Source organism: Stegodyphus dumicola, chromosome 3, assembly GCF_044657685.1.
Source record: "Stegodyphus dumicola isolate Sdum_Otavi_A_Nest chromosome 3, ASM4465768v1".
NCBI classification, from domain to species: domain Eukaryota; kingdom Metazoa; phylum Arthropoda; class Arachnida; order Araneae; family Eresidae; genus Stegodyphus; species Stegodyphus dumicola.
Genome location: NC_140770.1, coordinates 253,921,041 through 254,065,219, shown reverse-complemented (window position 1 = coordinate 254,065,219; position 144,179 = coordinate 253,921,041). Strand labels below are relative to the sequence as shown.

The following is a 144,179-nucleotide window of genomic DNA, read 5'->3' as shown; positions in this document are numbered from 1 at the left end:
TTATATTTTCCAAATTTTCACAGGATTAGTTTCGATGGTTTTACCGAACCACCATCCTCAGCTGCAAAACCGCAAATGAACAAGATAATAAATAAGATAAGAAGATAAGAAATAATAAGCAAGTGGCGCCATCTGTTGGTGAAACCAGAACTAAAACATGATTTCTTTAAAGGCCGAAGGCGAAGATGGATTGGAATCAGGATCGTTTACTAGAACAGAAAGATTTTTTTGAATGTGAAATGCCTCTAGAAAATCCCGTTCTCCAATGGAAGATGTTAAAATATATGAAACATAAACACAACTTCAAAATTGCAAAAAAGTAGTTACCGAAACCCATGCAATCAAAAACCTTCCAATCGCGTTTCAAGAATTCTGTTAAATTGCAAGCTTGCCTTACTTCGGTCCATCATAAGGGATACACGTGAACAACTTTCCAAAATTGAACATGAACTATAAGCTTCATCTGGAACTCGCTAATTCATATCCAAAATTCACTGCCCTTGAACAAAAGTCTTGGTCTAGAATGGAGAATGCAGTTAACCTCATAAAAACACCCTTGCAGTTAAATTCGAAAAACTTCTTTTACAGTCTTCCAGTTCAAGTAGTTCAAAAAGTTTTCCCATTGTAAACATCAAGCCAATAGTTAATATTTCTAATGTTAGTCTTTCAGAAAAGCAAGAGAGAATTCTAAAATATAATTTTAACTTCTCACAAACCTGTAAACCCTCGATTCCAAAGATTTTGGGTCCAAGCGAAAAAGCTTTCAAGTTCAGTAAGGTTTCAGATTCACAGAAAGAAATGATTAGGCATCTTATCGCTCATAATGTGAAATTCAATAATAAACCTTTGAAACCAAATCTAACTGCGAGAGAAAGAGCTACAATGCGCGAAATTCATTCTAACCCGGATATTATCATTTCAAAGGCCGACAAAGGTGGCCAGATAGTCGTCATGGATAAGAACACTTACATCGATGGTGTCACTAAACTCTTAAACGAAGGACCGTATAATCCGATCCCTAAAGATCCTTCACCTTCGGACTTGCCAAAAATAAAAACTGCGATCAAATCTTCACAAATCATTTCAAGCAACTTAAAACATTCGCTTATCCCATCTGTTGCGAATTGTGCCAGATTATATGGCACAAATTCCCAAAATTCATAAAAGTGGTATTCCTTTCCTCCCTATTGTATCAAATTTAGGTACTGCCTCGTATCCCTTAGCTAAATATTTAGTTTCTAGATTTTCAACTCTATTAGACAATAAAATTTACACAATAAAAATTTCAATAGAGTTTGTAAAAAAGGTTAGAAACATTTCTCCTAGAAATTTACTCATGGTTTCTTTTGATGTAAAATCATTATTCACCAATGTTCCAGTGAAGGGTGCATTAAGATGTCTAGAAACCAGACTTCGCGAATTTCATTTCTCTTGCATCGAAATTGATGAGCTAATTTCTCTCACTCAACTCTGTTTGAAACAAACACATTTTGTTTTCCAAAATAAATATTACAAGCAAACTGAGGAATTAGCCATGGGAAGCCCCCTCTGTCCCATCCTGGCTGATATCTACATGCATTATTATGAATCAAAATTGTTTGAAACTTTAAACTTCCCGGCATGGTTCCGCTACGTAGACGATACTTTCACCCTGTTTGAAGGTAATAAAGATGATTTAAATAAAGATCTTTCAACAATGAATTCTATTGATCGTGCTATTCAGTTCACTTTTGAACTTGAGACTTGCAATTCTCTTCCGTTTCTCGTGATTCTGGTCACACGTAACACATCCAACTTCAGTACTATGGTTTACCGTAAACCTTCATCGGTTTGCCTTCCACCACACTTCCAAATCATGTCATCCGACTAAACAAAAGTTAGCTTCATTTTATTCCTATGTTTTCCGTGCTCTTCAAGTTTGCTCCTCCAAACTAGCCCTTGATGAAGAACTAAATTATTTGAAAGCAATAGCTATTGACAGGGGATTTTCACCCAACATATTAATCAAGCAGTTAAAGAATTCTTGTCTCAACACACTAAAAGGCACACTCTTGTTTTAGGAGATTATAAAAATTCTGTTGTCATTCACTTCTTTCCGTCAATTAGCTATAAAGTAGCACATATTTGGCAGAAATTTAACTTTCGGGTTGTTTATTCTCCCATCAATAAAATTCCGAGTTCCATACTCAAGAACCCCATTCCGGATATGAATTCTTGGGGTATTTATAGGATTCCTTGCCAGTGTGGTTTGATTTACATTGGCCAAACTAGGAGAGCCTTAAAATTTCGCGTCAAGGAACATGAGGTATATGTAAGAAAAAAGGAAACAGAGAAGTCTTCTGTTGCTCAACATTGTTGGTCCGAAAATCACACTTTCAATTTTTTTGCTGCCAAAATTAATCAAAAAACATCTTCCATTGGAGAACTGGATTTTCTAGAGGCATTTCACATTCAAAAAAATCTTTCTGTTCTAGTTAACGATCCTAATTCCAATCCATCTTTGCCTTCGGCCTTTAAAGAAATTATGTTTTAGTTCTGGTTTCACCAACAGATGGCGCCACTTTCTTATTCTTGTCCAGGCTTTCTTATCTTATCTAATCATTATTTCCTATCTTGTTCATTTGCGGTTTTGCAGCTGAGGATGGTGGTTCGGTAAAACCATCGAAACTACTCCTGTAAAAATTTTGAAAATATAACGCTGATTTTTGTTGTTTGACTTCTGAATTGGTAAAATGATGTTTATTTCCGTCACCACAACATCTTTAATGCATTTGTAGTTAAAAGCACTAGAACTAGAATAAGTGGTAAAACGCTACATAGCAGCCCAACTGGGAATCTTATCACATTACCTGGATGGAAGTGTCACGACATGATTCATACTTCATACAGGTGGTGGAAGAAATGAAATATTTTAAGGATCAGTGTTAATATTGCAGACAAGACTGGCGAAAGCTCGAGTCATAGTGCGACAAATGTTTCTGCAGCTCATACGACAGAACCTTCTTTATCTGAAATAATTAAGGTGGAGCTATTTCGAATAACACTTTCTTCTGTGCCATCCATGGGCAATATTCTTTTAATAAAAAATTGAAATCGCTCATTTTCGTACTTATGATTTTTGATAGCAATATTATTTTTTAAGCAAAATAAAATTCAATCGTTTTAAGCAAAATAAAATTCGAAACTTCATTTTTAAACTTTTATCTTCGCTTAAATTACATAAAGTAAATAATATGAGTCAGCAATTATCAGACCGGGGGGGGGAGTTACGTTTTTAACATTGCTGCTATTACCATTTTGAAAGCAATACCTAATAGGTGGTGGTGCTGGCACGCAGAATGAAAACGCAAGAAATGCAGGAGCATTTAACCAGAAAATGCACGTAAAAGATATGCGTAATAGTCCTAAGTTTCAAGAATCCTGTTCTGGTAAATTCCAAATATTAATACTAATGAATCTACTGAGGAGTTTCTTCACGAAATGGCAAAAATTCCAGATTATTCAACACCATAGCTATCTCTCAAGCTTTAGATTTGGCGATTTAGAGTAGGATGGTTATGGATCAAGAGACCAGATTCTATGGACCTAAAAAAAAAAATTCTTCAAATAGCTCTTTATGCTTTAAAACGTGTTGGTCTTTATGGTGAGTTGATTCCTAAACTTGGTTTGGAGTCAGAGATTTTCAAGGCTGTGTTTCTGTGTGTCACAATAATATAAGCTTTTATTTTTACCAATTTATTCTGTTTGTTTTCTAAAGAGAATCATTTGACAACAATTTAACACAGGTTAGATTTTTTTTTATTTAAAATAATCAAAATACTACAAAAATAAATAAATGGACAAATGACAGCATCGAACAGTATAAAATACACAAATGATTTGCCATTAAAATGACGTTCTAATCTACAAATAAACATCTAGACTAATTAGAAGTGAAAGACTTGGTTTAAGCAACCATATCCTAGCAAAAGCCAGGTTACGCGAAATTCCTTTCTTAATGTAAAGAAAAGAGTAGCCAGATTATTCGTGTACAGACATATACAAACAGCAGGTAATCCTGCCATATTATAATTTAATGACATATGTTAGTTTTTCTCTTTGGCAGTGAGAAGTTTAACTTTTGTTCTTATTTAATGCGATATATATTAGCTCATGGTATTGCTACATGATAAATATGTGTTTGATAGCACTGGCTCATCTTGTAACAAGAACGTGAGAGTGATTTCACACTATGGCTTTTCACACTAAGTATCACTATTGTAATAGGCATATTTTATCCTCCCTTTGAAGATCTCTCCACAGTGGCCTTTTTGTTACCTTTGGTCTCCAGTTCCTCTCATTAATTGCTAGAAAATTCGACTCCACTGAATCATCCCATCTGCACTGCGGTCCTACCCGCCCCGCTTTCGGCTTCCAATGGATTATATCTCCTCCTCCAAATATTATTTTCATTTATACCACCAAGAATACTCCACAGAATTTTGCTTTCAAAAGCTGTAATACTATCTTTCGAAGATATGTATATTAAGGAAGCGAAAATAGTTATAATAGAAAGAAATAAAATTAGAAAAAGATACATTAACATGCGCTTTTCAACTGCGTATGAGTACAAAAATACTCTTTCGCTACATTTTTGAACCCATCCCTAAAAGGCGCATGGGGAAATGTCAAGAGCATCACTGAATCTTGCTTGATGTTTCGAAAGAAAAACTGAAATCTTTCATTAATTAACGAGGTTACTGGAAATGTCAAGCAATGTTTTCTTCAACTGAACGTGGGTGAATCATTTAAACAATCAGGCTCAATACAGCAGCAGAAGTTTGCTCACCAATGTCCGGGTTGCTGAGTGCTGGTAGTTAGTCTCGAGTTTGAATCCAGAAGAAAGTCCTGTCTGCAAGGTTGCTTTTTGTGATTCCATCCCCCATTTATAACGCGAATACGAGTCAGTGTTCCTTAAAACGAAGCTATCCGTCCTTTTAGGCAGATAACCCTCGTGTGCTTTACCATAGCCATTACCATTGGCGTAGCTGTATTCATAGCAGCAGTACAATTCAGAATAAATTCTCAGAATAGAAAACATATTTTTGAAGGACTTTTGTCAAGTATATGTTGAGAACATGAGCTACGACAGCTTTAATCATTTGAAATTAAAAGCACTGGATGGCTGACAAAGTACTTCTTATTACCATCGCCACAACAGCTTTAGTGGATTTGCAGTTAAAAGTACTGGACTGTTGATAACTGGTAAAATGATTAAGACACAATAACACGCCGAATAAATACTAATTCAGAAGTCAAACAACAAAAATCAGCATTATATTTTCCAAATTTTCACAGGATTAGTTTCGATGGTTTTACCGAACCACCATCCTCAGCTGCAAAACCGCAAATGAACAAGATAATAAATAAGATAAGAAGATAAGAAATAATAAGCAGGTGGCGCCATCTGTTGGTGAAACCAGAACTAAAACATGATTTCTTTAAAGGCCGAAGGCGAAGATGGATTGGAATTAGGATCGTTTACTAGAACAGAAAGATTTTTTTGAATGTGAAATGCCTCTAGAAAATCCCGTTCTCCAATGGAAGATGTTAAAATATATGAAACATAAACACAACTTCAAAATTGCAAAAAAGTACTTACCGAAACCCATGCAATCAAAAACCTTCCAATCGCGTTTCAAGAATTCTGTTAAATTGCAAGCTTGCCTTACTTCGGTCCATCATAAGGGATACACGTGAACAACTTTCCAAAATTGAACATGAACTATAAGCTTCATCTGGAACTCGCTAATTCATATCCAAAATTCACTGCCCTTGAACAAAAGTCTTGGTCTAGAATGGAGAATGCAGTTAACCTCATAAAAACACCCTTGCAGTTAAATTCGAAAAACTTCTTTTACAGTCTTCCAGTTCAAGTAGTTCAAAAAGTTTTCCCATTGTAAACATCAAGCCAATAGTTAATATTTCTAATGTTAGTCTTTCAGAAATGCAAGAGAGAATTCTAAAATATAATTTTAACTTCTCACAAACCTGTAAACCCTCGATTCCAAAGATTTTGGGTCCAAGCGAAAAAGCTTTCAAGTTCAGTAAGGTTTCAGATTCACAGAAAGAAATCACTAGGCATCTTATCGCTCATAATGTGAAATTCAATAATAAACCTTTGAAACCAAATCTAACTGCGAGAGAAAGAGCTACAATGCGCGAAATTCATTCTAACCCGGATATTATCATTTCAAAGGCCGACAAAGGTGGCCAGATAGTCGTCATGGATAAGAACACTTACATCGATGGTGTCACTAAACTCTTAAACGAAGGACCGTATAATCCGATCCCTAAAGATCCTTCACCTTCGGACTTGCCAAAAATAAAAACTGCGATCAAATCTTCACAAATCATTTCAAGCAACTTAAAACATTCGCTTATCCCATCTGTTGCGAATTGTGCCAGATTATATGGCACAAATTCCCAAAATTCATAAAAGTGGTATTCCTTTCCTCCCTATTGTATCAAATTTAGGTACTGCCTCGTATCCCTTAGCTAAATATTTAGTTTCTAGATTTTCAACTCTATTAGACAATAAAATTTACACAATAAAAATTTCAATAGAGTTTGTAAAAAAGGTTAGAAACATTTCTCCTAGAAATTTACTCATGGTTTCTTTTGATGTAAAATCATTATTCACCAATGTTCCAGTGAAGGGTGCATTAAGATGTCTAGAAACCAGACTTCGCGAATTTCATTTCTCTTGCATCGAAATTGATGAGCTAATTTCTCTCACTCAACTCTGTTTGAAACAAACACATTTTGTTTTCCAAAATAAATATTACAAGCAAACTGAGGAATTAGCCATGGGAAGCCCCCTCTGTCCCATCCTGGCTGATATCTACATGCATTATTATGAATCAAAATTGTTTGAAACTTTAAACTTCCCGGCATGGTTCCGCTACGTAGACGATACTTTCACCCTGTTTGAAGGTAATAAAGATGATTTAAATAAAGATCTTTCAACAATGAATTCTATTGATCGTGCTATTCAGTTCACTTTTGAACTTGAGACTTGCAATTCTCTTCCGTTTCTCGTGATTCTGGTCACACGTAACACATCCAACTTCAGTACTATGGTTTACCGTAAACCTTCATCGGTTTGCCTTCCACCACACTTCCAAATCATGTCATCCGACTAAACAAAAGTTAGCTTCATTTTATTCCTATGTTTTCCGTGCTCTTCAAGTTTGCTCCTCCAAACTAGCCCTTGATGAAGAACTAAATTATTTGAAAGCAATAGCTATTGACAGGGGATTTTCACCCAACATATTAATCAAGCAGTTAAAGAATTCTTGTCTCAACACACTAAAAGGCACACTCTTGTTTTAGGAGATTATAAAAATTCTGTTGTCATTCACTTCTTTCCGTCAATTAGCTATAAAGTAGCACATATTTGGCAGAAATTTAACTTTCGGGTTGTTTATTCTCCCATCAATAAAATTCCGAGTTCCATACTCAAGAACCCCATTCCGGATATGAATTCTTGGGGTATTTATAGGATTCCTTGCCAGTGTGGTTTGATTTACATTGGCCAAACTAGGAGAGCCTTAAAATTTCGCGTCAAGGAACATGAGGTATATGTAAGAAAAAAGGAAACAGAGAAGTCTTCTGTTGCTCAACATTGTTGGTCCGAAAATCACACTTTCAATTTTTTTGCTGCCAAAATTAATCAAAAAACATCTTCCATTGGAGAACTGGATTTTCTAGAGGCATTTCACATTCAAAAAAATCTTTCTGTTCTAGTTAACGATCCTAATTCCAATCCATCTTTGCCTTCGGCCTTTAAAGAAATTATGTTTTAGTTCTGGTTTCACCAACAGATGGCGCCACTTTCTTATTCTTGTCCAGGCTTTCTTATCTTATCTAATCATTATTTCCTATCTTGTTCATTTGCGGTTTTGCAGCTGAGGATGGTGGTTCGGTAAAACCATCGAAACTACTCCTGTAAAAATTTTGAAAATATAACGCTGATTTTTGTTGTTTGACTTCTGAATTGGTAAAATGATGTTTATTTCCGTCACCACAACATCTTTAATGCATTTGTAGTTAAAAGCACTAGAACTAGAATAAGTGGTAAAACGCTACATAGCAGCCCAACTGGGAATCTTATCACATTACCTGGATGGAAGTGTCACGACATGATTCATACTTCATACAGGTGGTGGAAGAAATGAAATATTTTAAGGATCAGTGTTAATATTGCAGACAAGACTGGCGAAAGCTCGAGTCATAGTGCGACAAATGTTTCTGCAGCTCATACGACAGAACCTTCTTTATCTGAAATAATTAAGGTGGAGCTATTTCGAATAACACTTTCTTCTGTGCCATCCATGGGCAATATTCTTTTAATAAAAAATTGAAATCGCTCATTTTCGTACTTATGATTTTTGATAGCAATATTATTTTTTAAGCAAAATAAAATTCAATCGTTTTAAGCAAAATAAAATTCGAAACTTCATTTTTAAACTTTTATCTTCGCTTAAATTACATAAAGTAAATAATATGAGTCAGCAATTATCAGACCGGGGGGGGGAGTTACGTTTTTAACATTGCTGCTATTACCATTTTGAAAGCAATACCTAATAGGTGGTGGTGCTGGCACGCAGAATGAAAACGCAAGAAATGCAGGAGCATTTAACCAGAAAATGCACGTAAAAGATATGCGTAATAGTCCTAAGTTTCAAGAATCCTGTTCTGGTAAATTCCAAATATTAATACTAATGAATCTACTGAGGAGTTTCTTCACGAAATGGCAAAAATTCCAGATTATTCAACACCATAGCTATCTCTCAAGCTTTAGATTTGGCGATTTAGAGTAGGATGGTTATGGATCAAGAGACCAGATTCTATGGACCTAAAAAAAAAATTCTTCAAATAGCTCTTTATGCTTTAAAACGTGTTGGTCTTTATGGTGAGTTGATTCCTAAACTTGGTTTGGAGTCAGAGATTTTCAAGGCTGTGTTTCTGTGTGTCACAATAATATAAGCTTTTATTTTTACCAATTTATTCTGTTTGTTTTCTAAAGAGAATCATTTGACAACAATTTAACACAGGTTAGATTTTTTTTTATTTAAAATAATCAAAATACTACAAAAATAAATAAATGGACAAATGACAGCATCGAACAGTATAAAATACACAAATGATTTGCCATTAAAATGACGTTCTAATCTACAAATAAACATCTAGACTAATTAGAAGTGAAAGACTTGGTTTAAGCAACCATATCCTAGCAAAAGCCAGGTTACGCGAAATTCCTTTCTTAATGTAAAGAAAAGAGTAGCCAGATTATTCGTGTACAGACATATACAAACAGCAGGTAATCCTGCCATATTATAATTTAATGACATATGTTAGTTTTTCTCTTTGGCAGTGAGAAGTTTAACTTTTGTTCTTATTTAATGCGATATATATTAGCTCATGGTATTGCTACATGATAAATATGTGTTTGATAGCACTGGCTCATCTTGTAACAAGAACGTGAGAGTGATTTCACACTATGGCTTTTCACACTAAGTATCACTATTGTAATAGGCATATTTTATCCTCCCTTTGAAGATCTCTCCACAGTGGCCTTTTTGTTACCTTTGGTCTCCAGTTCCTCTCATTAATTGCTAGAAAATTCGACTCCACTGAATCATCCCATCTGCACTGCGGTCCTACCCGCCCCGCTTTCGGCTTCCAATGGATTATATCTCCTCCTCCAAATATTATTTTCATTTATACCACCAAGAATACTCCACAGAATTTTGCTTTCAAAAGCTGTAATACTATCTTTCGAAGATATGTATATTAAGGAAGCGAAAATAGTTATAATAGAAAGAAATAAAATTAGAAAAAGATACATTAACATGCGCTTTTCAACTGCGTATGAGTACAAAAATACTCTTTCGCTACATTTTTGAACCCATCCCTAAAAGGCGCATGGGGAAATGTCAAGAGCATCACTGAATCTTGCTTGATGTTTCGAAAGAAAAACTGAAATCTTTCATTAATTAACGAGGTTACTGGAAATGTCAAGCAATGTTTTCTTCAACTGAACGTGGGTGAATCATTTAAACAATCAGGCTCAATACAGCAGCAGAAGTTTGCTCACCAATGTCCGGGTTGCTGAGTGCTGGTAGTTAGTCTCGAGTTTGAATCCAGAAGAAAGTCCTGTCTGCAAGGTTGCTTTTTGTGATTCCATCCCCCATTTATAACGCGAATACGAGTCAGTGTTCCTTAAAACGAAGCTATCCGTCCTTTTAGGCAGATAACCCTCGTGTGCTTTACCATAGCCATTACCATTGGCGTAGCTGTATTCATAGCAGCAGTACAATTCAGAATAAATTCTCAGAATAGAAAACATATTTTTGAAGGACTTTTGTCAAGTATATGTTGAGAACATGAGCTACGACAGCTTTAATCATTTGAAATTAAAAGCACTGGATGGCTGACAAAGTACTTCTTATTACCATCGCCACAACAGCTTTAGTGGATTTGCAGTTAAAAGTACTGGACTGTTGATAACTGGTAAAATGATTAAGACACAATAACACGCCGAATAAATACTAATTCAGAAGTCAAACAACAAAAATCAGCATTATATTTTCCAAATTTTCACAGGATTAGTTTCGATGGTTTTACCGAACCACCATCCTCAGCTGCAAAACCGCAAATGAACAAGATAATAAATAAGATAAGAAGATAAGAAATAATAAGCAAGTGGCGCCATCTGTTGGTGAAACCAGAACTAAAACATGATTTCTTTAAAGGCCGAAGGCGAAGATGGATTGGAATTAGGATCGTTTACTAGAACAGAAAGATTTTTTTGAATGTGAAATGCCTCTAGAAAATCCCGTTCTCCAATGGAAGATGTTAAAATATATGAAACATAAACACAACTTCAAAATTGCAAAAAAGTACTTACCGAAACCCATGCAATCAAAAACCTTCCAATCGCGTTTCAAGAATTCTGTTAAATTGCAAGCTTGCCTTACTTCGGTCCATCATAAGGGATACACGTGAACAACTTTCCAAAATTGAACATGAACTATAAGCTTCATCTGGAACTCGCTAATTCATATCCAAAATTCACTGCCCTTGAACAAAAGTCTTGGTCTAGAATGGAGAATGCAGTTAACCTCATAAAAACACCCTTGCAGTTAAATTCGAAAAACTTCTTTTACAGTCTTCCAGTTCAAGTAGTTCAAAAAGTTTTCCCATTGTAAACATCAAGCCAATAGTTAATATTTCTAATGTTAGTCTTTCAGAAATGCAAGAGAGAATTCTAAAATATAATTTTAACTTCTCACAAACCTGTAAACCCTCGATTCCAAAGATTTTGGGTCCAAGCGAAAAAGCTTTCAAGTTCAGTAAGGTTTCAGATTCACAGAAAGAAATCACTAGGCATCTTATCGCTCATAATGTGAAATTCAATAATAAACCTTTGAAACCAAATCTAACTGCGAGAGAAAGAGCTACAATGCGCGAAATTCATTCTAACCCGGATATTATCATTTCAAAGGCCGACAAAGGTGGCCAGATAGTCGTCATGGATAAGAACACTTACATCGATGGTGTCACTAAACTCTTAAACGAAGGACCGTATAATCCGATCCCTAAAGATCCTTCACCTTCGGACTTGCCAAAAATAAAAACTGCGATCAAATCTTCACAAATCATTTCAAGCAACTTAAAACATTCGCTTATCCCATCTGTTGCGAATTGTGCCAGATTATATGGCACAAATTCCCAAAATTCATAAAAGTGGTATTCCTTTCCTCCCTATTGTATCAAATTTAGGTACTGCCTCGTATCCCTTAGCTAAATATTTAGTTCCTAGAATTTCAACTCTATTAGACAATAAAATTTACACAATAAAAAATTCAATAGAGTTTGTAAAAAAGGTTAGAAACATTTCTCCTAGAAATTTACTCATGGTTTCTTTTGATGTAAAATCATTATTCACCAATGTTCCAGTGGAGGGTGCATTAAGATGTCTAGAAACCAGACTTCGCGAATTTCATTTCTCTTGCATCGAAATTGATGAGCTAATTTCTCTCACTCAACTCTGTTTGAAACAAACACATTTTGTTTTCCAAAATAAATATTACAAGCAAACTGAGGAATTAGCCATGGGAAGCCCCCTCTGTCCCATCCTGGCTGATATCTACATGCATTATTATGAATCAAAATTGTTTGAAACTTTAAACTTCCCGGCATGGTTCCGCTACGTAGACGATACTTTCACCCTGTTTGAAGGTAATAAAGATGATTTAAATAAAGATCTTTCAACAATGAATTCTATTGATCGTGCTATTCAGTTCACTTTTGAACTTGAGACTTGCAATTCTCTTCCGTTTCTCGTGATTCTGGTCACACGTAACACATCCAACTTCAGTACTATGGTTTACCGTAAACCTTCATCGGTTTGCCTTCCACCACACTTCCAAATCATGTCATCCGACTAAACAAAAGTTAGCTACATTTTATTCCTATGTTTTCCGTGCTCTTCAAGTTTGCTCCTCCAAACTAGCCCTTGATGAAGAACTAAATTATTTGAAAGCAATAGCTATTGACAGGGGATTTTCACCCAACATATTAATCAAGCAGTTAAAGAATTCTTGTCTCAACACATTAAAAGGCACACTCTTGTTTTAGGAGATTATAAAAATTCTGTTGTCATTCACTTCTTTCCGTCAATTAGCTATAAAGTAGCACATATTTGGCAGAAATTTAACTTTCGGGTTGTTTATTCTCCCATCAATAAAATTCCGAGTTCCATACTCAAGAACCCCATTCCGGATATGAATTCTTGGGGTATTTATAGGATTCCTTGCCAGTGTGGTTTGATTTACATTGGCCAAACTAGGAGAGCCTTAAAATTTCGCGTCAAGGAACATGAGGTATATGTAAGAAAAAAGGAAACAGAGAAGTCTTCTGTTGCTCAACATTGTTGGTCCGAAAATCACACTTTCAATTTTTTTGCTGCCAAAATTAATCAAAAAACATCTTCCATTGGAGAACTGGATTTTCTAGAGGCATTTCACATTCAAAAAAATCTTTCTGTTCTAGTTAACGATCCTAATTCCAATCCATCTTTGCCTTCGGCCTTTAAAGAAATTATGTTTTAGTTCTGGTTTCACCAACAGATGGCGCCACTTTCTTATTCTTGTCCAGGCTTTCTTATCTTATCTAATCATTATTTCCTATCTTGTTCATTTGCGGTTTTGCAGCTGAGGATGGTGGTTCGGTAAAACCATCGAAACTACTCCTGTAAAAATTTTGAAAATATAACGCTGATTTTTGTTGTTTGACTTCTGAATTGGTAAAATGATGTTTATTTCCGTCACCACAACATCTTTAATGCATTTGTAGTTAAAAGCACTAGAACTAGAATAAGTGGTAAAACGCTACATAGCAGCCCAACTGGGAATCTTATCACATTACCTGGATGGAAGTGTCACGACATGATTCATACTTCATACAGGTGGTGGAAGAAATGAAATATTTTAAGGATCAGTGTTAATATTGCAGACAAGACTGGCGAAAGCTCGAGTCATAGTGCGACAAATGTTTCTGCAGCTCATACGACAGAACCTTCTTTATCTGAAATAATTAAGGTGGAGCTATTTCGAATAACACTTTCTTCTGTGCCATCCATGGGCAATATTCTTTTAATAAAAAATTGAAATCGCTCATTTTCGTACTTATGATTTTTGATAGCAATATTATTTTTTAAGCAAAATAAAATTCAATCGTTTTAAGCAAAATAAAATTCGAAACTTCATTTTTAAACTTTTATCTTCGCTTAAATTACATAAAGTAAATAATATGAGTCAGCAATTATCAGACCGGGGGGGGGGGAGTTACGTTTTTAACATTGCTGCTATTACCATTTTGAAAGCAATACCTAATAGGTGGTGGTGCTGGCACGCAGAATGAAAACGCAAGAAATGCAGGAGCATTTAACCAGAAAATGCACGTAAAAGATATGCGTAATAGTCCTAAGTTTCAAGAATCCTGTTCTGGTAAATTCCAAATATTAATACTAATGAATCTACTGAGGAGTTTCTTCACGAAATGGCAAAAATTCCAGATTATTCAACACCATAGGTATCTCTCAAGCTTTAGATTTGGCGATTTAGAGTAGGATGGTTATGGATCAAGAGACCAGATTCTATGGACCTAAAAAAAAAAATTCTTCAAATAGCTCTTTATGCTTTAAAACGTGTTGGTCTTTATGGTGAGTTGATTCCTAAACTTGGTTTGGAGTCAGAGATTTTCAAGGCTGTGTTTCTGTGTGTCACAATAATATAAGCTTTTATTTTTACCAATTTATTCTGTTTGTTTTCTAAAGAGAATCATTTGACAACAATTTAACACAGGTTAGATTTTTTTTTATTTAAAATAATCAAAATACTACAAAAATAAATAAATGGACAAATGACAGCATCGAACAGTATAAAATACATAAATGATTTGCCATTAAAATGACGTTCTAATCTACAAATAAACATCTAGACTAATTAGAAGTGAAAGACTTGGTTTAAGCAACCATATCCTAGCAAAAGCCAGGTTACGCGAAATTCCTTTCTTAATGTAAAGAAAAGAGTAGCCAGATTATTCGTGTACAGACATATACAAACAGCAGGTAATCCTGCCATATTATAATTTAATGACATATGTTAGTTTTTCTCTTTGGCAGTGAGAAGTTTAACTTTTGTTCTTATTTAATGCGATATATATTAGCTCATGGTATTGCTACATGATAAATATGTGTTTGATAGCACTGGCTCATCTTGTAACAAGAACGTGAGAGTGATTTCACACTATGGCTTTTCACACTAAGTATCACTATTGTAATAGGCATATTTTATCCTCCCTTTGAAGATCTCTCCACGGTGGCCTTTTTGTTACCTTTGGTCTCCAGTTCCTCTCATTAATTGCTAGAAAATTCGACTCCACTGAATCATCCCATCTGCACTGCGGTCCTACCCGCCCCGCTTTCGGCTTCCAATGGATTATATCTCCTCCTCCAAATATTATTTTCATTTATACCACCAAGAATACTCCACAGAATTTTGCTTTCAAAAGCTGTAATACTATCTTTCGAAGATATGTATATTAAGGAAGCGAAAATAGTTATAATAGAAAGAAATAAAATTAGAAAAAGATACATTAACATGCGCTTTTCAACTGCGTATGAGTACAAAAATACTCTTTCGCTACATTTTTGAACCCATCCCTAAAAGGCGCATGGGGAAATGTCAAGAGCATCACTGAATCTTGCTTGATGTTTCGAAAGAAAAACTGAAATCTTTCATTAATTAACGAGGTTACTGGAAATGTCAAGCAATGTTTTCTTCAACTGAACGTGGGTGAATCATTTAAACAATCAGGCTCAATACAGCAGCAGAAGTTTGCTCACCAATGTCCGGGTTGCTGAGTGCTGGTAGTTAGTCTCGAGTTTGAATCCAGAAGAAAGTCCTGTCTGCAAGGTTGCTTTTTGTGATTCCATCCCCCATTTATAACGCGAATACGAGTCAGTGTTCCTTAAAACGAAGCTATCCGTCCTTTTAGGCAGATAACCCTCGTGTGCTTTACCATAGCCATTACCATTGGCGTAGCTGTATTCATAGCAGCAGTACAATTCAGAATAAATTCTCAGAATAGAAAACATATTTTTGAAGGACTTTTGTCAAGTATATGTTGAGAACATGAGCTACGACAGCTTTAATCATTTGAAATTAAAAGCACTGGATGGCTGACAAAGTACTTCTTATTACCATCGCCACAACAGCTTTAGTGGATTTGCAGTTAAAAGTACTGGACTGTTGATAACTGGTAAAATGATTAAGACACAATAACACGCCGAATAAATACTAATTCAGAAGTCAAACAACAAAAATCAGCATTATATTTTCCAAATTTTCACAGGATTAGTTTCGATGGTTTTACCGAACCACCATCCTCAGCTGCAAAACCGCAAATGAACAAGATAATAAATAAGATAAGAAGATAAGAAATAATAAGCAGGTGGCGCCATCTGTTGGTGAAACCAGAACTAAAACATGATTTCTTTAAAGGCCGAAGGCGAAGATGGATTGGAATTAGGATCGTTTACTAGAACAGAAAGATTTTTTTGAATGTGAAATGCCTCTAGAAAATCCCGTTCTCCAATGGAAGATGTTAAAATATATGAAACATAAACACAACTTCAAAATTGCAAAAAAGTACTTACCGAAACCCATGCAATCAAAAACCTTCCAATCGCGTTTCAAGAATTCTGTTAAATTGCAAGCTTGCCTTACTTCGGTCCATCATAAGGGATACACGTGAACAACTTTCCAAAATTGAACATGAACTATAAGCTTCATCTGGAACTCGCTAATTCATATCCAAAATTCACTGCCCTTGAACAAAAGTCTTGGTCTAGAATGGAGAATGCAGTTAACCTCATAAAAACACCCTTGCAGTTAAATTCGAAAAACTTCTTTTACAGTCTTCCAGTTCAAGTAGTTCAAAAAGTTTTCCCATTGTAAACATCAAGCCAATAGTTAATATTTCTAATGTTAGTCTTTCAGAAAAGCGAGAGAGAATTCTAAAATATAATTTTAACTTCTCACAAACCTGTAAACCCTCGATTCCAAAGATTTTGGGTCCAAGCGAAAAAGCTTTCAAGTTCAGTAAGGTTTCAGATTCACAGAAAGAAATCATTAGGCATCTTATCGCTCATAATGTGAAATTCAATAATAAACCTTTGAAACCAAATCTAACTGCGAGAGAAAGAGCTACAATGCACGAAATTCATTCTAACCCGGATATTATCATTTCAAAGGCCGACAAAGGTGGCCAGATAGTCGTCATGGATAAGAACACTTACATCGATGGTGTCACTAAACTCTTAAACGAAGGACCGTATAATCCGATCCCTAAAGATCCTTCACCTTCGGACTTGCCAAAAATAAAAACTGCGATCAAATCTTCACAAATCATTTCAAGCAACTTAAAACATTCGCTTATCCCATCTGTTGCGAATTGTGCCAGATTATATGGCACAAATTCCCAAAATTCATAAAAGTGGTATTCCTTTCCTCCCTATTGTATCAAATTTAGGTACTGCCTCGTATCCCTTAGCTAAATATTTAGTTTCTAGATTTTCAACTCTATTAGACAATAAAATTTACACAATAAAAAATTCAATAGAGTTTGTAAAAAAGGTTAGAAACATTTCTCCTAGAAATTTACTCATGGTTTCTTTTGATGTAAAATCATTATTCACCAATGTTCCAGTGAAGGGTGCATTAAGATGTCTAGAAACCAGACTTCGCGAATTTCATTTCTCTTGCATCGAAATTGATGAGCTAATTTCTCTCACTCAACTCTGTTTGAAACAAACACATTTTGTTTTCCAAAATAAATATTACAAGCAAACTGAGGAATTAGCCATGGGAAGCCCCCTCTGTCCCATCCTGGCTGATATCTACATGCATTATTATGAATCAAAATTGTTTGAAACTTTAAACTTCCCGGCATGGTTCCGCTACGTAGACGATACTTTCACCCTGTTTGAAGGTAATAAAGATGATTTAAATAAAGATCTTTCAACAATGAATTCTATTGATCGTGCTATTCAGTTCACTTTTGAACTTGAGACTTGCAATTCTCTTCCGTTTCTCGTGATTCTGGTCACACGTAACACATCCAACTTCAGTACTATGGTTTACCGTAAACCTTCATCGGTTTGCCTTCCACCACACTTCCAAATCATGTCATCCGACTAAACAAAAGTTAGCTTCATTTTATTCCTATGTTTTCCGTGCTCTTCAAGTTTGCTCCTCCAAACTAGCCCTTGATGAAGAACTAAATTATTTGAAAGCAATAGCTATTGACAGGGGATTTTCACCCAACATATTAATCAAGCAGTTAAAGAATTCTTGTCTCAACACACTAAAAGGCACACTCTTGTTTTAGGAGATTATAAAAATTCTGTTGTCATTCACTTCTTTCCGTCAATTAGCTATAAAGTAGCACATATTTGGCAGAAATTTAACTTTCGGGTTGTTTATTCTCCCATCAATAAAATTCCGAGTTCCATACTCAAGAACCCCATTCCGGATATGAATTCTTGGGGTATTTATAGGATTCCTTGCCAGTGTGGTTTGATTTACATTGGCCAAACTAGGAGAGCCTTAAAATTTCGCGTCAAGGAACATGAGGTATATGTAAGAAAAAAGGAAACAGAGAAGTCTTCTGTTGCTCAACATTGTTGGTCCGAAAATCACACTTTCAATTTTTTTGCTGCCAAAATTAATCAAAAAACATCTTCCATTGGAGAACTGGATTTTCTAGAGGCATTTCACATTCAAAAAAATCTTTCTGTTCTAGTTAACGATCCTAATTCCAATCCATCTTTGCCTTCGGCCTTTAAAGAAATTATGTTTTAGTTCTGGTTTCACCCACAGATGGCGCCACTTTCTTATTCTTGTCCAGGCTTTCTTATCTTATCTAATCATTATTTCCTATCCTGTTCATTTGCGGTTTTGCAGCTGAGGATGGTGGTTCTGTAAAACCATCGAAACTACTCCTGTAAAAATTTTGAAAATATAACGCTGATTTTTGTTGTTTGACTTCTGAATTGGTAAAATGATGTTTATTTCCGTCACCACAACATCTTTAATGCATTTGTAGTTAAAAGCACTAGAACTAGAATAAGTGGTAAAACGCTACATAGCAGCCCAACTGGGAATCTTATCACATTACCTGGATGGAAGTGTCACGACATGATTCATACTTCATACAGGTGGTGGAAGAAATGAAATATTTTAAGGATCAGTGTTAATATTGCAGACAAGACTGGCGAAAGCTCGAGTCATAGTGCGACAAATGTTTCTGCAGCTCATACGACAGAACCTTCTTTATCTGAAATAATTAAGGTGGAGCTATTTCGAATAACACTTTCTTCTGTGCCATCCATGGGCAATATTCTTTTAATAAAAAATTGAAATCGCTCATTTTCGTACTTATGATTTTTGATAGCAATATTATTTTTTAAGCAAAATAAAATTCAATCGTTTTAAGCAAAATAAAATTCGAAACTTCATTTTTAAACTTTTATCTTCGCTTAAATTACATAAAGTAAATAATATGAGTCAGCAATTATCAGACCGGGGGGGGAGTTACGTTTTTAACATTGCTGCTATTACCATTTTGAAAGCAATACCTAATAGGTGGTGGTGCTGGCACGCAGAATGAAAACGCAAGAAATGCAGGAGCATTTAACCAGAAAATGCACGTAAAAGATATGCGTAATAGTCCTAAGTTTCAAGAATCCTGTTCTGGTAAATTCCAAATATTAATACTAATGAATCTACTGAGGAGTTTCTTCACGAAATGGCAAAAATTCCAGATTATTCAACACCATAGGTATCTCTCAAGCTTTAGATTTGGCGATTTAGAGTAGGATGGTTATGGATCAAGAGACCAGATTCTATGGACCTAAAAAAAAAAAATTCTTCAAATAGCTCTTTATGCTTTAAAACGTGTTGGTCTTTATGGTGAGTTGATTCCTAAACTTGGTTTGGAGTCAGAGATTTTCAAGGCTGTGTTTCTGTGTGTCACAATAATATAAGCTTTTATTTTTACCAATTTATTCTGTTTGTTTTCTAAAGAGAATCATTTGACAACAATTTAACACAGGTTAGATTTTTTTTTATTTAAAATAATCAAAATACTACAAAAATAAATAAATGGACAAATGACAGCATCGAACAGTATAAAATACACAAATGATTTGCCATTAAAATGACGTTCTAATCTACAAATAAACATCTAGACTAATTAGAAGTGAAAGACTTGGTTTAAGCAACCATATCCTAGCAAAAGCCAGGTTACGCGAAATTCCTTTCTTAATGTAAAGAAAAGAGTAGCCAGATTATTCGTGTACAGACATATACAAACAGCAGGTAATCCTGCCATATTATAATTTAATGACATATGTTAGTTTTTCTCTTTGGCAGTGAGAAGTTTAACTTTTGTTCTTATTTAATGCGATATATATTAGCTCATGGTATTGCTACATGATAAATATGTGTTTGATAGCACTGGCTCATCTTGTAACAAGAACGTGAGAGTGATTTCACACTATGGCTTTTCACACTAAGTATCACTATTGTAATAGGCATATTTTATCCTCCCTTTGAAGATCTCTCCACGGTGGCCTTTTTGTTACCTTTGGTCTCCAGTTCCTCTCATTAATTGCTAGAAAATTCGACTCCACTGAATCATCCCATCTGCACTGCGGTCCTACCCGCCCCGCTTTCGGCTTCCAATGGATTATATCTCCTCCTCCAAATATTATTTTCATTTATACCACCAAGAATACTCCACAGAATTTTGCTTTCAAAAGCTGTAATACTATCTTTCGAAGATATGTATATTAAGGAAGCGAAAATAGTTATAATAGAAAGAAATAAAATTAGAAAAAGATACATTAACATGCGCTTTTCAACTGCGTATGAGTACAAAAATACTCTTTCGCTACATTTTTGAACCCATCCCTAAAAGGCGCATGGGGAAATGTCAAGAGCATCACTGAATCTTGCTTGATGTTTCGAAAGAAAAACTGAAATCTTTCATTAATTAACGAGGTTACTGGAAATGTCAAGCAATGTTTTCTTCAACTGAACGTGGGTGAATCATTTAAACAATCAGGCTCAATACAGCAGCAGAAGTTTGCTCACCAATGTCCGGGTTGCTGAGTGCTGGTAGTTAGTCTCGAGTTTGAATCCAGAAGAAAGTCCTGTCTGCAAGGTTGCTTTTTGTGATTCCATCCCCCATTTATAACGCGAATACGAGTCAGTGTTCCTTAAAACGAAGCTATCCGTCCTTTTAGGCAGATAACCCTCGTGTGCTTTACCATAGCCATTACCATTGGCGTAGCTGTATTCATAGCAGCAGTACAATTCAGAATAAATTCTCAGAATAGAAAACATATTTTTGAAGGACTTTTGTCAAGTATATGTTGAGAACATGAGCTACGACAGCTTTAATCATTTGAAATTAAAAGCACTGGATGGCTGACAAAGTACTTCTTATTACCATCGCCACAACAGCTTTAGTGGATTTGCAGTTAAAAGTACTGGACTGTTGATAACTGGTAAAATGATTAAGACACAATAACACGCCGAATAAATACTAATTCAGAAGTCAAACAACAAAAATCAGCATTATATTTTCCAAATTTTCACAGGATTAGTTTCGATGGTTTTACCGAACCACCATCCTCAGCTGCAAAACCGCAAATGAACAAGATAATAAATAAGATAAGAAGATAAGAAATAATAAGCAGGTGGCGCCATCTGTTGGTGAAACCAGAACTAAAACATGATTTCTTTAAAGGCCGAAGGCGAAGATGGATTGGAATTAGGATCGTTTACTAGAACAGAAAGATTTTTTTGAATGTGAAATGCCTCTAGAAAATCCCGTTCTCCAATGGAAGATGTTAAAATATATGAAACATAAACACAACTTCAAAATTGCAAAAAAGTACTTACCGAAACCCATGCAATCAAAAACCTTCCAATCGCGTTTCAAGAATTCTGTTAAATTGCAAGCTTGCCTTACTTCGGTCCATCATAAGGGATACACGTGAACAACTTTCCAAAATTGAACATGAACTATAAGCTTCATCTGGAACTCGCTAATTCATATCCAAAATTCACTGCCCTTGAACAAAAGTCTTGGTCTAGAATGGAGAATGCAGTTAACCTCATAAAAACACCCTTGCAGTTAAATTCGAAAAACTTCTTTTACAGTCTTCCAGTTCAAGTAGTTCAAAAAGTTTTCCCATTGTAAACATCAAGCCAATAGTTAATATTTCTAATGTTAGTCTTTCAGAAAAGCAAGAGAGAATTCTAAAATATAATTAACCCATGCAATCAAAAACCTTCCAATCGCGTTTCAAGAATTCTGTTAAATTGCAAGCTTGCCTTACTTCGGTCCATCATAAGGGATACACGTGAACAACTTTCCAAAATTGAACATGAACTATAAGCTTCATCTGGAACTCGCTAATTCATATCCAAAATTCACTGCCCTTGAACAAAAGTCTTGGTCTAGAATGGAGAATGCAGTTAACCTCATAAAAACACCCTTGCAGTTAAATTCGAAAAACTTCTTTTACAGTCTTCCAGTTCAAGTAGTTCAAAAAGTTTTCCCATTGTAAACATCAAGCCAATAGTTAATATTTCTAATGTTAGTCTTTCAGAAAAGCAAGAGAGAATTCTAAAATATAATTTTAACTTCTCACAAACCTGTAAACCCTCGATTCCAAAGATTTTGGGTCCAAGCGAAAAAGCTTTCAATTTCAGTAAGGTTTCAGATTCACAGAAAGAAATCATTAGGCATCTTATCGCTCATAATGTGAAATTCAATAATAAACCTTTGAAACCAAATCTAACTGCGAGAGAAAGAGCTACAATGCGCGAAATTCATTCTAACCCGGATATTATCATTTCAAAGGCCGACAAAGGTGGCCAGATAGTCGTCATGGATAAGAACACTTACATCGATGGTGTCACTAAACTCTTAAACGAAGGACCGTATAATCCGATCCCTAAAGATCCTTCACCTTCGGACTTGCCAAAAATAAAAACTGCGATCAAATCTTCACAAATCATTTCAAGCAACTTAAAACATTCGCTTATCCCATCTGTTGCGAATTGTGCCAGATTATATGGCACAAATTCCCAAAATTCATAAAAGTGGTATTCCTTTCCTCCCTATTGTATCAAATTTAGGTACTGCCTCGTATCCCTTAGCTAAATATTTAGTTTCTAGATTTTCAACTCTATTAGACAATAAAATTTACACAATAAAAATTTCAATAGAGTTTGTAAAAAAGGTTAGAAACTTTTCTCCTAGAAATTTACTCATGGTTTCTTTTGATGTAAAATCATTATTCACCAGTGTTCCAGTGGAGGGTGCATTAAGATGTCTAGAAACCAGACTTCGCGAATTTCATTTCTCTTGCATCGAAATTGATGAGCTAATTTCTCTCACTCAACTCTGTTTGAAACAAACACATTTTGTTTTCCAAAATAAATATTACAAGCAAACTGAGGAATTAGCCATGGGAAGCCCCCTCTGTCCCATCCTGGCTGATATCTACATGCATTATTATGAATCAAAATTGTTTGAAACTTTAAACTTCCCGGCATGGTTCCGCTACGTAGACGATACTTTCACCCTGTTTGAAGGTAATAAAGATGATTTAAATAAAGATCTTTCAACAATGAATTCTATTGATCGTGCTATTCAGTTCACTTTTGAACTTGAGACTTGCAATTCTCTTCCGTTTCTCGTGATTCTGGTCACACGTAACACATCCAACTTCAGTACTATGGTTTACCGTAAACCTTCATCGGTTTGCCTTCCACCACACTTGTTTTAGGAGTTATAAAACTCTTGTTTTAGGAGATTATAAAAATTCTGTTGTCATTCACTTCTTTCCGTCAATTAGCTATAAAGTAGCACATATTTGGCAGAAATTTAACTTTCGGGTTGTTTATTCTCCCATCAATAAAATTCCGAGTTCCATACTCAAGAACCCCATTCCGGATATGAATTCTTGGGGTATTTATAGGATTCCTTGCCAGTGTGGTTTGATTTACATTGGCCAAACTAGGAGAGCCTTAAAATTTCGCGTCAAGGAACATGAGGTATATGTAAGAAAAAAGGAAACAGAGAAGTCTTCTGTTGCTCAACATTGTTGGTCCGAAAATCACACTTTCAATTTTTTTGCTGCCAAAATTAATCAAAAAACATCTTCCATTGGAGAACTGGATTTTCTAGAGGCATTTCACATTCAAAAAAATCTTTCTGTTCTAGTTAACGATCCTAATTCCAATCCATCTTTGCCTTCGGCCTTTAAAGAAATTATGTTTTAGTTCTGGTTTCACCAACAGATGGCGCCACTTTCTTATTCTTGTCCAGGCTTTCTTATCTTATCTAATCATTATTTCCTATCTTGTTCATTTGCGGTTTTGCAGCTGAGGATGGTGGTTCGGTAAAACCATCGAAACTACTCCTGTAAAAATTTTGAAAATATAACGCTGATTTTTGTTGTTTGGCTTCTGAATTGGTAAAATGATGTTTATTTCCGTCACCACAACATCTTTAATGCATTTGTAGTTAAAAGCACTAGAACTAGAATAAGTGGTAAAACGCTACATAGCAGCCCAACTGGGAATCTTATCACATTACCTGGATGGAAGTGTCACGACATGATTCATACTTCATACAGGTGGTGGAAGAAATGAAATATTTTAAGGATCAGTATTAATATTGCAGACAAGACTGGCGAAAGCTCGAGTCATAGTGCGACAAATGTTTCTGCAGCTCATACGACAGAACCTTCTTTATCTGAAATAATTAAGGTGGAGCTATTTCGAATAACACTTTCTTCTGTGCCATCCATGGGCAATATTCTTTTAATAAAAAATTGAAATCGCTCATTTTCGTACTTATGATTTTTGATAGCAATATTATTTTTTAAGCAAAATAAAATTCAATCGTTTTAAGCAAAATAAAATTCGAAACTTCATTTTTAAACTTTTATCTTCGCTTAAATTACATAAAGTAAATAATATGAGTCAGCAATTATCAGACCGGGGGGGGAGTTACGTTTTTAACATTGCTGCTATTACCATTTTGAAAGCAATACCTAATAGGTGGTGGTGCTGGCACGCAGAATGAAAACGCAAGAAATGCAGGAGCATTTAACCAGAAAATGCACGTAAAAGATATGCGTAATAGTCCTAAGTTTCAAGAATCCTGTTCTGGTAAATTCCAAATATTAATACTAATGAATCTACTGAGGAGTTTCTTCACGAAATGGCAAAAATTCCAGATTATTCAACACCATAGCTATCTCTCAAGCTTTAGATTTGGCGATTTAGAGTAGGATGGTTATGGATCAAGAGACCAGATTCTATGGACCTAAAAAAAAAATTCTTCAAATAGCTCTTTATGCTTTAAAACGTGTTGGTCTTTATGGTGAGTTGATTCCTAAACTTGGTTTGGAGTCAGAGATTTTCAAGGCTGTGTTTCTGTGTGTCACAATAATATAAGCTTTTATTTTTACCAATTTATTCTGTTTGTTTTCTAAAGAGAATCATTTGACAACAATTTAACACAGGTTAGATTTTTTTTATTTAAAATAATCAAAATACTACAAAAATAAATAAATGGACAAATGACAGCATCGAACAGTATAAAATACACAAATGATTTGCCATTAAAATGACGTTCTAATCTACAAATAAACATCTAGATTAATTAGAAGTGAAAGACTTGGTTTAAGCAACCATATCCTAGCAAAAGCCAGGTTACGCGAAATTCCTTTCTTAATGTAAAGAAAAGAGTAGCCAGATTATTCGTGTACAGACATATACAAACAGCAGGTAAACCTGCCATATTATAATTTAATGACATATGTTAGTTTTTCTCTTTGGCAGTGAGAAGTTTAACTTTTGTTCTTATTTAATGCGATATATATTAGCTCATGGTATTGCTACATGATAAATATGTGTTTGATAGCACTGGCTCATCTTGTAACAAGAACGTGAGAGTGATTTCACACTATGGCTTTTCACACTAAGTATCACTATTGTAATAGGCATATTTTATCCTCCCTTTGAAGATCTCTCCACGGTGGCCTTTTTGTTACCTTTGGTCTCCAGTTCCTCTCATTAATAGCTAGAAAATTCGACTCCACTGAATCATCCCATCTGCACTGCGGTCCTACCCGCCCCGCTTTCGGCTTCCAATGGATTATATCTCCTCCTCCAAATATTATTTTCATTTATACCACCAAGAATACTCCACAGAATTTTGCTTTCAAAAGCTGTAATACTATCTTTCGAAGATATGTATATTAAGGAAGCGAAAATAGTTATAATAGAAAGAAATAAAATTAGAAAAAGATACATTAACATGCCCTTTTCAACTGCGTATGAGTACAAAAATACTCTTTCGCTACATTTTTGAACCCATCCCTAAAAGGCGCATGGGGAAATGTCAAGAGCATCACTGAATCTTGCTTGATGTTTCGAAAGAAAAACTGTAATCTTTCATTAATTAACGAGGTTACTGGAAATGTCAAGCAATGTTTTCTTCAACTGAACGTGGGTGAATCATTTAAACAATCAGGCTCAATACAGCAGCAGAAGTTTGCTCACCAATGTCCGGGTTGCTGAGTGCTGGTAGTTAGTCTCGAGTTTGAATCCAGAAGAAAGTCCTGTCTGCAAGGTTGCTTTTTGTGATTCCATCCCCCATTTATAACGCGAATACGAGTCAGTGTTCCTTAAAACGAAGCTATCCGTCCTTTTAGGCAGATAACCCTCGTGTGCTTTACCATAGCCATTACCATTGGCGTAGCTGTATTCATAGCAGCAGTACAATTCAGAATAAATTCTCAGAATAGAAAACATATTTTTGAAGGACTTTTGTCAAGTATATGTTGAGAACATGAGCTACGACAGCTTTAATCATTTGAAATTAAAAGCACTGGATGGCTGACAAAGTACTTCTTATTACCATCGCCACAACAGCTTTAGTGGATTTGCAGTTAAAAGTACTGGACTGTTGATAACTGGTAAAATGATTAAGACACAATAACACGCCGAATAAATACTAATTCAGAAGTCAAACAACAAAAATCAGCATTATATTTTCCAAATTTTCACAGGATTAGTTTCGATGGTTTTACCGAACCACCATCCTCAGCTGCAAAACCGCAAATGAACAAGATAATAAATAAGATAAGAAGATAAGAAATAGTAAGCAAGTGGCGCCATCTGTTGGTGAAACCAGAACTAAAACATGATTTCTTTAAAGGCCGAAGGCGAAGATGGATTGGAATTAGGATCGTTTACTAGAACAGAAAGATTTTTTTGAATGTGAAATGCCTCTAAAAAATCCCGTTCTCCAATGGAAGATGTTAAAATATATGAAACATAAACACAACTTCAAAATTACAAAAAAGTACTTACCGAAACCCATGCAATCAAAAACCTTCCAATCGCGTTTCAAGAATTCTGTTAAATTGCAAGCTTGCCTTACTTCGGTCCATCATAAGGGATACACGTGAACAACTTTCCAAAATTGAACATGAACTATAAGCTTCATCTGGAACTCGCTAATTCATATCCAAAATTCACTGCCCTTGAACAAAAGTCTTGGTCTAGAATGGAGAATGCAGTTAACCTCATAAAAACACCCTTGCAGTTAAATTCGAAAAACTTCTTTTACAGTCTTCCAGTTCAAGTAGTTCAAAAAGTTTTCCCATTGTAAACATCAATCCAATAGTTAATATTTCTAATGTTAGTCTTTCAGAAAAGCAAGAGAGAATTCTAAAATATAATTTTAACTTCTCACAAACCTGTAAACCCTCGATTCCAAAGATTTTGGGTCCAAGCGAAAAAGCTTTCAAGTTCAGTAAGGTTTCAGATTCACAGAAAGAAATCATTAGGCATCTTATCGCTCATAATGTGAAATTCAATAATAAACCTTTGAAACCAAATCTAACTGCGAGAGAAAGAGCTACAATGCGCGAAATTCATTCTAACCCGGATATTATCATTTCAAAGGCCGACAAAGGTGGCCAGATAGTCGTCATGGATAAGAACACTTACATCGATGGTGTCACTAAACTCTTAAACGAAGGACCGTATAATCCGATCCCTAAAGATCCTTCACCTTCGGACTTGCCAAAAATAAAAACTGCGATCAAATCTTCACAAATCATTTCAAGCAACTTAAAACATTCGCTTATCCCATCTGTTGCGAATTGTGCCAGATTATATGGCACAAATTCCCAAAATTCATAAAAGTGGTATTCCTTTCCTCCCTATTGTATCAAATTTAGGTACTGCCTCGTATCCCTTAGCTAAATATTTAGTTTCTAGATTTTCAACTCTATTAGACAATAAAATTTACACAATAAAAATTTCAATAGAGTTTGTAAAAAAGGTTAGAAACTTTTCTCCTAGAAATTTACTCATGGTTTCTTTTGATGTAAAATCATTATTCACCAATGTTCCAGTGGAGGGTGCATTAAGATGTCTAGAAACCAGACTTCGCGAATTTCATTTCTCTTGCATCGAAATTGATGAGCTAATTTCTCTCACTCAACTCTGTTTGAAACAAACACATTTTGTTTTCCAAAATAAATATTACAAGCAAACTGAGGAATTAGCCATGGGAAGCCCCCTCTGTCCCATCCTGGCTGATATCTACATGCATTATTATGAATCAAAATTGTTTGAAACTTTAAACTTCCCGGCATGGTTCCGCTACGTAGACGATACTTTCACCCTGTTTGAAGGTAATAAAGATGATTTAAATAAAGATCTTTCAACAATGAATTCTATTGATCGTGCTATTCAGTTCACTTTTGAACTTGAGACTTGCAATTCTCTTCCGTTTCTCGTGATTCTGGTCACACGTAACACATCCAACTTCAGTACTATGGTTTACCGTAAACCTTCATCGGTTTGCCTTCCACCACACTTCCAAATCATGTCATCCGACTAAACAAAAGTTAGCTTCATTTTATTCCTATGTTTTCCGTGCTCTTCAAGTTTGCTCCTCCAAACTAGCCCTTGATGAAGAACTAAATTATTTGAAAGCAATAGCTATTGACAGGGGATTTTCACCCAACATATTAATCAAGCAGTTAAAGAATTCTTGTCTCAACACACTAAAAGGCACACTCTTGTTTTAGGAGATTATAAAAATTCTGTTGTCATTCACTTCTTTCCATCAATTAGCTATAAAGTAGCACATATTTGGCAGAAATTTAACTTTCGGGTTGTTTATTCTCCCATCAATAAAATTCCGAGTTCCATACTCAAGAACCCCATTCCGGATATGAATTCTTGGGGTATTTATAGGATTCCTTGCCAGTGTGGTTTGATTTACATTGGCCAAACTAGGAGAGCCTTAAAATTTCGCGTCAAGGAACATGAGGTATATGTAAGAAAAAAGGAAACAGAGAAGTCTTCTGTTGCTCAACATTGTTGGTCCGAAAATCACACTTTCAATTTTTTTGCTGCCAAAATTAATCAAAAAACATCTTCCATTGGAGAACTGGATTTTCTAGAGGCATTTCACATTCAAAAAAATCTTTCTGTTCTAGTTAACGATCCTAATTCCAATCCATCTTTGCCTTCGGCCTTTAAAGAAATTATGTTTTAGTTCTGGTTTCACCAACAGATGGCGCCACTTTCTTATTCTTGTCCAGGCTTTCTTATCTTATCTAATCATTATTTCCTATCTTGTTCATTTGCGGTTTTGCAGCTGAGGATGGTGGTTCGGTAAAACCATCGAAACTACTCCTGTAAAAATTTTGAAAATATAACGCTGATTTTTGTTGTTTGGCTTCATAATTGGTAAAATGATGTTTATTTCCGTCACCACAACATCTTTAATGCATTTGTAGTTAAAAGCACTAGAACTAGAATAAGTGGTAAAACGCTACATAGCAGCCCAACTGGGAATCTTATCACATTACCTGGATGGAAGTGTCACGACATGATTCATACTTCATACAGGTGGTGGAAGAAATGAAATATTTTAAGGATCAGTGTTAATATTGCAGACAAGACTGGCGAAAGCTCGAGTCATAGTGCGACAAATGTTTCTGCAGCTCATACGTCAGAACCTTCTTTATCTGAAATAATTAAGGTGGAGCTATTTCGAATAACACTTTCTTCTGTGCCATCCATGGGCAATATTCTTTTAATAAAAAAATTGAAATCGCTCATTTTCGTACTTATGATTTTTGATAGCAATATTATTTTTTAAGCAAAATAAAATTCAATCGTTTTAAGCAAAATAAAATTCGAAACTTCATTTTTAAACTTTTATCTTCGCTTAAATTACATAAAGTAAATAATATGAGTCAGCAATTATCAGACCGGGGGGGAGTTACGTTTTTAACATTGCTGCTATTACCATTTTGAAAGCAATACCTAATAGGTGGTGGTGCTGGCACGCAGAATGAAAACGCAAGAAATGCAGGAGCATTTAACCAGAAAATGCACGTAAAAGATATGCGTAATAGTCCTAAGTTTCAAGAATCCTGTTCTGGTAAATTCCAAATATTAATACTAATGAATCTACTGAGGAGTTTCTTCACGAAATGGCAAAAATTCCAGATTATTCAACACCATAGCTATCTCTCAAGCTTTAGATTTGGCGATTTAGAGTAGGATGGTTATGGATCAAGAGACCAGATTCTATGGACCTAAAAAAAAAATTCTTCAAATAGCTCTTTATGCTTTAAAACGTGTTGGTCTTTATGGTGAGTTGATTCCTAAACTTGGTTTGGAGTCAGAGATTTTCAAGGCTGTGTTTCTGTGTGTCACAATAATATAAGCTTTTATTTTTACCAATTTATTCTGTTTGTTTTCTAAAGAGAATCATTTGACAACAATTTAACACAGGTTAGATTTTTTTTATTTAAAATAATCAAAATACTACAAAAATAAATAAATGGACAAATGTCAGCATCGAACAGTATAAAATACACAAATGATTTGCCATTAAAATGACGTTCTAATCTACAAATAAACATCTAGACTAATTAGAAGTGAAAGACTTGGTTTAAGCAACCATATCCTAGCAAAAGCCAGGTTACGCGAAATTCCTTTCTTAATGTAAAGAAAAGAGTAGCCAGATTATTCGTGTACAGACATATACAAACAGCAGGTAATCCTGCCATATTATAATTTAATGACATATGTTAGTTTTTCTCTTTGGCAGTGAGAAGTTTAACTTTTGTTCTTATTTAATGCGATATATATTAGCTCATGGTATTGCTACATGATAAATATGTGTTTGATAGCACTGGCTCATCTTGTAACAAAAACGTGAGAGTGATTTCACACTATGGCTTTTCACACTAAGTATCACTATTGTAATAGGCATATTTTATCCTCCCTTTGAAGATCTCTCCACGGTGGCCTTTTTGTTACCTTTGGTCTCCAGTTCCTCTCATTAATTGCTAGAAAATTCGACTCCACTGAATCATCCCATCTGCACTGCGGTCCTACCCGCCCCGCTTTCGGCTTCCAATGGATTATATCTCCTCCTCCAAATATTATTTTCATTTATACCACCAAGAATATTCCACAGAATTTTGCTTTCAAAAGCTGTAATACTATCTTTCGAAGATATGTATATTAAGGAAGCGAAAATAGTTATAATAGAAAGAAATAAAATTAGAAAAAGATACATTAACATGCCCTTTTCAACTGCGTATGAGTACAAAAATACTCTTTCGCTACATTTTTGAACCCATCCCTAAAAGGCGCATGGGGAAATGTCAAGAGCATCACTGAATCTTGCTTGATGTTTCGAAAGAAAAACTGTAATCTTTCATTAATTAACGAGGTTACTGGAAATGTCAAGCAATGTTTTCTTCAACTGAACGTGGGTGAATCATTTAAACAATCAGGCTCAATACAGCAGCAGAAGTTTGCTCACCAATGTCCGGGTTGCTGAGTGCTGGTAGTTAGTCTCGAGTTTGAATCCAGAAGAAAGTCCTGTCTGCAAGGTTGCTTTTTGTGATTCCATCCCCCATTTATAACGCGAATACGAGTCAGTGTTCCTTAAAACGAAGCTATCCGTCCTTTTAGGCAGATAACCCTCGTGTGCTTTACCATAGCCATTACCATTGGCGTAGCTGTATTCATAGCAGCAGTACAATTCAGAATAAATTCTCAGAATAGAAAACATATTTTTGAAGGACTTTTGTCAAGTATATGTTGAGAACATGAGCTACGACAGCTTTAATCATTTGAAATTAAAAGCACTGGATGGCTGACAAAGTACTTCTTATTACCATCGCCACAACAGCTTTAGTGGATTTGCAGTTAAAAGTACTGGACTGTTGATAACTGGTAAAATGATTAAGACACAATAACACGCCGAATAAATACTAATTCAGAAGTCAAACAACAAAAATCAGCATTATATTTTCCAAATTTTCACAGGATTAGTTTCGATGGTTTTACCGAACCACCATCCTCAGCTGCAAAACCGCAAATGAACAAGATAATAAATAAGATAAGAAGATAAGAAATAATCAGCAAGTGGCGCCATCTGTTGGTGAAACCAGAACTAAAACATGATTTCTTTAAAGGCCGAAGGCGAAGATGGATTGGAATTAGGATCGTTTACTAGAACAGAAAGATTTTTTTGAATGTGAAATGCCTCTAAAAAATCCCGTTCTCCAATGGAAGATGTTAAAATATATGAAACATAAACACAACTTCAAAATTACAAAAAAGTACTTACCGAAACCCATGCAATCAAAAACCTTCCAATCGCGTTTCAAGAATTCTGTTAAATTGCAAGCTTGCCTTACTTCGGTCCATCATAAGGGATACACGTGAACAACTTTCCAAAATTGAACATGAACTATAAGCTTCATCTGGAACTCGCTAATTCATATCCAAAATTCACTGCCCTTGAACAAAAGTCTTCGTCTAGAATGGAGAATGCAGTTAACCTCATAAAAACACCCTTGCAGTTAAATTCGAAAAACTTCTTTTACAGTCTTCCAGTTCAAGTAGTTCAAAAAGTTTTCCCATTGTAAACATCAAGCCAATAGTTAATATTTCTAATGTTAGTCTTTCAGAAAAGCAAGAGAGAATTCTAAAATATAATTTTAACTTCTCACAAACCTGTAAACCCTCGATTCCAAAGATTTTGGGTCCAAGCGAAAAAGCTTTCAAGTTCAGTAAGGTTTCAGATTCACAGAAAGAAATGATTAGGCATCTTATCGCTCATAATGTGAAATTCAATAATAAACCTTTGAAACCAAATCTAACTGCGAGAGAAAGAGCTACAATGCGCGAAATTCATTCTAACCCGGATATTATCATTTCAAAGGCCGACAAAGGTGGCCAGATAGTCGTCATGGATAAGAACACTTACATCGATGGTGTCACTAAACTCTTAAACGAAGGACCGTATAATCCGATCCCTAAAGATCCTTCACCTTCGGACTTGCCAAAAATAAAAACTGCGATCAAATCTTCACAAATCATTTCAAGCAACTTAAAACATTCGCTTATCCCATCTGTTTCGAATTGTGCCAGATTATATGGCACAAATTCCCAAAATTCATAAAAGTGGTATTCCTTTCCTCCCTATTGTATCAAATTTAGGTACTGCCTCGTATCCCTTAGCTAAATATTTAGTTTCTAGATTTTCAACTCTATTAGACAATAAAATTTACACAATAAAAATTTCAATAGAGTTTGTAAAAAAGGTTAGAAACATTTCTCCTAGAAATTTACTCATGGTTTCTTTTGATGTAAAATCATTATTCACCAATGTTCCAGTGGAGGGTGCATTAAGATGTCTAGAAACCAGACTTCGCGAATTTCATTTCTCTTGCATCGAAATTGATGAGCTAATTTCTCTCACTCAACTCTGTTTGAAACAAACACATTTTGTTTTCCAAAATAAATATTACAAGCAAACTGAGGAATTAGCCATGGGAAGCCCCCTCTGTCCCATCCTGGCTGATATCTACATGCATTATTATGAATCAAAATTGTTTGAAACTTTAAACTTCCCGGCATGGTTCCGCTACGTAGACGATACTTTCACCCTGTTTGAAGGTAATAAAGATGATTTAAATAAAGATCTTTCAACAATGAATTCTATTGATCGTGCTATTCAGTTCACTTTTGAACTTGAGACTTGCAATTCTCTTCCGTTTCTCGTGATTCTGGTCACACGTAACACATCCAACTTCAGTACTATGGTTTACCGTAAACCTTCATCGGTTTGCCTTCCACCACACTTCCAAATCATGTCATCCGACTAAACAAAAGTTAGCTTCATTTTATTCCTATGTTTTCCGTGCTCTTCAAGTTTGCTCCTCCAAACTAGCCCTTGATGAAGAACTAAATTATTTGAAAGCAATAGCTATTGACAGGGGATTTTCACCCAACATATTAATCAAGCAGTTAAAGAATTCTTGTCTCAACACACTAAAAGGCACACTCTTGTTTTAGGAGATTATAAAAATTCTGTTGTCATTCACTTCTTTCCATCAATTAGCTATAAAGTAGCACATATTTGGCAGAAATTTAACTTTCGGGTTCTTTATTCTCCCATCAATAAAATTCCGAGTTCCATACTCAAGAACCCCATTCCGGATATGAATTCTTGGGGTATTTATAGGATTCCTTGCCAGTGTGGTTTGATTTACATTGGCCAAACTAGGAGAGCCTTAAAATTTCGCGTCAAGGAACATGAGGTATATGTAAGAAAAAAGGAAACAGAGAAGTCTTCTGTTGCTCAACATTGTTGGTCCGAAAATCACACTTTCAATTTTTTTGCTGCCAAAATTAATCAAAAAACATCTTCCATTGGAGAACTGGATTTTCTAGAGGCATTTCACATTCAAAAAAATCTTTCTGTTCTAGTTAACGATCCTAATTCCAATCCATCTTTGCCTTCGGCCTTTAATGAAATTATGTTTTAGTTCTGGTTTCACCAACAGATGGCGCCACTTTCTTATTCTTGTCCAGGCTTTCTTATCTTATCTAATCATTATTTCCTATCTTGTTCATTTGCGGTTTTGCAGCTGAGGATGGTGGTTCGGTAAAACCATCGAAACTACTCCTGTAAAAATTTTGAAAATATAACGCTGATTTTTGTTGTTTGACTTCTGAATTGGTAAAATGATGTTTATTTCCGTCACCACAACATCTTTAATGCATTTGTAGTTAAAAGCACTAGAACTAGAATAAGTGTTAAAACGCTACATAGCAGCCCAACTGAGAATCTTATCACATTACCTGGATGGAAGTGTCACGACATGATTCATACTTCATACAGGTGGTGGAAGAAATGAAATATTTTAAGGATCAGTGTTAATATTGCAGACAAGACTGGCGAAAGCTCGAGTCATAGTGCGACAAATGTTTCTGCAGCTCATACGACAGAACCTTCTTTATCTGAAATAATTAAGGTGGAGCTATTTCGAATAACACTTTCTTCTGTGCCATCCATGGGCAATATTCTTTTAATAAAAAATTGAAATCGCTCATTTTCGTACTTATGATTTTTGATAGCAATATTATTTTTTAAGCAAAATAAAATTCAATCGTTTTAAGCAAAATAAAATTCGAAACTTCATTTTTAAACTTTTACCTTCGCTTAAATTACATAAAGTAAATAATATGAGTCAGCAATTATCAGACCGGGGGGGGGGAGTTACGTTTTTAACATTGCTGCTATTACCATTTTGAAAGCAATACCTAATAGGTGGTGGTGCTGGCACGCAGAATGAAAACGCAAGAAATGCAGGAGCATTTAACCAGAAAATGCACGTAAAAGATATGCGTAATAGTCCTAAGTTTCAAGAATCCTGTTCTGGTAAATTCCAAATATTAATACTAATGAATCTACTGAGGAGTTTCTTCACGAAATGGCAAAAATTCCAGATTATTCAACACCATAGCTATCTCTCAAGCTTTAGATTTGGCGATTTAGAGTAGGATGGTTATGGATCAAGAGACCAGATTCTATGGACCTAAAAAAAAAATTCTTCAAATAGCTCTTTATGCTTTAAAACGTGTTGGTCTTTATGGTGAGTTGATTCCTAAACTTGGTTTGGAGTCAGAGATTTTCAAGGCTGTGTTTCTGTGTGTCACAATAATATAAGCTTTTATTTTTACCAATTTATTCTGTTTGTTTTCTAAAGAGAATCATTTGACAACAATTTAACACAGGTTAGATTTTTTTTTATTTAAAATAATCAAAATACTACAAAAATAAATAAATGGACAAATGACAGCATCGAACAGTATAAAATACACAAATGATTTGCCATTAAAATGACGTTCTAATCTACAAATAAACATCTAGACTAATTAGAAGTGAAAGACTTGGTTTAAGCAACCATATCCTAGCAAAAGCCAGGTTACGCGAAATTCCTTTCTTAATGTAAAGAAAAGAGTAGCCAGATTATTCGTGTACAGACATATACAAACAGCAGGTAATCCTGCCATATTATAATTTAATGACATATGTTAGTTTTTCTCTTTGGCAGTGAGAAGTTTAACTTTTGTTCTTATTTAATGCGATATATATTAGCTCATGGTATTGCTACATGATAAATATGTGTTTGATAGCACTGGCTCATCTTGTAACAAGAACGTGAGAGTGATTTCACACTATGGCTTTTCACACTAAGTATCACTATTGTAATAGGCATATTTTATCCTCCCTTTGAAGATCTCTCCACGGTGGCCTTTTTGTTACCTTTGGTCTCCAGTTCCTCTCATTAATTGCTAGAAAATTCGACTCCACTGAATCATCCCATCTGCACTGCGGTCCTACCCGCCCCGCTTTCGGCTTCCAATGGATTATATCTCCTCCTCCAAATATTATTTTCATTTATACCACCAAGAATACTCCCCAGAATTTTGCTTTCAAAAGCTGTAATACTATCTTTCGAAGATATGTATATTAAGGAAGCGAAAATAGTTATAATAGAAAGAAATAAAATTAGAAAAAGATACATTAACATGCCCTTTTCAACTGCGTATGAGTACAAAAATACACTTTCGCTACATTTTTGAACCCATCCCTAAAAGGCGCATGGGGAAATGTCAAGAGCATCACTGAATCTTGCTTGATGTTTCGAAAGAAAAACTGTAATCTTTCATTAATTAACGAGGTTACTGGAAATGTCAAGCAATGTTTTCTTCAACTGAACGTGGGTGAATCATTTAAACAATCAGGCTCAATACAGCAGCAGAAGTTTGCTCACCAATGTCCGGGTTGCTGAGTGCTGGTAGTTAGTCTCGAGTTTGAATCCAGAAGAAAGTCCTGTCTGCAAGGTTGCTTTTTGTGATTCCATCCCCCATTTATAACGCGAATACGAGTCAGTGTTCCTTAAAACGAAGCTATCCGTCCTTTTAGGCAGATAACCCTCGTGTGCTTTACCATAGCCATTACCATTGGCGTAGCTGTATTCATAGCAGCAGTACAATTCAGAATAAATTCTCAGAATAGAAAACATATTTTTGAAGGACTTTTGTCAAGTATATGTTGAGAACATGAGCTACGACAGCTTTAATCATTTGAAATTAAAAGCACTGGATGGCTGACAAAGTACTTCTTATTACCATCGCCACAACAGCTTTAGTGGATTTGCAGTTAAAAGTACTGGACTGTTGATAACTGGTAAAATGATTAAGACACAATAACACGCCGAATAAATACTAATTCAGAAGTCAAACAACAAAAATCAGCATTATATTTTCCAAATTTTCACAGGATTAGTTTCGATGGTTTTACCGAACCACCATCCTCAGCTGCAAAACCGCAAATGAACAAGATAATAAATAAGATAAGAAGATAAGAAATAATAAGCAAGTGGCGCCATCTGTTGGTGAAACCAGAACTAAAACATGATTTCTTTAAAGGCCGAAGGCGAAGATGGATTGGAATTAGGATCGTTTACTAGAACAGAAAGATTTTTTTGAATGTGAAATGCCTCTAGAAAATCCCGTTCTCCAATGGAAGATGTTAAAATATATGAAACATAAACACAACTTCAAAATTGCAAAAAAGTACTTACCGAAACCCATGCAATCAAAAACCTTCCAATCGCGTTTCAAGAATTCTGTTAAATTGCAAGCTTGCCTTACTTCGGTCCATCATAAGGGATACACGTGAACAACTTTCCAAAATTGAACATGAACTATAAGCTTCATCTGGAACTCGCTAATTCATATCCAAAATTCACTGCCCTTGAACAAAAGTCTTCGTCTAGAATGGAGAATGCAGTTAACCTCATAAAAACACCCTTGCAGTTAAATTCGAAAAACTTCTTTTACAGTCTTCCAGTTCAAGTAGTTCAAAAAGTTTTCCCATTGTAAACATCAAGCCAATAGTTAATATTTCTAATGTTAGTCTTTCAGAAAAGCAAGAGAGAATTCTAAAATATAATTTTAACTTCTCACAAACCTGTAAACCCTCGATTCCAAAGATTTTGGGTCCAAGCGAAAAAGCTTTCAAGTTCAGTAAGGTTTCAGATTCACAGAAAGAAATCATTAGGCATCTTATCGCTCATAATGTGAAATTCAATAATAAACCTTTGAAACCAAATCTAACTGCGAGAGAAAGAGCTACAATGCGCGAAATTCATTCTAACCCGGATATTATCATTTCAAAGGCCGACAAAGGTGGCCAGATAGTCGTCATGGATAAGAACACTTACATCGATGGTGTCACTAAACTCTTAAACGAAGGACCGTATAATCCGATCCCTAAAGATCCTTCACCTTCGGACTTGCCGAAAATAAAAACTGCGATCAAATCTTCACAAATCATTTCAAGCAACTTAAAACATTCGCTTATCCCATCTGTTGCGAATTGTGCCAGATTATATAGCACAAATTCCCAAAATTCATAAAAGTGGTATTCCTTTCCTCCCTATTGTATCAAATTTAGGTACTGCCTCGTATCCCTTAGCTAAATATTTAGTTTCTAGATTTTCAACTCTATTAGACAATAAAATTTACACAATAAAAAATTCAATAGAGTTTGTAAAAAAGGTTAGAAACATTTCTCCTAGAAATTTACTCATGGTTTCTTTTGATGTAAAATCATTATTCACCAATGTTCCAGTGGAGGGTGCATTAAGATGTCTAGAAACCAGACTTCGCGAATTTCATTTCTCTTGCATCGAAATTGATGAGCTAATTTCTCTCACTCAACTCTGTTTGAAACAAACACATTTTGTTTTCCAAAATAAATATTACAAGCAAACTGAGGAATTAGCCATGGGAAGCCCCCTCTGTCCCATCCTGGCTGATATCTACATGCATTATTATGAATCAAAATTGTTTGAAACTTTAAACTTCCCGGCATGGTTCCGCTACGTAGACGATACTTTCACCCTGTTTGAAGGTAATAAAGATGATTTAAATAAAGATCTTTCAACAATGAATTCTATTGATCGTGCTATTCAGTTCACTTTTGAACTTGAGACTTGCAATTCTCTTCCGTTTCTCGTGATTCTGGTCACACGTAACACATCCAACTTCAGTACTATGGTTTACCGTAAACCTTCATCGGTTTGCCTTCCACCACACTTCCAAATCATGTCATCCGACTAAACAAAAGTTAGCTTCATTTTATTCCTATGTTTTCCGTGCTCTTCAAGTTTGCTCCTCCAAACTAGCCCTTGATGAAGAACTAAATTATTTGAAAGCAATAGCTATTGACAGGGGATTTTCACCCAACATATTAATCAAGCAGTTAAAGAATTCTTGTCTCAACACACTAAAAGGCACACTCTTGTTTTAGGAGATTATAAAAATTCTGTTGTCATTCACTTCTTTCCATCAATTAGCTATAAAGTAGCACATATTTGGCAGAAATTTAACTTTCGGGTTCTTTATTCTCCCATCAATAAAATTCCGAGTCCCATACTCAAGAACCCCATTCCGGATATGAATTCTTGGGGTATTTATAGGATTCCTTGCCAGTGTGGTTTGATTTACATTGGCCAAACTAGGAGAGCCTTAAAATTTCGCGTCAAGGAACATGAGGTATATGTAAGAAAAAAGGAAACAGAGAAGTCTTCTGTTGCTCAACATTGTTGGTCCGAAAATCACACTTTCAATTTTTTTGCTGCCAAAATTAATCAAAAAACATCTTCCATTGGAGAACTGGATTTTCTAGAGGCATTTCACATTCAAAAAAATCTTTCTGTTCTAGTTAACGATCCTAATTCCAATCCATCTTTGCCTTCGGCCTTTAAAGAAATTATGTTTTAGTTCTGGTTTCACCAACAGATGGCGCCACTTTCTTATTCTTGTCCAGGCTTTCTTATCTTATCTAATCATTATTTCCTATCTTGTTCATTTGCGGTTTTGCAGCTGAGGATGGTGGTTCGGTAAAACCATCGAAACTACTCCTGTAAAAATTTTGAAAATATAACGCTGATTTTTGTTGTTTGACTTCTGAATTGGTAAAATGATGTTTATTTCCGTCACCACAACATCTTTAATGCATTTGTAGTTAAAAGCACTAGAACTAGAATAAGTGGTAAAACGCTACATAGCAGCCCAACTGGGAATCTTATCACATTACCTGGATGGAAGTGTCACGACATGATTCATACTTCATACAGGTGGTGGAAGAAATGAAATATTTTAAGGATCAGTGTTAATATTGCAGACAAGACTGGCGAAAGCTCGAGTCATAGTGCGACAAATGTTTCTGCAGCTCATACGTCAGAACCTTCTTTATCTGAAATAATTAAGGTGGAGCTATTTCGAATAACACTTTCTTCTGTGCCATCCATGGGCAATATTCTTTTAATAAAAAAATTGAAATCGCTCATTTTCGTACTTATGATTTTCGATAGCAATATTATTTTTTAAGCAAAATAAAATTCAATCGTTTTAAGCAAAATAAAATTCGAAACTTCATTTTTAAACTTTTATCTTCGCTTAAATTACATAAAGTAAATAATATGAGTCAGCAATTATCAGACCAGGGGGGGAGTTACGTTTTTAACATTGCTGCTATTACCATTTTGAAAGCAATACCTAATAGGTGGTGGTGCTGGCACGCAGAATGAAAACGCAAGAAATGCAGGAGCATTTAACCAGAAAATGCACGTAAAAGATATGCGTAATAGTCCTAAGTTTCAAGAATCCTGTTCTGGTAAATTCCAAATATTAATACTAATGAATCTACTGAGGAGTTTCTTCACGAAATGGCAAAAATTCCAGATTATTCAACACCATAGCTATCTCTCAAGCTTTAGATTTGGCGATTTAGAGTAGGATGGTTATGGATCAAGAGACCAGATTCTATGGACCTAAAAAAAAAATTCTTCAAATAGCTCTTTATGCTTTAAAACGTGTTGGTCTTTATGGTGAGTTGATTCCTAAACTTGGTTTGGAGTCAGAGATTTTCAAGGCTGTGTTTCTGTGTGTCACAATAATATAAGCTTTTATTTTTACCAATTTATTCTGTTTGTTTTCTAAAGAGAATCATTTGACAACAATTTAACACAGGTTAGATTTTTTTTATTTAAAATAATCAAAATACTACAAAAATAAATAAATGGACAAATGACAGCATCGAACAGTATAAAATACACAAATGATTTGCCATTAAAATGACGTTCTAATCTACAAATAAACATCTAGACTAATTAGAAGTGAAAGACTTGGTTTAAGCAACCATATCCTAGCAAAAGCCAGGTTACGCGAAATTCCTTTCTTAATGTAAAGAAAAGAGTAGCCAGATTATTCGTGTACAGACATATACAAACAGCAGGTAATCCTGCCATATTATAATTTAATGACATATGTTAGTTTTTCTCTTTGGCAGTGAGAAGTTTAACTTTTGTTCTTATTTAATGCGATATATATTAGCTCATGGTATTGCTACATGATAAATATGTGTTTGATAGCACTGGCTCATCTTGTAACAAGAACGTGAGAGTGATTTCACACTATGGCTTTTCACACTAAGTATCACTATTGTAATAGGCATATCTTATCCTCATCATAAAAATCTTTCATATTATCTTTTCTTTGAACATTAAGGTTACGGAGTAACATCATCTGAAAGGATTATTTTCTCGAATTTTAATGATTTCTCTGGTATTTTTTAAACAAATGTCGAATAAATCCGAGAACTTTTAATTTTGTTTCTATTATTAGCTCAAAGGGGCGTTATCCCAGACGTATTAATCTTGAAACGGCATTTTGCGTTGAATCACTTAGATGCGATGTATCACTTTTTACATTGTTGCCACCAATTATTGTCGTCCTTATTATACATCAAGAAATTAATGAATAAATAATCTGCATAAATGTATGGATGTTTCTCACACTGGGAAAAAACAACGGTATCTAGAATCTTTAAATTTTGAATAACGCAGTCCTCCTTCAGAACATGGGCATCAAAAAGACCGAATTTCGAATTCGGAAATTTTTTATATCTATTTCATTTTTGTAAAACTTTGACTAGTTTTTTTTATTAACAAACTCAAAGGTTTCAAAGTGAGCAATGGCAACACTGTGGGGAATAAAGCACTTACCTCCAGCGTGCGAGACTCTATCGGAAAAAAACGTCCGTTTGGGCATAATATAAAATCTGAAAAAGCTTTCAGATTTTTAGCTTTTTATTTATATTATGAGTTTTAGATTATTTTTGATATTTAGATAACTTTAATATTACCTTCTACAAGAATTTAGCAATAAATACTCTTATATTTTCGTATGCAAATTAATATATTATGTTATATTATCATATGCAAATTAATCATGCTCCAAAATCCAGACGAGAATTTTGAACTTTAATTTAAATTATGCCTCGGCTTTTCTAGATTTGTGGAATACGAAAAAGTTCGTTTTCTTAGTTTGCGTAAAATTACCTTACTTTGTCTGTCGGCGTATTAATATTTCGATGGTAAAAGACTGTTTTTGAAAATTTAAAAACGTACGCCACCTAATGAAGATGACCTGTTATGATCAATATAATGCGCCGCCAAAGAAACAGAAATGTTAACCTCCTAAGCAGGGGCGTAGCAAGAGTTTCCAGCGCCCGGGGTCAACTGAAGAATTTGCGCCCCTTTCTGTATGCCAAGAATGGAAAACATTTCCTTAAAAGATTTCGTAGCATTAATTTGGCGTCCCCTGGATGCTGCGCCCGGGGACAGATGTCCCCCCTTGCCCCACCCTAGCTACGCCACTGCTCCTAAGGCAGATTAATCACATTGCCAGATTTTGTTCGTTTCATAAATCAAGTTTAAATATAAATATGCTGAATACAATGCTTATTTTAGCTATATACTAATTATTTGCATTATTAATTTCGTGTTCTAATAGTAGTTCCCCCTTCCTTTGATGCATGTGTAATTTCTTGGCCGCGAAATTTCACTACTAACCTCAGGAATTTTGTCTGTTTTCCCTTCGATGAAAAAATTTCGGTTTTATTTTAGGCCTAAGCTGTATTTCATGACTGAAATATTAGGTTTATGTTTTGTTGAATACGGCGCAGATCTCTTCCCGAGTAAATACTAAATTGCCATCGTTTATTCTAAGCTACCTTTTCCCCCCTTCAAGTCAGCGAAATTTCAATAAGTCAACGAAATTTCCTGTTACCCCAGAGCAGGTCAGCAAATAAGCATACGGGACACCAGGACTTTATACATATAGTGATATAGATCATACCATGCTGCTAATCCAGTGAAGAATCCCAGAAGGGCTTCGTGCTATCTTTCCAAAATGTTTTCATGGTATTACTATTAAGCAGGGTATATAAAAGAAGACTTGTCTCGTAACAATTATCACTCATAAATACCTTAGCTTTATTCCGAAAGATCACATCACGAGAGGGATTGCTGTTACCACAGGTACAATTAGAAGTAGGCCGGGACACCAAAATTTCACCATTATCGTATAGTCCCACCACATTCCGCAACAATTTTGATAAAAAGCACCCCAGAGAATGGTACAAAGCTCTCCCATCTCTTTTCCCTACCACTAACCGGCTTGTCGGCACTTATAAGCATCCATGTGTTCTACAAAATTTGAGCCAAAGAATATGTATTGTTTAGACAAACACAAAGTGTTGTGACAAAGAACGAGCCTGGATCCATCGGTATAGCAGTCAGTCTCGCTACCATTATGCCAATCGGTGTGTCAAGCTCTTACCAAAACTGAAATTTCCTTATTTCATGTAGCATAAGGAAAACAAAAATAAAATACCACTACCTTTTTTTTAATAGATACAAAAGCCACGTAATAAGACCGATGATAAAATAATTTTAGTCTGAACTGCCTTTACGGAAGGTGACGATACTGGGTTCGTTTTGCGGTCCGCTTGTTTTCAATTATATTCCCTTTTGCTATAAGCACAGAGGCTGATCGTATATTTTTTAGACGGATTTGCTTTGCTATAAAAACAAATCGTCTGCTTTGAAAAAAAATGTTTAAGTGCAACCTATATTTTTGAAAGTGTAAATTATCGTCTGCTACTTAACAATTTTGTTTTCATGCAAAATGTCGCTTTTAGAGAAGCAGTGGACGGAAGGCTATGTTTGCGTTCTTTCCGAAGGAAATTATTCGTATTTAATTACTAAAAACTGCTGTGAAAGCCATGATTTTTCGGTATCTAAAGCAAAGATAAATAATATTATCAATAAGAAAGAAAAATTCAAAGTTTGGCTTCAAGGAGAAAAATTATTCAAACTACATATCCAAGGGTAAAAACGGAATCTTTTGAATGTTCCATATGTAGCAACTTTAAAAGACAATCTGCGAAGTCAAAGGACAGTTGCAAAACCATTTAATGCTCAGTGTCAACTGGAAACACATTAATGCTGATTTGAATCTTAAAAAGGCGAAAAAACATAATGTACATCAACTTTCTTCACGGCATACCGCCGAAAGCTGAACACGTTGCAAAATTCGCTGTGAGAAACAATTATTCCGACAAAAATGGAAAAACGTTGTCACAATAGATGAATTTTGGATATATTTAAATGACCGCAGTTAAAAGAGATCCCTTTATTATCATCAAGCCGAAGAAAAAAAAATCTTTGAAGAAGGTTCAAAGAATCTAAAGAAAGTTTTTGAAAGGAATTTTTTATTGATGGTGTTTGATATAATGCCAAGTAAAAATTAAACAGAGTTCTGAAAACTGTCAACTTCACATATTATCAGGAATATATGTTTTACCCAATTTTCAAATATGAAATACCTTCTCGTTATAAGGAGTGCAATCAATCAGTAGAACTGCATCAAGACAAAGCAAGCATCCGCACATCAAAATTCACTGTTAATTTCCTGGAAAAAAAAAAAAAAAAAAAAAAGTGGTACAAGAAACGGGTATAAAGCCCATACCCCTTCCCTTATATCCCTCCGTTCTCCTGATGTATCATCCACTGCTTTTTGCGTTTTTTGGACTTTTAAGAAGCAAATTGTCGGAAAGTCGACCTATAACCCTCCTTGGACTTTGGAAACCTGTTCGAGAGGAATAGGACAAAGTACCTGTTTCGTTGCTAAAAAAGGCTTTATTGTTTTGGAAATTACGGTGTAGAAAAATAGTGAAGAATAAAGAGTATGTAATGGAACATTTTAAACAGAAAAATCTTAGATAAAATATTTCTGTAAATACAATGAAATTCGTCTGAAAAATGTGCGAGTAGCTTTAGTAAGTTGAACTTAGGCTACTGATTCTAGTCTTGATTTTTAGTTAATGTAGTGTCATAGCGTAGGAATAGTACTGTACTTCTATGTGTGACACTTTTGCTACAGTGCGAAATCACTCTAAAACTTGACAAATGCAGTTTTTGAAGCTGATCTAACTAGAAAATAGAGTAGATAATTTTAATGAATCATGAGATCAAATGGCTGTTTCCAGCAGTAGACGATTCATTTTTGCTTATGAAAGATGAGATAATAATTTACAAAATTAGCTTTTACAAAATTAGCAAATTTGCTGTCTAACGTTAGGACAAAAATGCGGAACAGTCTGCTTGGATTAAAATGATGTGGTTCAATTCATTCACAATCAAGTGGAAAACGCAGCTGACATATTATCTCAGGTATTATTGCTTATATTATTAGCTAACACTGAAAAAATAATCCGGCAGCTAGAACAAAAAATGTTAGATTATGATAAAATATTAATAAAATAGAAGGCAAGAGAAATTTGGAGAAATTATTTGCAGTTATATATTGTTAACCAAATTTCCTGATTCCTCTTTTTTTTTTTTTTTTTTTTTTCCTTTTTCTTTTTTTTTAAACCTCTCATTTGAAGGAAAACGATTTGGATAAATAGAATTAATTTAATACTTTTAAAGAAAGAAAAAAAAAGTTTTAACAAAACTGCGAAATTAAATAAGGCACCTAGAACACTTTTTCTTTAAGAACATAAGAAGAAAACCTTTGAATAAATAGAAACTGGTGGTAAGAATTCAGTAATGCATTTTACATTAAGGGAAAAATTGAAATTGTTGATATGAATTCAGGGAAGGCATTTAAAACATTTTTTTTTTTTTTTTTCAATGGAAAAAGTGAAATATCTGTGGATAAAAATTAGCTGGCACTGCGAATTGAAATGAGCCATTTTAGACATTTTTGTATAGGAGATATGAGAAAAAAAAAATTACAGGTGCTTTTTTTTCATTTCAACTTATATTTTGTCTCAAGGTTATTATGAAAGGAATATCATACTTAATTGCTAAAACGGTAATTTTTATTTTCTGCCATTTTTTCTTTTCGAGCACGTTCCAGAATTACATGGGATGAAAAGATAAATTCAATAAAAACATTTCATTTGGCACATTCTGAAACGCTCTAACTTACCAAAATGCAACTTTTTGTCTAAATGCTCTTATTTCATTTAAAATAAAATGTTAGCTTTTGCCAATATATTACAATTATTTTACCTGATTTATTTTCTTAGAAAATTAAATATTGCTTAGAAATTTTATATTTTCTTAGAAAATAAACCATTATTCGAAATTTAATTAATTTCTAATTACTAATTACAGCTGCCGTGTTCAAGTGTTTCTTGCATCTAATGAGAAGAAGATAAATTGTTTAAGAATTTATCATTTTAAAATGGAAAATTCTGAGTGAGAAATATGTTGAAGGTAGCTTCGGGAATTTAAGTGTTGAAGCACTAATATAACTACTTAGAAGAGGAAGAAAATGTGATTATTGTCGTATAAAATAAAGCAATTTTTGTGTGGCGTAATGTTAAATGTTTTTTTTTTTACTTCTCTTGGTGTTTTGTTTTAATATTATACGTAATATTCCTTCAATTCATTCACATTCTTGCGGTAACCATACAGCTCTAGAAGTTTCTCGGCGATGATCCAGTCTGTTTCGGAATCAATGTCAATGCAGAGTTCTTCTGGCATTTCAACGTAACCACATCTATTAAAGGGAAAAAAGAAAGAGTAATTTTTACAAAATGAAATAATAACACTGATGAGTTATATTAACAGGCAGACAAATTTCATAATTCAATTGGAAATGATATACCCAAGTAGAGGGTGATTATAATAAATATAGACTTGTTTAAGTTTGGAGAGAATTAGTTAATAATCCATCTTTGCAAGTATATTTTGTGTGTCATGTGAAAGAAGTATATGAAGTGAAGGAGCATTACTCTTAAAAAATTCACTAGCAGAAACATTCTGTGAAATAACGAATTTAGATACAGTAGCGTTTTATGTGTTTAGCAAGAGAAAAGAGACATAAGTAAATAACATATCATATCCCAATAAACATTTAGGGACTATATTGTTCAGAGGGCTACCCTTACCGGTAAAACAGTTCTCAGACCTACAAGCTATTCATGACTACTCGTCGAAAGAAACATTTCACGGAATTTTCGCTTTCGGGACATCTAATTTGTTGACACAAGCTGAAACCAATTCTTTGACGAAAATATACTAGGAAGAGCTGCAAGCTAAACATTTTACTTTGTGTTGCAAAAAGCCCTGCGTACTTAGCCGGCACATCGCTTACAGAGGGACTATTTCGGTTAGGAACCCTCCTGATTTAAATGATGGAGGGAGGGGGAAATGTTTCTCGGAAAAGTTTCCTCTAGCGTCGCCTATCGTTAGATGGGGATATTCCCATAAACTAAGTATGTTTTTCTATCAAAAATTTTCTCAAAATACAACTCAGATGTTCCAGAAAGATATGGCACGCATGCTGCATATGCCATCTTCCAGTTTTGTTGTCTTATTAAGATTATCCTCGTAAACTCTGGTAATCTAAGTAACAGATTTAAAGGACCATTCGCGTCTTCTTGGGACTTTAATTAGCCGCGATATTAATTAAAAACTGATTTTTTCCTACGTTTTCCCTACACTCTCCACTTTCTTTCTTTGGTTTTCCCTATTAGAGGGATTTGGCTATGTGCCAAAATTTTTTTTCCCGAATATCTACGGAATGGCGCCGAATTGAAATTCGAGACGCGTATCCTCGGATTCAAAAAAATTCTCCGAATACATCGATACCGTTCTCATCTTCGTACGACTTTAATAGGCCGAGATATTAATTAAAAACTCCGGAAACGTTAATTTCCCCGCTCATTTTTTCGAGTGGCAACAATAAACTATCGGCGGAACACACTTTTGGACCATATATATAAAAATATGCGCACTGGACCATGCTTTCAATGGCTAGTATTAGCTAGCTTAATAGACTAAAACAGAATATAAATCAACGAAAGTGGTAGGCTACCTAAAAAATACTTTTCAACTAATAATTTCTGCATATATCAGATAAGATGTATTGACTTTTAACTGACTATGCTCTGTATATTTCTGCTTTAAATAGTATTTTTTCCTGTTTACTTAACAGTATTTATTGACTGAAATACATGAAATATTTCTGAGGCTTACTCTTAAATACTTAAGCATATAATTCTTTATTCTATATAAATAAGTGATCCTTTCGTTGGACAAACCTTCAAAAAATATAGGTGGCTTTTCAAAGTAAAAAGGAAGACTTTAGTATGAGGTAAAATTATGAACAAATGTACCTAATACCATGTTATAACACATAAAATGTACAAAATTTCATGTATTCATTACCTTGTTCTAACACATAAAATGTACAAACGTTCATGTTTCTATTAAAGAAAATTCTATTATTTTTACCATTACATACACATTTACAGTTTCTTGAGAGTAAATAATTCAGATTATTCCCATTATCGGATGCTGGGTGAGAAGTAATTTTGGCACCTAATTGTGGAAATCATTACTCTGCTACTAAACAGTAAACTACCTTCAAAAGAGTTCTTAACAAATACCACTTCTCCTCAAATTAAAAGTCAAATACTTTAATATTAAACATATTATAACTAGGAGATATTTAAAGGTTCCCAAGTTTCTGATATTTCTGTGAGTTACTAGGCATACATTCGGCTAGACAAAAGCACAAATTTCTTAACAAATCAAAAGGATTGCTATATTGCTAGTTACAACTGTAAATTTTCTTCACGACCTCCTTAGAGATTTTCATTACCAGAATATTTCTTCTTATAGAAACAAACAAAAGCCTGCATACATTTTATGCTACGCAAACTCCAAAGAAAATGGATTTTCCTTATGAATGAAGTTGAACAAATCCAGTTGATAATTTCCTTCTAACTCACTGATTGCGATTAAATGCGCGATAGCGTAATCTCGATACACTTATCTTATCGATTAACACATTTATCTCGTGTTATCCCTTGCGTAACAGTACTTCCTTTCTTAAATACGCACAAAAGAGTTCTCTTTGCATCCTACTCCCATTTATTTGTCTGTGATTGTGATTAGCTGTTATTGTATTGCTTAAAACAATGTCGCGAAAACTTGAAACCTACTTCTTTATCATTTTCTGAATAAAAATATTACACCTGTACTGTTTTCAACTTTGTGTCTGAATTAATATCAGTTTTGTTCTTTCTGATAACACTCAACCTCTGATTTACATACTTTTTTTTTTTTTTTTTGGTAAATTCGTATATTTTAATGTGAGTAAGTAGAAAACGCTGATTCTACGGCAGAGACGCTGAGCAAACAAGGAAAAAGTCCTCACATGTGATGAGGCGCTCGTTTAGACGACACACACTTGTTATTGAGACGTCAACCTGAACTGGAAGCATGCGGAATCATCATACATGCGTCATCCTGTTCAGAACATGGACCTTATAAGAAAGGGTCTCTTAGAAGGTCCATGGTTCAGAAGGGGGTTCCTACGTCATCATTGATGCTTTTGAAAAGGGTTCTGCGTCATTATGAGCGTCGCATTGCAACATGCGGTTACATGCTCCTTCAGGAACGTTCTAGTTCAACATTTGCCGGCCGCTAGAGGGTAGCAATCTGTGCGTCTTGTGATTGGTTGCTTAGATACCAACGTGGCCTATAGAGAGAAACGCTGAATTATTTTCCATTAATCCTTCTCATATTTTTACCAATCTGTGACTGATTTGCCCTATATTTTTACTTTTATCTTCTTCCTATTATTTTGATCCTTTCATTGTTTAAAAATTAAAATTTTGAAAATTCAACTAATTTTATTTTGGTAATTATTAATTATTTCTCACCTGTCATTAATGAAATCATCAATACATGTTTACCATTCCATCTAATTTATTGTCCTTTAGAACCTTAATCTAAATTAGTTTTCTAAATTTCTCTAACATTTTCACTACAATTTTTTTTTTTTAAACTACACTTTAAAGCATGTTGTTGTCGTCTATGAGCGCCTCCATAGGTCTCGCCCCTATGCGTCTGAGAGCCTCATGTTGTATAACTGCTCTTTTCTACTAACATGTAACTATGGTGACTTACGCAAGGTTTCAAAAAACATCATAGAAGTATTCTTTTCTCAAACATTGATCCTAGAGATGTATTTCCAGGTACAAAGTTTTCCAAAATAAGTAAAAAAAGAATCAAAATGAGATAATTTTAGCGCATGGAAGGGCAGTAGATTCTGTGAATGCAAAATGTTTCTTTTTTGTTTTTCAGTTTTCTATTTTGTGTTGTCCTTATAATGCTTCTAAAGAGATTTCCTTCTTAATTATGCATCTGAAGATGTCAGAACGCAATATTCGGATTCGAATTGTTGAATGCTTTAGTAAACGTACTGATGAGATTCTACTTTCTGAATTAATTACATGAACAAACAAAGCATGTTTTGTTGACAGCGTGATCGATTTTTATTGACATTTGTGCTGCCCCCAGAGATAAAATAGAATGAATTACTATTAAAAATAGAAACAGAATGGAGTTAGTATTACTCTGATATTCAAGAAATCGAATTTATTTATTTATTATCTTTTAAGAATTTTGCATTTTTAAATTCCATTAATTGCAAAAGTCAAAAGAAAAGACGGAAGTTATTTATTCTTTTTGGCATAATAATTGCACGGTATATTACCAATATACATGCTAGTATTACCAATATATATGCTAGCTAATATATATGCTAGTATAGTGAAAATGCTAGTATTTGTAGAATATTTATAAATATTATAATTTATTTAAAATATATTTATTTAAAATATTTATTTAGAAAAAAAGAAAAGAACGTAATTTTCCTATGCATGAAAAGGTATTTTCTTGGGTTCAAGAAACTCTTAACTGCCTGCAAATAATCCTCAGAAGCAAATAATTTTTTCGAAGAAAGATTTCTGTGAACTCTACTGCCTTGACGACTCTCGTGTGGCACCGAAAATGTTTGCACCTGCTTCTAACGTCACTGATTCGAAATTTCGATTTTTACATAACCGAAGCGCCAGGAAGAATTTAAGCGAAAATTCCCGGAAATATCTTTCTAGTTCGAAGCAGTACTTCCCCCTCCCCTCCATCATCAAAAACCACTACTTCGGAAGTGATAATGACTTTGAAACTATTTCCTTTGCTACCTGTTTCAATAAAGCTATCATTGTCATAAGGCGAGTGAAAAGTAATGTGAATAATACTTTCACTTGCTGGAGGATTAATACACATTGTTTCGCTTAAAAAAAAAAGAAAAATCTGGAAAAAAAAAAAAAAAAAAGGAAAATTTGGAAGATTTTATGAAAATACCTAGAGTTGCCAAACTGGTTTTTTTCAAAGTGAAATCTCTGAAATTTAGCTTTTTATTTATTTATTTATTTGTATTTCCTTCAGGTAATCTACGTGGCTTTTTTCTGGTTCTTTCTCATATAAGCTTACATTAGCTACGCTGAAATTAGACGACGTTTTTACGCGTTTTTTTAATTAATTTCGTTGTTGGTTAGTTTATTTCAGTCAAATATTTAAATTAATTGTTGAGTTCCTACTGTTTACCCGAACCTCTTGCAAAATAACGCACATACGAATTTACAATGAAAATATAAGATTCTTATGGAACTTCAGTATAGATATTTTTTATTCAGTGCTGAATTTTTTTCACAGATCCTTGTTCGTCTGATAAACGCAAACCCTAAGGGATACTCCTCCTCCCCCCAAAAAAGTATCTTCCAAATTTTTTTTAGAAATACCTAGTACAGGCTGAATTTTGGCATGTTTTTCAAAAATGTTCTTTTAATTCAGGGGTTTTTGAACTTTTCTCAGTCGTGACCCCTTTTTATCATCGAGATTTTTTCGCGACTTCCAGGATCCTATAATATTTACAAAAATTTTGTTGGACCTCATAAGCTTTGCGCAAATCCGACACACGCGTGAGTGAAATTGTCAATTTTTTTTCACTTGTACTGTAATACACTATTACAGTTTTAGGTCATTAACTTTAATTTTTAATTTTAAGACATGTAACAATGAGAAAAATTTAAATAAGTAACAGATGAAATGACAGCGTCATATGCAAAGCAAGGAAAATGAACGTTTATATTATAAAAAGAATGCGTCGAAACGTTTTCTTTTTTTCTTTTTTTTTTCCTCTTTTCTTTCTCTGTATTATTTCATCTTTATCTATTTTCAAATACATTGTGTAAACTTATTTGGTAATTTTAAAATTATTATAATAAGTTAAAGAAGTATCAAAACTGCTAAAATTTTTGGCGGCCCCGTGCTGCAGGTCCCGACTCACAGCTTAAGAAATCCTGTTTTAAAGTTATCACGCAATTGCTAATATTGCTGAATTGATTTTCAAACTTAAAGACTTTCCTTCATTCTTTAGCAGGCCCACAATTTTAAGTGACGATCGAATTTCTGTATTAAATATAATTCAAATGAATTTAATGTTATCTTGTATTAGCGCAGAAAGAATAATATCCCTAAGTTCAGAAACACCGATATTTTCTTTGTTGCTTTTCCGCATTCTCCAAAGTAGTATGAAATAAAACACATATTTTTCCCCCTAAATTACACAATTTTAATCAAATTTACTAAAATGTAAAAAATATTACTTTTAGGTATCATGATGTAAAAAACATTATTTTTTAGGTTTTTTTTGCTCATATCTGATTCAAAATAAAATGGTTGAGCTCCCATACAGGAGCTGCATCAGCACCTTAATAGAATTTCAAAGAACGAAAGAAGCAGTACTGTTGGAATGAGATGTAAAACCTGATTACACTTAATACATCCGATTTTACATTGAGTCACTTACCGAAAAAGACTATTTTTTACTTTTTAGTGCTTTTTTTCAAAAACGTATAATTTGAAAAGTTTTTACTCCAAAGGAGCTTTGTCTCTGAGAGACTTTTGTTTCCGTTTTGCGATTTTGCGTCGAATCACTCTGCGTATGAAAGCAAAGCATTCAAGATCATTGTTTTCTAGCACGGAGACATATGCACGCAGATTAACACAAACATATGACTATATTGATATCTGCTTTCTGCGGTATATTGGTAAGCTCTTGTAGCAGAAACTTTTGCATACCTTTTTCCTTGCAGGAGGTTTTCTTTGATGAGCGACACCCTGCTGACATAAAAATGACCACTTTCCACGAGTTCACCATTCCAATCTTGGCTTCTCGGGCGCTGGCGTGGGTTAAAATTCAGTGGTTCTGTGCTTTCTCCTAAAAAATAAAAATTAAAAAAAAAAAAAAAAAAGTATAGTTAGGCAAACGTGGGGAAATTTTCTCAAGATAAGCAGGAATAGGAGGTATTATTTCAAAAAAGAATGAACAAAAACCATAATAATTTAATTCTGTTTTTTTTTTTTTTTTTTTGGTTATAAATAAATAAACTTTTTTTAGTTATAAATAAATAAACTGCGCAGAATTTTACTCTGAGGAATAACTTCATAAAAAAAATTAATGTATTACATATAACAAAATTACAATGAAATAAGCAATATCCCTTAATACAAATATTAATTATCCAAATAAATAAATTAACCAACTTCCCGTTGCCTCCTCTCAACAAACGCCCAGTATCCAAGAGAAACATTAAATTTAAAAACTGCACAGAATTATCGCCCTCATTTTTCCAAGTGGCAACAGTGCTGACTTTCAACAGTCAGCAGTCCAGTATAAAATTGAATGAAAAACTGTTGCCAAAACCACATTTCTAAAAGAATGAAACTATTCAAAATTATGCTATAAAATCGAAAAGATAAAATTTAAAAAAAATTGATTCGAATTTTGAAAAAAATCGCTTCGAGGTGCACTGGCTTATGTCTAGATGCACCTACATACCAAATTTCGTAGCCCTGGGTCTATTAGCTTACGCGCAACGCGAACGAAACACACAGACTCTATTTTTTATTATACGTAGAAATTATAAAAATTAATACTGTAAATTATTTTATAAAATTATTATAATTATGATATTGATAAAAATATAATTTTATATTATTTAATTTAAAAAGTAAAATATTTTTGAATTATAACAAAATAAAATAAAATTTAAATAAAATTTTTGATAAAATAATTTAAATAAAATTAAAATTTAATTTAAAAAATAAAATATTTTTAAATCATAATAAAATAAATTATTTTTAAATTAAATAACTTATGAAAATTATTATATTTAATATCTAATAAATATTTATAAAAATTATGCATATTAAATTTATAAAAATTAATGCATATTAAATTACTTATGTCAGAAAAGTATTTCAAGAAATTAGAATTGTAGTTGTTTGCCGAAACCTTCAAGCATCATTGTTGTTATTTTCACCCCACTAAGTATTTACTCTCGCGTCCCTACCTTTACTTTAATGAATAAGCCATGCAAAAAAGGTATGTGCATCTTGACGTTTTATGAAATTCTAAAATCATTTAATAACAGTTAAGAATGAATATTTTTTTGCGGGGGGGGGATGTACTAAAGACTTATGATAGAGATACTAAAAAGACAAAGGACGCAACATGCATTACGAGAAAATGAATGTTGAGTGAATATCTGAAATTACGTTCTTATGATTAACTGCTATTTCACGTAGAAATTTAGCAAATTTAATATAAATTGCAATTTTCATTGCCAAAATATCTCGATTGTGTATCACGGTACAAAACTAAAAGAACTTCTAAAATTATTAAACAGGCATTTTATTTTGATTTTAAGTAAACTTTAGTAAATTGTCTATATTTATTTGATCTAATGCTTGAGTTTCATTTTATGAACTTTACAGAATAATCTTGAAATTTCGTTTTTTAATACATAATTATTTTTTTATTATTATAAAACACTTTTAAAATGCTGTTCTGTAGAAATTTGCAAATTTTTTAAATTTTAATCAAAAGAACATTTTAGGTTCTACGTGCTATATTGGATAGAGAAAAAGCAAAGATAAAAAGTTTTTATTTAGCTTGAGGAATAACTCAAAAAACGCGCTTTTTTAAAAACGGAAAAGGGGCCGAAAGCAGTTCAGAATTTTACACTTAAAAGTGTGAATGGTTTAGATTTCCTTTTTAAAAATAACAAAGTTTTTTATTCAAAAAATATCTACCAAACCTATTTTATTCAGCACGCAATGCAAGAAATGATTCACATGAAAAATCATTTCTCGTCAACTAAATATACAATTTGTCATCTAACAACGTAAAAAAAAAAAAAAAAAAAAAAAAAAAAGTAATAATTTTTACTTAACGCATAGCTCAAGATTATAGCACAACCTTATCTTCTCCCACATCTTATGGGAGCCGCCGCTTTAATTGCTTGAAAGGCACCTACGTGTAAACCCACTCAACGTAAAAGGATGTTACCAAAAAAAAAAAAAAAAAAAATATCCCAGCATTAATTTTTTTTAAATTACATCCGAAATTGTTTGAATTAACAGCATTACGCTGTGAATTTATTATTACACATGGTACTTCAAAATTAGCATTCTGCTGTGCATACCGCAATTCTAATTTAGTGAATTATGCTTCCGAATTTCAAGTTATTTGAATTTTAATTTAAGGATTTTAGGACTGAAGGATACTTTTTCGTCTAAAAGTTCAAATATAAGAACATCTTTATTAATTATGTATACAGATTTATCTTAGAAAATTAGAAATATTTTCCAAAGTAATAACAATAATAATAAAAAGCAGCATGCAACAGAAATTTCAGATTCCAGTCTAGTATCAGAAAAAAATAATTCATTCCTATTGGAGCCCCTTGACAGACAGTCACGTGACGTCAGTCAGGATTTTTCCTCCGCGTGGAGTTTGATTTAAATTTTTAATCTGGCAACACAAAATCGTGAAAAATTTCTGCTTAGAACAGTTGCAAAATATAATAACGCAAATAAAATGTGTATAAAACGCAATAGTCTTCTGATAGTGTTTGTTTATAAAGTATAATTTTAAGTTTTAATATTTTGGCAGCATTGATATTTTCTTAAATTGTAAAAGAATGAGTTAAAAATGTATCTGGCATCTAGAGAGATGGCTATGGTTTTGTAGAATGCAGTAAGGCTTGTTATGATTATTCTTATTTAATAATTTTTTCTTTTTACATATTACTGTAATGTGTTTTTATAAGAAGTAGATAATTCTTAGAGAATATAATTTATATGCTTACTTCAAACCAACATGTCCATACTGCATCAGTATTATCGACCATCTCGCATAGTTGCACTGCAGTTACTAGTACCAAAAGCTACTTCAGTGATTAGTTCACATTAGTATCTATACAGACAGCGCAGCAAATACGCACCCAAGCAGCATGCATTCATAAATTGCACGAGAAAAATACGTGCAATTTACGAATGGTCTTTAAAACGTTCAAGTTAAACGTAAAAATATCATAAAAAGTGTCCAGTGGCAATTACTAGATATTTATGTATATTTTTACGTTATACCATACGTAACTTTTACGTAAAATTTACGTATATTTACGCGAGAGACTGCTGTTCATTCTTAACTTTATAATATACGTAAATTTCTGGGATTTACGTATATTTTTAGTAAAAATTTATGTATATTTATCGCATATACGTAAATCTCAATTTTTTGCTTCACGTATGCGTATATATTTAGTAAAAATTTACGTAAATCTCCCCGATTTTTTACTGTATATAAACGTATATATTAAGTAGAAATTAAGGTAGCTATTCCCCGTATTTTAAGGTACAAAAACGTATATATTTGATAGAAATTAACGTATATATTTCCCGTATTTTATGGTACAAAAACGTATATATTTGATAGTAATTGACCTAAATCTTCCCTATGTTTCTTTGCATATGTGAATGACTGGTAAAAATTTAATCCGATGTCTTCTCCGCTTTACTGTGTATAAATGCACATTTTTGGTAAAAAATTTGCATAAATCTCCAATTACCTTTTTACTGAATTTTTCGTAAAATATACTTATTTTAATCTCATATTTTTTATATAAATCTATGCAAATCTTTCTGCATGCTATGGTTAAAAGGTAAAATGTCATTTTTATATCAAATTCTTACATATCTGCCTTTTAGTTATATACAGCAATATGGAATATATATAACTGGAAAATTTAAATGCACTAGTAAATGAAAAAAAAAATAAATAAAAATAAAAAATTAAAAATTTCTATTCAAAAATTACGTAACACTTAAAGGCTGAAAATAACTTTTAATATTTCATTTCAAAATGACTACAAAATATGCAATAAATTTCGTAAGCATCAATTCTATGTTTTAAATCAATTATTGCTATCATTCATTTACATTTTTGTTTACTAAATACATTTCATAGATTTAAATTCAGTAAACAACTGTAGCAAACATTTGTTTACTAAATTCATTATTGCTAAATAACACTTTAAATAAATTATTTGCTTTTCCGAAGGACATTTTTTTATGCCATGAAAATGAACGATAGCATTAATTGATTTAAAACATAGAATTCAGGTTTACAAAATTTATTGCATATTTTGTAGTCACTTTGAAATGAAATATTAAAAGTGATTTTCAGCCTTTAAGTGTTACGTAATTTTTTAATAGAAATTAATTTTTTGCATTTAAATTTTCCAATTTAAATGCAAAAAATTATTCCATATTGCTGTACATACCTAAGAGGTGGATATGTAAAAATTTGATATCAAATTAACATTTTATCTTTTAATCATAATATGCAGAACATTTTTGCATAGATTTATATAAAAAATATGAGATTAAAATAAACATTTTACGAAAAATGCAGTCAAAAGGTAATTGGAGATTTATGCAACTTTTTTACCAAATATGTGCACTTATACACAGTAAAGAGCAGACATTGGACTAAATTTTTGCCAAAGTCATTCGCATATGCAAAGAAAACAGGGAAGATTTAGGTCAATTATTATCAAATATATAAGTTTTTGTACCGTAAAATACGGGAATATCTACGTTACTTTCTATCTAAAGTACAATATAGTTAATTACCAAATTCATTAAACGACTGTAGCGCAAAAGAAAACATCATACATTTAGATTATTTGAATGAGTTTGCTAAATTTTAAAATTGTTAAATATAGACCAGGAGGGATATTGTAGAAAACTTACCTTTTCCAATAGTTACAAGTTGACTTTTTGCTTATTTTCCTTGAAGATGAATGTTTAATGTCACAAATATTGCATTCATATCTTCAGATAATACACAAATATATATATACTTATTTATTAAAATTAAGTTTATCAAAAACATGTTAAAGAATATATTATTAAATTGCATGTAAGTTAATCGAGTAACTTCTGTTTAGTTACACACATAATTATGATATGTAAAAATTTTACATTTATCGGTCAATCTTGCAATGTATTGTAATCTATTATTGTATTATTGTTGTCTTTCTCAGTTTAAAATCTTATAAATATATTAGATCAGTACTAAACGTTCACCTCTACAAAAGAAATGCTTTATCGAGGCATTTTTAAAAAGTTCCCTTTTACAATATAAATGTTAATTTCATAAATAAGTTCATAAAATTATGCAAATTCAAAATTACCTAAATATGTTCTTTATTTTATCTTATATACCAGATAAAATTTTGTCCTTTAGTAGGAGAGATACCGTCTATTACAAAAAAAGTTTAAAAATGCTGATGGAGTCCTATAGAAATTCCTATGGAACTTCGGATAGTCTCCATAGAAATGCTTATCTATGAAATTCTAAAGAAATTTTCTAAGGCTTTCGGGCAATATACAGAAATCTATAAAATGTTGCTTTGCAAAAATCATATCAAAATTTTATAAAACACTTTTAAAATGCTTAGTGATTAGTTCACATTAGTATCTATACAGACAGCGCAGCAAATACGCACCCAAGCAGCATGCATTCATAAATTGCACGAGAAAAATACGTGCAATTTACGAATGGTCTTTAAAACGTTCAAGTTAAACGTAAAAATATCATAAAAAGTGTCCAGTGGCAATTACTAGATATTTATGTATATTTTTACGTTATACCATACGTAACTTTTACGTAAAATTTACGTATATTTATGTATTACGTATATATAAAATGCTGTTCTGTAGAAATCTGCAAAGTTTTTAAATTTTAATCAAAAGAACATTTTAGGTTCTACGTGCTATATTGAATAGAGAAAAAGCAAAGATAAAAAGTTTTTATTTATGAATGTTGAAGTTTTTCTACATGGAAATGTTTACCTTTTTCCCTCTTGCTTGTTGTTACTTAGCTTTTAAATTTATGTAATGTTTTGTGCAATTTTTGGCACAGTATTGCTTATATGATATGAAAATTAAATAAGTTTGTAAAAGTATAAAATCAATTTAAATCATAAAATTAGTTAAAATGATCGATCCTTGGCGAATAGCTGGCTGCACAGTTGGCTTTCGTGCTTTGCCACTCTATGTAACATAAATACGAGCTACTTTTCCTTAAAATGTCCTCCACGAAATGACCCTTCCTCTCAGGCAGATATGATCACGTGTACTTTACTTCATTCTAATAAATTAACATAACCTAACCTTGGAACCAATGTTTTCTTATGGTGTTGCTACTGAAACTAAGGGATGCAACTCAAAATGAAATAAAGCGACAATTATTAAGCCAGATTGTAAAAATTTGAGATTTTAATGTTTATAAACAAAAAACAAGTATAATTTGGCTTGAGAGGTGAAACATGCGAAGGAAAAAGAGAAAATATCTTTTGGATATACGTAGGAAGGGTAAAAGATTTTGAGCCTCATAAGAGAGAAATGGTTCTAGGTAGTTAAAATTTTGTAGAATGTTATGTTGAAATCTTATGACGTGCTATGCAAAATTTTATGAAACTGACTTGTTTTCTTCCCAGCTTTATTTTTTTCAGGTGGAAAATGAATGAAGTGTCAGAGAAAAAAGTGGCTGGCGGATTCGTGATTTGGCATCTTTGTCGAATAGGCCTCACAGCAGCAGTAACTCACCACGACGTGCCGCAGATGTTACGAAATCAGTCCTATCATTTGCAGCCGTTAACTCTTTCCGGCGCAGTGTTTTCGGTGTGAACACACCAAAAATATTCCCTCTTTAGACACTGAAGATAATCGATAAATATCATGAAAACTGGAGTAATGGTTACTTTTAATCTCTTTTATGAATAATAGATGGCAGCACCACACAAGCAAATCATTAACGTTGATGTATATTCTGTTTTTAAAGACATTAATTTTTAAAGAAATTTTCAGATTTTTTTTAATATAAAGAATATCAATGAAAAAAATCTTTATATAATTTTGTTGTTCGTATGCTATTCTGCCTAATCCGTATTGCTTTTAATTTTTATCTTTGAAATATTGCGTATAGTGAAGCCTTCAGTGTATGGTGTGTTCGGACTGAACACACTGTACTGGTAACGCCTGTCACGTGGGAGTTAGTCACAGAATCTAGTCTCGGGCTTCAACACGGGGAAGGCTGAGAACGCAGATTTATTTATATTTTTTTTTATTCTTTTCTGTTTTTGGTTGTGAAGACCCCGGTGCTTTGTTTTCACTTAGCTATTTAAGTTTCAGCGAGAGCAGACCCTTTTTTCTCTTGCATTCATCGTGCGTAGTTTGCTTAGTTTTGATTTCTGTAGATTTTTATTTGTATATATATTTAATAGTTATTGTTTTCTAGTCAGTAATTAATTGTAAATAATATAGTATTTTAATTATTTTTCTTATAAATTTTAAAATTGTGTAAATGGCTCGGAGAGGCCTCAGCATTGCCGAAGTAATGAGAGTCTTTTCCCTCGGGTTTTTTCCTCGTTTTTTTGCGGGTGTGTAAAGTAGTAGGCCTCCCCGTGGTGCACCCTGGGTTATGCTAAATCTGCTACAGAGATCAGATTCTACTGTTTTTAAGTCATAGACAAAGTACTTTACTGTAATACGTGATTCACAGTAATGCTCACCTATCGCAGCTTTTTCGGCTCAGTGTGTCGCTTCGGACACACCCACAAAATGGAAATCCCACAGCCTAAGCCGCTCGGGGTCTAACTAGATAATTTTGGTTTCTTCTGGAGGTTGTCGTCTTAGAGAAGATAATTCTCGGTCATTGTAATTATTGATTTGGATATTGAATTTTATGCAATTCATTGCTTTTACTTAAAAATGCTTAATTGGAAGTGTGACATATGGATTTATTAATAAAATTAGGAATTAACTATAAATATAACTAATCAATAATATGTAAATAAACAGAAATTAGGGAAAAATATTTCACTGTTAATTTCTCAAATTTTTATAAGTGGCTTTATTTAAGATTAAAGAAAACGCAGCTAAAAGATTTACATTACATATACATGACTTTAGTCTGTCTAATAGCTCTTGGACAGCGAAAATTCCTTTTTCCTTTCTTAAATTCTTAATCATTGCGACACGACAATTAGCCAGAAATTAATTAATTTCCATTCACTAGTATTTTCAAAAAAATCTTAACAGACAGTCTCACTCAAATAAGAACTCCACATAATACATCCCTCAAGAATTCCAAGTCCCACCCACTACCATAAATTACTTCACCCAAGTCTTACCGACTGATATTATTCAAAGCTCCCACTGCCGTTAAGAATTTTCGGACACCCTACACTTATGAGTCAGACACGAAGAGAACACTTTGCCAACTCCCCCACTAGAAAGAATGTAAGTTACTTAATACCTTTTCTGGCCTTTATATCTTCATGTACATTCACTGTTCTTATTATATATTATTTTTATATTGTCTTTGATTTGTTTTTACAAAGTTTGCATTATTTATCTTATTTTGTAACCTTCTATGTTTATTTCAACTTTACTTTGAATTCGATTTCATAATGACAATTTCCAATGTTTAATTTTTACAAATAATGTAGAACTCAAATGCATAAACATGAAAGTGTCGGGGACGGTTACTCGGGTTAATTAGGATTTCTCTACAGTAATTGCTTTTCACTCCAAATTGAATTGACTAAAATGCTTCATAAGAATAAGTTCTTTGAGTATCAGCATTGGTTCATAATCCCTTCTATTCGCTGAAATATTTGGCCTGACTAGAATTGCCGGTTTGGCTTTAACTTATAACTGAGTAAAGACGAAACACTTTCGTATTTACGTATTTTTATCAATTATTGTTCATTGAACAAGAGTTGGTTTGTTCCCCTTGAAAAGTCAACTAATTTCCGATCAATGAAAATGATTACATGTTTTTAATTTTTCCTTTTACAATTGAAATTTTATTCTTCATGATGATTTAACTCCAGTCCCCGTTAAAACATTATTAACATTTTGCTTTCAAATTACTTCAAAACATCTTTCAAAATATAACTTACCAGTATGGATTCACTCTTTTAAAATAATTCTACTTTAATTAACCTTAGGAGATAATATAATTAATTAATCAATACTGTTTAGGAAATAAATTATATATTTAATATATATATATACTAGCGGAAGTACTTGATGCCAGTCAAGTTAGATTGAGGGTAATGTATCTAACAACAGAGAGAACGATACCTCTTAATCCTTACCTAATAACGATGCAAAAATTACGATTCATAGTCCTACATTTTTCAATCTCATGCGATATGGAACCTACATAAAAAATTTCCTTAAAAAAGTAAACTAATTCTCTCTCATTATATCAGCAACAATATCACACAGTTTTTAATGATTTTCGTCTTTATAATCAAATGGTCATAAAAGCTCAAGTTTCTTCTAATATTTCACCATGTTCAATTTTAGTCGATTAAATGCGGCAAAAAATTAATCATAATTGTTCAGAAATCAATAACTCGAACAAACAAACACACAGACACTCTTCTTTATATGTATAGATTTTGTAAAACTTACAAATTTTTTATTAACAAACTCTACGATTTGAAAACGAGAAGTAGCACCACTTTTCGAAAATAAAGCATTTTTATCTCCAACACTCGAGACTGTTGTCACTCGGAACAATGAGTGCGAAAATAAGCGCTTTCAGAGTTTTTAATTAATATTTCGGCTGATTAAAGTCATAAGGAGATGGGAATAGTCGAAATCGGTCCCACGAATTTTTTGGAATCGTGAATAATATACTTAATGTTTGACAGCGCTATTTTTATTTCATCGCAAAACTTTGAAATTTTTTATAACAAACTCAAGGATTTGAAAGCGAGCAGTGGCAACAACTTTCAAAATAAAGTAGATTTTCATCTCTTCTGATTTTAGCTCTTTATTTTTAAGTAGACGTCGGTTTTTTTCAGGAACCAGAAAAGAATCGCTAAAAGTTTGGCGACGATAGCTATAGTAGAGTCTGAGTTATTAGAGGACAAGCAAACATATTTTCTTCTTTATATATATAGCTTAACTTCGAAAACTTACTATTTACTAAAATATTCATCCAATAGAATTAACTTATTTGATTTTGACTTTTGGTTAATATTTTTTTTTCCTGTAAAACAATTTTAACTTTATAATATAAACCAAAACGTTATTATTTGCCAGATTACGAATGAATTCTTTTAATTGGTTTCAGAATTTAGAGCTTCATCTAATAAAATAACTGAGATTTCTTAAACTTCATCCTCCAAAATTTATTCTGCTTCTTTGATTAATAAATGCTTCGGGAAACATTTCATGTCCTGAGCTATCACTGGAACCGTTTGAAGAATAATCTGGGTTACGTTACCAGCAGAATCTCCACTCCCATAGAAAAGGATATAAACAGTTCAGGAATGCGATGTTTCATTCAAAGTCTGTTCTTCGCAACTGGTCCTATAGCCCATTTCTTTAAAATAGGCACCTCAAGGCTGTTGTCAACACTTCTCATTTATTGTAACGTATGTCTTCATCAATCGACAGCTTCATCATTCTCCGTCTGATTTGACACTTAATTCAAGCCAGCCATATTCGTGAGAATTCGTGAAGTTAAATTCCTTGAACGGAAATGGAGTGGTGAAAAATATTGGACGACACAAAACTATCTGCTGCAGCTGTCGTTCCCATTGTTACAAGGCAGGTCAAGCGATAGAAAATGACAGTGAAGTTTCTATTTTAAAGTAATAGGCTGTATCCCGCTGAGATAAGGATGCTATTAATGATTTTCTATAGTTTTCTTGTTGAAAAAAAAAAGTTTTATTTTCTGTTATAAAAGGTATTCAAATACATTTCCTGATTTGTTATGCACCTGTGTTTGCAGATTCAGTATCCATGATTATCCATGCTTCACAACCGAAGGATAAAGATCCTCTAAAGTTTCAAAATGTACGCCAAGGATAAAAGCCTATGCCATGTAAACCACAATCACTGAAACAGACTAAGCACTATATTCCCACTATTTTTGACTATATGCAGGAGCCTACACTTTCCAAGCGGGAGGTAACTAAAAGGAAGGAGAGATGGAAATATTCACCTTAGGAACCTTATATTCATTCTCAGGTTGTAGGCCGCCCCTCAGAAATGCGTTTTTCTTAAATGGTCACCCCCCATGAGGAGTATAAAAATGGCAGCAGGCGAACGTGTCGCATCAATATTACATAAGAAAGCCGGAACACGTCGTGTTTATTCGCAGGATAATCGCGGCTTCCAGGTGGAACAAGGAACAGCTACAAGGGTTAAAACATCTGAGTCCTTCGTCTTCCCATGCATATAGGTGAATCCAAAAAAGAAAGAATATAACATCAACATTTGAAAAGTAATTATTGTGGAGGGAATATTTTATCTCCAGAGTGTAGGCAGATAGCAATAGTTGTCTAGCAGCAGTTGTGCAAGTAGTTACTATTTGTCTACGAGAAGACAGCTCTAGCCACAATGCCTGGCGGGTGGTTGTTGCTCTAGCAACATGGGTAGTATATTTCAAACAAGGACGAACCAAGGATTGTCAATTCATCTTTAAATGCGCCAAGATGGCAAACTGAAAATTAAATCTTCAAGACACCTATACGGAAAATGGGGCAAAGCTCGTTTTTATGGCAAACGAGAGTTGCAGACTAACTGGCGAGAGCTATTCTTATAATAGACAGACTGTAGAGTAAGTTCGCAGGCGCAGATTAAAATGGCTAGATATTTTACATGGCCCCTCCAAGCAAGACCACTACTTGGAAAGGCTACTCCAAATTTTTAGGTTGATGTAGAAATTAAAGACTTTGGTGATTGCTTTAATACACTCACTTCCAAAAGTTAAGCACGGAGAGTAAAATGCTAATTTCCGGAAGCCAATCAGAATTGAAGAGGATGCAATTCGCTGCAGAGGTAGATGGAAGTATGCAAATATGTTAGGTAACAGCCAACAGCGCTTTCATGTCAAGAAATATGCAAAACGGCAGTCTTATAAGAAGCCAGCTTTATGAAGGGTTATAGAAGTTGATTGTAAGTGCTGATAGAAGGCGTTTAGCGCATTGAAGCAGGACAGTCGATCACAGATGTTGCTGTTTTCATTGGTGTTCATCATTCTGTAATTTCACTTTTATGGAAACAATTTCAAACCACACAGACAGTTGTCCGAAGGCCCTCAGCCGGTTGCCCAAGGGTTACAACCCCCGCGGAAGATCGATATATTGCTATTGTGGCCAGGCGGAATCGCAGAGCGACCTCCACTCGCGTGACATCTATGGTTACAGCGCCCATTGGTAAGGCGATATCTGCAGCTACTGTACGCTGAAGATTAATATGAGTGGACTGTACGTTCGGGTACCTCGAGGTTGTGATCCATCCTCTATATGTCCAATCAAGAGGAGCACGTTTACAGTGGTGCCGGGAACATATCAATTGGAATGTGTCTGACTGGGGCAATGTCATGTTTACTAATGAGTCAAAATTTACTACGGAGCCAGATGACAAGTGAATAAGAATATGGCGTGAACAACGAACACGCGATCAGTCCCAAAACATCACCGAACATCACGCATTCCGAGGCGGGAGCATTATGGTGTGGGCAGGGATTTCATTAGGATACCGCACCCGACGTGCACATCTTTAAACGGGGTTCTTTGACGGCTGTCCAGTATCGAGAGGAAGTCCTAGAACCCATTTTGAGATTGTTCGCTGCAGCAGTTGGCCCTACTTTTGGTTTAATGGACGATAACGCTCGTCCCCATAGAGCTGACATTGTCGATGACTACCTGGAAAGTGAAGGGTTTGCGCGTATGACGTGGCCAGCATATTCGCCCGACCTTAATCCCATTGAAAATCTTTGAGATGCTCTCGGCCGTGCTGTATCTTCCCGTTTCCTACCTCCAGCCACTCTTATTGAGCTGGAAACAGCTCTACAAGAAGAATGGCCATTGCTTAATTCTGCGGTGGTTGACCACCTAATTGAAAGCATGGTCACAAGGTGTAAACTTTGTATACAGATGAGAGGGATCACATACTCTATTAATGTCCTTTTTTCTTCATTTTATGCTGTTTATTTTCACTTTGTACACAATTCTGCTTAAGTCTCCAGTATGTCATTATCTGATAACTTACAAAAATTTAATATTGTTTTCATTTCTGTATATAATTATTAATTATGTTTTATGCATAAATATATATACTACTTTCCTGCCGAATCTTGTGTTACTCAAAGCAGTATTTGTTGATTTTTTTCCCTTTTACATCTTCGTGCTTAACTTTTGGAAGTGAGTGTAAATGAAATTGAAGGTCTTCTTCGAATTAGAAAAGTGGTCTTGCTTGGAGGTGCGAACTGTCTTGCTTGGAGATGCGTTGTCCCGATCGAATATCTGAAGCGTGGCCATACAGTCTTAGACTGTAATAGTATAATTACCTTTGTTTATTTATGTTCTCAGAAACGCCCATTGAGTTCAGATGTGATCGTTTGCCGTAATTTTGCTCCCACTAGAGGATTCACAGTATTGTTGCATTTGAAGTGTAACTTTATCAGGTTCAATGTTCCTTCTAACCTTCTTCGGGAACATACAAGGACCTGACTCGGAACAGAGAGCTTACTAAAGCTATGTTCACTAATTGTGGTAAGTAGACAGGATACAGACGAAGGGTATACAAAACCCTTTATTTTTCTCTATATACAATAACTTCCGTACTTCGGAATACACTGACCCTCCACTCGGGGTCTAACGTAAAAAAGTATAAAAATAAAACTAAACTATAATTTAACTTTAGAATAATACACGTGGAAGATTGGCCTTATAATAACAGGAAGCGTATGTAGCACAGAGACTGTGAACACTACAATACGTTTAATTTATCAAGAGGATTAAAACCTCTGGCCTGGAAGGCGAACAGCAACTGCGTAACTTCTAAGGTAAGCGGCCTGCGTTGACTTACTGCTTCCTCTCTCTCGCTTGGCAAAAAGGCCACACTTAAATACTTGGCGTTCGCCAGACAAACTTTGCATAAAAACCTTCACGCTTATAATTCTGGCCGGAAGAAGAAAATAAGAAGTGATAGTAAAGATTTAAAATAAAATAAACGTTAGTAAAACTTAAGATCCTTACATACTTCCCGCCAGAGTTAATTAGTTTGAAACTGAGGTCTAAAACGACCTTGTTGAAAGCTTTTAGCTCTAGAATCTAACGCGAGGCCAACCTTTTACAAACACAACTTCGCTAGAAACTAGAAAATTTAAAAGAAAGAAATTTGTTACAATAGCAGCTCCCAGGATATACAACAATCTTTTTTCCATTTGTACTGCATCTAAACAGGAGCTTTATTCAAATCTGGTTCCTTCCAGAGATCTGGAAGGAAAACTAGTTTAATGAAATGTTACACAATGACATTGCAAATAACATATAGAATATACTTCTCTTAACATTCTTATTTCATTCATGACTATTTTAATTATCTCTCCCCGTGCTCTCTGACATGTGTTGTAAAAGAACACCAAACACGAATGTGTTTCTGTCTACGTGTGCCACACTTCCTCCTACAATCAAAACACTAACGTGTTAAAATTCAACATAACGAGACCTCTTAACACACCCTACTTTCAACTCTAAACCCTGAGGTACTATTCTAAAAGTGGCTAACTCTAAAGTGTAGCGTCAGAGAGCCTAACTACATCATTCAACCTTTACCACATATTCGCCATGATTTAAAATTTACAGTCACACGAATAACAAATTTTTAACATTACTTTCACTTTTACCATATCACGGTATTTCTTAACATTTAAAATAACAGTTCACATGTATATAAGAACATATCAACATGCCGTTAATTTTACACATTTGAAAACATACATTAGTAGTATATTGTTAACTTCTATTCTTTTCAAAGCAAGTGCCAATTCTTTCTACATTGAAATAATACTACATTTCAAAAAGTCTTTCAGACTAAAACTTCTTTCTTGCTAGAATGTTTTAAATAAAATTTATACAATAACTTTTTACAATATTTAAGTCTTTACACAACGCTATTACACATCAACTTTAGTTTTACGCACGAGTAATTGAAAAACATAATAAGAAAATCGGTCACAACTCATTTCTCGCCCTTTTGGCGATAAAGGTAGACCTCGCATGAGGTAAAACTTCTTGAAATCTGCCACTTGCAGTAAGAATGAAAGATTAACTTAAGTTTGCAAAGTAACATAAAATTTTACTTATCTTTGTAATATTCGGACATCCTTTTCTGGGCCCAGTCTTTAAAGGTACTGCAAATAGTAGCTTGGTTTATCCTCCTTCTTGTACGGGCTCGCCCTTCAGTGCTTTCCTCTGGAAGCTTCCTTTTTTCACCAGTACGGCCACCCTTGAATACTTTCCTTTTCTCCTCTGCTTGTGGTCTTTGCCGTTTGATGGCAGCTGGTCTGGGCGGAACAGGGAAACTTCTGTCGTGATCCTGCTTGGACCTCGTTGTTGGCCGTTCAAATTTTTCTTGTACTTTTTCCTCCGCCGCTGATGGCCCTTCCGCAGTTCGGCGACTTTTGCTGCGGAGAGTTCTGTCGGATGAGTAGATCTTCCGTTTTAAAGCCGGGTTATAGTTGCCGTCATTTCTCCTGGTCCTCTTCACATACGTCGTCCTTCTCCCTTCTTCATTCTGGGGGTGTTCGTGAACTCTGTTTTCTGGACGGTGGAACGGCTTCTTTTTCTTGTTACCTTCCATTTTTCCTCGGGGCAATTTTCTCTTCACTTGCTTCTGTCTCCCATTGGCTTGCCCTTGTACTTGTCGTTTTTTCACCTCTGGAACTTGTACCTGCGGTGTCTGCCGTGCCGGATCCTGCAAAAGATCTGAAAAGATTTGCATTTTATTGCGATCGAAGTAGGGCTTGATTTGATCAATGTTTGCGGAACAGGTTTCACCATTTCTGGCTTTTAAAACTACAACAGCGTGAGTTATTTTTTCTATAACATATGGTCCTTCAAATCGTGGAAAAAATTTGGCAGTCTTATCTTCTGGTGCTGAAGAAAGTGAATGCTTAATTTTTAAAACTTCATCCCCTACTTTATAAGTTACTCCCCGTCGTTTCAAATCATAATATAATTTCTGTTTTCTTTGTGCTACTTCCGTATTCTTTTTTGCTTCTTTTATTAGTTTTTCTATATCACCCATTTTAAATTCTGGGGCTCTTTGTTGCACATAAAATAGTTTATCTAACGGTGTTATAATCTTTCTGCCTAGAAAAAACTCAGCAGGAGTTTTGCCCGTTGTATCATGTTTTGCGGTCCTAAGGGCGAAGGCAAATTCATTGACATAGTTATCCCAGCTTTTATGAAAATTTTTAACATAACTACGGATAATTTTCACTATATTTCTGTTGACCCGTTCCGCTATATTTGATTGCGGCCGATACGGGACCATTTTTAAATGACGTATGCCCAGTTTTTGGCACATGTCTTCAAATATATTACTTACAAATTGAGGACCATTATCCGATATAACTTTTAGGGGCGCCCCGTATTTTAAAATATATTTATTTAAAATAGAATCGGTAACCAATTTCGCGGAGGCTCGTTTTAAGGGAACAATTTCGGTCCATTTACTAAAATGATCAACCATAACAAGGAGATACCGACTTTTATTTAACTGACTTTTTGGGAAAGGGCCCAATAAATCGATGCCAATTATTTCATTTGGAAATTCGGATTTAATACTATTTAGAAACCCGGCCGGGCGGAAATTAATATAATTAACGGCTTATCATGTTGGGCAGGACTGGACATACGCCCTTGTTAACTTTTGCAGTTCAGGAAAGTAGACTGCCTCGCGTACGCGTTGGATAGTTTTTCGAACACCAGCATGAGAAGCTAAAGGGCTGTCATGGAGCTCATGCAGGATATTTAATCTAAGACTAGCTGGGATAACAGGTCGAAATTCGTTGTTGGAATTCGTAGTTTTTGTGTAGAATAATAGACCATCTATTAGTTCGTAATGGGCCGCCCTATTTCTTATCGCCACAATACCTTGGTGGCTAAAATTTTCAGGATCCTTCAAATACTCATAAATACTTCCAAACTCAGGATCCTTACCCAGTTCTGCTATTACAGTTTCTCGGGAATTTATTGTACACGCTGTAAGCATTGCAACTTTTACGGTATTACCCTGTTCGTCTAATTTAATTCGTGATAGGGCATCTGCTACGATATTTTCCTTTCCGGGGGTATGCTTGATTACCAGATTATATTCTTGCAGCTTGAGTGCCCATCTTATTAACCTTGGGGATAAATTTTTCCCTGAGTACAATCTAGTTACCGCCGCATGATCAGAGTATACTGTTATCGGCGCCTTTCCAAAATAGACTCGGAACTTTTGCACTGCTAACAGAACTGCAAATGCCTCTCTCTCGGTCGCGGAATAGTTTCTTTGTGTTTGATTTAAAGTTCGGCTAAAAAATGCCACGGGCTGCTGATTTTGCGAAAGTACCGCTCCTACCGCATAATCCGAAGCATCTGCTGAAATTTCTAAATTTTCATCCTTTTCAGGAAATTTCAACACAGGGGCTTGCGTTAATGCTTGTTTTAATTTTTCGAAAGCACTATTGGCTTCGGCCGTCCACGAGAATCTTGCCTTTTTCCTTTTTAATTTTAACAATGGCTCAGCGATAGCCGCAAAATCTTTTATAAAGGACCTATAATATGAACAAAGTCCTAGAAAAGAAGAGAGCTTCTTTGCCGTGTTTGGAGTCGGATACTTTTGTACAGCGATTATTTTTGATTCATCTGTCTCGATCCCTTTTTGCGATATTTTGTAACCTAAATATTTTAATTCAGGGGCTGCAAATTTGCACTTTTCGACATTAACTTTTAGACCGGCCTCATTTAATAAAGAAAACACCTGTCTTAAATCCTGTATATGTTGGTCGAGATTATCACTAGTAATAATGATATCGTCTAAATAGATAAATGTGGACTTTCCAAGAACAGGTCTTAACACAATGTCCATGCATCGCTGAAATGTTGCCGGGGCGCCTGAAAGGCCAAACGGCATACGCAAAAATGCATAAGTGCCAGACTTGGTTATAAAAGCAGTCTTAGGCACGTCCTCAGGCCTCACCCCTATTTGAAAATAACCAGTCGTTAAGTCTAAAGTCGTCATAAATTTGGTTGATTTTATGTTCCTTAAAATTTCTTCTATGATCGGTAACGGATATACCGGATATTTCGTTATGGAATTTAATTTACGGTAATCAATAGCGAATCTCCACCTTTTTGGATGCTCCAAAGGATAATTATTATTTTTCTTACATAAAACCACCGGGCTAGCATAACTACTTGAGATGGGCGTTATGATCTTTTTACGTAGCATATCGGTAATATGGCATTCTATAATTTTTTCCTTATTCTTATCATACCGGTATGGTTTTTGACGAACTGGCAATGCATCTCCGGTGTCAATACTATGGTTAGTAACCTGAGTAAATCCTGGAATATCACTAAATAACGAAGCAAATTCACTTACCACTTGTCGGATTCTATCTTGCTCGTCATTAGGCAGGTGGTCAAGATTTAACATCGGCGGTTCAAGCTTTTCTACACGCACTGGTTTCATTGTCAGCTTAAGGGACGCTTCATTAAAATCCAGTGTAGCTTGTGCGTCTGAAAGAAAGTCTATTCCTAAGATTAAATGTACTTGCAAATTCTTTACTATAAAAAACATCACCTTTACTTGTTCGTCCTTGATACGGATATACAAAGGTACTTTACCTACGCACTTACATTGTTCTCCTTGCGCCGCTAAAACTGTCGTATTATCCGCATTATATATGCGGTATTTGCGAAAATACTTTCTAAAACAGACTTCTGCCACACAGGAACACTGCGCGCCGGTATCCAGGAGTGCGGTGGCCGGGATATTATTCACCAAGACTTCAATCTTCGGAAGAGTCAAATTTTTCACCATTACTGTATTTATCTTGTAGGAAGAGGGGTTTTCGTGGCCTTCGGATTTCCGCACCCTCTCGTCAGCAGAAATCCGTTTTAGTTTAAATTATTTTTCCTTTCCGTGCTTTCCTTCTTTTTCTCCTGGCCTTGAGACTTTTTTCCTGGGTTGCTATTGAACTGTCGACGTTCGCCGGCTGTTTTTGAATGCTCGGGTTTCCTTGCCCACTGATTCGCTTTTTCTCCGTAGCCGTATGCTTGAGTTTGCTGTAGTCTTGGCGTACCAAATTGGTTTCGCTGTTGATATTGGCGTCTTCTTTCGACGTCCGCCGTTCTTCTACTTTCAAACTGGATTGCTAGCTCAAATAACTTTTCCAGTGTAGTCGGATTTCTTAATTCAATAAAGTCTTGCACTTGGGGTAGTAACCTCGGCAAAATCACTTGAATTATTTCAGGATCCGGACGGTTTCCATACAAGAGCTTGAAAACGTGAATTTTTCTTAAAATAAAGCTCGAGAGGTTTTCGATTCTTTGTTGATATATACTAAAAAGTTCCGTTTCTAATTTCGCACGATCCCTTACAACAGGGAAGGCTTTTAGTAGGGCAGTCTTGAAATTTTCGTAAGTATAGGTGGGACTTCCTGCTTGACCCAAGAGACTTCTGCCGATACATTTGAACCAGTTAAGCGCTTGGCCCCTCAAAGCGCTGGTAGCTAAGGTAACTTTTTGAAACTCGTGCACGGGGTAGAGCATGAAGTGGTCATCCAATTTTTCCAAAAAACTGGCTACCGGTGAGTTTCCATTAAACGTTGCTTCTGGTTTCATCGAAGCGCGCATGGTCTGGACGATGTAACCGAATCCTTCCAGGGCGGCAGCTGGCATTTCTGGATTCTGAGCCGTTTCTGCAGGCAGCACAGGTTCTTCTTGAAACTCGGCCATGGTTATTCTTCTTCGTTGGGCGCCACTATAAGGTTCAATGTTCCTTCTAACCTTCTTCGGGAACATACAAGGACCTGACTCGGAACAGAGAGCTTACTAAAGCTATGTTCACTAATTGTGGTAAGTAGACAGGATACACAAGAAGGGTATACAAAACCCTTTATTTTTCTCTATATACAATAACTTCCGTACTTCGGAATACACTGACCCTCCACTCGGGGTCTAACGTAAAAAAGTATAAAAATAAAACTAAACTCTAATTTAACTTTAGAATAATACACGTGGAAGATTGGCCTTATAATAACAGGAAGCGTATGTAGCACAGAGACTGTGAACACTACAATACGTTTAATTTATCAAGAGGATTAAAACCTCTGGCCTGGAAGGCGAACAGCAACTGCGTAACTTCTAAGGTATGCGGCCTGCGTTGACTTACTGCTTCCTCTCTCTCGCTTGGCAAAAAGGCCACACTTAAATACTTGGCGTTCGCCAGACAAACTTTGCATAAAAACCTTCACGCTTATAATTCTGGCCGGAAGTAGAAAATAAGAAGTGATAGTAAAGATTTAAAATAAAATAAACGTTAGTAAAACTTAAGATCCTTACAACTTACCTGGTTCTATTTCCTTCCACCGCAATTTTCGTTGTCTAACTACAGAGAACACTGAATCGTAATTTTGTTCGAGCATCATCTCGCAAGCTTTATCCAGATACATAGGCAATAAACAAGGAGACGTGCATTGGACTAGGGCAACGATGGACACTTCTGAAATAAATATTTATATTAATAAAATGTTACCTTTAAATAATGTAATCGCATAATGTAATACTACTCAAATTAAACAAACGAAACACATAGCCGTCAAAATAATTTTAACTGTAGTAAAGAAGCTTAGAAATACTCCCAATAAACTGCAATGCTACGAATTCGTTGATGTATCTGAAAATGCAGGCAATGGAACTGAACTGCTGTGAATAACATAATAACAAATCTGATGTGTACACCACACGAGTTCCTTGTACCGCATATTAAATTATACGCATTTTGTCTTGCATTTCATTTAAACTTATTAGATTTAATTAAATCTACTTCGTCGATAGCGCATAAACCACAATAGAATAAATGCACTCATTAAAATTCACTATATTTGTTTATCATAGCGCCACTCTGGCACTAGCTTCACTTAACAGATTTATATTTCGTCCATATTATAACTCAGAATGCATATACATTTATATCATTTGAAGAATTCTCTAATCGTTGCCACATGTTCTATTCAAATACTGCAATACATCTAAAACGATGTACAGAAGAAATTAAGCAAACAAAACAAAAAAGAAACAGTTTTTCTCAGACGATTCAGTACTTCTCGTTCAATTAATTTAGTTCTCAGTTCCCGAAAAAGAAAAAAACATGAATACTCAAAATATGTATATTAAAAATTACGAAGTAAATCTTAAACACTTATTTCCTCGAATAAATTCCAAAATGAATTAAGCAGGATTTAATTCGCAGTAATTAATGAAGGCGTTATCTTTTTTGTTTCGAAGCTTAGTCTGTCTAGATTGGCAACAAATCTACTATTCTGCTGTTTCAAATGTAAACAAATATGTCCGCCATGTTATTTAAAAATTAGGCTTAACCGCAATTAAACAGCTTTTAAATTGTTGATAATTCTATAAATATTGCTTGCAGATTTCCTAAAAGGCATAAAATCTTAACCAGAAAATAAGACCAACATAATTCAATCATTTTTAAAGCAAAAAATGTACAATTTACAAGCATATAAGAGTAAAGAAACTGAGCTCACTGAGCCGGGTAACAGAGTGGATATATATATAAATATATTTATATACGTTTGGTGCGGCCGATTGCAACGAAAATAAGAGGTGCACATGTACATGTTATAGCAGTCCTATATACAAAATTTCAACGTTCTGAGGCTACTCGTTTTTAAGTTATGCGAGATAGACGCCACGACAAATTCTCTTCAGAACTTATTTTAAAGCAGTTTTAATTTTTTTTTTTTTTTTTTTTTTTTTGAGGAAAAGAGTCTTTTATTCTGTCCTTACATATAGATGTCACGCAAAAACATCTTTACATTGCATTCGATAGCTGTCAAAATGGATATTTTCGTTGAAATATGCTGCCTGAAACTTTTCGCGATTACAATACTTCCTTTTTACTTCGTACAAGGAAGTAAATATGAAAAATAGTGTAGAATTATATTTGAAAATTTATTTCAAAAATTATTTTAATACTTAGTGTCTGACTACTCAAAAATTTTTTGTCATTCGCATTTGCTATGGTGGGCACTGTGTTATAGCTGAGAACATTAGGGAAGTCTGGAACTTGATTACGTGAGCATGATTGCTTTTTATGTAGCGAGTAAACTTGCTTTCAATTTAGATTATGTTTTTGTGATACTGGATGCTTCCATGTATGTGCCGTTATCCCAACTATTTGCACTTCATATGTCTTCTTTTGAATTGTGAGAGCAATTAAAGTATCAAAAGCCAAAGTGGTGTGATTCTTTGGTTGACTGATAGTAACTGCATGAAATTCAAAGTGAAGACTTAGTTTTAATCCTCTGGATAGAAATTTAGAGACTCACGTGTTTTCAATTTTAGCATCACTTAATAATGCACTAAGACAAAAGTATAACAAGCCTTTGAAATTTTCAAGGACTTAGAAGAAAGAAGAAGCAGTAGAATAGTAAAATAAACAAAAATATATATTACCCCCACAGAAGAGACACTTTTCAAATTTTTTAAAATTTAATTGCATTTACATAAGGTTATATGAAGAAAAGTAAGGTTAGAAAATCACAAGACACTAGTTAAATCAATTTAAAGTGGAAAGACTGAAATTAATAATCTACATAACCACCTCAGTTTGACATAATTTCAAAAATATTATTTGGCATGTGACAAACATTATTTGACTCAATTGTGAGCACCCTTAACATTTTCTTTTAGAATTTGTAAATGTTTATTTCATCAATGATTTCTCCATCAGTGATATGAAGGTTACATGATCACGCGGCTGATATTGATTCCCATATCATTTTCGATCTGCCACTATATTTTAAATAACTATTTCAAAGTTTGTTTCTTTGTACTGTTCATTTGGCCTTCTTCGAATACATACTTTTCCATCTAAGAGAAAGACATTAAATTTGCATTCTCTCATAAAAAATGTCTCTTAAAATGAAATGCTTCTTTTTTTTTTAATGAAATTTTTATAAATTTTATTGTTTCCAAACACTTGACCTCAGTAACAGAGGATTACTTCCGCTAGAAACTCGCCCATTGAAATTATTTGTTATTAGAATAATTCTTATTGCTTCGGGGTTTGCTTTTTTTGCTATAGCCAGTTTGGAAGCCCTTAATTTTGGATTTTTCTTTGCTTCTCTTACGATCCAACACTTTTCAGATTAGGTTAGGTTATTTGAATATGTCAAAGTCACGAGGGTTATTTGCCTAAGAGAATGGATGCCTTCGTGGAGAACTTTTTAACGGAAACTGACTCGTATTTACGTTACACATGGGAAAAATCACGAAAATCAAACACACAACTACTCCGTTCGCCTGGGTCGAACTGCCAGTATTCAGCGGTCTTAACCACTCGGCTACTTCTGGATATAAGCTGTAAACTCTTTGGTCTGTTTGATTTTGATTTATTTTCAATGTTCTTTATTGTCTTAAATCAATTGATTACATCATATACTGTTGAATGACTGAATATTTTACGTATGTAATTTTTTACTATTTTTGTTGTATCTCTTATTCATTTCCAAACCCACCTTTAAAATATTTTATTATAAGCTCATGAATTTCCAAAGGCGTTTGTCCAGACTGCTTTTGTATTCAAAATGAACATTTGAAAGCCAAAAACAAGTTAAACTAACATATCATTGATGAAAACAAGAAACACGGGAAAAGTTCTAAAATTTTTGCATTTTAAATAAGAAATTATGAATAAATTATGAGCTGTCCGATATTTATTTGAGATTAATTTTCATTATTTAAATGTTTGATTTTTACTTTCTTGTACGAAGTAAAGCAAGTATTGTAATCGCGAAAAATTTCGGATATCATATTTCAACGAAAATATCCATTTTGACAGCTCTCGAATCCATTAGAAGGATGTTTTTTGCTTGGCATATGTACGTACGTACAGAATAAAAACTCTTTTTTCCAAAACGGATTGTAAAATGGATTTAAAATGGATTCAGAAGAGACCTTTTCGTGACGTCTGTACGTTCTTACGTACGTACATATGCAAGTATCTCGCATAACTCAAAAACGAGTAGCCTCAGAACGTTGAATTTTGTATATGGGACTGTTATCTCATGTAGTTATGCACTCCTTGTTTGGTTGCAATTGGCCGTACCAAAGGTATTCGGTGAGCTCATTTTTTTAAATTCTTATATGTTGGTAAATTGTGCATTTTTTGTTTTAAAAATGATTGAATTATGTTGTTCTTATGTTCCAGTTAAGCTTTTATGCCTTTAGTTAATCTACATGCAATAGTTGTAGAATTATCAATAATTTAAAAGTTGATTCAGTGATACTAAGCCTAACGAAGCTGCCATTTGTTTACATTTGAAGATCTTAAAAAAAAAAAAAAGAATTAAGTCACTTTCTGCACCAACCTGCCCAATGTCTCTTCTTGCCAAGTGGAACCAAAAGTAAATTTTCAATTTTGTACACGGAAAAACCAGTCTTCTTGCCTGTTGGCCGAATTGATTGTTTTGGGGTAGAAACTTTAATTTTAATTGTAAAAATTGTTTTTTAAAACTGTTATTGGTGTTTTATGTTTTTCTGTATTGTAGAATTTTTAAGGAAAATGTTTGAGTTTTTATGTATTTTCGCCTTGCCGTAAAATGAGAACTGAATGAATTGAGTGAAAAATATATCACTAACAAAATTCGAGGAAAAAAGCTTAAATGAAATGCAGCAAAAAAATATGCATAATTTATAGCCGTACAAGGAAGTCATGTGGCGTCCACATCAGACTTTTTTATTTAAATTAGTAAGAGCCTATTTTCTCTTTATTTTCCCTTTTGTTTGTAATAGCTCCAGCTATATTCAGACATTGATTTTATAAAGGCTATTTTGTTTTATTTTATGTGAATTATTTCTTACGTTGGAACTGATTTATGAAATGTAAAAAACTAAGGTTCGTATTTTGCTTTAATCCACTGTATGTATAAAACCCTCTGGAATTTTCAGCTGAAATATTTGCGAGAAAATAACTAATAAAAGAACGTTCTATTTAAAAAGAAATGACACACATTTAATTTTCCATAACTGCTATTTTTAAATTTTTTCAGAGGAAATTACATAAGTAAAGATTTCATCATTTACTGAAGAATTTTGCGATGTTTTAAAGAGGAAGTGAAATTAAATAATTCGAGAAATAAAAGATTATCGACTTTTCAGCCGATGACGGAACTACGCACTTATGCAACGAAACTTTAACTTCCTTGCCCCTATAGGAAACATTCTATGCTTTCATGTTTGAAATGGATGAATTTATGCAGTAATTTTATATTTAATTTTGAAAAAAATTAGCTCTCAATTTTTTTTTTAGTCTAAAGGGGCTTTGTCCCCTGAGGGACTATTGTTTTCGTTTTGCGATTTTGCGTCGAATAACTCTGAATGTCCGTTTCACTTTTCATATTGTTGCCACCAAATATTATCGCCCTGTATTATATTTGAAGAAATTAAATAGTGAAGAATCTGCATAAATGTATGTATGTTTCTTGCATTGTGATAAAACAACGGTACCTTGAGACATCCAGTTTGGAATAACGTAATCTTCAACCGAATATGGGCATCTGGAAGCCCAAATTTGGAATTTGAAATTTATTTTATTATCGATTTCTTATTTTATAAAACTTTAACGAATTTTTTATTAACAAACTCTACGATTTCAAAGCGAGCAATGGCAACGTTGTACAGAAAAAAACATTTTTATCTCCAGCACGTGAGACTGTGTATCGGAAATTCTAAAGATATGCTCAATTTAAAATAATTTTGCGATATTGCTCTTGAACTGAATTTTATGGTAAGTGCGAAGAACATGATATTTAATAAATAATGGTACCACACAAAATGTTAAAAAAACACTCCTTACGTAATTTAAAAGACGTAATTTAAAAGCAGACCTTCAGGACGTAATTAAAAAAAAAGCCTTTCAGATTTTTTTTTTTTTTTTTTTCCGTTACACAGATTAACATTATTACTAAAAAGTAGTCTTTGGCTGATTAAATTTACCGCTATTATATATTTGTTCTTTTTAAACGATTTTTTAAAGTTTAATATATGGACTGAGCCTAATTTGCCTTTACAAAATAAGAGGGGTGATAGTACCCATCCACATGAGCAATAATTGCCATGGAACATACAGAGTCGCACTCCAGTCTGAGAAGCAGAAAAGAGTAATCTTAGAATTCTAACATGAACTTACTACAGTGTTGAGAAAGCGAATGAACGATACCAAAAGCTTCATAATCTGGTTGATTTACTGATCAGAGAAGAACTCATAGCAAGTGTTCAGAGTGGCCACCATGGGTGTTGTTGCACAGTTCACATCGGCGAATGAATGACTGGTGCGCTTTCTCGAAGATTTCTGTTGTGTTAATTTTGTCATACAATGATTCTAACTGAGCGCCGCCTGAGATAACCACTGACCTGACTTTGTTGTAAAAGTCTTACAGTGTTAATAGTTATCCTGGCAGAAGGGAAAATTTCCTCCGTGTAAAAATATACATATAAATATTACATGGGCATACAAGGCCTGTGTTGATTACAATCATTAGATATGTTGATTACAATCATTGTCTTGTACAAGTTACATATGATAGATACATAAAATCATGACAGCTATGAGTACATTTAAACATTATATGAATTCATATTTACAATACTTTTACTGAGATAATCAAGTTAAACTTGTAATTCATTTACACATTGACTGGATTTTCAATATCATTTAAACTGCTTGACAATATTATTTTTGTCAAGTACATACAAACTGGATAGTAATATGCTTACATTACAATAGTTTTGCTCTTACAGTCCTGTTATTATTCTACGGGGTGAGCTATTTTTCTAGTGTTGATATTCAGTTATTGTAGTATTTTGAATTGCTATTAAAATTATGCTGCGAAGATACAATTCTCAAGGGAGGGGGAAAATTTCTTAGTACCTTGCTGAGCATAGCCTGATTACCTCCTCTATTTTAGTTTTCGTCTGCTTGTTACCGCAGGTATTCTCCGCCCATTGCGGCCAGTATTCACTGCTTGGCATTTTTAAATGCAGTTTATCGGTTTGTGGGCTGTTGAAGAGGAAGTGATCTGCATCACCTACCGCACCACATTCACACAATTCTGATGCTCGTATGCCGAATCTCTTAAGATAATGTGGGAAGGGACCATGGCCAGTGTAGAATTGAGTTTGTGCTCCGCTGTATGTATTAACTGAGCACGTGACTTTCGGAAAGAACTTGTAGGTTCTCCTTCCTGTGCTTTCCCTTTCCCATTTTTTCTGCCATTCTTGTAAAAGGCTATTGAGCGTGGTTTTTTTTTTTTTTTTTTTAAATAGGACTGCGGAACACTTACTGCGTTTTCCAATCTACTGGAGTCATTGGCAGCAGATTTCGCAAGCAGGTCCGTCGCTTCGTTGCCGGTAATACCCACATGAGTTGGAACCCAGATCAGAATAGGTTTGTCATCTGGTGGGATACTTAGAAGAATTTTCTAAATATCTTGCACCAAAGGACTCCTTTTCTTGTGCCCTCAGATGGACTCCAAACTTGAGGCAGAGTCGCTATATATGTTGACCTTTAATCCTAATTGATAATTTGCCAAATTGATGGCTGCTTTTAATGCAAGAAGCTCTGCCTGAAAGACGGTATTTTTGTCTGCCAGTCGTCTTTCCCAAGTTTTAACCACTTCTCCTTATTGGAGTACACAGTAGGCGCAGCCTGTGCCTTTCTCCGTCTTTGAGCGATCTGTATAAATAGCAAATGCCTTCTCATTTGGCGGCGTGTATTGCATGTATATTGTGTACGATAAATCAGTATCAGCAGGGTGTCCAAGCATGATCGGCTTGCGCTTCTCATAGTCTGTATGGTAGAATGTCTTTTGCCACAGAGAGACGTTATTTTCTAGGCGCAATGTCCTTACTAATAGTGATTCTCTCTCCACTAGAAGGTCCAGTGGAGGGATACCCGCCAGCACTTGCAGTGCCACAGTTGGGGATGTTCTGTAACCTTTGCATATGATCAAAAGTTGCATTCTTTGTATGGTGAGAAGCTGCCTCCTCATATGGGCAGTAAGCTTCCTTCCCCACATGGCAGCCCCATATAATACGATCTTTTCTGAGATTGTTCTGTACCAGCTTTTGAGCATAGTGATTGGAGTGCCCCAATAAGGTCCTAACCATGGAATTACTAAGTTGATTTATTTTCTGCTTAAGCTCTTTAATATGTGGTACCCAGGAAAGCCTATTGTTAAATATAATACCTAGATATTTAAGGTCAGTGAACTTTTTTATAGAGACTCCATTTAGCTTAATGTTGGGAATTCTATTTCGCGCTCCATGCCTAAATATAAACAGTTGTTTAGTTTTATCTGCTGAGATATTTAATTTGTACAGCTTGCAAAAGTATTGATTGCGTTTTGTGCCTTTAACCTAATGTCCGTGCTACCAGAAATGACCAATAAAAAGTCGTCTGCGTACGCCTGGATACCCACTCCTTGCTGTTGGTCATAGAGCGCAAAGGCTGTGTTCCCTACAAGATTCCAAAGTGTAGGTCCCAAGCAGGAACCCTGGGGACAGCCTCTTTCCAACTTGACTTTGAATACATCATTGTCCGTTGTAACCTGTATTCAACGATCCTGCAAGTAGCTGCGTATAATATTCAGGATTTCCTTTGGGCATTTGATGAGGTCTAGGCATTCGTCTACGTCTGGCCACCACAACGAGTCGAATGCCCCTTTGATGTCCAACGAAATAACCAGTGTGTCCAAATTGCTGTCTTTGTTCTGCTCTATGTTATCTAGCAGTTGTTTTAAGGCACTGTCTGTGGACTTTCCTGCGCAGAAGTCATATTGTTTTTTGTTTATAGACTTGTTCCTGCACATGTGGAAATTAAGGCGTTGCAGAATTACATTTTCTAAAATCTTATTGATTGAAGGCAGTAAGCTTATAGGCCTATAAGATGCCGGGTCTGATGGATCTTTGCCCTGCTTGTCAAAGAGTGCAATTTCGGCTAGTTTCATGCTTCTAGGGAAGTGGTCGAGTCGCCAACAGGCTCTGCATAGTTTTGGAAACAAACCTGGGAATTCTTTGTGAATTTCTTTAACAATGATATTATCTATGCCATCGGGACCTGGTGCTTTTTTGTCTGCTAAGGCTTTGATGATATAATGAACTTCGTGATCTGTAGGAAGAGTAATATCTCTGTTGCTGCTTTTCCAGCTTTTCCTATTTAACTTCTGCCTTATTTCTCTGTGAGTTACTAAATCAAATTCCATCTGGTCTTTAACAAAGATTGTTAATGACTCTCACTGCGACATCTTAAGTAGAGTCCATAGGCATCTCGTACACTTAACGATTTCATGTGCTGTCAGAAGAAAAGGTCCAGTGGGTTGATGTCCGGTAGGCGAGGCGGCCAAGCCATAGGTCCGCCACATCCAATCCATCGCGCAGAATATTCTGCCTCTCAGAGTGGAGTGCAAACCTATATTCCATGGTAATTATTGCTCATCTGGATGGATACTATCACTCCTATTATTATATGAAAACAATTTAGACTCACCCTGTATTTATGAAAGTTCGAATAATATATTATATAAGTTCAAATTATATATATATACATGAAAATCTACAGAAACGATGCTTGCCGAAAGAGTGGGAATACAGAGTTAAGTCTATTTAACATCGAGTAAACGGCTACTCCCTAAATTGACGAGATGTCGCCAAGCTGACAGCGGTTTTGGTGATTAATTTTTGTCACCTAAATTTGGGGAGAAGTCGCCAAAAATAGCCAGACTTGGTCACCATTTGGCGACATTTTGGTCCGGTCTCTGTAAAACTGTAATGGATATTGTAATTGAATAACTATAATTGATGTTCTACATAGCTGTAATATGCCCTCCAGCAATTTCGAGAAGCAGAAAATACTAGAAATATCTCGGGGCAGGGTGAGATCTATATAATAATGGAGAGAATATTGCTTTCTGAATTGTTGTTGTTAGTTCAACGTGAGTACAGTACTGAAATATATCCGGATTTAGCTTCGCTGTTTAGATGCTCTTTGCAGTGTGTTGTGCTTCATGTTCTTAGTAGTTTGAAGTTTAACTACTGACTGTACTCTGTAATACTGTGGAGAGTTGTACGACTATTTTTGTGGAAAGTTCCAGAACTCTGAAGTGTGTGGTGTAGTGGCCGAAATCCCGGGTTGTAATACAGGGTTGAAATGAACTTCTAACTCAAGTTATAACAATAACATGAATTTTTATAAAATAAACGCATTAACAAGTACATATCCAGACGATGTGGTACTTGAATACATTCAGTTCCGTAATTTCAGAAATTTGTTAACAGGAAGAACGCTGTATCGTATTACACACGAGGAGTGATAGTTCTAGCGGGCCAATATGCCCATAGCTCCAGCAGGAAAATGAAAGTCCTCGCTGTTCTCAGAAAAAAAACCCTTACATAGCTCACTGTCGTTACCTGCGCTGAACGCCTAGGAGGTGGGATTCCTTCACTCGTTCATAACAAAGGTTTCCGTATTTTTGACCCTGATGAAAATACTTTTTTACCCCTTTGGCCCTTGGAGTGAACTTTGAGGCTGCAACCGGATTCATTAACAAAAGCACCTCATTTCGAAAGGGTTTCACCTATGTACTGAAAAAGGTACTATTGCATTCTGAAATCATTCATCCTATACAAAGAACCTCTATGCGACCTTATCACAAGTATTTCTTTTGATAAAATATTTTTTAAATCTATTATCGGACCTGTGTGCATTCAATCTACTGCAAACAAGTACAGTTCTATGAATTGTTTTCTTAGCATGCAAAAAGTCAGGAAATTCTAATTTCGGATGATTACTTGCAGCAGTAGTAAAGAAAATATGAAAAATAAATCAGAAACGTTGGTTGCTTACCTGGATGTTTCAGCAGAAACTCTTGAACTCCGATGAGCGATGAACTGCAGTCCTTAGCAGTCTTTTTATCTCTATAATGCACTTGAGCACCATACCTTAATGCAACTTCTGCTATTTCAGTGTCATCTGTCGATACCCAGACTGATGTTAACCCTGCAAGAAAAGATGAATTAGTAAACCATACTAAATGTACATAATATTAGGTGTTTACAAAATTCATCAAGTTGTAAATGTTAAGTAGAAGTTATTTAGTTCTGTTTTTCCAGAGATTTCACAAATTTCGGAAATTATATAGATACTAAATTTAATGATTTAAACTATTTTTAATATTAAGTTTTAAAAATAACTCGTAAACTTTTCCTTAATTTTTTAATAAAATTACGTAATTTATAAAATTTATAAAGAATTATCATTTAAATAATTTGAAAATAAAATGGATAAAAAAGAAAAATTAATAAATAATAAAAAATAAAAAATATTATATAATAAAATAATAATTTGAATAACATAGATAGCTTATAAAATTTATAAATAAAATAATTTTTACTTTTACTTACTTTTTTTCTAAAATAACTTTGTAAGTTTATAACGACTTTATAAGTTTATAAAATACGTTTACGCTTTATAAAATAAATTTTAGGTTTATAAATTATTTTTTTAATAAATTCGTAAATTTTATAAATCAAATTCATCTGTTATAAAACAGGTTTGTACATTTTAATGCTTGTAACACCCTAACAAATTTTAACTAACAAAAATGCGTTTTATTTGGAATTAAAATTTTTATTTCATTTTCATCATAGATTAAAAAAAAATGAAACCAAACAAAATGTATCTTTACGCTCTTTATATAAGCTTAAAAAGTAAAATTTCTGAAAATTGTGTACAGAGAGCCGAAGTCTTAGAGCACTAGTTTTTAAACCTGTTTTTTTCGGCATGCACTTCTTTCACCAACGCTCTAAGATCATTTGCCTCTCGTTCTCCAAAACTTGTAAAATACATAAATACCATTTATTTGGATTTAGACTATTTTTAAGGTAATTTATAAAATAAACAAAAATGTATATAAAATGTATATAAAATACTATAAATAACGAAAACTTGAATAAAAGTAATTTTTGTATTCATAAATTAAAACTAAATATTAAAACTAAATACCATATATTCCGGTGTTTATACACCGGAATATAACGCGTACTTTTAATACAAAAAAAAAAAAAAAAAGAAAGAAGATCGAAATTCACGGATGCGGTATTATATACAGCAGCGTTTCTTAAAACTGTGAGTCGCGACCCCCCTGCAGCAGAGGGTCGCCAAAAATTTTAGCAGTTTTGATATTTCTTTAAGTTATTATAATAATTTTACAATTACCAAATATTTTTACACAATGTATCTGAAAATATATAAAGATAGACAATACAGACAAAGAAAAAAGGAAAACATTTCGACGCATTATTTTTATAATAGAAACGTTCATTTTACTTGCTTTGCACGTGGCACTGTCATTTCGTCTGTTACTTATTTAAAATTTTCACATTGTTCTATGTCTTAAAATTAGAAATTAAAGTTAATGACTATTCACACACGCGTGTGTCAGATTTGCGCAATGCTTATGGGGTCCGACAAAATTTTCGTAAATAGTATGGGGTCCTGGGGGTCGAGAAAGAAATCTCAGTGATAAAAAGGGATCACGAATGAAAAAAGTTTAAGAAGTCCTGATATAGAGGATATAAAAATGATAGATTAATAAATAAGGAAAAGATGAGTCTGCAAAAATTAGGTGAAAGAAATGACATACCTTATGAATTTAAAATTTTCATTATCGGATAACATAAAAAGTTCGTCATATTCATCTTCCCTTATATCTTCAGGCACATCATCGAATTCAGTTTCATCTTCATCATCATTGCTACTTTGACCCATAAATATATATAATCATCTACCTATCTACCTAGATTGTCAGATATACTTTATTTTTTAAATGCCTTTTGAATCATGTCGAGATTAATTTCATTTTGTGCTTATATTATCCACTCACACACTATTTCTAGACTAGTATGACGCATTCCTTTTGTAAATGTGTTTTCAGCTTCTAACATCTATGTATTCCACTGTCGTTCTAAATTTTCTTTGAAATCTTTATTGACACATCTAAAGGTTGATTTAATGGCGGTAAACAGCGTGGAATAATTGCCTTGCCATCAACAATTTCTTCCAATTAACTGTTAGATGGAACCTGAGCATGACCCTAACTATAAGACTTTCTGGATTCTTTAAGGCAACAGGACGCTTTGGCCAAACATTTCTTATCCCCGTCGAAACGAAAACGATGTGAAAGGGTGTTTCACATCGTTTTCGTCCATCCATCTTTTCTCGTGAACATGAATGAAAATTACGTTCGAGATCTTACATTTCGGCATTGTTTTTCTTTTAAAAATAGTCATGGGTTTCAATTTGTACCATCCATTAAGCAAGAAAACACTACTGTGAGGTGCGATTTTTTATGATCTGGTGGTTGTCATGTGAACATGTTTTTGTTCCTTTCACATCAATTGTTTTATTTTCTATTATATGAAGCATTACTTGTGTTTCATAAATATTTCCAATATGTGATAGTAAATAATTTTTTTGCCTTCATAGGTCAATAATATATACTTTTGGAAACTTATCAATTTGTTGTCCTACTCCCTCGAAAGCCTTTGCCAAACTTTTGTTTTTTCTGGAAGAACCAAATTATTCCGTGCCATAAATCGACTACACCAACTCAAAGGTACTTCAACAACTTCACTTTCACTTGCATTCTTTTTGTACACTTTAAGGCAAGTAAACGAAAGCTCTTTCTTGTTAAAATTATTCTATTCTGGCGATTTTCTAGGATATGCCTAGATATTAATTTTGTAAAATTTGGTGCGAAATTTACAGAGAAATTCAAAAAAATTGTCTTGGCGAAATATTTTCAGTTTGGCCAAGAATAATTCACTTAGCTACTTTTTAATATATGGCAACCAATTTTCTTTTCCCTTCCATTATCCCGGAGCGGAAAAAAAGGCACCTTCGTTTTTACATTGTGTATGAGCAGGAAAAAAGTCACTTCGTTTCCACTTCCAAATAATTTTAGCAAAATGTTTAAACCACATCTGATGTTTTATTGCTTTCAAGAAATATGTCGAATTTCAAGCGCGCCAATGTATAAATTCATGTATATCTTCGGAAATTTTGAACAAAAAATTGTAATTTTTTGCAGGTATGCTTAGAAATACGTCTTCTTTAAGATGATGATACAAATTTTATAGCTTATAATTCAATTTTGTTTTTGAAAAATTTATAAAAATGAGTTAAAAATACAAATTTTTAAAATAAATCATAAAAAATGGGTGAATTTTATTTGGAATGAACCTGAATTTTGAAATGGGAAAGGAAGAATCAAATAAGATTAATTAAAAAAAGAGAGATTAATCAATATATATCAAACTCAATTAACATTGAGGAGCTAAAATTTTGAGAGCTAATTTTTTAAAAATTCTTTGTGCGATTTTTATAAAACTTGGTAGTTTGGCGTAATTTGAGTCGTAGAATTGAAATATTGAAATATGGAAAAAATTGGTATGTTATTTCAGAGGAAGTCCGCTTTTTTGTCAAACTGCCGATATTAGAACAATGCTATATATAAATCTAATACATATCCTAAGTCGCGCTTTCGAGACATGAAGGCCCACCAGCGGCCGAGCGGTAAAGTCGCTGAACACTGGTAGTTCGAATCCCGCGAACGGGCTGGCTGCGTGGGTGTTTTTGTGGTTTTCGCCATGTAACGTGTATACGAGTCAGTTTCCCTTAGAAAGTCCTCCACGAAGGCATCCCTACCTTTAGGCAGATAGCCCTAGTGTGCTTTACCGTAATTAAATACACACCAATCGAGACATGAAAAACGCAAGTTGAATTTCATTAATCGGCTCAGTAGAACCGGAGATACAGAACTTCCCCCCCCCCCTTTTTTTTTGTTTTTGCGTAGTGTACCTAACAAATGAAAATTATACTTTGAAATTAAACGTGCGGGTTATACGCCGAATACTTAACAGCTTAAGAAAAGGTTTCCCTCCCTCCCCCCCCGAAACTATGTAATTCCTCTCCTGGTCAAGAACTTCTGGTCTAGAGAGAGCTCTAATAGCTGTAATAAGTAATTTTAAAGGTCTTTTCCAGATTGAAAAATTAATGCTAATGAGAAACTGTGCTCAGAAAAACCAAAATACTTCGAGAGTAATGCATTAATTACAAAGATTTTGTCGGGCAGTAAGTAATCAAAGAATAAGATTTAACTTTGGAGAACTTGGAATATAAAGCTTTCATAATGTTCATGAAAATCATTTAAAAACACAAGCAACATTTTAGAAACACCTCATAATAATAACAACAACAACAAAAAATAGAACGCGTTTTATCGACGTAGTTCTTCCCTGAGCCATCCGTTGGCATTCCGGTAGACCTAGACCCAGTTCTAAATCTGACTTTTTCCGTTTTGGTTCTTTTATTACCGCCATTATCACCATTATTCACCATTATTATAATACAGCACTTCCTCACTGTAACGCTCTCGTTATGCATGAATTAGACATGCAGAGTTAAACTGGCTTTCGCATTATATTGATATAAGGCAGTTCGCATTATATTGAAAATTTGAAATCTTACACAGAATGAAGGTACTATTGGCATAGTCGTGTATAGTTTTTTTACACTTTAATGAATAAATGATGTAAGAAAAACCCTCATTACGATAGATTTTATGCACAAAAAGTAAATATATTCCACCGAGTCAGTTTTAAACATAATACATTCGTAATTGAAAATTACAGTATGAGTAATTTTTTTCACATATTTTATCACCATAAGCAGCGGACTGAGGCCAAAGCAAAATTTATAAGTTCTGTGTACATCTGAAAAGAAAATGCATAACATTTCAGAATGAAAGAAATTAGTTCTTTCTTTCCAAGCAGCAACCAATTCCTAAGTAATTTTTTTTTTGTTGTTGCCAAACCAGCAAACAAAAACTTTTGACACCTAAGGTTAATAAGTTTACGTATAACATCATGATTTAAATTTAGTGAAATATAACAAACGTTTCCTCAAGATCAATAAAAGAATCAACTTGGCAATAACATGTCGTGCCAGTTATACCAACCTGAAACAAACAAGGTGCCAACAACAGCTATTTGTTTAAAATGCTGACATTAAAGAAAAATGTTCGACATACAATGACGTTGCATGCAATCGCGTGCTTCTTCAACGTCAGAATATGACCCTATATAATAAAAAACATTAAAGCTTTCAGATTTTACTTTACGCTCAACGGGGTTTTTTTTAACGTTTTGTGGGTTACCTTTATTTATTAAATATCATTTTTTCGCACTTAAACCATAAAATTTAGTTCAACTGTTGCCATTCCTCACTTTGAAATCGTTGTGTTTCTTAATCGAAAATTCATTGAAGTGTTTCAAAATATGAAAACGATAATAAAACAAACTTGAAATTCAAATTACGGCTTCCACATGCCGATATTCTATGGAAGATTACGTTAGTCAAATTTTGATGGCTGTAGGTATCGTTGTTTTATCACAATGCGAGAAACATACATACATTTGTGCCGATTCTTCATTATTTAATTTATTTAAATATAATACAGGGCTCTAATATTTGGTGGCAACAATCTGAAAAGTGAAACAACGCTTATCGATGCAAAATGCAAAAACGAAATGAAAAGTCCTTCTGGGCAAATTGCCACTTTGGACTAAAAAGTAATTGTATTCAAGGAGTCTGAATAGACACTTTTAACGATTTTCTATACGGTTTGAATAATTGTGCGTATTGTTCTTTTCATTACTGTAATAATTTTTTTCATTTTTTAATTTCTGTGGTCTTTTTTTTTTTTTTTTTTTTTTTTTTTTTTTTTTTTTTTCAATCTTGAACAGGAAGCAAACACATAAGACAGGCAATTTGCCCTGAAGGACTATAAATTTCGTTTTGGAATTTTGCGTTGAAAACTATAAACGGCGAATCACTTTTCAAATATTTGCCACCAAATATTTTCGCCCTCTGTTATATTTAAAGAAACTAAATAATGAAGAATTTGCATAAATGTACGTATGTTTCTCACATTGTCATAAAACAACGGTCCCTAGATCCATCAAAATTTGAATGACGAAATACTCCTGCGAATATGGGCATCTAGAAGCCCAAATTGGAAATTTGGAATTTGTTTTATTATCGATTTCATGTTTTCTAAATCTTTAACGAATTTTTGATTAACAAACTCAAGGATTTGAAAGCGAGCAGAGGGAACGTTGTACAGAAAAATTTTTTTATCTCCAGCCCGCGAGACTCTGTATCGGAAATTCTAAAGATATGACTGAAAGATAATCTGAAAGGTTTTATATTTTAAATTATGTCCAAAGGGGCGGTTTTTTTAAACATTTTTTGCGTTACTTTTATTTATTAAATATAATTTTCTTGACACTTAAAGTATAAAGTTCAGTTCAATAGCAATGTCGGAAAATATTTTTAAAATGAACATATCTTTAGAATTTCCGATACACAATCTCGCGCGCTAGAGATTTTTTTAGTCCAAAGGGACTTGAGTCCCGAAGGACTATTAGTTTCGTTTTGGCATTTTGCGTCGGACGGATAAATGTCGGTTCACTTTTCAAACTGTTGCCATAAAATGTTAGAGTCCTGCATTATATTTGAAGAAATTAAATAATGAAAATCTGCGTAAATGTATGTATATTTCTCACATTGTCATAAAATAACGGTACATAGAGTCATCGAATTTTGAATAACGTAATCCTCCAACGAATATGAGCATGTGGAAGACCAAATTTGAAATTTGAAATTTGTTTTACGATCGATTTCCTATTTTTTAAAACTTTGACGAATTTTTGATTAACAAACTCAAGGATTTCAAAGCGAGCAATGGCAACGTTGTGCAGAAAAAACATTTTTATCTCCAGCGCGTGAGTCTCTGTATCGGAAATTCTAAAGATATGCTCGTTTTAAAACTATTTTGCGATATTGCTGTTGCACTGGATCTTATGGTTTAAGTGCGAGGAACATGATATTTAATAAAGAAAGGTAACACACAAAATGTTAAAAAACGCCCCTTTGGACGTAATTTAAAATCAGATTTTTTTTTTTTTTTTTTTTTTTTTTTTTTTTTTTTTTTTTTACAACGTTGCTATTGCTCGCTTTGAAATCCTTGAGTTTGTTAATCAAAAATTCGTTAAAGTTTAACACAACATGAAATCGATAATAAAACAAATTTCAAATTTGGTGTTCCAGGTGCCCATATTCGCAGGAGGATTAAGTTGTTCAATACATATGGGTTGCAGCTTAGTTTATTTAATATAAAAGGAGTAATAGATGCTACAGAAAAAAACTGATGGCATAGCAAATTATTTATATTAATTAGCATTTATTATGAAATGGAAAGACTGGCATTAGTAATTTCTAAGAAACAGGATAGCTTCGGCAAGATCTTCTTTGTTAGGGGACCATAGATCCGATTGGATAAACTTCAGAGCTGAGAAGAGCCTTTCTACACGGACTTGAATAGGAGGAAGAGCTGTTACTGTTAAGGCTACTTCTTTTAATTTTTCAGAATAGATTTTTATACGTTCTTAAAAGAGGCAAGAGCAGTCATATTTCTCTATTTCTTCAAAGGCCGTATTGAAATTTTGTTTGTATTTTTGCATTTTTATATCTGAAGGCTCTTGGTTCTTTATTTTCAATTGCTTTGCTTAAGCCTTTTCAATATTTCTCAAAGTCTAATTCATCACTGGAAGAGGATGATAGACACTCAGTTACAATGTCTGCAGTTTGACTATCCTGTTTTGAATACTCCAGTTGTTCTGAGAATAATTTCATTCTTAATGAAAGTTCATAGATGGCTTTCTTTACCTTTTTAATTTGTTCGTCATCCAACAAAGTTCGGTGTTTTGGATCTACATATATCAAACCTAGCAAGATCTCATTGTCTATCAAACTAGTTTCTCTTTTCTTCATTGAACTCTCCATTTCAGAAAGAACAAACATCACATTCTTCCATTCACGCCTCCTGTTTATTCTTCGGATTGTAGCTTTCTGGTGGCTATATAAATGTAGAAAGAAGATTCTGAAAGATCATTCCACAGTCTTTCTGTTAGTGAACATTAGGGTTACCTACATCTTCTAAAAAGGTTCTTAATACTAACAACCTCTATATCATCAAATATGTACTTTCCCATCGCGTTGCTTGATCAATAATTGCTCCTTTTCCTGCTCGCTTCCTAAGAATGGTACCAATTTTGGGAGTACTATTACTACTTACCTAAATTTACCAGTGAGATTTGTAACTAAATGAAGCAGTTTAATCAATAATGGCAAATATCACTTCCATATTTATTTATTAATATGTCAATAAAATAGAAAATAACTATTTATTAATGTATATAGTTCATAAATAAAAATAATAACTCAGTTTGAGATTATTATTATTTTTTTTTTCAGTTCACTTTCATTTCGAAGTCAAACTGTCTAACATAAACTGGAGTCGGAGTTGGTGTCGATCTGTTTTTAGCGACTTCAACTCTGACTACTTTTACCTCAAAAATGTGCCTAACTCCGATTCCAACTCCACAGCCCTGGTTGTTTTATCACAATGCGAGAAACATACATACATTTATGCAGATTCTTCATTAATTAATTTCCTTAAATGGAATACAGAGCTCTAATACTGGTGACAACAATGTGAAAAGGGAAACAACAAAAAATGCCAAAACAAAATTAACAGTCCTTCTGGACAAATTGACCCTTTGGAATAATAAATAGAAAAATAACTTTTTTAAAAAATCTTAAAGGTTTCAGATTTTAAATTACGTCTAAAGGGGCGTTTTAGATTTTTAATTAAGTCCAAAGGGGATTTATTTTAACGTTTTGTGTGTTACCTTTATTTATTAAATATCTTGTTCTTTGCATTTAAACCATAAAATTCAGTTTAACAGCAATATCGCAAAATAATTTTAAAATGAGCATATCTTTATAATTTCCGATACACAGTTCCGCGCGCCAGAGATAAAAAGTTCCGCGCCAGAGATACACAGTTCCGCGCCCCCGTAGACTGTTGCCATTGCTCGCTTTTAATTGTTGAGTTTTTGAATCAAAAATTTGTTAAAGTTTTAGAAAATATGAAATCGATAATAAAACAAATTCTAAATTTCAAATTTGGACTTTCAGATGTCCATATTCGCAGTAGGGTTACGTCATTCAAAATTGGATGGCTCTAGGTAACGTTTTTTATCACAATGCGAGAAACATACATACATTTATGTAGATTCTTCATTATTTAATTTCTTCAAATATAATACAGGGTGATAGTATATGGTGGCAACGATTTGAAAATTAATACAGCCTTTTAAAGTTTTCAACGCAAAATCGCAAAAGGAAAACACTAGTCCTTCAGGAACAAAGCCCTTGGACTTTCTTCATTACTAAAGTAATTAAATAATTAAAATTTAATAATAAAATTTTCGAGCTCAGATTTTTACTGAAATTGTTACTTAATTATATAGAAGAAGTGCGGGAGACTTCTTATTTAGGGCTCGGACTAGAATTATGATTTATCCCAAAAACTAAGAAGTACGTGAGCCGGCGCAATTTAAGCTCTGATGAGAATGAGAAAACTGATCAGAAAACCAAAATGATGTTAATGGCAGCAGCAAAGAAGCGTTAGAATAAATTAACTCTATACATGGCATACTTTGCTATCCAAAGCAACAGATGAACCCTACAAAGAAATTTGCAAGCTGTTTGTTTACCATAGTCTTGGGCACTCTTACTTTAGCTTTGAAGCCAATCTTATTATTGCAAAAATTATTTAAAATGACATTTTATAAAGATATTCCAAAAGGCTAGTTCATTGATAGATACTAACATCTTCATAAACAATAACTTAAATAAATTGGCCAGTAAAAACATACACATTCGTAAAGCATCAAATTCTGTTAAATAACTACGAAAAGGCAGCTATTCAGAAAATCGTAATTACGCTAATAGCATGAATGATGAAAGATCTCTTAGTACCCGTCACATCATAGTTACAGACAAAGAGTGAAGGAACATACATTGAGATTACAACGAAATTAGCTTTTAATTATTATTTTTTTCATACGTAGTTTATTTGATTAAAATGAGTACGAAAACTGTGATTTTCATTTTTATTTTATTTTATTTTACTTTATTTTATCTATTCATTTATTCCTTTTTCAAATAAATACGAAAGTTTCTTTTTTGATTAAATATTCTTGCGAAATTCTCTCTTTTTTTTTTTCCTATTGTGAAAATTAATGTGCCTATGCACACATTATACGAGAATTTTAAAAATAAATTTATGCCTCATTTTAGAGGCTAAAGTATGATTGAATTTTCCTGTTTCATCATGTCTGGTATTTACGCTTAACTGATTTATCCGCTGAACAGCTGCTCAAACTGATTAGGTAGCAGATTGTATGCACAAGCTTTCCTCCCCCCCCCGTTCTTTTCTTCTGTTATTGGTAATCGATTCCAAGCGTACTTTTCCCGTTGACTCGGAACTATTTCTTTTTAACCTCCCAAAAAAGTTATCAATAGAAATATAATGCACCATTGGGACACAACGCATGTAAATAATAATATGAATTTTAATGCAGTGATTATTTAATTCATAATTTCGCGGTACATTTTATATTCCAAATAGAATTGAAGAAATTAATTTTTTAACTCATAGTCCAATGCAATAATTTAATGAAGCAATATTTTAACTCATAATATAATGTTTATTAAATGGGAAGAAAGAAACAAAAACTGTTATATTTTTAGAACATAAATCTGTTTTCCTGAGAAAAATATATTTTTACAAGTCTTTTATTTCAAAGTCTTGTCATGTCGAAAGTGTTGCCAAAATTTTTATAATGTTTTCAGCAATAAATATACATGTTAAAAAATAGAATTAACATAAATTTCGGAGATAAAAATAATAAATTTTTCAAAAATTTTCTGCTTTCCTCGGCCCCCAATGTATCTCATATCAAAAATATAAACAGTTTAAAATTAGGAATAAAAACGAAGACTTCTACTGGTGTGAATGTTTCCATTATTTTAACTATTCTAACTACCATCTTAGACAATAAGGATTTGATTTATTTCAACTGAAATCAAAAGACACTAGATTACTCAATAAATACTTTAATGGAGTAATCTAGTGTCTCCATAATCCAAAATTAAATTAAAAGAAGATTAATTTAGGTAAAACAATTCTCTTCCATGATTTTCTAGATTTTTCAAACGTTGGAACTTACGTATGCGCACTTAGGTTCTTACGTCAGTATGAACAAAAATATCATGTTTACTAAGGTAAGGAGACTCTCAGTCGGATGTCAAGCTAAAAATATTTGTTTTGTGTCCTTCGAATCTAAAATAAACACAACACTTAGGAAAAGTAGATTATATTCACCAGTGATCGCGGACACCTATCTATCTGTACATAAACGCGATGAACAGAAGGAACACCAACATTATCGAAGCAGTGTAAATTATACCATGTTATTATTCAATAGGTTTCAGATATAATATTAAGTAATTGATATATAATTGCGTCAGCAATAATTTAATAATTATCTAGTATTATTTCATTCGAATGGATCATGGTTATTACAAGGTTAATATATTATGATTGTTATATTATCATATTATGGATAATAATAGGATATTATTATAAGCATAGGATATTGAAAACCTAAACAATGTTAAAAATTATTATAACAAAAAGTTAGTAAACGTTATTCATATACTATTTATCATTAAATATTAAATTAGTTAATTTACATGAAAGTCATTATTTTTAATGTATTTCTGATATCAATCCACAATGTATTAATTTAACACGATATTTTCTTCCGAATTTTATGCACATTTAATAAATGAATATGATAACAGACAGAAGAATTGAAATGATAAGCATACAAACACATTAACTATATAAAAAATTAATTTTGTTTTTAAATGCTATTATTACTCATCAAATTCTATTACCATTTTCTTCCAGTTCTAAGAAATACCGGTTACAGACTTGCAACATCGTAAATTAGTTACAGAAACATTTTTTATTTTAAAATTTTTGAAGGTGTGTGTGTGTGTCAAGATTTAAAAAAAAAAAAAAAAAAAAAAAAAAATGAAGAAAAATTTCTAAAATTTTAAGGGTCTCTAAAGTCTGTAGTTATCATTAAATTCCGAATGTTTTACATATGTGGGGGTGTATTCATATGAATTTTATATGCGCATTTTTAAAAAATAATTTAAATTTTCGAAAGAGTAGGAAAAGATTTTTTTTTCCAGCTATACTAGGGGTTCTTTTTTGCCTCCTGTTTCAGAACTTCTGAAAGATTATCCCCCCTTCATTTTCAAAACTTTAAAAATGCATACACATTTATTTAAATCTAGATTCCTTTTAAATGTGCTTTATTAATTTAACAACAACCCCCAGAAATTATCAAATTCGCGCCTCGAGGAAATCCTACCTAGCTGAGAACTCCTGAATTATATTAATTAATATAAGATTATAAGCATAAGCATGTATAATTTAATAATGCTATAAGAATAAGTGTTATTTTATGTATATATGTGTGTTTTAATGTAGACATAATGCCTAGATTTTTAACCCATACAGGCAGTGTTAATTTAGAAAATATGAACAATAATTAATTGAAATATTTGACATAATTCCCAGAAAAATAGTCTCTGGTATTTTCTTTAAAAGGTATTTGAAGCACGTTATTTTACTTTTACACGATTATATGTAAAGTACCGCAGTAGTATTTTTAAAGATTATTGTGATTAAATTTTTAAGCGAAATTCAACACGCGTAGTTGAAAAATCAAACTGCACATGAAGTATAATATCACTTTTGTCTCTTTGTTTACTAACTATTATTGTTACTATGATAATTATTATTATTTTGTGTATGTGTGTGTGTCTTAAAGCTATATCTACACCCATCTTAACAATGCCCGACTAAAATTTAGATTAAACTGATTAACTAAGATTAAATAATGTTGATTCTTGATTTGCCGTTTCAAGGGTTTCATGCTAAATTGCATAGCAATAATTTGCTTGCAAATGCAGCAATAAATTACATAGAATTTGAAAAAAAGAATATTAAATAAAAGAAGACTTTCAACGCCACTGCAAATCAAATTTGAAGGTGAGAGTAGAGCTTTAAGAGCAAAACAATTTCATACAAATTCATATATTGAGATATGTGCATCTTATGCAGTGCACACTGTTCAAAAGAAGGGAAGACAAAACTCGTGGTAACTAAATTTCTCTAAAGGTTTGGTTTGATATATTTCTGATACAAAATAATATTTAAAAAAAAAAAAAAAAAGGAGTAGATTTGTATTCAAGTCGACTTTCGGAATACAGAATATTCGTAAAATTATGGTTCATCTTGAATAGCGCAAGTCATGTGTTATCGCTATAACTACACAGTAAATTGTAGTTTTAGAGGAATAATAATTGTAACGCTGAATAAACACAGTGTTTGTTAATAAGTGTGTAAATACTGGTTTTGAATATCAAGAACCATAACTGACTGCTTGCGTCATTATTGCGCATGCAAAATAATGAGTTTAACATGAAGAAATTACCTATAATAAGGTATTAAAAAGGGAATTACTTTTACAGTCTAGCATTGGATGTAATACCCAAGCCAGCAGTGGCAGGCCGGCAATGGAACGCACATTTTTCCTCGGAACACGAACACTTCCTCCTCTAGCCAATACTAAACCACAAATATGGCATCCAATGCCGGACGTGGTATTTCCTCTTCCTTCCATCCTTTCTCAGGCAAGGACGTAAGGCATGAATGTAAATGAAATAGCTACCTCACCTTTTCACTTTTTTAATAAATGCACCTCTTCCAATGTTTATGCTCTGCAATATTGCCTGCATTTTTGACTGCTGGAAAACACAAACTAATTCCAATGAAGATGCAGAGGAATTAACTGGATTGTCAGAAGCAGGCGGACCGACCCTGCTGCCATCTACCGGGGGAAAAATCAGGAAGTTTCAACATGGCTTCCGCCCAACTGGGCGCAGTAAGCATGGTAAACCACATATGACTCATAAGCTCTTCAAGAACAAAAATCATAATTCATCATATCTTTCACCTGAAATGGCTGAAGCAAGACGTAGACGTTTGCAAGAATTAGTGAAGAGAACGGGAAATAACACATGCGCAGAATGTGGCAAAAAAAGTAAGTGTAAAATATTGACCAAAATCATTCTCTATTGTTTCCTTCTATAGCCTTTTAAATAGCAATTTTAGTTAAGTGCATAAGGAAAAGGATGCACGAGAATAATGTTAATAGTTATTTATTTTAGTATTGCCTTATTAACGTTCTGTTACCGTATTATCTTCCTTATCATACAAAATTACATAACAATGCCCATTGTTAGCGAATTTTTTTTAAACTGGTTTCCAGACATGTAAACAAACAAAATATTCAAACGTATTTGTATATTTTACGAATGTTTTATACATTTTGCTTTGATTATTGGTACATGCTGTACTCAATTTGCTGCAGTATTTTAATTATTAATGAATATAATCACCTCTTTATAAACGTAAACAATTGCTTATTTAAATCACATCCTGTCATTTAATAGGCGCGGCCAGCAGCTCTGAGTCATGCTAGTATAACGAATAGTCTAAGTGCATATTAAAGTAGGTGTTATATGACGAGCAGAAAAATAATAATATACAATTAACTAAATAGATGTTTCAGGAAAAATATTGCGTGATTACTAAATAAGTGATATCAGAAAATATTGGGAAATGTTTATTTATGCATTCTTTATTATATGACAGGCTTTTCCAAAATAATGGGCTTTGCCGTTGCCGTGTGAAATTTTGAACATTAAAAACTATATGAGTATTTTTTTACGAGGGGCAATAAATTTCTCTTAGATTTTATTATTGAAGGTATAACTTTGAACTAGATGTATCTTTATTAAAAATGATGTGGTATTTCTTCTCTATTAAGAATTTCTTGATACCTGGGTCATGTTTTTAATTTTGATGGACTTAAATTAGGGCTAAAATTTAATATAATAATTACAATTTAGCGTTTATCAAACTCATAGCTATGATGTTAAAGGGATTCAACTGATTCTGATGACCTATACACAGAAACACCAAGGATATATTAAAAGTAAAATCTGCATTTTTTTTTTTTTTTTTTTTTTTTTTTTAATGAACTGTCAGTAGATTAAAATTGCTTTTTCTTGCAGGAAATGCAATTAAGCATTTACTGTCTCTCCCAATTCAGGGCTTACAAACAGTTTGATAGTTCTGCAAGAAGTAAAATAGTAACTTTTCATATTTTATTCTAAAGTTATAACTTTATTTATTTTTTAAATAGATGTCTTTAGAATATTTTATGTTATTCCATTCATTATTGCTGAGTAATTTTTATTTGTTATATATCTTTTGAAAAAAGTTTTATGGAGGATATTTTTACATTTTTACTTTCAATTTTTTAGTGGCATTTTTTTAAAGCAAAACAATTTTTGTTAAATATGCTGTTTTATTGGAGACAGTACCTTAAAAACATGTGTTTGTATATTCTGAGCAATATCTTAATTTTCTGCTTCTAAACTCTTTTGTATTCATTAATCACAATGGTTACTATTCTAATAATCTGTTAACTCATAAATCATTCATAGTTTCATACTTGAATAATTAAAAAAAATATATATTTTGAATCCTTCAGAGCAGTGCTTCTGAAATTAGGCAATACTACCCCTTGGATTCATTGAACCAGGCCCTTTCCTGGCTGGTATGCAGCTAATGCCTTGCATGCAGACTGCAAAATTAAGGGGTGCTGAATTTGGTCGGTGTCCTGTAAAGGGGAAGTAACCTGTGCAAGGATACATACGTTATCCATTCATTTTTTGTCAGAAAGGCAGTAAAAAGGCCTTTTTGTCTAAAGGTCAAAATAAAATATTAAATTATATAGAGATACGCAAACAAAAACTGCATGCAGGCACTTGACCTCCCAGAGACAGGTCTGCATTGGGGCATCTCTTGCATCTCTGAAGCATTAAGAAAGCTTGCTGGTTATCATTTTATGTTTAAGATTAGTCATAATTTATTTGAGGACATTGGCATATTATGTAAAGAAAGTATCATGGTTTCAGCTTCTTTTCTTTCCCAATAATATCTCTCAGCATTGAAGTTAATGGAACTCAAATTTAGGATGCCTATCAAATTTTGAAAAATGGAGAAATTGCCAACAGTTGATGATGTTTGTTAACAAATCATAATTATAATATTGGTAAAATCAGTGTTTTTTCAGACTTGTATGTAATGCAGGCACTTTGATTTAATACTAATGTGTTATTGGTATGATTGTCATATTAATAATATTATGCAAACTTCTAATTAATTGGGTAATATTAGGGACAACATCCACAAAAAGGAATAACTGATGTTGTCATTAATTGGAAAGCACAATTAACAATTTATTTGTATTTTCCAGCAGTTTAATCATGAAAATAAATTCAGTTGATTGCATAAATTAAATCAGTAAAATTAGAAAATTTAAAAATACGGAAAAAAAAAAAAGTACTGATAAATGTATGTAAAAAAGGAAGTACCGTTCATTAAAGAACAGTATTTATGAAAGAACTTGAGCAATGTTAGACTCCAAACTTGGAGAAAATGATGGATTTTTTTTTTTTTTAAACAGAATTCATTGGGTAGATATCATCTGCGATCAGTGCTGTTATCCTAACCATTTTTCTTGTGCTTTTTTAATTTCCTGTAACCAGCTTTTATTTTACAATAATAATTTATGACAGCATTTCTTCCGTCATTCTGAAATAAGTAAATTTAATTTTTTAAAGCGAAAAACTGATGAGAAAAACATATCTTTTCCCCATTAATCAGAATTGATTGCTATTGTATTGCTTGTGTTTTATATATATGTAGTGTAATTTTTAGTTCAAAGAAATTAAAATATTATATTTTGTATTATTTACTCATTTTTGCAAATAAATAATAGATGTTAAATAAGCAAATCTTTTAAATATAATTATTCAGTTAAATTCCGTTATATATGAATGAATATATATGAATTATTTATTTACTAAAGAAATATTTATTTGTATTATCTCTTAATATAAATTTAGTAGAATGTACCAAAATGAGGGAACATACTACATATATATAAATGAATATATATGAATTATTTATTTACTAAAGAGATATTGATTGTATTATCTCCTAATATAAATTTAGTAGAATGTATCAAAATGAGGGAACCCATTATATTTAATGAAAGTGTGATATTTATTAAAATTTTGATTCTATTTTTATATTAATGTAAAAATTAAGTTGAAATTTAGGATATTGTTTATTTTTATCTGGTGATTAAAATCAATAATTTAAATTAAGATTTTAATTCATTGGTGTCTAGAAAACTCTAATAAATCAAAATTATATATGCTAAAAATAGAATATTTGGCACTGCTTTTAACTACATACTATTAAAAAGTTACAAAAGGTTTACAAAACTGTATGCAGAATAGGAATTTATGAAGTTTATGTCTTGATTACTATTCTTCATAAGTCTTCTAGGCTTGGCAAACAATGTACTATGTAAGAAATTCACAGCTGCATCGAAAATGTGCATCTACATTTAAAAAAAAAAATTGAAATAATGTTTTCAAAATTTTTCCTGGTGCACAGCAAATTAAAGATCAAGTTAGGGCAGCATCAGAGCTTATAGTTTTAGCCCATTTAACTAAATAGCAATGCTCATTAAAAAATTAGAAACATGCAAGTTAGAAATGGCATAGAATGTCACAATTTTGTGTATAAGATGCGAATTTTAAACTGATTTTTTCTATCTGTGTTTCTTTACTGGTTATTTTTAAATTTTAGTTATTAATAAAACCTGTTTTTTAAATTTAATTTTTAAAAATTTAATATGTTTTAGGCTTGTGGCATGAAAGTTTTAATAATAAATATAATTAGTATTGACATAAATGATAAATACTTATAAAAATATATTTAAATCGAAAAAGTCATTTTAAATCTTAAAAAGAAATTGATTGATTAAAAAAAAATTCTTTTTAAAAAAAAATTTTTTTTTATGCATTAAATAGTTATAAATTAATTTAAATTATTTTCCTGATATTTTAAAGCATAATAATTTAACAATGCTAATTAATTTTATTAGACATTGAATTATACTTTAATTTAAATTATAGCATAATAATTGAACTGTGTTGGTAAATTAGATTAATAAATAGATTAGTTTCTGATCTATCAAAATTATTAACTAACATACTTAGTTTCAGAAATGCAAAACATTATTATTTTTTTCTTTTTTAATATTATTTTAGACAAAAATTTATTACAAAATGAATTATGCATTTTTACTTTTATTCTAAATCTTACTCAGAATTTGTTGAATTATGTTAATCATGTGAATATTTTTTCCCTATATTTAGATCCAGAATGGGGATCTTACAATATTGGTGTATTTATTTGTACTTCTTGTGCTGGGTTTCACCGAAATCTAGGCTCACACATAAGCAAAGTGAAATCAATTCTTTTGGATAACTGGGATACAGATCAGCTAAGTATGATGGAAGAAGTGGGTAATATGAAAGCAAAAGCAAAATACGAAATGTATGTTCCTCTTTGCTACAGAAGGCCCTGTGATACTGATCCTGAGTATGATTCATATTTTTTAATAGTAAATTAAAAGTTGATTTTATTTTAGACTTATATAGTTAATGTATAATTTAATGTGGGCTGTTTAGTGATTGATCATGGTTTGTATTTAATATGAAGCAAGAATTTTTAATTTCTGCTGTTTGTGTATCTTTTGGGAGACCTTCACAATATATGAAATTCTTTGAATTGTGTATCAGCAAGAATGAACTAAGGGTACAATGAGTGAGGCAAATGCCTCAGGTGAAGGGTGAGAGGTGTGCAATATTAATATATAATGTGGTATTGTAGGAATGAAAAGAGCTATTTATATAGGGGAAATATTTTATAAATTTGACTGGGTTGTGCATGTTAAATTCTGTTGGCATAACTGGTAATTATATGTAATTGACATGAGATCTGACTAGATGGTTGCAACACTAACAATGCATGAAGCTTCATGAAATGAACTTGTAACAATAGTAATGCATCATATTATGTATGAGATATAAAATACAGTCAAAAGTCGTTAAATCAGACACCCATAATCCGGAATGATCTATAATCCGGACCTCAAAGCTACAAACTTTCTGCGCATACGTCGAGGCATTTACGCGTGCGCGTAAGAAATTTACGGATGCGAATATGCATGTGCGTATGCGCATAATATGTTTACGCATGCGCGTTTAATGTATAACGGACGGTATAAGCTTAGCCAAAATTATCTAATTCAGTTAATGTTGCAGATTGTGTTGTTCCTTAATCTTCGAATTGGATCCGGCTTATTATTTTTTGCAGACTGTTAGAGCAATTTTATAAAAGTAATCTTGAACTTTCGATTATGTCAAATAGAATTTCCGATATATATTTACTAATATGTAAAGGATCTACAAAGCGAAAGTATGTTTCGAAGTCCATTAAACAGAAAATGGAATTGCTGCAAAAAATGGATAAAGGCATATCCTTTGATTATCTAATCATTCCAAAATATGTTTATCAATTTCACGCTGCTCTGCGGGGGGAGGGAAACAACGCAGTGCGCAATGAATTGGAAGTTGATCTGTCAGCACTATCCTTATCTTCAAGGCAGATGTTTTTATTTTATTTGGCTTATAATTCCTTACTAAATGTAGTATTTCATCTCGATGTACTCCGTCTTTGATATGATTTAAATGAAATTCCTCGGCATTATAATTCGCTTCCGATAGTGAAGAAAGTGACACAGAAGTTATTGAAAACGAAAAAATTTCGATTGACAAATTAGTCGGTATTCTCGACACAGCAATTATAGGACTTGAACAGCGGAACTTTGTAACTGAAGAAGAAATTATGTCTGTTTATAGAATTAAAGAGAAAGTATTATCACATGAAACGAAGCAACTTAAACAACTTACATTGAAAGAAATGTTTAAAAGTAAACAAATAAATATTAAGCTTTTTCTTTTTGTAAATTTTGATACCCTTTAGATCATAATTGTTCTTTATTTCATAAATTACGGTTTCATATTTTTAATTTTATAATTTCTGCATGCCATCTTACCAGATTTAAACTGATGATCTATAATTCAGAAAAATCGATAATCCGGAATCGCCGAAGTCCCGATGAGTCCAGATTAACAACTTTTGACTGTATACGAGTATAAAAGAAAAATATAAACTTTAATTTGGCAATAGTCCTTTTTATCCCCTATTTTAATTTTGTTATCTTCCTTTTCTATTCTAAAAGTAGATATTATTTATAGTAATTTTACTAGACTGCATCTTTTATAAATAATTTGTTTCATGTTTGCTTATGTAATTCTGCTGCAATGCGGTAAGCTTTCTAATCAGATTAAAGAAATGTTTTATTATATACAGTCAAAAGTCGTTAATCCGGACACCCATAATCCGGAATGATCTATAATCCGGACCTCAAAGCTACAAACTTTCTGCTCATGTGTCGTGTTGACGCATGCGCGCAAGACCTTTACGACTGCGAATATCCGTGTGCGCGTTTACGAATAAATACTTTTACAAATACGCGTTTAATGTATAACGGACGGTATAAGCTAAGCTAAAATTTTCTAATTATCTATTTCAGTTAATGTTGCAGATTGCGTTGTTCCTTAATCTTCGAATTGGATCCAGCTTATTATTTTTTGCAGATTGTTAGAGCAATTTTATAAAAGTAAGTTGGAACTTTCGATTATGTCAAATAGAATTTCTGATGCTGGAGCTGCCAAAGGAATCTACAAAGGAAAAGCATGTTTCAATGTCCATCAAGCAAAAAGTGAAATTGCTGCAAAAAATGGATAAAGGCTCCTTTGTTTTTCTAACCATTCCGAAAATGAAGGGGAAGTTGATCTGTCAGCACTGTCCTTATCTTCAGGGCAGATGTTTTTATTTTATTCGGCTTATAATTCCTTACTAAATGTAGTATTTCATCTCGATGTACTCCATCTTTGATATGATTTAAATCAAATTCCTCATCATTATAAATATCACGAATACAAATCAAGTAGTTTTCTGGTTGCAATTTTCTAATTTCAGCTATGCGTAATGTATGCTTTACGCATGCACGCGTTGAAAGAAATGTTTAATAAAGTTAAACAAATAAAAGCTTTTTTTTTTTTTTTTTTTTTTTTTTTAAATTTTGATACCCTTTGGATCATAATTGCTCTTTATTTCATAAATTACGGTTTCATATTTTTAATTTTATAATTTCTCCATGCCATATCTTACTAGATTAAAACTGATGATCGATAATCCGGAATCGCCGAAGTCCCAACGAGTCCGGATTAAGGACTTTTGACTGTATTCACATTTAGATTTGATTTGTCCAAAAAATTTAGTTGTTGAATCTGAGTAATTGATATGCAGTATGAAATTGTATGATAAACATGTATACAGTATATTTAACATAATAATGGTGAATTGTAATAGTCTTTGAATTATGTATATAATGCAGATTGTGTGTACAGTTATTATTTTCTTTCGTATGATGTTTATTTTATATCTTTTAATTTAACAAAATTTTCATGTTTAATATTATCAGTACTACATGTAAATGAAATCTGAAATTATCTGAAATAATGCCTTTAAAAACTCATAAAAATTTATTCTGCTAAAAAATATTTATCTGTATTTATACATATACATTATTGTCTAGTACTGCTACTTGTATTTGTAAATTTAACTGAAGCAGTATTCTGTTAGGAATTTTTGTAATATGTATACATTTGGTAGTTACATATTGGCATAAGTTTGCATAATAAATCTGCAGTTAATAAGCAGTGCATTCATTATGTTCTATTCGAAGTTCCAACAGTTTTTGTAAATTCATCGAGAATTTTTTCCCCTTAATTTTGAAAATACACATTACAATAAAATTTCTGCAGTAATACAGTACTTTGTAGAAAAATTTCTAAAGAGAACAAAAAAACAACAACAACAAAAAAAAAAAAAAAACTTGATTGTAAGCAGGTTTATCTATTTATTTTCATGATAAATGCCTAATTAAAACATGAGATATGTATGTAATAATATGTAAATGTGTAATAAATAAATTCTTACAATTATAAGTCGGCCCACCAGCGGCCGAGCGGTAAAGACACTGAACACTGGTAGTTCGGTCCGAGGTTCGAATCCCGCGAACGGGCTGGCTGCATGGGCGTTTTCGTGGTTTTCCCCATGTGTAACTTGTATACGAGTCAGTTTCCCTTAGAAAGTCCTCCACGAAAGGCATCCCTCCCCTTAGGCAGATAGCCCTAGTGTGCTTTGCCATAATTAAAAACACCACCACCACACCACCACAATTATAAGTCTCCATCCTGTTGCTTCTGTAAAAAATCACAAAAATGTAGCTGAGTGGTTCTGCTAATATGCAAGTATCATTTTTTTGTTTTGTTTGTAGTTAATCTGTGTTTGTTATATTTTGCATTAATTAAGAAATATGTTTTTCAGTGTTCTAAAAGAGCAATTTATAAGAGCCAAATATGAACGTGAAGAGTTTATTCACGTGGACCGACAAACATACACAAATGGTTCCATGGAAGGGTTTCTGTGGAAGAGGGGAAAGGAAGATGGGAGGTTCCAGCAAAGAAAATTTGTACTTAGTGAAACTGAAGGAACATTAAAATATTATGTAAAAGAGGTAAGAAGTGGAAAAAAAATGTATTTAAAAATACAGTTTACATTTAATAATTAATATTTTTTAACTAGGAAAATGCTGTGATTAACAATATGGAATCCTTTTTTGATTTTAACCGATTTCTTTAAAATCTTCATGAAAGCCTTTTTTGGGGCTGCTCAAAAATGCTGTCTGTGTTACACTAATGTATTTAACTCTACAGTTAACACCTGTAAAACCCACTGATAACTAATGGAAACTAGAGTATTTCAATTTAAAATTACACTTTAGATAAATTTCTATAACCAAAAATGTATTCACTACATTAAGCCATGATATTTGAAATATTAATGTATTTTATTTATTCATTTAAAAATATTTTTACTTGTATATGTTATAATTTTAGAAAAATAATAAAAGAAATGAGTATAATAAAAGGTACATCTTTTATATTTCCTAAGAAAAATTAGCAGTTATTCAAACTGAGAAAATATATGCTGTAATACATATATGTGTATAATGATTTGGATGCTGATGCATGAAGATAATAGCAATCATTGAGGGCATTTGAACATTCCTTTTATTATTGACGTATGCAGCTGAAAATACCTTGCTGCAAAAGATGTGCTTGTTCTTGAACTTCTGAAAACTTGGCAGTAAGAAAAGCAGCGATCTAGCTTCGATGCCTGTTGTTTTTCAAAATGTTCATCAATCCTTTCTGCAACATTACCAAGCATGTATTACTGCTGATGGTTGCAATTTTGAACATTTATTGTGAATACTGTATTGCTACAAAGAAGCACTTTGCGTTGATTTTGTACATAAACACATTTTCCTCTCGTGTCGTTTTTTGCGTTCCTGCCTTAACCTGTCACTTTAGACCCTACGTTCCTATAAAAAAAATGCATGTTTTAGTACACTTCACCACCCATCCAAATTTGTCCCATGATCTATGAAACACCCTGTATAGAAATAAAGTTATATAGGAAGCATATGGCAATGATTAATTTTGAAATGACTCAATTTGAGTATTTTACTATAAGCAGTTGCTGCTTTTAGGACAGAAAGGGGAAAAGACATACAGAGTAAAGGAGTATTTTAAATTAAAGTTAAAATTTAAATTTATGTGTATTATATCTTACATGTATCTATATCTATATTATAACATATTCAAATATTTATGAATTTATGTACGTATACTCGTATGTATAGGGCCAGCACTAGACATTTTGCTGACTGGTCCAAATTTTATTGCCCAACACCTCCTTAAATTAAAAAAAAAAAAAAAAAAAAAAAAAAAAAAAAAAAAGTTGCTGCTTCTAAATTCTGCTGCTCATTGCATCCCCTAAATTCCAAAAATGTTGCCACCCCTAAATTTTGCTGTTTGTTATTTCTCTAAAGTCTAAAAAATTTGCCACCTGATCTGATCACACTCACTGCATGGCTCTTGCTATTTATTTGTGTGATGCTATGGGAATGTGATTGCAGTTATAGATGTCAAAGCATACAGTAGAATGAAGAGCAGATGTGCAAGTGAGGCAGATTTAATAAGAAGCAATGGTAGTAGGTTTAATTTCTTTGATTTAAATATTCTGTAGCCAAGAATAACTTGGCAGACTAATCCTGTCTGTTTCTGAATATAACATTTACACTTTAAGTAGTTTTGTGAAAAAAAGAAAAGCAGCAATCTAGCTAGGCTGAGAAACGGGAGCAAAGTGCGATGTGTTCGGGACCAAATCTCAATTTAAAGAGATTTAGTTCTGGTTTGATTACTATTTGACTGAATAATTAATAATGCTCTAAAACTTTTATTGGCTGAAAGTTTATGTAAGTTTTTTCATCAAAACATTATTGTAAATGTCATATGATATGGAGCAGCTGTAATTATGGCTATGGATTAGCATAGGTAGCTGTGAATCTAGAAATGAAGGAATCTAGAGAAAGTTATAAGCAAGTACTTCGTTTAGAACAGAGAGAGAAAATACCCAAATTTAAATGAAGAATTAAGAGCCTGTTGCTAATTTTAATTATAAAGTTTAATAAGATTATTGGAGAGGTAGCTGTTAAAAAATGAGATGGGTTATCAGCATCTTAATTACTTGGAGATGCTATTATGCAAAGATGAAATGAGAGACTTGCAAACGGATGTGGCCAATTTCAACATAATTTTATTATTGAATAAAGAAGTTATAGAGACACACTATTTGATTCACACATTATCATGGATGCAATATGCAGTCACACAGTTTTTGAAAGCTTAGCTCATCTTAAGATAAGGCACAGACACACAGAAACCAACAGGGATGCACATTAGCTACAAGAAAGGAAAGCGGGAAAAAAAGTGTTTGCAAGAGGAAAGTACATAGTAAAAAGTTTCTTTAATCTGATTGGATAAGAGCTGTATGCATCGGAGCAGGATAACATAAGCAAGCATGGAATGGATTGAAAAGACAGTCCAAAAAGTTATAAACAATATTATAGAGAGTTTCTACTTTTAGGACAAAAAGGAGAGATAGTCAGATTAAAATGAGGTGTAAAAAGGGCTGTTGCCAACCTATATATGTACATGTAAGATAAAACTTATGTGAATCAAAATTATAATTTAAAGTAACAATAAAATTTTAATTCTCCCTCTCCGTTTTAAAAATCATAATAACTTCTCTCGATTGCATCATTTCTAGATCATTCCATTTTACGTTGCTTGCTCAGCTCTAATTACGTAATAACTGGGAACTGAATTTTTTAACTCAAACCAAAACCTTTCTCTTTGTGTGCTTCCATCTTGTATAACTATGCACTTCAGCTTTTGCCTCTGTGCCACTTAGATGCTGTTTCGCTGTGCTTACTTCCTATCGTAAAAGTATTAAAAATGTAAATGTTCTTGAATAGGCACGACTAAAGTGCCAAGTGAATTGTGGCCACAAATGTCAACTGGAAAATGAAAATGGAATTAAAACTGCTTCGACTGCCAAGTTTCTTAGATATTACAATCTCAACGCATTAACATACTATGCAATCAGAGTTCTTCCTCTTCAATATGGATCTATGTTTGCATCGACACTGCTCGGTCTTTTCCTTGCTATTATTACATACACATGTATCCGTACTAAATAAAAGATAATATATGTAAAGAGATAACATAAAAAATGTACTCTTACATAATTAGCAATCACATGGTAAAATGGGAAAGATGTGCTTTTATATTAATAGTACATAACTAATAAAGTGAAATAAAGCACAAACTTACATGGTTGGTGGAAGTATGTTAATACATTTTATATGAAACTGTTATAAAGTGTGTTAAATTTCGATCATCTACATTATACAGTTCTGAAGTCTGAAATCTGGACGTCCTATAATTTTTTTTTTTTTTTTTTCCTTTCATTAAATTATAGTCTCACAAAGAACCCAAAGCAACAATTCAAGTCTCAGATTTAAACATGACATTTTGTCCAAAGAAAATTGGAAATCCTAATGGCGCACAACTTACTTATGTTAAAGATGGGTCTACTAGAAATATATTTGTATACAGCACAAATGGCTCAGTAAGCAAATATTTTTTTTTTTTTTGTCTGTACATATAAATATCTGTATAAAATTAAATAATAAAAATATCTGTATGAATGAATGATTATAAATAATACATTGTTCTGTTGTGAATATTTGTGTTTCAGATAGAAAGCATATGGAGATATATGTTGCATTATGCATTATAAATATAGTAACTATTTTTAAAACTAGTATGGAAACCTAAATTTGTTGTGGGTCTACTTAATTTGCCCTCCCCCCACAGTTTAATTTCTCTGCATGTAACATTTTTCTTAAGCTACATGCAAAGTTTTTGTTTCATTTCATTTCATATGAATTTTAAAGTTATTGGATAAATTTAAAATTTGAAATGTGAACATTTGGAAATTTTTTAGTTTGGAAAGAAAGACCACAGTTAATTTTAGAAACTTATGTGAATTTACTGTTCTTACTTTTTAAAATGTTACTAATAATAGCATTTCACATTAATTCAAGTATAGAGATCTAAAAATCATTAAAATATTATAATAATCAATAAATAATTAATAATTTTTACTATAATATTTTTATTGTTAATGAAACACGTTTTATGGCAATATTTTCCCTAAAAAGGCTTTTACTGACTTGAATTTCTACATAATTTTTATTATTAAAGAAAAATGTAAAACGTTAAAAAAAAAAAAAAAAAAAAAAAAAAGAGTTTGATGCCTTTCATATAGCAGCTATCACATTCAGACAGAGTATGCTATGTGCATTTTGTAAAACTACCTTTTCCTAATTGCAGTTTATCGAAAGTTGAATCTTAGAAGTTATTGGTGTCCAGGTTTATTTGTGCCTGAGGTTTTCAAATGTACCATCTTGCAAATGCTTTCATTTTCTAGTTTTAAATTTTTAGTTGCTTATATATTAGTTGCTTATATTTAGTTGCTTATATATGCTTATATATTGTGTATAGAATTCTCTGTTTAATTTGGATAATTCTAGAAAATGTTTGTTTATTTTCAGATTTTCATTGCTCATTATGGTTAAAAAGTAACTGAAGCTTATGTTTGTTTTGAATACAATTTCAAAACAAATATTAATTATTTCCATATTATCAGTAGAATGATTTGTTTTTGAAACTTCAAATTATAGTTATTTATTGCTGTTTAGTGCTTTTAGTTAAATATAGTATAAATTTTCCTCTGTTTGCATACTTTAGTTATTATAGATAAAATTCTGTTTTCACTTCTTCCACATTACAAGTAACATATAATTAAACTATTTATAAAAAAATAGTCTTAATTTGAATTAACTTGAATTGTATGAAATTGTATGAAGTAGTTTTGTATAGTTATGCAATGTTAATATTATAAATATTCAAGATTAAAACATTAATTTTTTTATATACCTGTTCCTGATGCTGATTTTTTGTTTTATTGATGATAAATGGAATAGGATTAACTAAAGATTAATTATTATTCTCATTATTAAAAAAATGCCATCATCGTTTCATAGTCAGTTATTTTAAAATGGAGCATTTTTGCAACTGAATTTTTTATTTGTAATTTTGTCATAATATTTTCTCTTATGTTTAATTTATTTATTATATATTATGACCTTTTTTTTGACAGGCAATTGTTGATTGGTACATGGCAATAAGATATGTAAAGCTCAACCAGTTACTTGTTGCCTATCCTGGAATGAGTGAGTTAGAATTGTCACAATTTCTGACAAGGGACTTTTTAAAAGAAGGGTGGATGTTCAAAACTGGACCAAGAGCTAGTGATTCATACAAATGGAGGTGGTTTACATTAGACGATCGTAAGCTCATGTATCTAGAAGAGCCTTTGGTAGGAACTGATCACTTACTTTTGAGTGATGTGTTTTATTGAGTAATGGTCATGCCTTGAAGCTAGTTAGAAAATTTTTTCACCAAATTAAATCCAGATTTGTTACAGATGCATTTCAATGTAATTTAGTATAACAACAAGCTTCTCAAATCATGATAAATTGCTGGGGATTCCTTTTATTAACTCTGACTTCCCTGTACTATGGAAAATACAGAGATTTAAAATACAGAGGTCGATATAAATACATTTTACAAAGCAAGATGAAAAGTATTGCATAATTTAATAAAAATTATTTTAATATACAAAACTGTTGAAGTTTGGTTAAAGTTGAGAAATCCTATATGCATTTCTATTAGAAAATTGCTCCAAATAATGCATAAAATAGTATGTTTTTAGTGAAGAAGTAGACAAAAATTGTTTTTGCCAGTGATAATGAAAGATAACAAAATGCAATCCTTGCATTTGATATATTACTTTTTCTTTTAGTGATAGAGATATTATATGAAAACATTACTGTAAACAGTATAAAAGATGCAAAGTTTTAAAGATATTAATTTTTAAAATAAATGTATTTTGTGTTTTAAAACAGAATAAAAATGTAGAATGTCAGGGAATTGAATTTTTTATTTCAAATAAAAAATATAGATTGTATTTCTAAAATAACTTAAGAATTTTCTAATTTCCTATAACGTACAGTTGTAAATGCAGCAACAATAATGCAATTGGAAATGGAGACTGACTAAATGACCTAGAAGGGCATGGGGGTGCAAATAATGACAGAAATAAAATGTAACTGATACTTAATGAAAAATTATTAATAGGAATTTGTACAAAATCATTAGTTAACATAAAGTACAATGTTTGGTAGTTTGTTACTCACAAAATATTGAAATTGAAACCACATTTATTGAAAGTGGAAGATGATTGGAAAATTAATTCAACTCTTATGGAAAAAATTTTCTTTAATATACTGTTTTGTCACCTTGGACAGTTATGCATACTTCACATCATAATTTCATAGACTTTACCAAAGTGTTGACTAGGTCTTGTGGAATTGCATGCCACTCTTCTAAAAGTTCAATCTTCACCTCTTGGAGGCTTCGGGAAGGAATTTGGTATTCTGAAATTCAATTTCCTAAGGCATCCTACACGTGCTCAGTTGGGTGAGTACAGTTGCCAATCCATTCAACTGATATCTTCTGTTTTCAAGGATTTTGACATCACATATGCTCGATGAGGTTGAGCATTGTTATTCATTAGCAAAAACTCTGGTCCAATAGCACCCTAAACAGTCTAACTTAGGGTTCCAATACCTCATCCACATATCTCCGACTGGTTACAGAACCTCCTTGAAAGATATGAGCTTGGTGCAGATATTTGTCATGATTCTTCCCTAAACCATTAAAATGCAGTCGCGGAAAGAGGATATGTTAAGGACAAAGGAGGGCAAGATGCATGTTCCTCACTCTCTCCACATCTAGAATCACTATATGTAGACTATCACTGTTCAGACTATATCTGGACTCCTCAGTAAGCAATACTTGGGCCCAGTCATCATGATGCCTTTGAACATGACAATGGCATCAGTTTAAATGAACCTTTCGGTAAGCTGGAGTGAGTGGGACACAATCGTTGGTTTTCTTGCATACAGTCCAACTGTATGTAAATAACGTTAAGCTTTCATACATTTCATAAGCTGAAATACGTTAAGCTTTCATGCAGCAGTAGAATGGCTAATTCAAATTTTTGTGACTGCCTGAAGGTCTGAAACCAAATCTCTTGTAGTTGTCGTGGCAATAGTGATAGAACACGGAGCACTGATTAAAGTGCTTAAAAAGCGTCTCCTAACTCTTGGTATGACACTTCGAGGGATATTCAAATCTTGGACGACTTCCATTTGTGTTTGACCTCCCTTGATTCTACCATTTATTCACCACTTTTGACCTTCACTTAAATGATACCTTTAAACCATAACTACTGACATACTGATAACTCTCAGAAACCACATTCATTTTAGATAACACTACAGACCGATAGCCAACATGCATCCCTTGCCACCACCTTGTCAATCACCGAATTTGCATATATATCTGTCGCTAACATATGCACGGAAGTGCAATTTTGTGTTCAGTTGTGTTAAATTAACATAAATAATTACAGCGTTAGGGATTGGTTGCAACAATAACTTAGTAAGCATATTTTTTTCATTATCCTTTAATTTTGACGACCAGTTTTTTTAACAATATTAGTCATTTTTCAATTATAATAATAATATATGTAAAAGTTTAAATATATGTGTAATTTTAAATAATATGTATTGCTTTTAAATGTGTTCATGGTTGAATAATGATTTTCAGTACTCTTTAATTGGGGCATGAGTGTTAGAAAATTTTTGAACATTAAATCTTCTAAAATTATTTGTCTTATAAAAATATGTAAATATTGGTCTGTAATCATTTATTACCATAAAAGATACACAGATAAGTTAAAGAAAGGTAAAATTTTTTAATGTGTGCAATTTTTACGTGGTACTAGTTTGAACAGTTTTGCAGTTATATCCTCTTGCTAGTGTTGTGTTGAGCTCAAGTGTCGTGAGCATCTGTTTAAAATGCTGTACATACTGATTGGTCCAAGAAATTGTGCATTGCAATAAACCATGATCTTTTACTCTTTTTATACATAAAGTGCTTCTAGTTATGTTGGTATATTTCTTCCAATAACTATAATAATGTCTTGATATTTCAAGAAAACAATGAATTTCTAAGATTTTTGCCATACATATTTTTAGCATATTTCTATAACTAAAATTTTATGTTTTATGTCAATATTGATGGTTCATTAAAGTGTATAGTTTGGTTTCCATTAAATGCATTTACCATGATTAAGCAGCTATTTTGCTTCTGCTTTGTAATTTAGGCATAAAATTTTATTGCCTGTAAAAAAAGTTTTTTTTTTTTTTTTTTTTCATCATCTTTTCTGTTTTGATTCCTAGTGTGAAAAATATTTATAAGATCTAAATTGTTTTCAAAACTAAATTTTTTGCAGGTTATATGGCAGAGTTCTTCACTCTCCAAAAATCTTGCCAAATTTGAATTTTATCACTAATGTTGAAAATTGTGTAATATATTGCGAATTGAATGTTAATAATTCTGTTATTTTTAACATAAAAGAAATCATGAAAAAATCGGAAATATCCAAAATTTTTCTGCATAAATTAAGAATCTGGTAGAATTTTAGTTTTCTTTCTTTTCATACATTTAAAAATATTAAAAATGTAATTTGTTAAATTTTTTAATTTAAAATCTTGCCTTTTGAACAACTCTAGGATCCATATCCAAAAGGAGAAGTTTTCCTTGGTTATCATGCTGATGGTTTCGCAGTAAAAAAAGGAGTTCCACCAGGAATGAAGGAGCAAGGATATGGTTTCACATTACGGACTCGTGATCGGATCTATCTTTTAGGGGTTCAGAAAGAAGAGGACCGAGAAGAGTGGATGAAGGCATTACAAAGTGTCATTGATCGACCTTTAACACCGCAAGACAATACCAGTGAGTTCTTTCGTTTGTAAAAATGATTTAGTTATGCATAAAATAGTAGTTTTTAACATCTTGTATTAATGCCAGTAAATATGTGGTTATACAGTACTTGTAGGTGAAATGTATGCACCATTTGTATTTAACTTCAGTATTACGATTAATCTGTATTTTATTTTTGTGTATTAGAGTGAAAAGTATCTGAAAGTTATAACAAAAATAAATATGCAATAGCTTATAGCTTAGTTATAAATTCTGTGTTTTTATGTGACTTTGAAATTTGTTTTATAACAGATTTTCTTATTTTTGATAAATATTTTTATAATGGAAAAGTGTCTCTCTCTCATATGTATGTTATTAAGAATTTATATAAGGATTACATCTTTTTATATGTTTATTTCTGCAAGCAATAATTTTAATGCAATAAATGGTTCTTTGTATTATGCTGTATATAATTGTTGAAGCAATATGCTGCAGTAGAATATTTCATAAATATTGTATGAGCAAGTAGTGCTTTTTTTCACTGTACGTAACAAATAAATATTTTCAATTTAGCCCTTCATTTGAGTACTAGTGGTTGCGTATTTAAAGCCATTAGTGTAGTTTGTTCCAAATTCTATTTCTGGCAGTGAGTGCCAGCTATTTTTTCCCTGTGGTTTACTATATGTATAACATAGATACTGGCCATTTCACTTAATAAGTCCTGTATCTTTTAGCAAATAGTGTTCTATATGCTGTATTGTGGTTTAAGAATTCAAGCCAGTGCAATCTAATCTTACCTTTAATGCCTCATAAGACTTATCATCTTTTGCCATCGAGGATTCTAGTCAAATAAAATGAGTGAAAAATGGCACATTATAACCGTAAATATGTAAGCTGCAATATGTTATAATACACAGTAAGTATATATCATCATAATGGTATCCATATCTGTTGTTTTTGATATGTTATGATATACAGTAAGTATATATCATCATAACGGTATCCATACCAGTTGTTTTTGCTTGTAATTGTGTTTATATGCCGAGAAGAATAAGGAAACTTTCTCATTTTTTTTGTGTTTTACATTTGAAGTGTACGTAGGTAACCTGTAACAAAGTATAAAGAGAGAATTTTATATTCTGTGATTTGACACTTTTTTTATTTATTTATTTATTTATGTGTGTGTGTGTATGTGTTTTAACCTTGTTATACATTAATCTTTATTTGATTAAAAAGTAAATTCAATAGATCAGTTTCTCAAGCATTTCTAGCATATTTAAATTAAAGACATATTTTACGTATGATTTTTTAATTGTTTATGAGTATATATATATATATATATATATATATGTAATCACCCATTAGATCACCAAATAATATATATATATATATTTTAATAATGGATTAGATCTCTAAATCTCTGAATTAATTGGGAGCAATGCTTTAGTTCTTCTCAGTATATTTTTTAGAAAGTTTATATGTATATTTATTTTCATTTATAATCTATTATTTTTATTTACAGATTTATACTCTTCTTTCAATTAATTCACTTTGCATGATTTCCTTTTACCGTATTAACCCTTCTATGTTAATTTTAATTGCAAGGCTATTTTAAATATACTTAACCTCTGTGATGTGAAATTATTGCATTTTGTGTTCTTTATGTATTGCATGAAATAAATAATCAAGTTTTTTTCCTTAAAATGGTTTTCAGTTTCTTGTTGTCTTGTGTCTTTTATTTATTTGAGTGTAGTATGTGTAGAATTTGTTGGGTTCCATTTATTCATGTTCCATATATAACATCAAGTTTTTAGTGTTTGGCATTAATTTTAATGTTAGAAAATGTTCTGTGTATTCCCCTAAAATTATTATATACAAGTTAGAAAATTTTCATGAATTATTTGTATATCCCTAAAATAAATATCAATCTAATTGAATTTTGCCACTTTTATAAAAGTTCTCTCTCTATTCCAAAGGAAAGGATTTGTTAGTTACTGAAATAATTGGAGATGTTAATAGTGCATTCAAATTGGACTTTTGCTATGAAAGAATAGTGCACCGATAGTTTGCCGAGTTCAACAACTGATATTTTATCTTCAAATAATAAGTGAAATGAAACATAACACAAAACTATTGTAAAGGCAAAACTTACAACTATTGTAGAATTCCATATCTATTGTAAGATACCTACAATAAGAGGTTAAGATGTGTATTTCTTCAATAAATTATCACCTCTGTAATGTTGATACAGTTCTAAAATTTAAAAAATGGGCTATTCGTTAATTTACAAAAGATGACTAGCAGAAATTTTTCCCAAAACAAAAAGGAATTAGGATTTTCCAAAATTTTCCCAAAGTCCTTATCCAAGTTAATGAAGTTATTAAATTTTAGTAGTATACTTGATTTTTTAAGAGATTGTATGGCATTTTAAAGCTTTTCTATACTAAAACTCATATCTCTTAAAATTTTCAGTATGTATTTCAGAGCGAGTGATTGTTATGTTCATTGCTGTAATTATCAGTATAGCAACCAGAACTCTTTATTTCTTACACAATTTGAAATTTAATATATGAATTTTAATATCAACAGTGAATATTCTTTTAATCGCTAAATCATTTAATGAACAGTACCAATATTCTTCTATAAAATTTATAGAGTTTTCCTCCTAAATATTTGAATTTTCAATGGGAGTAGTTTTAAAGCTTTGGAAAGTTAAAACCTAAATGTATTGAAGCCATTCTATGATGATCACCCTTGGCTGTACCATTTTCAGTTTTCTTTGAGTGATTGTCTTAAGGAATATGATTATCGGTGATAATATTTGCGCTTGTTTATTTTCTCAAATGTATCATTTACTTGCTCAGTTTCAGAGGTGAATGCCAAAGGTTTCATTGTAATAAAATTATCTATGAGGCGTATTCGGAAACTAAGTACCGTTTTGAAAAAAAAAAAAAAAAAAAAAAAAAAAAAAAATAGTAAAACAATTTTTTCGAATCCAATTTTATTTTTACATAAAAATACATGTCTTAAACTATTTTTCAACATAGTTTCCACCAATGATCAAACACTTGTCATAGTGGGTGACCAGTTTTTGTATACCATCGTCAAAGAAACTTCCCACTAGTTTCGATCCACAGCATTTTATCCATTATCAGATCCAAAGCGCTTGCCACCAAGCTCACGCTTCATGTGCAGGAACAAGTGATAGTCGGACGGCGCCAAGTCCGGGCTGTACGGCGGGTGATCGAACTGCTCCCAATGAAACTGTTAAATTAACAATTGAGTGACACCAGCAGTATGGGGCCGAGCATTGTCATGGAGCAGTGCAATTCCTTTACTGAGCATTCCTCTTCGTTTGTTTTGAATGGCAGGCCTTAGTTTTGTTAAAGTCTCACAATATCGTGCCGCATTAATGGTTTCACCTCTGGGAAGAAATTCAGTAAGCAAAACGCCTTTCCTATCCCAGAAGACAGTGCACATGATTTCTTGTGATGACATTGTCACTTTGAACTTTTGTTTTTTCGGAGAATGAGTGTGTCTCCACTCCATCGATTGTTGTTTCGATTCTGGTGTGAAATGACACACCCAAGTTTCATCACTGTCACAATTTGGTTTAAAAAGTTTTTCTCCTCATCACTGTACCACGTGAGAAATGTCAGGGCACTACCAAGTCGCTTTGTTTTGTGAACATCAGTGAGCATTTTTGGAACCCATCGGGAACACAGTTTGCGATAATTCAAGCGTTCAGACACAATTTCGAACAAAACAGTACGTGAAATTTGTGGAAATGCCTCTGAAAGAGTTGTCATTGTGAAGCGTCTGTTCTCATGAATATTGCTTCATCAACTTTCCTTACCAAATCATCAGTGACAACAGAAGGCTGACCACTCCGAGCCTCAGCGTGGACATTTGTTCGACCTGCATTAAACATTCTTACCCACTTTCTCACCATTCCATCACTTATTGCGTATTCACCGTAAAACTTCTGTCACTTGACGATAAATTTCGGCCGGTTTAACATTCCTCGTGTTCAAAAATTTAATCACGGCACAAATCTCACAGTCAGCGGGAGAACTAATTGTCTTAAACATTTTGAATGTGCACAGCAAACTGAAAACACAACATTGAGCAACCAAAATGGCGACAATTGAAAGTCAGTGAACAAGAAAGACTAGTGCGCATGCGCGGGACGCCTACCACAGCGCTGCGACGGTGCTAGAATGAAACGGTACTTAGTTTCTGAATACGCTACGTATAAATTGAAAATGGGCAGCTATATGACTTCTTGATGGAAAGTGGGAAATAATATGTTTGATTTGAAAAGAAATTAATTTTCTAAGCTGAGGTGAAAATTAAGACTGAGATCATCATGCATTTAAAAGACATAAAATTGGGAAATTATGGTAATAGTCCTAGAATAAGATTGGGAAATCTTAATAAGACAAGGCCAAAAAATAAATAAATAAAATTTTAAAAAAAAGTGAGGTCATGTTACAGAAGTTTCTAATTGGTTTTGTTTTGTTTATGTGATTACGGCGAAGCTTCGAGGCCTATTTGCCTGAGGGGAGAACTTTCTAAGGAAAGCTGGCTCATATACATGTTGCTAATGTTATAAATGTCTTCTTTTCATGGAGAACTTTCTAAGGAAAGCTGGCTCGTATGCATGTTACTAATGGGGAAAACTATGAAACACCCATGCAGCCAGCCTGTTTGCGGGACTCGAACCTCGAACCAAACTACCCATGTTCAGCGACTTTACTATTAGCCACTGGTGGGCCCAACAGGAGTTCCTGTTTTATGTTATTTGGAAAATGAGGGTAAAATGTGTAAGCTTAAAAAAAAGGTAACATAGATATATGCCATTTCATATTTCTTGCATGCATTAATACATACAGTAGTTTCACCTATAATTTTTTTAATTGTCCAGATTTTAATATATAACTTTAAAGTGAACAATGTGTAATCAGTTTTTGCATGGTGTAACAGCTTTCATATCGTTATTAATCTCTCGTGCATTTGAAATAGATGAATAATAAATAATGTACAGATTACTGGCAATATTGAAAGGCAGCCTCGAGAGCTGCATGCATTTTCTCGCACGAAGCATGTAATTATTTTTTTTTTTTAAATAAGTTGATAGAATATGTTTTCTCTTCTTGTTTGTATGTCGCCATTTTTGAGTGTTAAATTAAAGTTCTTGCTGTGTTCCATCATTGGAGTTGCTTCATTTCGCCAAAGAAGTTTTACAGTCATGATTATTTTGGAGGCACCGACCAAGATCGAATAATCGTGCGTATTTTTATTTTATTAGTTCATCACTGAACTAGTGATACCAGATTATTACTTCCTGTCAATATTGAATTGCTCTATTTTATTAGTTCATCACTGAACGTAATATTAGTGATACCAGATTATTACTTCCTGTTTATATTAAATTGCCTTATTTTATTAGTTCATCACTGAACGTAACTTCCTGTTGATATTGAATTGTCTTATTTTATTAGTTCATCACTGAACATAATATTAGTGATACCAGGTTATTACTTCCTGTTGATATTGAATTGCCTTACTTTATTAGTTCATCACGGAACGTAATATTAGTGATATCAGGTTATTACTTCCTGTTAACACTGAACTGCCTTATTTTATTAGTTTATCACTTGAAAGTAAACTTAGTGATACCATTTTAATGCCATTTCTACTAGAGCTCAAAGGAAAAGAAAAATAGCTGAAGAGCAGATCTTGGAACCGATGAAGGAAGAAAATAAAGCATCCAGAGATGTATTTGAAGAAGTTAAATCACCAGAATTAAACGAGGAAGATGTTCACGAAAATTTGAAAAACGATAAAGAAATTAATATTGAGAATCATTTTGCAATGCAGCGTTATCATCATCTTTCGGCTTTTGATTTAATATCAAAGACGCTACTAATAGACGAAAAAAAAAACAACTGTCGAAAGCAAATGACAAATGAATATTATCCGAAAGGCACAGATGAACTGTGGAAAGGCTTTGCTGTGAATTATAGCCGAGGAACTGGTTCACCATGGAAGAGATCTAGGCACCGTCAAGAAAAAAAAAAGAAGACTAATTTGAACACTGTCCATTTTCTTCCTATTTAAATGTGGTGTAAAAATATTTGTTTAAAACTTAAAATTTTCGGCCTGAAATTTGGAAACTTATGAGAGAAGTTACCTTTTCTCTTCAAGCAAATGAGCAAGCTGACCTTATTAAACTGTCAAATTTTACAGAACTTTTCCCTTCGGAAAAAGTCTCTCCGTTGGGGGAGAGATTGTAACAGCTTTCATATCGTTATTAATCTCTCGTGCATTTGAAATAGATGAATAATAAATAATGTACAGATTACTGGCAATATTGAAAGGCAGGCTCGAGAGCTGCATGCATTTTCTCGCACGAAGCATGTAATTATTTTTTTTTTTAAATAAGTTGATAGAATATGTTTTCTCTTCTTGTTTGTATGTCGCCATTTTTGAGTGTTAAATAAAAGTTATTGCTGTGTTCCATCATTGGAGTTGCTTCATTTCGCCAAAGAAGCATCACAATGGGCACTGAAACCTTTTATGAGAGCCCTTTTTCCATGACACCCATCTCTGAAAATGATCAGTGTTTCTGACTGTATAATTAAATTATGATGCTGAAGAGCTTTAGTTATCATGTACTGTAAGGAAGAGGGGACCGAAAGTGCATTCTTGTGAAGCTTACACTGTTAGCAATTCCTTTATAATTCCTCATTATTTATCCTTCATTATATTTCTGTTCCTATATTTTCGAGCATAATTTCTTTTCCTGTTAAGGATTTCTTTTTTGCAATTGCTTTTCTTTTGTGTGTGTGTGTTGAAATTTAAACATTTCTTTGTTGCTGAAAATCATCAATGAATACTTAAAACTTGTATTTTTTGTTTTGTTTTCTTGTAGTTGCTTTGAAGAATAGATATCAACTTAAGTTTTTCATGGCAGTATGTTTGATTAAAAGTAGTTAGTTACTTTTGATAAAAAAAAGAAGTAATGGGTAAATTGTAATGCAATACCAAATGTTGATAATTTCAGAACATCAGTAATTTATTCTAGTGTCAAAACATACCAGCTTCTTGATTTGAATTTTTCATGCATATTATAAATGCAAGAAAACTTTTAAATTTTTGCATAAACATGCTATTTTTCAATGTAAATTAAACCTTTGTTGCTTTGCTTAAAAAAGGCCGATGTTAATTGACTATGTTATATTATGAAGGATTAAAGTGAAAGTTATTGTCATAAAATTGCATTCACTTGTTATAGGCCAATAATTGTCTTATATAAATGCTTGCAGTATTCATACTATGCTTTTATTATTTATTTATGATTCCTTTTCTTATTTCTCTTTTTATAAGTATTCAATTTGCCTTTAATCTTCTGAAATGATGAAATCATTTTTGTTTGGTAGATTTGTCTCTTCTTTGTTTTTATTTCCTTATTTTATATAATATTCACATATTTAGCTATTTTTTAGTGATTTAAAAATCACTTTTCTGAACACCATTATGAAAATAAATGATAAAAAGCATATTTTATGAAAACATATGATACTGTAAAAATGTAAAATATAAAAACAAAGTAATAAATACTATATATTAAATATAACATTTTTATGTGCATTAAAAGAGATGCAATTCATGACTTAATTAATTACAGTACAAAGTCTGTAATCCGGACGTCCATTATCCGGAATGATCTATAATCTGGACCTCAAAGCCACAAACTTTTTTTTTTTGTATGCTGTACACATGTGTGTTGGGAGAATGTGTCTCCAGATACATTAAAAAATGCTTGGCATAATTTATGGCCAGCTACCATATTTCATGGTGAGGACAATGAAGATGATAGCCGCGAATTTGAAGGTTTTCGGACATCGCAAACTAAAGGTGAAATTTTCTAGTTATTGGATTTTGTAAAGAAATGTGGAGAAGCGGTAATAAATGAAGATGATATAACAGAAGTTTTTCATTGCCATGACAATGCCCCAGTTATCAATCAATTAACGGACAGCAAAATCTGTAGTATGGTTCTAGATCCAGAAAATACCACTTCCGATATTGAAGAAAGTGACAGAGAGGTTATTGAAAATGAAAAAATTTCAGTTGACAAGTTAGTCTGTATTCTCGATACAGCAGTTGCAGGACTTGAACAGTGGAACTTTGTAACTGAATAAGAAATTATGTCTGTTTATAGAATTAAAGAGAAAGTAATAGCACAAAAAATGAAGCAACTTAAACAACTTACATTGAAAAAAATGTATAATAAAGTAAACAAATAAATATTAAGCTTTTTTTTTTTTTTTTTGTAAATTTTGATACTCTTTAGATCATAATAGTTCTTTATTTCATAAATTACGGTTTCATATTTTTAATTGTATAATTTCTGCATGCCATATCTATAATCAGGAATTGCCGAAGTCCCGACGAGTCCGGATTACAGACTTTGTTCTGTACTTTGTCTGCACTAATACATATCTTCATGAGAAATTTGGTAAATTAAAGGGCAAGTCATGGGAAAATTGTTGGTGTTTTTGTTATAATTCTGTTAATTCATATTTGTAATGATATCAATTGTAAAATTAAATTTATTTGGTATGGAATGAGTTTTTGTTGTGTTTTGTTTGTGTTGGTGAATCCAAGTTTTAATTGGTCCTTAACTGCATACTGGGTTGAGTTACATTATAATCAACCATTGATGCCAGAGATACACAACCAGTGAATGTCACATGCAGATTTCAGTGATTGGGGGGTGGGATTTTCACATTTCCAGTATAGCAGTCTGAATTGTCAGAGGGGGGGCATATGGTTTATCAGACACTAAAAAAATATGATGATCAGTGACAAAGCTAAGAAACACGGCAGTTTAAAAACAATAGAATTGGTGAATTGTTCACAAATGTTGCTATTGTTAAACTAAACTCTGTATGGATAAACCAAGTCTTTTTGATGATTGGGCATGATAACTATAGAGCATTAATAGAGCGTTAATTTTTGAAGTAAATATTAATTTCGCTGGTTATTGTGGACATGTAGACAGCATAGAGCAACTCACTATCTAAGTGAACCATGAGGGCCTTGCAGATATGTATTCGAAATGATGGTACAATGAAACTTGTACTGAATGGAGCTCACAAGCAAATGCTATGCTCATGAAGGTTCATTGCTAAAAAACCATGACTCTTTGCACAGAAGTATTGACACAAATTTCAGAACATCGTGCTCTTCTAAAAGTCATATTCTGAGCTTAAATGAACAGATGGATATTATTGTATCTTGTAAACTCACTCAAAAGATTTTCATGTAAACTCACTCAGAGAAAAACACTCAAAAACCATTGTTGGGAGTACAGAAAGTGGTGCTGGCAGCATTATGACCTGAATTATGTTTTCTTAGAATCATATCTCTGGAAAGTACTTTCAATAGATGTATGTTTCTCTCCATCCTTTCCCATAAAGTACAGCCATATATGGTGATAATCTTACTTGTAGCCTATGCGATCTTTCAACAGAGCAAGGCATCTTATCATAGACTTATTCATAACTAATTCCCAAAGCGCAACAAAAACTTTCAGCTATTTCTTGTCCTCCAAGTTCCTGTTGATAATAAATTCATCATCATCATCACCATCGCACATGCCAAAAAAAAGTGTTAATTTAAATTATTCAGACTGTGAAAACACAAGTGTGACTGTCTTGGTTAACACATTCAGTATCTGAATCCAGTGCACCTGTGAACAAGTGTCAGATGAATCAGATATGTATAGCTGACATCTAGTACCTAAGACAGTCTCACATGATTGACTATTATACATGTTACCAAAAGTATTTATTCTGGATAACAAGCAGTCATTACAGTGTAATTCGACTGTGTATATTCTACCCCCTCCCTTTTTTAAAGTATGATTTTTTATTAAAAATTAGTTTAAGGGAAATCAAATGTTAATTTTACTTAGAGTACTGTTTTGTGATTTAATTGCTTCAAGTAAAGTAAATATTTACTTTAATTTTTTCTATATATAAATTTTGGATACGGAGATCTCTTGAACTGTAATAATTTTTGTTATATACATGAATACAAAATATTTTAAAACTTGTTCTTATAATATAATTTATCCCCTTTTTATTATTATTATTTTTTTTTCCAGTGGCAGCAAATTTAGTGAGGAAAAGAAGCACTTTTAGTTCTCCTCTACATCTATTAAAAGTGAGGTAGTTTCATCTCAACATCTAGGACAATATTTTAAATTTAAAAGAGAGTTATTTTATTCTCATTAACATGTTTGTGAGACTTATTCATATGAAATGAATGGTAGTTTTTACTTTTGACAGTAATCTAATGCAGGATTTTTGTGATTTCTGTTTGAATTATGGTCATTTATAAGTGAACAAGCATCAGATATGGTAAGAGCTTTGCTAATGTTTATAATTTTATATATGTGAGATTTAAAGAATAGTCATTTATTCATTTAGCATTCATTTAAAGGCAAATTGAGGCTTCAATTAAAATTAAAGACAGTCTTTTCCATGAATAATTAAAGCCTGAAATATTGTGTAGCTGTTTTATTGTCTAATTAAAAGGCACATGAAGTGCTATCAGGCTCGTGCAAAGTACTTAACAAGTGTGATAGGAAATTATGAATGAAGAACATTAATAATTCAGAAAATATATGATATTTTGCATGTTGTTAAGCTTTATGTGAGAATATAATTTATGTAAATTTCTAATAAATCATGACCATGACTGTAATGAAACACTACATAAAACATTTTGGTAATATTTCATTTCATAAAGTAATATTATGCAGTTAGAATGTTGGAAAAAATAACCAAACAAAAGTAAATTATACTGAGATTTTTGTAGACAGTTTCATCTTATTTTGTAAAACCTTCAGTGGTGTTTTTATGTAAAATTTCAAATGAATGTACATAGTATACTCTATTTATTTTTGACAATTTTAAATATGTCTAAATCTCGTGATTTCTTACCATATAAGTAATGCACTGTAACTGAAATGTTTGACTTTAAATTGATTGATTTCAAATGTGTATTTGTCGTATGAATTAAATGTATGTATACATGTTGATTAAATATATGTAAAAGTTTATGTATAAGGTTTTCACCAGTAGTGTTATCTAGAGTATCAAGATTAAGTCAAATATGCACAATGGAACTTTCTGTTCTAAAATGTTGCCTCAAAACACAGAGCTTAACTTGCATACAAAAAAATGCGAGATTTGCAGTCTTTAATCTGAATATAAATTTTCTGACTTGTTGTTTGATTTGAATAATTTTGTGTAATGAATTTTATTGTATAACATTCAGATGTATATTTTGTAATTGCCACTTTTTATCCAGCATGGTGTGTACTTAATTTGGTATGATAATTAATAGATTTTTTATTTTAAAATTGTAAAAATGCAAGCAAAATTTTGAATCTTCCATGACTTAAAAGTATCTTCGGCATAAATTAAGATTTTAATTGATTTCATCATTGTATATTATTAAAAGAACTTTTAGAATTAAAAATGTGATATGTTGTTACTGATGATCTGGTCAAGCCATTAGCAGAAATTTCAGTGGCTATAATAACTGTATATAAAAAGTCGTATTTGGAATTAAAGATAACTGATCAGCAAGTTCAATTTACTTGGCTCAAAATTTACGAACTTAAAGAAATGTTTAGTAGAAATAAAGTATATATGTCTCTCAAAAACTTAATTCATAGAATCAGTAACTTTTCTAGAACATTTTCTGTTCTTGCCCATGTTTGCATCTTTTAAAATAAACTGAAATTCTTACATAGTTTATCTGTGTTTGTGGAAGTTTAACATTGTATTTTTTAGTTTAGAGTTTTACTCAGTTTTGAAAATGAATGTAGACTGTTATTAACTAAAGTTACCATATTCTTCCTAAAAATATTTTTTATTTTTTTAAAATAAATTAATCATGTGTTTAGGACTCCAGCAATATCAGATTAGTAGACAGAGTCAATGTTAAGTGGGTAATATACATTTCTGTATATAGGGTTTTCAATTTAAAAGTGGCTTGCACATTTTAAGGTACATAATTTTGTGCATATAGTATTTTCTTTCTTTGCAGTGGCTCTCCATTTCTTGTACTGTTACATTATGTGTAAGAAACAGGTAAGCCAGTTTGGTAGGTAGGGGTAATTTTTTAGAAGCAAAAACAGATATGATTTGATTGAAGAAGCAAATTTTGAACACTGTTGTCTTGTGTATTTTGTTTTGACTGAAATTTTACTGTTGTACTTTGGTAAACATGTGCAGTCCAAGATTTCCATTCATGGTGACATTTTTATTTTATGTCAGGTATTTTTCACACATTAGATATGATTTCAAGTGGACATGTGTGTAACCATGATTTCAAGTGGACATGTAAAATTACCAACTGTCAAGCACTGCAAATCACATTAATTTTTAAGTCTTTTTTTGTATTTTAAAAAGATGTTGTGAGTAACTGTGGATGCTGAAACTTGTCTAGATATTATCTGGCAGATCAGTGCATTAATGCAGGAGGATGAATATCACTCTGAGATGTGCTGCATATAATAAACTTAAGATAAATGTGATATGTCATACAACTAATTACATTATGACAATATTGGATGATTTTTTTGGTGACAGAAATCATATTTAAAGGGGGCATTGTCTCCAGATCTTATCAGTGTACACTTTACTTTTTATAGAGGACAGATAGCATAAATACCTTGGAAAAGCTGAAAATTAATATCACTGCTGCCATCCAAAGAAATAACAAGGAAAAGCTACTTAGGTTTACGAGGAACATGTAGATAAATGCACTGAAGTGGAGGGATGTCATTTCCAGCATGTGCTGTAAGCAAGGTGTGTTTCATAAATATGTACTCTTATTGCTTCTTCTAAAGGCCACTTTTAAATTGAACATCCTGTATATGATCTGCAACATGCATATTCGACCCACTGCCATTTTTCTTTTATTTCACAAGAATTCCAGGCTGATACTAGGAGAAAAGGGAATGATTGTTATTTTTAGATTTTGTCAATTTGATTAAATGGAGATTTTAAGAATTATGAATTAAATTTATGTGGTTTATCTGCAATGACAGCTCAATTTTAAAATTGCTGAAGACATAAAACTTACTTTATCTTTTAATTTTTTTTTATTAAAAATAATGCTTTAAAACTAGTAAGTTATTTATATCAGTATTGAAAAGCTAGCAAATATAGCTAGGAATTTGAGTAAAGAAAAGTATTTTATAATGTTTTAAATATTTTTAATATATTAAATGTATTCTTCTAAATATACATCATTTTCTTGAATATTAAAAAAAAATGAGTTATAAATGAGTGGCTTTTGAGACTGGAAATATTATTTTTAAGAAGTAGAAATAATTTGTTTTTTCTGAAAAATAAAAAGAAGGTTATTAATTTTGTTTGCATGCTATGAACAAGATTATATTATGTTATTAACAAGATTATATTTTCCTAAGATTTAATTATTTAGGAAGTGCAAAAGAAAAAATGTATTATTTGGCTACATTAATGAACTAGATAATATAATTTTGAGTTCTGTTTATAAATAGTTAAATCTGAAGCAAAACATGTCTTATAATATGAATTAAACTGTTGTAGTATATTTTTAAAAAAAATGCAATTAAATTATCAGTAGTTAGGTTTGTAAATTCAGTAATTAGGCTAGGATAATCAAATTTGGTCATATTAGGAAAATATAATTCCATGTTATACAATTTAAAATCTTTTTTTAAATACACTGTTGAGTATTTGTAGCGATAAATGATAAACATAGCAGTGCATTTTTGAAAAATTCTGTTTTAAACATCATAGTTTTGTTTTAATTGCTTATGTTTTCTTATGGCTCAAGTAAACATGCTTCTGAAATTAATTTATAGTTAAATGTGGTATTTTTATCTGTTGCTGAAATGTGTATTATTGTGTAATGTTGTACTTATAAGCGTATTACGTTATATTATTGTGATCATAAATTATTATAAATTAAAGCAAAATGCTATATTATTGTGAAATATAGCTTTATTATTATTATTTCATTTTATCCCAGCCCATTATTTCCTTCCAGAAAAAACATAAAAAATAATTTTCATCTGAAATGTATAGTGTATGTATAGTTAAATATTTGTAATGAATTATTTACCATCAGATATAATTGTTACATGTATAATGAATTATTTGTGAGTATCTAAATTTAAGTGGAATACATGTAATTATAATTTATAAACATTGCTCGTGTCATATGAAATTGGAATACAGTAGAAGTCCAGAAATCCGCAAAGCTTGGGACCAGAGGTTGTGCGGATTTTAGGATTTTGCGGATTTCAGGACAGAAAAGATAAATCATAATATTCAGACTAAAAGGGCAAAATAAATAAGGCATATTAAATACATTTAATTAAATTATTATATACATTATTGCAATAACTTATTATTTGGGTTAAATTATTATTACATATATAAATTGATTATATTATTCATTGTATTATTATATGTACACAGCATCGAGGTTTGCCGATTTCGCCTCATGCAAAGATTTCCGGTTTTGGATTCCGGTGTTAGAATCAGTGTTGCTGTAAAATTTCAACAGCTTTTCTTTATTTTTTTGTATATCATACACAATTGCGTCGCAATTCTATATGATTCTGCTATAAACCGAGGAAAAGCACCTGCTTCCATCTTTTGCAGAATTTGCACTTTTTGCATTACCATCAATGCAACGTGTTTACGTTTTTCAACGCCGCAAGCAGTAAAATCATGAGTGCAATTTTTCATCTGTAATTGTATTAAAAAATGCTGAAATTTAAAATATTCTTAATTTATCCACAAAATATCCGGATAAAAAAAAGAAGGCAGCACCAAATAATATCGTGAAATAACAAAGCTTAGAAAATACAGCAAAGTGAATTGTGAAGAAGAGGCATGAATCATCTGCTTTTTTACCTCGATTCAGATTAGAGGTGGAAAAAACTTTTATCATGATATCAATTGGTATTTCTGTTATGACTCATTATTATTCGGTAATTAGGACATCATTATTCGGTAAGTATTTTTTCTTCGATATTTCGTACTCAATGTTGCGGTTTCCGGAACCAGTAAACTCAATGTTTATATTTTGAGAGGCAACGCAGATTTCAGGAATTGGCGGATTTTCGGTATTTGACTGTATTTAAAGTATGCATAGATGCATAAAATATTTCCATCCCTTATTCTCATTATAAAGAATAAAATATAAAAATATTTCTTATAAAGTTATAAATCTTTGTAACAGGATAAATTTAGCAGTAAAGTAAGCGAGAGGAGTGCAGTTTTGTTAATGAAACTATGCAGTATATATATATATATATATATATATAGTATAAAATTATTTTTCCTCTCATCATTGTTATTCTATTTTTCAGTTTATCCTCATGATTACAAATTATGAAGATTAAAATTAAAATATTGTGTTTTTCGAACAGTAGTAATGAGTAGACAATAATGTCTAAATGTGTAAGTTTTAATAGCTTTTTGAACATATATATCCGGAAGATTCAAAAAGTCCTACTCCAACTATCGTAGGTCAAGAACATTTTATTGAATTATGCTGTGCATTACAGTATGATACAAATATATCACATTATTTTCAGCATAATGGCCCTATCTATGTTGCCTAAACATTCAGTCAATGCCTGATTCCCTGACAATAGAAATCTGTTCCTTCATCTTAGAGCTGTTGAAGTAGTGCTGATTGCATCTGTTCATTTTTGGCGAATTGCCCATTTAGATACCAATTCCTATGCATTTTTTGTGACAGTCAGTCAGTGATTGCTGCAAGTCACTTCATCAGCTTATAGCATACTTTCTTCTCTGATCGATAGTGATGCTTTCCTGTCCGATCAGCATCAATTAAGCTTATGCTGCTCTGTTCGTCATTTAACTGTGGCTGGATGTGACACTGCTTTTGCCCTGTACTCCAATATCACTGTGAATCTCGGCACAGTTAACATATTTTGTCCACAATGTCGAACTGTTCCTTGTACTTCAGCCTTGAAATATGTATCCAGTTAATGGATAATAAAATATCCATTAACTTATATTTTGCTGTATTGCAGTGCTGCAGTGAAATTGTTTCTGTAGGAATGACATGGGCATCTATTTCATTCTATATGCACTGTACTCATGTTACCCTACTCTTTTATAAGATGCCGGTAATTTTTTGAATTCTTAATGTATTTGTGTGTTATTTTATTGTATTGTTTGTTCAATGATAACAATTGCTCTGCTTAATTATACAGAGGATTTTAAAGGTATTAACTTAAATTCGTCTTAAAGATAATCACTGCTATCCATTTTTAATTAAGAGGTAAAAGTTGGCAAGATCTGTGAAAACTCCTTACAAATGGCATATAAAAAGGAGGATTTATATTCCACATTAGCCAATATATATTTCATTCTTACCCATTCTACTTTTTGATGTAGGATATTAAATGCTCAAAGCCTGAACTTATCAGTTATGCATTAAAGATATATGCTGTCATATAGAATTGTTTCAAAAGAATAAATATACTTTATGGTAATGTTTAGACAGATCCAAAGAAATCTAAAGTCAAAAGCTTAATGTTGTATGTATTCAATTCAAAAAAATATGTAATAAAATTTATATTGCATTGAATCAGTCTGAATTAAATATGTTTATTAAATTCATTACTTGTGATAATTATAAGTGACATTTAGTTGCACCACTTGATATATTATTTGAAAGAAAATTAAATTTTTTAGTAGAGTTTTAATATTTTGTATGATTTTAATTCTCATATATATGATATATAGATTCAGATATATGACATATAGATAGGCCTTTAATGCGGTGTATAATAATATATATAATTCATTATAAGTGTTCCTTTTAATTGAATTTTTTATATGTTAATCCGAGCAGTATGATGATATTGATGTGATTATCATTTTAAGTTTGAATTAAAATACTTTTATGATATCTCTGAAGAATGATCTATAAAACTTTCATACATGTAAGATTTTTAATTTGACTGATGATGATAATTTTTAGGCATTTTTCTGCTTCTTAAAACTTTTCAATATTTTAAGATTCATTTATTTATGTTTATCATGTTTAAGTATAATACTTCATTTGATTTGATTTGGTATATGTAATACAAATGATTGATTTATATCCATATCACCTCATATCATATAAGTTAACATATCACTTTAAAAAATATTTTAAATTTGACTGAAGTAATTTCTATGAATACTTATTTCTCTTGATAGTGTTAACGTATGTAGCTATCTTAAATATAGCCAATTACATCCCTTGTATGTTTTAAAAAAGTATTTTTAAAGATTATTAGATGTTATGAAATTGATAGCATTTCCAGTCTTGCATCACATACAATTCTAAGTATTGTATTGTATTGATGCTATAGAATTTTAGGGGACTCATTGAAGATACAGTAGGATATGAAATCTATTGAGTGTATAGTAATAGACATATATTTTTGTAGGTAATGTGTAGATGATACTTATTCCTGTTGTATTTTATAGCTGGCTGTCAAAATAAATGTAATTATATTTATAATATGAAGTACTTTTAGAATGTTAAAGCTATAAGATTATAATGATTCTTAAAGTGAGGCATTTCACTTATACATCAATACAAATTAAGTGATGTTTATATCTAAAGCATATCTTTTCAATAAAATTATTATTTTTTTCCCACCTAAATAAATGAAGGCTCTTTGAATAGCTCTGAGGAACTGCATTTTGTTTTTCTTTGCCAGGATATTTTAGATGAAATATTATTAATGCACTTATATTCATGTTTCTTTTTAAGTAATTGAAAACAGCTATAAAGTGTGTTGTTCCTTTTTTAGTTAATTTTTCTCATTCTGTAACAGGCATAAACAGTGCAACATAAGTCAAGGAAGTTTGGTGTTACTATAAATATAATAAAAAAATTTTTGCTTAGGTGTAGCTATTGGAATTTTTCGAAATTCGGTTTAATTAATATTTTAGGAAATTGAGACATTTTAGGAATAGTTGCAAAGTAGAGGAATAACTTTTTAAAAATGTCAATTTACCAAAGTGTTTTAAAATTAATTTTATAATCCTATTAAGTCTTACGTATTTAAAATATCTTCCACTGCTGTAATAAATATAGCTTGTTTTGTTATTAAATTTTGATAAAATTTATTTATAGCTTTTGAAATTTGAAGTAAGTGTTAAATGAGAATTGAATGATGCTTTAAATAGTGCAGGAATAAGTAAAAATAATAAGATTCAGGACTGTTTTGTCTAATAAATAATTTTTTGTATATTTGTGATTATTTCCCTAATAATTTATCTTTTTTAAATGGTATCTTTTTAAAATTTATCTTAGTCTAATGGATTTTTGAAAATTCATTATAAAATATGTATATAGAGAAAATTCATTATAAAATACATCTAGAAATTTGAAGTTTACTCATTAATGAATTAGAACATATAAGTATAAAGGATGTATGTATATTTTTAATAATGTAATATGTCTGCAATAACAGTGTGTACATTTTCTAATTATCTTAAAAGAAAAATTATTCTTATATTTCTCTTTTGGATTATTTTATAATAGTTCAATAAATGTATAAATAGTTACTTTTTCTAATATTTTAATGTGTCATCAAGTCAAATTTATATATAATAAGTGCAAATTTAATTAGCCGTGTGTTGTATGAAACATTTTCATTTTTATTTCTTCTTATACTATCTATAAAATTCCAAATTCTTTAGAGCACAGCTATGGTGTCCATTATCTCTTCAAGCATTATATTTGTCTGTAAATTCAACAATTTTATTGGTACCTTGATGAGAAATGTGGCTTTTGTATTTCTGCATTATTTTTCTTCTAGTCTATAAAAAAGTGCTATACTAAGAATAAAAGTGTCCAGAAATATTTTCTAAAATTCTGATGTTGACTATCTGTGAATCTTTGAGATTTCAAACACTTTCATTTCATTAAGATGAAAATTTCTAGATTATCTTAGTCTAATGAATAGACATAGTAGTTATATCTAAATGGTATATTAGTTATTATTAAAATCTATTTTTCTGTTATTTGTGAAAAGTTACTTACACACAAACAGATGATGATTGTTACATTAACTTAATTGTTTCTTCAGTGGTGCACATATATGCATAGGTTAAATAAATGAAGGTAAATTGTAATAATTTGAATAAAATTTAATTAATTAGTAAATGAAGGCAAATTAATAAAACTATGAATTTGAAATTAAGAACACAAACGTCTCAAAATGTATTTATATGTAAGATCATTCTTTGTTCTGACACATGAGAATTCTGATAAACTACAGTTGAGAAACAATGCGATATGAAGACAAAATAAGGCAGTTTTATCATTGTAATAATGAAATATGGTTTCAGTTCATTTCTTCTGACTGGAACTGAAGATTAATACAAAAATTATAATTAATATTATATTATATATGGTGTTCTCCATGTAATAACTTAAAACTGTGTTCAAATTTAATTTTTTTTTTAATTTATCTTAATTATCAATCTGAAAACATTTTTAATAACATATAAAGAAAAAAGCACAATACTAAACTTTAATGAAATAATTGTTATTTTTATTGACATATAACTCATTGAATGTTTACATCTTTACTTATTTAGAATGATTTAGTTAATAGAAATGTAACTTAAATAATATTTTTAATGTCTAAGTATACTACAGGAAGTCAAATGTTTTAATATTTATAAACATTTTCATTACAATTTTTATAAGCTATTTAATGAGCATTTTCATAGAAGTTAGTAAAGTTACTAATTTAATTTAATAACGCATATAAAAAATACAAGGTACAGACAGATAACTAAATTATTAAATTTAATATTTTCATTTTATATGTTTAATTAAATACTTTTTGCATAATTAATTATGTGTGATAATTAATTATTCATGCATTGATGATTACTAACATGATAGTACTTATAGAAAGAAATAAGGGAAATTATAACTTAGATGGTAGGTTATTCAATAAGTGTTACATAATAAAATGGGAAATTTTCAGATAAACATGTCACTGCCACACCATATTGTGAAATTTTGCTATTGGAATTTGTGAAGATTCTTTTAATGCTAATTTTGAGTTATATAATTTTGCATTCAAGATATAAAGCATATCATATAAAAGCCAGTCATATTTTATACATCTTAATGATGAACTACAAACATGGTTTTTAGATAATTTTTCTTATAAGGAGATGTATATATAAATATGTGTGTTGTTAAAATCAAAGCAATAAAACCAAAATTTTCAGTAATGTCCTAATCTGTATTTTCTTGTTCTTAACCTTACTGTCTGGGTACATTATACAGTTATACTTACTTGCATCACTTTTACATTTGTAACAGAAACTTTATTTAAGAATGACATTTAAGTATTTCAATGTTATGTTTTTCTAATTAATATAAATTTTGGAGTGTTCAAGATAAGGCTCCATTTTTTTGACATTATAAAATTTTGCCATTTAATCTCTCTCTGTTATGTATAAATGCAGATTTTAATTTATTTGACTCTTCTTTAAAACTGTTTTTATAATCTGCATACTTTTTAAATATTATGAAAATCTGCATAACCTCTGCATTCTTATTTTGAATATTCTTAAAATTGTGGCAAAGGTAAAATCATTTTTAAGGTATGGAAATGTGCCTGTAAATAGCATTCATGAAATGGTAAGTAGGGAACAAGTTTGAAGAAAAATGTGATATCAAATAACTAACATTTATGTATATAATATGTATATTTGATCAGTATTTATTGATGATATTTTATTCTCCTGTTCCATAAATCCATCATATATACAACTTGTTGAAAAATAAGTTGTCTGCATATTGTTGTGTGTTTGTTTTTATTTAGTGGTGCATGTGATCATTCACAATACGTGATTTTTACAAACCATGTAAGTTAGCATACAGAGTGTAATATTTTTGTAGATTCTTAAAACAAAAGAGCAATAGATGCTTTATGTAAATATTATTCACAGATATAAAGATATAAACTTCTGTGAATAATTTTAAAGTCAAATATACATTATTTGATTATTGTCAAGGTAAAGATTGTGTACTCATGTGAAATGCTCATTCATCATTGTATAAAAATTGTTTCAATTTATAATTTATGTCTCAATTTTAGCTTTTTTATAATGCATTCAAATGCTATTCTTGGTACTTAGTATGTATATTGTACCTTTGTTATTGTGTTTCTATATTAAAATATTAAATTTAAATTGTTTGCTGTTATTTATTGTGTTTGGGACAGAAACTTAACAATTAATGGTATAAACTTTGCTTGGTGCCAGTATAGTTGTGTGCTGCGTTAGTAAAAGGTGGTATAAAAGGCATAAATGTATGGTACGTTTTGCCGAATTTACATATATTGTAAAAAAATGCTTCCTTGTCGAATGGATAGTGTGACATGGCAGATTTTCCAGTGGCTATTATGATAGGTGAAGAACACCGACCAGTCATCCATGTCACCAATGGATTGTGTGACATGGCAGATTTTTCAGTGGCTATTATGATAGGATGACTGGTCTGTGTTCTTCGCCCCTATCATAATTAAAGTTCTCTTGCATTTCACTGCTGCACCATTGATAGGGTTCTGCACATCTGGGTTCTTCTAAAAGCAATAAAATACTTTTTTTTTTTTTTTTTTACCATGTTCTTGTAGAAATCAACTGCAGTTTTTTCATGCAAGATAACTGACGTATAAAATACTTTGAATAGCATTATAGACATTTAATCTTCATAAATTATCTGAACTGCTTTAAAAAATGAGAAAAGTAAATACTGCTCCATGTTTTATTCCCTTCATAAATACTGTGAGGTACATTATAAAAATCTGATGTGGACACCACATTACTTCTTTATGCACCTGTTAAGCTATACACATTTTTTTTTTTTTTCACTTTATACAGACTTGGTTTTGTTTGAAATAAAAGAGAGAGGTGCGCAACTGGATATTATACAGTCAAAAGTCGTTAATCCGGACTCGTCGGGACTTCGGCGATTCCGGATTATAGATCATCAGTTTAAATCTGGTAAGATGGCATGCAGAAATTATAAAATTAAAAATATGAAAACGTAATTTATGAAATAAAGAACAGTTATGATCTAAAGGGTATCAAAATTTACAAAAAAAAAAAAAAAAAAAGCTTAATATTTATTTGTTTACTTTATTAAACATTTATTTCAATGTAAGTTGTTTCAAAATGTTTAATTAAATGTTAGAATTAAAGAGAATGTGTTATCACATAAAAGTTGTTTTATGTGATAATACATTCTCTTTAATTCTATAAACAGACATAATTTCTTGTTTAGTTACAAAGTTCCGCTGTTCAAGTCCTATAATTGCTGTGTCGAGAATACCGACTAATTTGCCAATCGAAATTTTTTCGTTTTCAATAACCTCTGTCACTTTCTTCGCTATCGGAAGTGAATTATAATGACGAGGAATTTGATTTAAATCATATCAAAGACGGAGTACATCGAGATGAAATACTACATTTGGTAAGGAATTATAAGCCAAATAAAATAAAAACATCTGCCCTGAAGATAAGGATAGTGCTGACAGATCAACTTCCAATTCATTGTGCGCCAGCCGCGGTGTTAAAGATAAGCAAAGTTTAGATAAACAAAGGATATGCCTTTATCCATTTTTTGCATCAATTCCACTTTTTGTCTAATGGACTTCAAAAGATACTTTCACTTTGCAGATCCTTTACGTATTAGTAAATATATATCATATAAATTCTATTTGACATAATCGAAAGTTCAAGCTCTCTTTTATAAAATTACCCTAACAGTCTGCAAAAAATAATAAGCCGAATCCAATTTGAAGATTAAGGAACAGCGCAATCTGCAACATTAACTGAATTAGATAATTTTAGCTTAGCTTATACCGTCCGTTATACATTAAACGCGTATTTGTAAAAGTATTTATTCGTAAACGCGCACACGGATATTCGCAGCCGTAAAGGTCTTACGCGCATACGTCAACGCGACACATGAGCAGAAAGTTTGTAGCTTTGAGGTCCGAATTAACGACTTTTGACTGTAGTAGTCCGATATACAAAATTTTAATATTCTATGGCTAATTGTTTTGACATACAGACATCACACCAAAACTAGTCAAAAATCTCAAAATTCAGAATTTCAACGTTTTACTGTGAACTGTTTTTGAGTTACATGATATGCATATGTATAGATGTCTTGACGGAACTAGTAGAAATGAATATTCTTGCTAAAATCTAAAAAACGAACTTTTTCACAATTACATTTCCTTTACTTTGTACAAGGAAATGTAAGTATTAAGAAAATTAGTTGGACTGCTGCTCATTAGACTGGTACCCTTGCTTCATCATCAAACAATTTTAGAGATCTCTATTCTGTGTGTATGAATTATTAAAAATTATGCACATAATTTTTGTGTATTTAAATATTTTGCATTTAAAAAATAAACTTTTGTAATCATAACACTTCCTACTCTAGGAGATTTTTAATACTGACATAGACTTGAAATTGGTTTCAGTGTATTAAAATCATTAACTTAACCAAAAAAAGATATAACAGCTTATTTCTGAAGAAGTCTGCTTTATCATTTTTAAAGAATCATAACAAAATCTTTTTTTCCCAAAATTCCAAAGATTAACATTCCATAACATGGTCGTAAGTGTAGAGAAAAATCATATTTATTTAATTAAAAAATAAGGATTGAATCCAATGCATATTCCATTGTGAAGTAAAAGAATATTAAGTTAAAAAATTATCTTAAATCTTTTTATATTTCGTACTTCTTGCATAAATTTTTATCTTCCATCAATATCTAGCCATTGAAATTTCAAACTGAGTTTATTGCAATTTCCTATTGAGAGGTAAATTGTAATGTCCTAATCAATGCACAGAAATTTATCTGAGCTGCATTATGTAAGTATTATTGCTCTGCAGTGCAGCAATGCATGTATGTTTTTAATATACATGCATTATAACGCATAATGTTTTTTTATTTGTTAATACATTTGAAATTCTGCACCATTGATCAAGATTAACTAATTATTTGCTCATCAGGCATGCTTTATATGCAGATAATTGTCCAACTGGTTAGCTGTGGATATAAGAAGTAAAAGCTTTTGGGCGACTTCATAAAAGTCAACATGACTGGGCACATATGTGTATTAGAAGAAACATTAATCATACATACTACAATTTGCTTCAAAAATAAAAAAGGAAAAATCACAAGTTTGTTTATAATATTTAAAACCTTTAAGTGTAATACGACTGAGATGAACTGACTTCAGTTAATCTGCGAACTATTCTTTAATGAGCATTTCTTATGTATTAATGCCATGTCACAAACAGTTTGGAAGATATTCCATCTCCCCTCCCTCCAACAGAGACCTCTTTTGATGTGCCAGCTCTTTTGATTTTCGATCATACTCCCGCCAACCCGATTTACAACATACTTCTGACCCTTTAGTCCAAAGGGGCTTTGTCCCTGAGGGACTATTCCTTTCATTTTGTGTTGAATCACTCTGAATGTCCATTTCACATTTCAAACTGTTGCTACCAAATATTATCGTCCTGTATTATATTTGAAGAAATTAAATAATGAAAAATCTGCATAAATGTATGTATATTTCTCGCATTGTGATAAAACAATGGTACCTAGAGCCATCCAATTTTGAGAGATGTAATCCTACTGCGAATATGGGCATCTGAAAGCCCAAATTTGGAATTTGTTTTATTATTGATTTCATATTTTGTAAAACTTTAACGAATTTTTGATTAACAAACTCAAGGATTTCAAGGCGAGCAATGGCAACGTTGTACAGAAAAACATTTTTAATCTCCAGCGCATGAGAAGGAAATTCTAAAGATATGCTCAATTAAAAAATATTTTGCGATATTGCTCTTAAAATGAATTTTATGGTTTAGTGCGAAGAACGTGATATTTAATAAATAAATGTATGGTTAAGTGCGAAGAACATGATATTTAATAAATAAATGTACGGTCATGCGAAGAACATGATATTTAATAAATGTTAAAAAAAAAAAAAAAAAAAAAAAAAAAAAAAAAACCCTCTTCAGATGTAATTTAAAATCTGAAACCTTTGCGATTTTTTTTTTTTTTTTTTTTTTTTTCAAATTCCTAAAATTTCATATGATTTTTATTAGTTGGACTTGATATTTCGTTCCCCTACCACCAAAAAAGACTCTATTTCCGTCTTCTAAAATTGTTTTCTTTTTCTTTTAATTATTCATTATTAATATTATTATTTTCGAAAATGTCATGATCGAATTCTCGTATGGGCATCAAGCGCAGCTGCAGCGAAGAACGTGCTCTAGAAGTTCTTTGGCTGCAGAGCATCTGGCGCTCATTAGCACAAAGCAAAATCGAAACAATTCTTTGCATTTCTGGCTTCGCTAAACGCTGTGAATTAAAATGCTTGTTGGAGTTTATTTTCAAAGATTAACGATACTTTGTGTTTATTATGTCTCCAAAAAGGTAAAGTACCCATGCAGTTTTCGAAAAACATGTACAAATATTTAATCAAGAAATGGAATTCGTTTGCAATGTGTACTGTGCGTCATTGATTCGTTTGATATGGTATGGTGGAAGGCTGGACCGGATTAAGATTTTTAGAGGCCCCAAGAACTTAAAAGACTTTGGTACTCCTCAATGTACATTTACCGCCTGTGCATCTTCTCCCATTCCTTCTCTTTCGGCCTTGGTTTAGCTACACCATTTCGTGGTAGAAACGGCAATGAAAATTTTTTGTGGTTTCACTTTTATTTCATGCCCTAAACCTATATTTGTTTTGCTTTTAATGGATAATCCAGCTCTGGTGGAAGGCTTGCTAAATTAACAAACACAAAAGGGTAACGTAAATTGTATTCGAAAAAGAAAATAATTGTAATTTTTATGCAGAAAACCAAAAAGTTATTAATGCAGAATGCGTATTTCCTGCCTTTTTACTTGAGCACATTCTGCTGCTAAATGCCTCCGGTAACGCAATGGTTTTATTTAGAAAAATATTATTACGAAATGTCCAGGCGCGGTGAGATAGCAGTTTTAGAGTTGCCATAAATTAGCAAGAAGGGCAGGTTGCCAAATTTGGCGAGAAATCGCCCATTTGGCGACAAAATTGGTGATATGCCATGGACAGATGGAGAACCTTCTGGAGCGAATTCTTACCGGTTTAGCCCAGAATGTTCTCGAACACAAGCCGAAAGCTATATAAACCCTGCTGGTCCGCAGTCAGTTAGTGTGTGTCTCTCATCGAGAGTGTCTCAGAGTTTACCTCGTCGAGAATGGGAGAAGATGCACAGGCGGAGTGTGTATGTCTCGTCTAGCGAGTCAATCCCTGCGGAGTCGATCGAATTGACACCCGGGCATCGTCGAGAGAGCGTAATGAGCTCCGGGAACGACTGAACCGAAGAGTCGGGAGCTGTGCTCATATGTCGTCGAGTGCATCGCGAGTTGTAGCGTGGAGAGTCTCGAGAGTATGTGGACTTCCGAGAACGACCAAGCAGAGTCGGGAGCTTTACTCTGGAAAGCAGAGTAGGTTGCTTTTCAGGAAGCTGTTTCCATCGTTATTGCCTGACAGTGTGAAGGCTGTGTCGCTGATTGTTCCAGCGTGTTTATAGTAGATCTTCAACGACTGTAAAAGCGTTTTGGAGCTGTCCTGTTTAATATAGGCTAATAAAGTGTGTTTCGATACTTCATCAAATAGTGTCGTCATTATTCACTCCAAAATCCATACGAACCCCGTACGAACGTGAAGAAAAATAGAAAAAAACATAATAATATTTCTCGATAGCGAATTCGCTGCGAACTACTCATGTGCGAGGATAAAAACGATTGCAGCTGTTGATGAAATGGGTGCGAAAAAAACATATCAGATAGTTGTTAAAAGTGCAAAAGTTGTTACTAAATCTTCTGTGCTAACTTTGCGGTGTGTTTGATACGATTTCCGAGAAAATACATATCGGTAATTTCATTTATATTCCAACTACTGTAAAGTTTAGCGATTACCTTCATAACACAAGGTGATTCATATTGAATGGGGCAAAAAGGGTAACATAGTACCAATTCTGTAGTTGATTTATTATGCCGAAACAAATTAATTCTGAAACTAAATTTGTACAAGTTTTACCTGGCAACAGCGAAAAATCTTCCGATTACGAAATCGACGGCGCCATCCATGCAGGACAAAGCATATTCGTGTTTTGGAATATGCCAAAATATTATCGTTTATCGCCGTTCAAAGATATTTTCGCACGAAATTTTGTAAAGAACCAAAACATCGAACGATGGATGAAGCAGAGTCAGGACACGGTCTGCTTATGTAAGAAAACCAGCTCAGGACGAACAGCAGTCGAAAAGTAAGTGGTTGAAAAAATTCGTGAAATGTTTTTACGAAGTCCTACGCGTAGTACGAATTCTAAACTCAGTGTGCCTCATGTAACTGCATGGCGTGTGTTACGGAAACGTCTGCTATTCCGA

At 32.5% G+C, this 144,179-nt stretch overlaps 2 protein-coding genes across 2 annotated transcripts; one reads left to right on the top strand and one right to left on the bottom strand.

The window, feature by feature from the left end:
- Positions 1–41,155: 41,155 nt before the first annotated feature.
- Csas (CMP-sialic acid synthase) lies at positions 41,156–98,679 on the bottom strand. Its single transcript, XM_085814056.1, has 5 exons — positions 98,520–98,679; positions 84,788–84,940; positions 74,210–74,362; positions 53,492–53,630; positions 41,156–47,051 (listed from the first exon to the last, which is right to left on the bottom strand). The coding sequence occupies exons 1-5, from the start codon at positions 98,677–98,679 to the stop codon at positions 46,916–46,918; spliced, it is 741 nt and encodes a 246-aa protein (XP_085670182.1). The 3' UTR covers positions 41,156–46,915.
- Positions 98,680–98,765: 86 nt separating this feature from the next.
- On the top strand, positions 98,766–137,900 carry LOC118183332 (arf-GAP with dual PH domain-containing protein 1-like). Its single transcript, XM_035352835.2, has 7 exons — positions 98,766–99,099; positions 103,364–103,589; positions 107,511–107,700; positions 111,072–111,221; positions 112,818–113,036; positions 116,362–116,584; positions 126,732–137,900. The coding sequence occupies exons 1-7, from the start codon at positions 98,766–98,768 to the stop codon at positions 126,797–126,799; spliced, it is 1,410 nt and encodes a 469-aa protein (XP_035208726.1). The 3' UTR covers positions 126,800–137,900.
- Positions 137,901–144,179: the final 6,279 nt, after the last annotated feature.

Excerpts from the sequence above, each read along its gene's own strand:
- Csas (XM_085814056.1), bottom strand. The coding sequence starts at position 98,679 with ATGGAAGGAAGAGGAAATACCACGTCCGGCATTGGATGCCATATTTGT. Across the intron at positions 84,941-98,519 it reads TCCAATGCTAGACTGTAAAA|GGTTAACATCAGTCTGGGTA; the intron begins GTAATTCCCTTT and ends CTTTTCTTGCAG. Across the intron at positions 74,363-84,787 it reads GTTTCTGCTGAAACATCCAG|AAGTGTCCATCGTTGCCCTA; the intron begins GTAAGCAACCAA and ends TATTTATTTCAG.
- LOC118183332 (XM_035352835.2), top strand. The coding sequence starts at position 98,766 with ATGTTTATGCTCTGCAATATTGCCTGCATTTTTGACTGCTGGAAAACA. Across the intron at positions 103,590-107,510 it reads CCCTGTGATACTGATCCTGA|TGTTCTAAAAGAGCAATTTA; the intron begins GTATGATTCATA and ends TATGTTTTTCAG. Across the intron at positions 116,585-126,731 it reads AACACCGCAAGACAATACCA|TGGCAGCAAATTTAGTGAGG; the intron begins GTGAGTTCTTTC and ends TTTTTTTTCCAG.